At 43.0% G+C, this 114,918-nt stretch overlaps 2 protein-coding genes across 3 annotated transcripts; one reads left to right on the top strand and one right to left on the bottom strand.

Annotated features, from left to right (window-relative positions):
• The first annotated feature begins 796 nt into the window (after window positions 1-796).
• On the top strand, window positions 797-2,116 carry ghsra (growth hormone secretagogue receptor a). The gene is made up of 2 exons (XM_073484102.1): window positions 797-1,637; window positions 1,803-2,116. Exons 1-2 carry the CDS (start codon window positions 797-799, stop codon window positions 2,114-2,116), a joined length of 1,155 nt encoding a protein of 384 aa, XP_073340203.1.
• Window positions 2,117-8,357: 6,241 nt separating this feature from the next.
• On the bottom strand, window positions 8,358-106,925 carry fndc3ba (fibronectin type III domain containing 3Ba). Of its 2 annotated transcripts, none has more exons than XM_073483071.1 (27): window positions 106,858-106,925; window positions 79,893-80,038; window positions 76,577-76,652; window positions 59,640-59,716; window positions 55,877-56,108; window positions 55,540-55,711; window positions 54,682-54,812; window positions 40,515-40,573; window positions 37,557-37,708; window positions 37,402-37,461; window positions 37,136-37,274; window positions 36,086-36,139; window positions 35,675-35,799; window positions 34,452-34,626; window positions 33,814-33,900; window positions 31,995-32,130; window positions 30,640-30,711; window positions 29,994-30,112; window positions 29,683-29,788; window positions 28,926-29,098; window positions 28,041-28,154; window positions 27,656-27,805; window positions 25,604-25,884; window positions 21,855-22,079; window positions 15,394-15,560; window positions 13,936-14,063; window positions 8,358-13,101 (listed from the first exon to the last, which is right to left on the bottom strand). In XM_073483071.1, the coding sequence occupies exons 2-27, from the start codon at window positions 80,007-80,009 to the stop codon at window positions 12,790-12,792; spliced, it is 3,639 nt and encodes a 1,212-aa protein (XP_073339172.1). In that variant the 5' UTR covers window positions 80,010-80,038; window positions 106,858-106,925; the 3' UTR covers window positions 8,358-12,789. The 2 variants fall into 2 exon arrangements, with proteins under 2 accessions (XP_073339172.1, XP_073339171.1); XM_073483070.1 differs by lacking the exon at window positions 106,858-106,925 and adding an exon at window positions 106,041-106,115.
• Between the last annotated feature and the right edge of the window lie 7,993 nt (window positions 106,926-114,918).

The raw sequence follows: 114,918 nt of genomic DNA, 5'->3' as shown, positions 1-114,918 counted from the left end.
GTTTGAGTTGCGGTGCCCTTCCCATGACAGATGTTTACCGCTGCTGCCGCATCATTACGACCCTGCCTCTGACTCACCATCACATGCTGCCCAATGCATCTACCGATCCACTGTTTTGATTCATATGACGCGCAAACACAGGGACGCGCTGCCGGGGATGGGAACTCTTTGGGACTCTTTTGCGCATGAAGGATTCTCATGTTTTATTTTCCCCAAACAGTGAGGACGTGGACGATAACTGTCCCTAAGTTAGATTTTTCTTTTATCATTTAGATAAGAGATGTCTGTACTGTCTTTTTTCCTCCTGCATCTGTTTTGATTGGAATACACCTCCGCATGGATTTAGGCTGATGATGTGTAGCTTACACATATCCAGCATGCAATTAGTTTTGTAATTAACACGCCTACTCTTCTTTTGAACAAGTACTCAACACCAAACAGTGTTGGAGCACTCTAGAGCGCAGATGAAGTGGATAATTTGGATTGCCCTAAAATAGCCTCATGTTTGTGTTGGACTTTGGAGAGGACTATCTATTCCCTGGAGGATCTTGGTTGTTTTTTGTCCGATCAGAATTGTGAGTTGTTCCAGCTTCAGTGTGGACGCAACATTGTGTGCAACGCGCTGAAGTATCTTGGTTTTTACGCACGGCTGCCAACCTTTGCCATTACGTGTGTAACTCTAACACAGACGATGGGAGGAAAGGGCAGCGCCAAGGGGCTTGAGGAGTCCCAGACCCTGGGTCCCTTCAGCAGTCAGGGCCAGGCACGGCCCCGTGAATAACCGCGCGGCGACAGCATGCCCTCTTGGCCAAATCTCTCGGAGTGCCTCTCCCATAACTGCAGCTGGGAGGAGACCCACAACGCCACAAGGAAAGTTGACCTCGGCCTGCCTCCTCTCAATTACTACTCAATTCCTCTCCTCACAGCCATCACCATCGCCTGCACGCTGCTGTTTCTGGTCGGGGTGGCCGGTAATGTCATGACCATTTTGGTGGTCAGTAAATACCGGGACATGCGCACAACCACCAACCTGTACCTGTGCAGCATGGCCGTATCCGACCTGCTCATCTTCCTCTGTATGCCGCTGGACCTCTACCGTATGTGGAGGTACAGGCCCTGGCGGTTTGGGGACGCGCTCTGCAAGCTCTTTCAGTTCGTGTCAGAGTCATGCACTTACTCCACCATCCTCAGCATCACTGCGTTATCAGTGGAGAGATACCTGGCGATCTGTTTCCCGCTGCGTGCCAAAGCCTTAGTTACCAAAAGACGGGTGCGCGGCCTCATTCTTCTACTCTGGACAGTGTCTCTAATGAGCGCCGGACCTGTGTTTGTCATGGTTGGAGTGGAGCGTGACAGCATGTGGCCAGGAAATCTCAGTTGGGCAGTGAATGAGACTGGGTTCTTCCCGGAGGAAGGGGACACCCGGGAGTGTAAAATGACCCATTACGCAGTGGAGTCAGGCCTGATGGGGGCCATGGTGTGGCTGAGCTCTGTGTTCTTCTTCATGCCGGTGTTCTGTCTCACAGTGCTCTACAGCCTCATAGGTCGGCGGCTGTGGCAAAGACACAGAGAAACGAACATAAACTCCCGTGTGGCGCATCGGGAAAAAAGCAACAGACAGACCATCAAGATGTTGGGTAAGTTTGGAGAGCGCGCAAATTACGCACACGCATAACTTTGTCCATATAGAGTATATGTGTCGTCTCACCCGTCACTTACTTCTCTACCTCTCTCTTCTCCTTCCCTCACCCATTCATCCATTACTTCATCTGTTCATCATCCTCATTCTCCTCCTCCTCCAGTGGTTGTGGTGTTGGCCTTTGTCCTGTGCTGGCTGCCGTTCCACGTAGGACGCTACCTACAGTTCCGTTCTCTGGACGCTCCATCCCCGCTGCTGTCTCTTTTGTCCGAGTACTGCAGCTTAGTGTCTGTAGTTCTCTTCTACCTGAGCGCCGCCATCAACCCCATCCTCTACAACATCATGTCCTGGAAATACCGGGGCGCAGCGGCGCGGCTCTTCGGCCTGACCGACAGCCAGCCGCCTCGAGGCCGCACAGCCAGCACCGTGAAGGGAGACGGCTCGAACGGCTGGACGGAATCCACAATCAGCTTCTAAACATATGATTGTCAAAAAAATGTCACAAGTCATAAGTTGATAACCTAAAAGCCATTATTTTGTCTGGCCGGGGAAAATCTTCTGTAGGCCTACACGAGCGTTTATTTGCCTTTATTTGACTGGGACTAAAAGAAGCTGAGGATGGGAAAAGCGCGAGCCAAAAAAAAAAAGCTGCACGCCTCTGTTCACTTTGTCCACATGCATCAATAGACCTTCGATTTTTCTCCAACAGTTTCATTTTCTTGTTGGATTATTTCAGCAAGTGCTCTCCGCCATTCATACAACACACTCAGCAGCAATCTGAAAAAGTACGACCGGTGGAGTGTAAAATACACACTGGCCTGAAGTGCTTGTATTGATCCAAATGTGAACACCATATACAGCAGGGGGCGCGTGCCCGCATACACGCGCACACACATATAGTAAATATCTTAGACATCTACAATTGCCTTATATTGTATTCATATTCTGGATGACAAAGGAAGCACTGTAGAACTTGAGGCACTTCTCTGTACTCCTTCAGAGAGGGGCAGAGGTGCAGTGTGTGGTCACACTTTTACGATAATGCACACAAAAACGTGAGTAGTTACTGAGGAGCGAGTGAGGAATGAATCAGGAACGACTTAAAGAATCATTAAGGAGTAATCCTTGAATAACTGTGATTCCAGGACTATATATAGTAGATAATTATTAGTTACTATAGAACAGACTAAAGATACTTAATTAATGAATCATTAGTCAAAGATTAGTTCATAAATATCTATGAATTGATGTACTGACCACTCTCTTCATCAGTTGTCCTGATTAACTTTAAACCAGCCACTGTGGTGAGTCATTAATTACTAATTAATTGAGCATTAGCTTCTCTTTTTGTGCACATTCAATTAAAGTGAAGCATAATACTGAGTAGTTACCAATTAGAGTCATTATTTACTGATTACCTAATCATTAGTTACTCTTTTTTTGCACATTTTAAGTTTAGTGAAACATAATACTGAGTAGTTACCAATTAGAGTCATTATTTACTGATTACCTAATCATTAGTTACCCTTTTTGTGTCCCACAAGTAAAGTAAATCTTAATACTGAGTATTTAACACATAGAATTAGGTAGGCTTGTTAATTACTGAATACTTAATAATTTATTACTCTTTATGTGCCTTTAGGTAAAGCATGTCAATTCATAGATATTTACAAACTAATCATTATCTAATGGCCCAGTGAGTCCTCACACGCCCCTTAGTAAATACTCTCATTTTTGTGTACCTTATAGTAAAGTGATACCGTGTGTGTGTGTGTGTGTTTGTGTGTGTGTGTGTGTGTCTGTGTGTGTGTCTGTGTGTATGTTTGTTTGTCTGTGTGTGCCAGAGAAAGAGAGAGAGAGAATGTGCATGTGTGTATTGTGTGTCAAGCTTTTGGATGTAAAAGTACTATGTTACTGTAATTCTTGACATGCTGAATGCCCTGTATCTTGGAAATTCAAGTCCATGCTGTGTCGATGCTGCCAACAAAAGGCCAATGTGGTTGGTGTACAGTCCTTGGGATGAAGAGAAAAAAAATATTCCAGTGCAGCCATGTACTGTACGCAGTGAGTTTCAACTTAAAGGTTGGAGTTTGGTACATGTGAGCCACAAAGCCAGCACATTTTTAGGGATTGTGAGACAATTTACTGAATGCAAACATTTCCAAGATATGTAACGCTTTGTCTCTGTTTTTTTTTTGTAAGTATATTTTCTCGTTAAGTGATCGTCATTATTCAAGCTGCAGGCTCTTATTACTTAGGAGAAATCATCTGAAATAAACAATGTACATAAGGAGGGTCAGAGAAGTGCTTGACATTTATCAGTTTGGTGCATCAAACAAAGAAAGCTGATTGGTGTTTGTAAAAATCTAAATGTCAGTGGCCATAAACACCTCAAAGTTTCTGCACCGTTGACACATTGTTGATTTCAGCCATCTCAGGTGTAGAGATGTATGTTACCTTCATGTAACCTGCAGCACGGGGCCTTTTTTGTTTTTATACAAAATGAAATTTGTTTTATTTATGGTTCCAGACAGTCATACAAAACATGTAGCAGAATTTTCATTCTGTCATTTGTAATGTTCAACTTTGATAAGTTATGAAAACAGTTGTGTAGGTTGAGTAACTATTTTCTTTTCTTTTTTTTATCATACACACCCACGTGTCAAATTAAATGTTAATAGTGTATGTTTCTGCAAACCACGGATATGTTGAAACTTTACATTTATTAACTTTCTTTAGGTTCAGTTTTAAATTATATCTTTTGACGACACCATGCTTCTGCTCTGGTTAGGTTCAGGCACAAAAAACCCTTTGTTAGGTTTTGGTAAAGGTTATGTTTTGGTTGCTACTAACACAGCTGGAGATGTCTCAAGGTCTCCTTAAAAATATCCAGCGCGTCACGCTTACCCAGTCTTGAACTGCAGTCACTGGCTCGGCTGCCATCAGGTCATAAACATGTAACATGAGGTGAAATGAGGTGTCAATATGGAACGTTGCCTACATTATTACACTTACAAATATGAACATATCAGTGGTTTGCAGAAACAGTATCTGTCACCATTTTATCCTCGCAACTGGGCTGGGATTGTGAGTCATCTGCTATCAACTGTTTGGTGTCAACAGGCAAATTGACTTCTTCTGTGGTCAAATGAAACATGTACAATGTGAGTTATATTACTTCTCTTCATAATTGATCTGCTAGAAGTTTTTATTTTTTAAATAGTTTCAAATGAAGATCATGGTGAGACATGCATGTGGGCCCAGAAACAATTTTCGTGGGTGATTCTGCAGTGCATGATGCTGTGTGAACACTTTATAATAACCATCATTAATAAATGGTATATTTAGAGTTAATCAAACTTTACTTAATAGTTATTTTACTTTCTAACAAACAATAAAATGCTTTATAAATCCTTTAAAAGCAATTGTAGAGGTTTATAAACATAAATAACATTTATAGAAGAACCACACAGTATTTACTAACCATTTACAGTATCGTATTATAAACGTCATTTGCAACTTTACAATAAACAATTGCTTACTAAATGTTTTATAAAGCATTTTATTGCTTACAGTGAAATAACCATTGTGTGCCAAAGGTTTCAACCTTAAAATAGCCTTTGTAAAAGATAATGCAACATATGGAAAAGTTAGAGTGTAACATGCGTCCTGGACAAAGAGGATCAGTGAGCTGTCTATAAGTGATGATGTAATGCTTGCTTTGACTTGTAAATAGATGCTTTGTAATGCTACCCACTCGAAGCTGTACACTCAGATGGTTTCAGCCGTCCAAATCACCGCAGCAGCCTCCACTGACATGCACTGGATTTCAAAAACATGGCCCTCCAGGCTCTGAAGAATGTATCTCTGTCAATTAATGTTTCTGACTGTACATACTGATGTCATAGCATACTATTTATTAATCTACAGGATGTATACTTATTAAAAGAGTAAAAATTTGATTCATGTTTTTTGTTTTTTGAAGATGTCTGTAAATGAATCCTGCTGGTGTTGATGATAAAGTCTTGTAAAAGTGAAAAAAAAAAAAAAAAGGGAGCGAGGAAAAACTGAATTTCTCTTTGCTTTTCTGTTGTAAACAATAATTATATTTTTCATGTGAGCTGGCACACACTTGACAATCAGGTAGCTTTTTGTCGCCAAGAGGTATGAGATGCAAATTGCAAACAGAGAAGTTTGTGAAACTAGCACACCACGTGTTACACCTTTAGTAAACATCATTGAAGTGAAGTCTGAGAGACACATACCGTACCTTGAAAAGCCCTGTAATCTTTTCCCCATGTGACCCTGCAATTCTCCGTTATATAATGTCAGTCTCAGTGGGATGTAACACCAGTCGGTTGGTCGCAATCTTAACACAGCAGTGTTTTCTCTGTCATCTCTGCTGCCGTTGTATTTATGTGACAACAAGCCACAAAACAGCCGGCTCTGCCCTTATGTACCTCACAGGGTTCAAAGCACCTGGCAGTCATCTCTGAGGTAACCTCACATACCTGATGAAAACACTTAAGAGTGCCTGTGAAACATTCTGAGTACGAACAGTTTAGCGGAAAATGGAAAAGTATGCGTGAGTGTGCCCTCACTTAACCAAGACCCTCGAAACGATTATAAAATCCGAAGCGAATAAATGTAATAAAAGCTGGGTTGGTATCTCACAGAAGATGGTCAGTGGGCGGATGATAGGTGAGGACAAGAAGAGGTGTAAAATAACAAGGATGGGGACAAGAGGTCCCTATTCAGAAAAACTGTGCAATGAAAACAGACAATGAAACAAAAGGTGAGAGAAGAGAGGTTTGATCAATGAGTCAGACATCATGATAGTTTATCTAGGTGTGGGCTGTGCAGTGGAGAGTGAATAAATTACTGTTTGATGAAGAGGAGGAGAACGGGACTAAAGGAGTCTATCAGCGTGGGTGTGTACTGTCAGATGGGTAATCCTGGGACAAAATCAGGGTCCGTAGTCCCCCTAATTTGTGGAAGTTAAGGCCACAATAGGGGGTCACAAGATGGTTGTGGAGAAAATAATGAAATAACATATTTTGGACTGGGGGAATAGCTTCTCTGAAGTTTCTCCTCCTCTGAATCAAGGGTCTGAGAACAGAGGGTATTGCATGCTGTCCATACTGTAAAGCCCCTTGAGGCAAATTGAGATTTGTGATATTGGGCTAGATAAATAAAACTGATTTGACCTAAACCCCTTTGAGTGCTTCATCCTTCAGCTTTATTCGTCCTGCAGTTCACTGTCTGGAAGAGTGAGTTAATCTGGGGACACTGCTTACGGCGCACAGCCTTAACACAGGGGTTATCTTATTATTATTGAAAAAAGATCAAGGTAAGCTGCTCCCGCCTGTCTAATCTTTCAAATTAGACACATCTTTAATCAAACCTGTGTAGGTGCACCACAAAAAAGTAACATAAAAGGTCAGAAGACTAATATTCTCTGCTGTCCTGGGTCGCTGCAGGGCTGAGGGAGAATAAAGCGTGCAGAGTTGCCCTTGGGGACAGCAAAGGATAATAGTGTGTGTGATATACTCCTCCAAGCTACCTGGCAAAACACAACGGAGGCCACTGGAAAGTAAATCTAGCACTGACACACCTCCACACAGACACAATTCACTATTAAATTCTCTCTGACACACTTTGCTATTTGGCAACTTGAAGAATTACACCTGTTTTGAGAGATAATTAATCATAATTTAAACGCTCATATTGTAAATATTGATTGATGCTCCGCTGTGTTTACAACAGTACATAAAGGTGTACTTGATGGGAGCAGAATAATCATTTTTTATTAAATCTTGAGGATAAAAATCCATGTGTTACACAACCTGCAAATTCATTTATTCATCACAGATACTGGCTGTACTGTGAGTTTGCTTATCAAAAATCTACCTATTTAGCTATTGTGTCACACAGATTCTAGTATGTTAATGTCTAGAAAAGTGACCCATACAAAAGTACGGTAACTTTTTATGATAACCATCTTTAATAAATGGTACATTTTTTGTTAATTAAATTTTAATTATTAGTAGTTTCACTGTTAATAAACAATGATACTTTATAAACCATTTATTATATATTAAGTGATTGTAAAGGTTTATAAACAGCACTTGCAACTTTATGATGGCCAGCCAAATAATGTTTATAGATTAACTACACAGTATTTATTAACTATTTATAAAGTATTATGAGATCAATAGCAACTTTACAATAAACAATTGTTTAATAAATGTTTTATAATGCATTTAAAGCAACATTATGTAGAAATTGGCATTTTTAGGCAATTTGGCGCCCTCCACAGTTTCTGAGTGTAACACCACTGTAGCAAATACAAATCTCTGGTCTGGTGGTAACAATTTGTCAGATGTAATGTAGCTGTTAACTACAAACAAAACTCATAATAACAATATTATGTGTTGAAAACTGAAGTAAACATGTATGTAACACTGTGATCCCACCCTCTCACTGACGTTACATAGTGCAGAAACAAGTGATACTGGGGCAGAGTGGCTGAGAGAGACACCATTCACCCTATTGCAAGACACTAAACCATCAACATGACTTTGAAGCTGTTATTTTAAGGAAGAAAAGTCACATAATGATGCTTTAATTACCTACAATATGTATGAAGTGTGTATATGTATGTAAAAGTGTTGATGAGTAATAAGACACACAATAAAACACACATGTGGAATCAAAGTCAGAAAAAAAATCAAAACATTTATTGGGCATAAATATATTATATATACGCTACCGATACAGTTACGTCTTACATACATAGGGTAGTATTTGCAAAAATCTATACATTAAAATTGATATGGCAGTTTCTTTTATATAATGCATATGAAATTGTCTAACATTTACAATACAAGAAGAAATGCATGAATTTCTTTTCTTTTTTTTTCTCAATTCGTAGACCATGACAACATTGGAATGTTTGCTTTTAAATCGTGAGGTAAAAATACGTTTCTTTTTTTGTCTCGCTTAAAAAATAGTTAAATACCTGTGAGTCTCTGTATGTTTGTCAAATCGCCAAATTCTCAGTCAAAATCTCTACTTACTGTAAAACGTACAAAACATAACCAAAAAAAAAAAAAAAAAGAAATTAAAAGAAGAAAATAAACTGATCAGAAGGCACAGACGTGGGGTTGCTGGGCAAACAAACTGTCTCTCGTTTCTTGATATACCCGCCAAATGTGCAGGACCTGCAGGTTGTGTGGGTGGGGGTCGGGGGCGGGGTGTCTATAAAAATCACCAGCATTTTTAAAAATAACAAAACAAAAAACAACAAAGCACATAAAGGGAGTACCCTGCCCACTAAAGCACAGCCTTTCAGTCAACACTTGAGTCAACCTCAGACTATACGACACTAACATGACTGGCCCAAGCTCGGCCAAACACACGAGGCGAACCTCGGCTCTCCCTCTGGGGCGTTAAGGCTTAAAAAAGGGGAATAAAGGGGGGCCGTGGGTGGGCAACATCACAAATGGGGGTTTAAGGACAGGACACCTCACACATCACCTGTCGACTACGTAGCAACAGGCTAGGTAGACACCGTGAGCACATCTGAGAGAGGCACCGTGCTCCCGTATGAACTGTACTTCCTTTGTTGCCGTAGTTTGCATTCTACAGGGAGCAGGGCGCCATTTGAGGAGCACAGAACCGTGCTCCAGTAATGCCAATGTCACAGTGACGCCAACGACAGAATAATGCCAAATGAATGTAACAGACGGCGTTGGCAGTAGTGTTTGGAACGGAGCGAAGGACCTCGTGTCTCCTCTCGCTCCCATTAACCTCATCAAGACTAATTCTCGGCATAAAAAAAGTGCTTCAACTCTGTTAGTCATAATGTATTACCATCTCATTCTATAGCTCTATAGATATCTCTGTATATCATCTCTTAGCAAAATACTGGATACAAAATACTCACTACTGCTATACCAGCACTAGCAAGGAATCGTCAATATTATTATTGTCATCATCTGCCTGAAATCATCGTATGATTGTTTTTGCCTTTTTTTCTTTTTTTTTAGACCTTTCCGTGTGAAATCAGGTTGTGTTACTCTCCTCCACAAGGGGCTACACATCTCAAAATGGCACATTTTGCTTTACAAAACAAAATAATAAAAAGATAATATGAAAAGAAGCATAATCACAGATCAAGTTAATGTTTTTTTTTTTCCTTTTGAGAGAATAATAATAACAATAATAATAATCGTAATGCTGTGTCGTTACAGAAGAACATCACAGAACCCTTTAGACGACTGCGAAACGCGACATCTAGTGGACACGAGAAGCCTGCACTTTGGCAATAAAAACAGTAAAAAGATATCAGAAGCTTCATTATAACACTAATCAGAAACAAAAAAAAAAAAGCCAAAGGCAGCGACGTTTATCCCAATACAGATGATTCGACCCTAAGGCCCGGCTTTGCTACATGTCTCTCTAAGCATTACAAGAACTGCTCGGCTGTGCACGGCCGTAACAGGAGATGAAACAAAAAAACAGAAAAAAAAAACACATAGGCATTTGGTTACATGTTTGAAACGGCAATGATAACTGCAATGCATGGACTGATGAGCTACAGGTTCCCAACAGCTGTAAGAGAAATACTTAAAGGGTTACTGAGATAAGGAATGCTGGCCTTAATCATACAATCTAACATACATCCATAAAAAAAACAGAAAAAAAATTTAAAAGAAAAAAAAACATGCTACAAGGAAAAAATTAGTATATAACTACACTTGTCTCTTAATCTTTAAACAATAAATAAATGAAGATTGCACTGTAATTGGCATGTAAAGTACTGTATGCAAATATATAGTATAAATAAAACCTAGAAAAGAACTCTACCTTAACTTTCCCATCAACTTTGGCAAAGGTATTTTGAGCTAGTAAACCACTTTGCTTACTGACATACAGGAGCAAGGCACAGCAAAGACAGAGGACAAGATACAGCATCAAAAATAAAATGAAGGAGAAAGATAAAAAAGAGGAAGGGAGGAGGGGGACAGAGAGAAACAGATGACTACGTTACGATGACGATAGTGACAGCGATGGGGATGACAGGATTAGATCTCCCCTCTGTAAGGCCTTGTCCCTGAGGTACGTTACAGGCTGCCAATCAGAGCTGAGCGGCGGGGCTTAACTACCGCCTCGCCCCTCTTCCAAAACCCGCCTTTCCCACCTGATCCTTCTTCCCCCTGCACCCCACCTGACAGAAGTAGACAGTGTCACACATTAATCATGCAGGTCAGGGTGACTTCTTTGGATCGTCAGGGTTGTGTATTGGGCTGTACCTTGGCTTTGTTTTTCGGGGGGTTGGGGTAACTGGGGGTTTCGGGAGTCAGGCGGGAGGTCGGAGGGGGGTGTTACATGTGTCAGAATGCCCTGTTCTGTTGAGTTGTGTTCTGTCAAAGGCTTGTTTGGTTAGTGAACATTAGTTCAAGTCCCCCGGAGAACATGTCCGTCTGAGGAGAGACCACAGACTTGCTACTGCTCTGATTACATGTCAATAAAGCACCTTTTAATAGAGAGAGAGAGAGAGAGAGAGAGAGAAGAAAGAGGGAAGAAGGAGAGGATGGATCGAAAGCGAGAGAAGGAGCAGCCAGAGCAAAAGGTAATTACAGATAATTATGGGCAGGAGAGGAGAAAAGAGAAGTCTTCAAATGTATCGATTCACAGACGAGGAGAAACTACAGCTTCAGCATTGCTCTGGCCGGCGGCTGGCTAAATGTCACAGGGGTGGGGGGGGGTAAAGCTCAAGCTAACTCCTAATGGCTTTCCTTGTTAACACACACACACACAGCTCTGAGAAAGGGCGTCTAGCTGGCAGGCTGTTAGCACCTCTGGGTCTGTGACGCTACGGGCATACGGCTACTAAAGCTACAGATAAATAGGCTGGAGCAATGGTACTTGAGATGGTAGAACACGGAAGGACCGACCGAGGGACCAATGAAAATGCTCAGCACAGCCCTTTCCCAGCCAATCACGATCCCAGCCAGTTTATGCCCAACATTCGTATACCTATAAAGGTTCATATTCTGATCCGAGACCAGTGTTTTAAGGGCTCCTTCTGACCTCAGAGCTGCTGTTTGTGAGCACCTAGAGTCGACTCCTCCCCTTACACACTGTAGTTCACACCTTACATTGCCATCACTTATATTACATCACTTCTATAGCATCATATATATTTGTTATAATATATATATATATTTATATTGTGTGTATATATATTAGATTACTGGTTTTCCATTCTTTCTTAGATATAATAAAATCACAGGATAGCAGCATCTTACACCACACATGAATTGCATCACTTTGGTAGCTGAGTGAGTGAGTGAGTGAGTGAGTGAGTCAGTGAGTGATTGAATGTTAAAAGCTGAGCAGATATGTGATTGGAGGAAATGTGTGTTTCTCACTGTCATTGCATGAGTGTAATGTATGTGTGTGAGTGTGAATTTGAATGTGTGCATTGTGTCTTTGTCAGTCTGCATTGTGAGAGCAGGTGCAGATTGCATGAATCGACCGACAGCCTGTCGAGTAGTAACAAAACTGAATAATAAGGTATGAACGGCTAAAGCTTCGAAGGCCTACATTGGAATATGGCTGAAATGAATAAAGACTGCAGCAGAAAAAAAAAAAAAATTACACATTAAAAAACCAACAAAACAAAAAAAAAGTAAGGCAATGACCGTCAAGAAATATACACGTTCTCTAATCGTTTAGATATGTGTTTTTAAAAAATACAAAATAAAAACATGCAAGTCAGTCTGAGGAGCAACTGCTTCGCTCACAGCTATTTTAAGGCTTGATTATCAGTTTTCTTTCCCAACCGAGGTACAGCTAAGACAAGGCTTCCCCCGACAGAAATCCTTAACAAATGAGACAGACAATGATACAAAGACAACAGAGACGTAGAGAGAAATGAGACCGAACTGAGTGAAGGCAGAAGACAACAGGAACAAGGTGAGGAAAGCCAGAATCGATACTTTGACTATAAAAAAAAACAAAAAAATAAAACATACATAGTCTTAGAAGTATATCTCAAGTGTTTGTTTTTGATTTCATTCGGTTCTTTCATAGACTCTGTGATTTTTGCTTTCTCTTTCTATCCTATAGTTAAAATTCCCTCACTTCATGAAGAAGTACTGTAGCAAGCAGGCGATGAGGATGGAGAAGCCCGCGAACACGCACACGATGAGCGCGGCGAAGCGCTCGTCGCTGGAGATCAGGCCCGACCCTTTGCCCGCTTCCACGGCGCACTGCTCTCCCGACGACGCCGCCTCCTGGCGCCGCAGCGTGAACAAGGAGGAGGGGCTCAGTGGTCCGCACAGTTCCTGGCACGAATCCTGGCAGCGGCGGCAGGCGCCCACGCGGAAACGATAGTCTGTGTTGCCCTGGAGACCAGTGATTTGGAACGCGCCCTCCTCTCCCTTAAAAACCTGTGAGGGGAGAGAAAGATGAAGTTTAGCACCTGGACGTTACTTGATGATCCATCAATAATTTTGTCAGTCTGATTGTCCGTACAGTGTCATGTCATGATGCTCTTCAGGGGTTTTCTGCCATTTTTTTCTCCACTAAAGTTACATTTTTTGGCTAGTTTTATTTATTGAATCAACTCTCGAAGGATAAAAGTATTGTGTGCTGTAAAGATTGTAAAGCTCCATCTGACAAGCAGCATCAGGGACTTCACAGTGTACACAGACAATAGGTATCTCACATCCCTGCATGCACACATGCGGTTTTGTCCGCTGGTGGGTATCAGCAGTTCTCCTCTCGATCCATTCAGTAATTCAATAACAGGGAGTAAAACAGCCCTGAAGACAAATGTCTTTTTGTCTGCAGTCTGCTCACCAGCATTCATCGCTCCAGCTGCCAGCCTCCGAGTGCGGCCAAAATCTTTTTTTTCCGCTTGTTTCCGTGTTGTGATTCTCATTAAAATCATTCAATACCATTCAATAGATTCTGCTGCGCTGCGGATTACCTGGAATTTCAGCATGCTGGATCTCTCAGTGTGGGTAAGATGTAGTGAGTGTCTGTGTGTGTGTGTGTGTGTGTGTGTGTTTCAGTCTTTTGTGTGGGCATCACTGCAAACTGAATTATTCTCCTCCTCTGGGAGATTAAACGAATATCCTCCCCAGTGCCACTTCCAAGAAAATATGAATGAAGCAAATAATTGAAGAGGGGCTCTCGACTACAAACACACCGGAGTTCTCCACACTATCCTCGTATGACCTGTGTGTGTGTGTGTGTGGGCGCCTGAGTGTGACACGAACCTGTTTGTATTCTGACTCGCGTCCCACCAGCACCTGGAGCACGTAGCTCACAGGATCTCCCCTCATTGGTGGGATGGTCTCCCATGTGATCTCACACATGTTCCCCTCCAGCTGGTGCACTCTGGGAGCTGATGGAATGAATGGCATCAAAAACATGATTTCAGAAATAGAACAGAAAAAGGAATGCAATGTGGAACAAATATTTGGGTTTTCTACATCTGGGCCCGCTAAAAATATATTCAACCTCAACAGGAAGTTCTCTTGAAATGAATTAACCCTTTGGTACCACAAGAATGCATCCAGAAGGATATTTCTAACCACCTTTTTATTAGTAAATACTAACATCCGTCTTCCTCACAGAATCTAATACCTCAGATCAGCAGTAATGGTTGCAGTCATGATAATGATTCTCTCTGATTAATAATTGTTTTGCAAAGCTATAATATCCTTGGGAGATAATTCAATTTAACAGCGGATATAACACAACAACAACAAATTCTGATCACATTTATTGCTGTGCTAAATATTGCACACATTTTCTAATCTGTAACCAGGGACCTGTTCATTGATTGGTCTCAAATCCACCTGCTCTTTATTGTTTTTAAATGAGAGCTGATTTTTAGAGAAACCTTTGGACAGAGCACAGACGCAGCTAACAGTTTCTCAGAAGCTTTTTTGGGCCCTTAAGGCTGTTATTTTCCCACTTACAGATACTGTGCTGCACATTCACAGCCTCACAGTCATACCCATATTTCCGGTTATATCACCTGCGAATATACTCTGTGATTATTGAAGCTATAATAAGCCACCGCAGCCTCTCAGTTTACAGCAAACACCACATACTGGAGACAATAATCAAGCAAGGCTACAGTAAACATGCCAACTCTTAACAGCCAAACAGAAACAAATGTAATTACTTTTATTGTTCAGACTCTTTTGGGTCATCCAGTTTAACTCCTAAATTGCTGGAGCTAGTTAAGCTCTTCATATGTTAAAATGTACCCTAACTATAAATGCATTTCTGCAGGGATGATGCTTTTCTGTAGGCTAATATCAATCAGATTTTGGATTAGAGCAGAATATAATCTCGCTGAGTCTCCATGTTCGGCGTAATGATGTATAATGTGGCCGACAACCTCTGTAGTCTCATTTAACCACTTGTTAGCAACCATCCTCTTGAAGACACATTAGTACTTTTTGATGTATTGTAGATTGTAGAGGAATACACAACAATGTATTAACCCTCTGTTAGCCAGTGAGCTTTTTTCAGGTATTTAACTGAAAACCCATTCAAAACACCTATCGACTTAGAGACAAAGGAACCCGAAGTGCAAAAATACGAACTAATTCCAGGTTTTAGGAATCTTCCTACATCACTAAATTAAACCTGGTTGCATAACACAAACTTTTCCTTGTCTAGAGACTGGTTATGTACAAATGTTTCCTTGGTCATTTTACCTTTGAGGGCAGGGGGGACAGACTTGGTGGTGCAGAAGGCGTGTGTGTCAGAGAAAGGACCCTCCCCAGCATCACTGATGGCCTGTATTCTGAAGCTGTAGCTGCTGGACTCGGTCAATCGCTGGACCTTGTAGGTGTGACTGGGACCACGGTAGATTGTCACAAACCTGAAGAGAGAACATAACAGAGAGTAAGGCACGGGAAATGAATCACAAATTGAGAGGGAAATCTGTGAATGAGAACGACGGGTGAAGGCGAGGACGGGAAGAGAAAGTGAGTCAAAGACAAGGGAGAAGGTGAGGAGTGGGGTGAAGGTGAGAGAAAGGAGTGATGGTGCTATGTATAGAATAGATGAAGGGAGAGATGTGATTGAGAAACCACATCTCAAGCAGTGAGGGATGATTACACTGATCAGTGAAACCAGTTTCAGGGACTGATTCACACTCTGTTCAGGATCGGATTGATTCATTTTTCCTGGACTTCCCATGACTCACCACAGCAGGCATTACCAGCTAACAAACTCTTGTTACTTCTAATATTGGCCCTAATTTGATCAGTACAGGGGTTATTCACCTCTTGCTAACTCTTAAAACACACTGCATCGACCTTGGTTTGGCATTAGATGCCTTGTCCTCAGAAAAAAGCAGCTGAAACCTTGAAAAGAAACAGGAATGCTGGCGAGAACTCTTCTGGAGTACATCTTAACAAAGATAGCGGTGATTTATGAACACATAGGATGAATACTGACAGGCCAGAGTCACAAATCTGATATAAACGAGCACCAAAAACAGTTTCTGGCTGGCAAGATCGACAGATTGATGGACTGAAGGAGACATGATAAGTGAGCGAATGAGTGGATCGGAGAGAAATGGGGATTTGAGGTGAAAAGGGGTTATTTATTCTGCAATCAGTTTTTCTGCACAATCAGGTGAAAGTCTGGGTGAGAGCGGAAAGAAAGTTATAGGAGGGAATAGAGAAAGACAAAGGTGACGGGGGCAAGTGGGAAGATAGGAGGCAGTGATGGAGGAAGTAAGTCAGAGGAGGGTATGAAGGAGAGGTGGCTGGTAATTATAAGAGTGGAGGAGACAATGATAGAGGATTTGCTGCAAGGGGAAAGAAGAGGGAGCGAGAGAGAAAGAAGAGATGAGAGAGGTCATGGTTTAGTGGAAGGCTATAACTCCAGATGAGCTCTTTATGCAGCTGCACTAGAAAAGTGATGCATTTCTCTGGCTGATATACGATGTTGTTAATCCTTTGCCTCACCGCCAGGCCTTACAGTTAACCACCAGCGCTGGTTGAATTAGTTCAGCGGCTGCGGTGTAAACGCTACGTGCATCCGAGTCTCCCCTTGTTTATTCTCTCAGCTAACAACCACGTGGCCGAGAAATTAGTCATTTTTATGTTTGTGCAGTAAATACATCAGCTTTTCCACTATCATAATTTTCCATCATAAAAGTAATTAACACTCGGCAGGGCCCAGATAATAAACACACGCACACACACACACAAAACCACCAGGCCACAGTTAATGAGATGAACTGCACCCTTGGTCCGGAGCCAAACAGCCGACAAATTAACCACAACAAGGAGCAGGGGAGGGCAGAAAGGGAGATGTTAGGAGCAGACAAGCAAGGACATGCTATTGTTTTTCTAGCCACTTTCCTGTACTCAAACTGGAATTTCTTCTTCTGACATCATAAAATATTATTTAATTTATTAAATTCATCATTAAATCATTAATCTTTGTTCGTGCATTTTTTTCTCCAAAGGCAGGTAGAACCTTGAAGGCTTTTCAGTCAGACGCTCCTTTTCAAGTATCAATTTTAGCTGATATGAAAAGGAGCTTTTTCAAGCATCACAATTTGTCAGCAATGCACAGAAAGTAGAAACTGTATCCATTTATGGGACAATATGTACAAATATTAATTGAAAACACTCAAATTATCAATGTGAAGAAACTACTGGATTGCTACTTGCTTGATAGGGTTAGCATAAGAGACAGAGAAGCTTGTCTTTCAAAGTGGCTAGCTCCTGGCTGAAAAACAAATGGATGTAGGCAAAGAAAGAAATGTCTGAGTATAAGGATGAAGGATTGTGAAATGACAGATGAAAACATAATATGGATGGATGAATAAAGAAGCAACATTTGTTAGATGAATTAAAGAAAGGAGGACAGAAAAGGGGATGTTAGATGGATTAAAGGGTGGACGGGCATAGGCAAGGATGTATGAATGGATAATTGTTATGAACGACAGCTACTGCACCCCAGTTTTGCCCCTTGTGCCTGTTTCTCCACCTGCATTCACAAGGTTGGAACCTTATTTGCACTGCGCCCCTGCCAGAGGGCATTTGTGTAATGAAGAGACAGGGAAATGAGAAAAATCAAACAAAGTCAACCAGCTTAAAGGGCAACAGCAGCACGAGGAAAACAAGCGAAAATGAAAAAAAAGCCACGAGCTAATGGGGACAGAGCAGGAGCAACAGGTCTGCATGCGTTGAGATAAGGACGGAAAAAATAAGCTGTGGGAGAAAGACAGAGAAGGCAAAGGGGGGAAAGGAAAGTAATGGGATTTAATATCGTGAACCTAAGAAAACAGCTTTTTTTATTATCATCTGACACCCCACAAAGACATGTGAATGGGAGAAAAGCAATAAGAGGATGGATGTGGAGGGAGGGAGGGACAACAGAATGAGATGAATAAATACAAATTAGACCATCCAGAGACAAAGAGAGAGATACAGAGACAGAGGGACAAAGTCAAAAAGATAAAGAGACAGTAATGCTATTTGGTTAAAAAAATGACACTGACGGAATTTATTGGCCGGATCTGAAATTATGTTTCCAGAAACCGTAGCTGGCCATTCAATATGTTTTTGTTGTTGTTTGTATTTTTCCAGATTCAATAAAGTTGCCCTTCCAGTCTCCCCCTCGATACATCGTGATTAGCAATGAAGCATCTGGTTGCCATGGCGATTCCTTCATTGCCTTTTTTTCCTGCTAAATCGTTCTAATGGAGCGTGATGAGAAAGCAAAGGGGGGAAGAGGAAGAGCGAAGGAGGAGGAGGAGCATCGTAAACAGGCTCCGTCTCATCTGGTGATAAAACACACACACGCACGCACACACACTAACACACACTATGTTCAACAGATGGTGATGCCCCGCTAATGCAGCCCCTAATACACCTCGACGCACTGTCATAACCACCAGTAGCTGCAAGTAATGAGCAAAGGCAATTAGGTTGAACCAGTCAGGAATCACACATCGCCATTACGGAGCGATTTCGGCCAATTATAGAGTTTACGGACAGTTTCCTGGTAGAGGAAATGATGGAGATGAAGAAGAGAGAGTTTAATAATGATTGTGTGTTCAGGCTGTGTTGAGATGCTGCTATTGTTTATCTGTGTTACATACACAAATCCAATTATCTGGATTTCTATCAGAGTGTACCTGGAAATGCGCATAAGTGGAGGTCCAACCACATGCAAAACCTAAAGGTCCAAAAGGTCTTTTTCCATCATTCCATTCTATTGCTATCCTTGAATACATATAATTCATGCGTTTTCAATGATCAAATAATTGCAATAAATATAATAACAGTTTCCTGTAAAAAATAACTGTATTTTCATAAATACAGCCCTAAATAGCCACTACTGCAATACACAACCTTGGATGCTTTTACTCTGATCTAAATGTATAAATATAACATATATTTGTGTGAAAAATCTGCAAAAAGTAGAAATAACTGAAAAAATGTCAGTACAACCCCATGAAAATAAAAAATACTAACTGGGAATGCAAAATTGAATAATATGAAATATGAGGGAAAAAAAAACAACATTCCAGCTTGAAGGACAAATAAGCTAAATTTACTTGCACTTGAATCAACTAAATGTCTGCTATCAGAGGGCAGGAAGGGACAAACATGGACACAAATAGACCAATTTAAGGCTCTTCTCAGATCAAACCAAAATCTACAGTGGGATCAAAACAAACCCTGACCTTCCTTTTCTCTAAATTCAATGACAAAAGCCACTTAAATTTTTTTTTCAGTGCCAATCATTAGATCCAAAACATTTTAAAATACAGAAAAATAGAGATAAGTAGATTATTTATGTGAGCATGTAATGGTTTTATGATCAGGATGGGCTATTATGTTGCCGTTTCCATGAGGATAAAGAAAAAAACCGGGCCAATTGAGTATAATCAGAGGAAAAAATGAGAGAATCAACTAAACTAACATTTCTCTTCAATTTGCAGCAAATGAAGTGCTTACAAATCACTTGCTCACATATGCAGGTGAACACAAATGGGTGATTCTCAAAAATACCATCTGATCCAAATACCTTGCATGCAGACATGTGAATATATATATACACAAGTGCATCCAAGCAACGTTCACACAGACTAGCACACTGCCACGCTAATCACGGTGCCAACGGGAAAAGGGTAAATAAAACTCTAAACTGTGAAAGCTGTTTTAATTTGGCGAGCGGGGCGTGTGTGTTTGTGCCTACGTGCATGGCTCTGTGTGTCTGTGTGCGTATGTATCGGAGAGGTTAACAGATCGCAGCCTGCCAGAGGGGGCCCCATCTGCTGCCTGCTGCACTCTGGACCATTCCAGGGGTGCCAACGTGATGCCAGCCAAGCCTTAATTCAAACGCTGATAGACAGCCAACCATGAATGGCAGAGGGCTGAACGGAGGCAGGGAGCGAGACAATCCGACAGGTGGGCAGATAAAAGTGGCTCCTAGCGGCTTTATGGTTTAGTCTGTTTCCTATTTATTTATTTGTCCCTCTCTTCGCTACTTCTGCTACAGTGTACAAATGGTCTTGAAGTGCGAACATTAAATTGTTCTGCCTTTTCCTCTCCTCAGTCTGCTAATTCTTCCCGTGTCTCTTTTTGTCACTCCTGGCTGAGCAGCCAGTGAAACGAAGGGTTAATTGTTGGAGGCTGTATCCCCGGCTGGCTCCGGATGCCCTCAACGTGACCACTCACTGGTACATCTGGTTACTGCATCACATTGTGTGTGACTGTCTGCGGTTTGTGTGTGGTATTGACCTTCTGGCTCTTGATTAGCTGTATTGACTAGCTGTGGGTTAAGGAGTCTGGGGATTGTTGTGTGCAAGGTGGAGGTTTAGGAGGTTTAGAGAGCACATCCTCTCAGGGGAACATAACAGGTGTAATCCCTGCTCTTAACTGAAGCTCCACATAAGAAATATCTACTAATCTTGTCTCTATAGATGTGTGTATAGTGTTGATGAGTGCCTCTTTTGACTAAAAACATCTACAAACCAAAGAAAAAACATTAATATTCTCATTAAAAAAAAAGCTTTCACTTACATGCATAGCTCATTAAAGTAAATCCCTAGTTGGTTGTTGCTACTGCTGTTAAGAGTAAAACAATGTAGGCCGGGGCTGGGCTTTCATTCAATAAGGAATTAAGTGGAATTAATTAATAGGAATATAAAAGTATTACAGTAAGCCAAATTATTAATTCTAAAGAAGGTTTCACTTAAAAATTAACTGAGTGAGTCATTTAAATAATTTATGGTTTTCTCTTGTAACAATTTACACTGAGTAAGAGTGTGCTGCATTATTTTAGTTGATTTATGTCAAAGCAGGTGCTGCTTGATTTAATGGTGCTATATAACATTTTGTTGTTGTTGTTGTTGTTGTTGTTGTTGTTGTTATTATTATTATTATTAAAGTAGAAGTAACAGTAATATAAGTGGTAGCAGTATAGTTGTAGTGCTGGCAGTATAGTACTATTAGTAGTAGTAGCAGTAGAAGTAGTAGGAGTAGTGGTAATAGTATAGTGGTAGTAGTAGTGGTGGTAGTAGTAGTAGTAGTATTGGTATATTTAGTGATAGTAGTAGTAGTAGTAGTAGCAGTAGTAGTGGTAGCAGTAGTAGTAGTATTGATATATGTAATAATAGTAGTAGTAGTGGTAGTAGTTGTAGTATTAGTAGTTATATTTTCTTATTGGTTTGATTATTGTCTATGTTTTTGCATGCACTTGCTATATGTAGATATATTTATGGACAATCCATATTAATATGAAGATATTGATTTGAGACGTATTGTTCGTCACTAATCTACATCCAGCCTGCTCTCATGGGGCTCTCCCCGTGTTGTGAATTGAATCACACACAGTTGAGCAGGCAGCGTAAAGAAGGCACTCCATCATCCACTATGCAGCCGTTTCGTGTCCAGTGTTAGTATAAGCTTAGTGTAAACTATGAAGTACTGCAGAGGGTGTAGGGGCCGCTGTAAATGACTGAAGCACATATGATGAGGTGCAGAGTGTGAACAAAACTTGAGGTTCTTGTTTTTCTTAAATGTATAAATCTAATGTTTATGGATTGTTTGACATTGATCCCTGTACACTGGTACACAGTAAGCTGACAACTTCTCAGGTGAGGTAAACTATGGTGTAACTGTGTGTCTGTTTACTCCACCTGTGGTTCTTGTCCTCCATCTGTAGTGTGTAGACCATGTCGTCAGCAAGCAGGGCGCGAGTGTGCGTGTTGCTGGCATTTTCGCCCCATTTCAGCTTCAGGCTCTGAGGGCCGGCCGCCGAGCATTCGAGAGGGGGCGGGGCCGGAGGGAGAGGGCGTGTCCTCGCCAGCAGGGCTGGACTCAAGGGACTGGAGCCGATGGTATTCACTGCCTGGATCTGTACACTGCAAGCCATGAGAGAGAGAGAGAGATTAGGATTTGTTTGTTACAGACTGTTAGACATGTTACATGTGTGTCAAAATTATATGTTTTGGAGCCAAGAGAACATGTACATTAATTGTACAAAAAGCGTTTGCTGACCTAGTTGGCGGATAGCGGAGTAATTGTCAGTGAAGAGGTTGATCTGGTGTATTAGCTTTGACCTTTGATGCTGTGATCCCTTCGCCTCATTACCAAAACCCATTATAACTCAATGTTCTCTCCAGGATGAGACTTTAATATGTTGGACTTGTCGGCCCACTTTTTCCAAGGCCATGTCTTGCTATATGCACACTATGCAGTTGCATGACCTCAGATTTGAATATGAGATTTAATAAAAAAAAAAGCTGTTAAGAGTTTTACATGGATCAAGCCTCTTTTCCTCCTAAAGTGCACTGGAATGATGCATTTAAATGTTGCATGCTTTATAGGGTGTAGAATCCCCAAGATCCATCCCAAAATATGGGCCTCTTAACAACATTTGGCATAGGGCCCCCAAAAGGGCTCGAAATGACCCTCCCAAAGTACAAGAGAATTAAAGCAAATTGGTATCAGTGCTGCACAGTGTTCGACAAGATTCACCTTTTGGAAAGAACATCCGAAAGCAATATCTTCCTTTTCGTCCAACTTGATTATGGTTTATTTTTCAAAAAAAGCCAGTATGAGTGCATATGACTCTTTAAATGTATAACTTTATCATAAAAACGCACTCAAAGAAAGCCACACAGATACTTGCAGAAATTGATTTTTGTCATCCAACCTCCCCTGCTCCCTTTCTTCTAGGAATCTCTCCCTTCGACGCCCTTTTCTGTCAATGTCTGATCAGGCGATTAGCACCCAAATCAGAGGCCCTCGGCTAGAGAGCATCAACCGTCTGACATTTAATTGCCGTTCTCTGTAACTGTAACCTTTCATGATAATTCATGCAGCTGAGTGAAGACAGAGGAGAAAGGGCAACGTTCATCCATCTACTGGGTAATTAAGCATATAGATAAAAGATGATGAGGGACAGAGAAAAAGGGAGAGAATGGAAGATAAGGAAACTTAGCTTTTCATGATGAGTGATTGCATTACGTTATGAAGGAATTTACACTTCGGAATAGATGAAAATGTTTATATTACAACACTGAAATGAAGACAATCAAGGGAAAAGTTAATGTAGCCATGTAATGTTAATGTAATTATGCGACACACTGTCTCTTTTAATTACTTGTTGGAAGTAAACGATGTTCTTGTCAGTTCAGTAGTGCACTTTCTGAGCACTGCTGCTATTAGTCGATCTGTATTCAGTGATATGTGAGTATGGCCATTATCCTCTTAATGTGTCTCCAGAGACTTTAATACCTTCTAATATTATTAATGGACTGTGACAGTATAAAAGGAAGATACATAAGGATGTCTGTGAAACCCGTGTGGGGAAAAAAAGCCACTGATGATAAAAAAAACTGCAGCCAACATGTTATTTTGGGGTTTTTTTTTTAACATGATGTGGTGTAGTGTAATATTAAAGGAGACCTATTATGCTTTTTCATTTGGTCCTTTCCATCAGTGTGTTATATAGGTTCTGTATGTAAGAGGTCCACCAGCAGAAGCTCCTCTCTCCCACAGAAAACATTATTTATCAAAAAATAACCTTTTCATAACATTTCAAACCCGCACTAAAGCACACACAGACTGACTCCTAACAGAGCAAACAACAAGGCCCCTCACGAAGCCAAACACATGAGTAAAATCTGAATCACATTGTTTTGAAGTACCCCATTGCTGTAAATAACAACCAAAATTACCATCACTGGCACACACAAAAACACCCACAAGCAGATGCACACATGTGCACGAGCACAAGCATGCACGGTGTGTTTTGCCTCAGTGGAGGCCATTATGCAAGAGAGCAGAGTGACCAGGGGACAAAAACAACCTGAGAATGAAAACAATGGCGTGTGATCACTCTGCCTCCTCACACGTCCCCCCCCGCCACTCCCTCTCCCTCAATTCAGAGAAACGCACAATCACTTGCATGCGCACACACAAACACAAACACACATTCGGGTAATAACAGAATTGCTTACAGAGGCACAATAACAGTAGCTGGTGATTCAGATTACTGAGTAGTTGTTTACCGCTGCTGGAGTAGAACAAGGTCTGTTATCAATGCTGATGCAAACATCTACTACAAGGCTCCCACAGCTACAATAAACTACTACTACTACTACCTTAAAAGTACCTTAAAATTAATAAAAACATTTACATTTTGGATGAAAATGATCCATATATTATGGTACAGTTTTATTAATTAATATAAACAGAAATACTTAAAACAAGTAGAGAGAATGTGCATTAACAAATAATGCTATTGTGAATCATTTATTTATTTATTTATTTATTTTTGTTAGCATGTATTAACTATTGGCTAGATACAGTAGTAGTAGTTGTTCTTTTGGTAGCTTCTATGCTGTGGGGATGCAGGCATAAGCATAATTCCTTAAATAAAACGGATGACTTTGAAATAAAAATGAAATCTTACCATGAGCGCCATGTTCTCCTCTATGCCTGCAGTTTTTCTTTTTTTTAAAGGCTGAGCTTAAAATTTAAGACTCCAGCCTTCGAGTTTGAAAGACTTGATCATTTACCAGTGCAAGAAGGGTGTAATTAAAATATACTACGGGTTGCATTATAAAAAGGTGTTGACCTCTAAGATACCAAAAGTCGGGTTATCTCAGTCGTTCTCGTTTCAATATTGGCCATTAAGTTGCAACCTCGATAGTTGAAATTACCGTTTAAAGCTGATTTAATCAAGTCATATGCCATAATGTCACCATGTTTTTAAATGTTTTGTTAATAGCTTTTTTTAGTATCAAAAATGAAAAGAAATGGTATTAGGGGAAATATCAGAAAATGCTCCAGCTGAGCAGCTAATTAGCCTGCAAACTGATGTTAGCAATGCACTTTTCCCCACTGAGTGTTTGTTGTGTGGTTGTTTGTTCAACAGGCTACGTTGAAGAACGAGACAAATTTGTAAGTTGAATAAGAAGGAGACTTTGGCAGGAAAGCTGATTGTTCAAAACCTTCCAGGCTCTGAACGCTGAAGGTCCTCATCTACTGAGATGTGGATGTCAAACCAAAGCAAAACTAGGAAGCAATAAGATAAAACCAAAAGAAGAAAGAAAGAAGTTTGCCATTTTCACCTTTTTAGCAATGGGTTATGGAGCATTTTGGCATCTTTCAAATTTTTGTTTAGGCACAAAATTTTGTTTTTGTTCACTTTTATAGCGTCATTTTCAGTTGCAGCAGGCAGATGTTTTCAACAAAAAACTCATTACACGACATGACAACATCACAGATATTCTGAAATCTGGTGTCAATGAACATCTACTTACCAGTTAATGTCTGTGGTTAGTATATCTGGGTTTTACTTGTGGCTCATGCACAGGAAGTTAGTCAAAATGCCAGCCCAATATTTAATGTTCATTATCCACATAAATCCCAGTACCTGTATTCGCTGTCCGGCTGCAGGTCTGTGACCAGGTGACTCGTCCCTGATTCCACAGTGATGGTTTGGTCGTCCAGGGTGATGACGTAGGAGCTGATCTCCGCCCCGTTACTGTTTGGCTCGTCCCACTTCAGCAGGAGGCAGGTAGACGGGGAGTGACCCGACTCCGAGGAGGTCGGGAGGTCCAGGAGAGCGAGGGAGGAGACCGGGTCAGGATTTGTCGCCGGGGTCCGGAAACTCACCTGCTCGCTGTGAGGACCAGCGCCTGCCTGATTCACCGCCTGTGTTGGGCACAAAAACATGGAGGGTGAGAGAGGCAGAGGCGTGGAGCGATTTGAGAGGCGATGATAAGCGGAGGGACAAAGGCCACAACAGATGGAGGTGAAATGAACTGGCAGCAGAGAGACGAACACAGTCAAAGCAAGAGAAAGTAAAATAGAGCAAAAGGCAAGAAAACCAGCGGACAGAGATGAATATAAATGAGCTGTCAAAGAACGTTAGTCTGTTTCTTGTGATGAGAAACACACATTTATATTCACCTCAACTATCCTCTATTAAAATCGCCAATTTCACTGCCTCTTACAAACTCATCAAGGAGGAAACAGGGAGAAAATATGGGAGTTTTTTAAGAACACATTTGCTTGATTATTAAAGCTTGAAGTAAAAAAAAAAAAAAAAAATTAACTGAAATGCTCTCTCAATTTATTTTAATTTACAAGTGAAGCATGCACTTTGCAGCTGTTAACTGCAAGACACAACAAGCTTTCGGCGAGGAGTGATGGATTTATTGTAATCCTCAAAAATATACAGCACTTTGAAGAACGAGAGGAGCGCTTATTTTTTCAGTAAAAAGATTAACTGCATCCACTTTCCAACCTTGACACCGGTACAATTCAAGGAGTAGAGGGCATGATTTGCTTTCTACAGAAAAGTCTTGACATACTACTTTATCTTGGCAGCAAACTGTCTATAGTACGTACTTTGAGGGTCCCACAACGGAAACTGTATTTGAGTCGTATTTCTGATTTATCTTTGAGAATCATAAAGAAAAAGGAGGACCTCTTGATTTACGTTATCCTTGCTTGAAAGTCTGTTCTTGCATAAAACAAGTGTGTGTCAAGCTCTGCAGATTTGAAACACTCCTACAGCAGGGGAACCTGCACTGGTTCATACAGGCCCAGGACGTAAGGAGTCACAGAGAGTTCAAACTAAGCCGATGCCTCTCAGAGCCACATCTGCCCCGTTATTACACATATGAACACACGTGCGCACAAAAGCAAACCATGTATACACACACACAAAAGCATTGATTGGGACATGAGGATGACCTTGTGTTTTCCTCTAAGCTATGAATGAGGCCATAAAGAAGTGAGCCATAAAATATGCTGTTATTGGATTCATAGCTTCAGAGGGGACATGAGAAAGCACTTGTGTGAGTGTGTGTGTGTGTGTCTGTGAGACAATGAAACAGCGCACTTGTTTATGCTCCAGATTAATAGTCCGAACATAAACGGAATCAATTATCATCAACCATTCTCTGCTCTCTGTCTGTGTTCCTTGCTTTTGATGCTCCTTTTACTGACATTTGTATGGGAGTGTTTTGCATCTGTCCTTGTTAGTGTCCTGAGTCTCGGCCATGCTTGCAACTGTGCTCATGAGTACGCACTTGTCTGTGCTCGATGCTGAATAGTTTATGCGCTCTCTCACAGGGTTCGTAAAGCTTTATGAGAGTTAAATTCAAGCAGTTCTCAAGTACTGAAACCTCTCAGAGCATTTATGATCCTATCTGAATTGTTACTACCTATTTTTGATATTTTCGTTAATTTCTCAAGGAATGAAGCGTAGAAAGAAGATTGGCTATTTCCACATGATTGTATGTTATTCTATGTTATTCTTAATGCCTGTCAACATTTAAAACATGACAGTTAAAACACATTTTCCAAACCCTGTTTTTGTTTCTTGTAAGCAAACATACATATGTAACTGTATGGGGGTGTGAAAAGCGAACATGTATTTCATGCTCAGAGGCAGGTGTGTCTCGGTTCGTAATACCTGTAGCCTGCAGCAGTAATCCGTGGCAGGTGTCAGGTCTGACAGTTCACACTGGGTGGCAGATCCACAGTAGATGAGCTCCATGGGTTCGTCTTCCCTCGCCCACTCCAAACGATACTCAGAGATGTCTGTACCCGAACCCTCGGGACTCTGCAACGGACAGAAACACACACTCAACTGAGGGAAATCAAAAAAAGAAAATACTGTCACGAATTGGGATGGAGGGCTAGACTGCCCAGAAAGAAAAATTTAAAACTAAAAAATAACCTCCTTAGACAGCTTCAAGACACCTCTGGCCTCTTTCTTTCTTACTTTGCTTATAAAACTGTTGCCTTACTTTGAATAAAAAAAATAAAAATAAGGACTGTATCTTTGTTTCTCTCACCTCCCAGTTGAGCGTTACGCAGGTGTTACTGGTGAGAGTGATGAGTGGCGCCCCGCACTGGCCAGGAGGACCCGCTGCAGTCGTCACCTCTGTCGGCTCGGAGTATGCCCCGAACTGAAAAGAGAAGAAGAGACACGGCACTCATGATGAAACTTGTTTGACCCGAGACAAGCCAAACAGGCAGCACAAATCAAACTGGGTTGTCTGTGAATATATTATATTGATATCATGATATGAGACTACATATTAGCTTAGATTTTAGTTATCGTTGTATCGTGTATATTATTTAAACGCCATATATCGCCCAGCCCTAGCTTGTGCATGTGTTCTGTTGGTGCCTCCCTGCATGTGTGTGCTGTTCTTCCCAATTTCAAATGTGTGTGCTGTGTTTGAGCCTGCATCTGATCAGCCAGTCTGAGTGCCAGTTCACTCTCCAGTCTGCGGACGGTCAAACCAATCAGACATTAGCATCAGACTGTGGAGCTGCTCTCCATCCAAACACAGATGCTGTTAGTCCGTCTGGGACACTCTGACCTCATAGACACTGGCCCCTTTGTCTAAGCGTGTCTGTTCGGGTGGCTACAATAAAAAACATTTTGTGTTGAATTGTGAGGTTCTTCTAATGTTCCGATCATATGAAGAGGATCAACAGCTCATTTCATGGACATGAGGGCCATTAAACACAGAGTTTCACAGTGGTCAAACGGAGAATTATCATTTTTTCATACAGACTGAACAGCTGATTTCACAATGTTTGTTCAGGAAGGGGATATTTTTTGGTCTGGTTTGGCGAATTACTAGTTGATGGGTTTTCTATTTCTATTTCTTTTTTATTAACATTATTATTCATCATATTCCTGCTGTGCGTATAAATTAATTTCTCACCCCAGCCTCGTTGGCAGCACGCAGCCGGAAGCTGTACGTGGCACCAGGTAACAGGCTACCGACGGTGCATTGCAACTCCGACCCATTGTAGACCTCCGCCGGCTTGGTGTCCCCCTCACTCATCTCCAGACTGAACACACACTCCTCACACACTCCCTCGGATGTCGGGGTGTCTACAGGACCACATAGTGAGAGAGAGAGAAGCAATCATAATCAAACAGAATATATGATTACATTTTATCTTTAGTTTTGTCACTTTTTCAATCACGTCCTCGGGATTCTTTCCTCCTCCAGCTGCTTCACATTGGTTGCAGTATGGTCAAAGTAATATATGACAGAGACAGTGGGCAAAAACCTCCATACATGTCTGACCTTCAACTCGTGCTACTAATTGCAGCAGCGCTGCCTGAATGTGACGTGATTAGGGCTGCGGCCAGCTGTATTAGCCTAGTTAAAACAAGTAGTTCCTCAGCATTTCAAGCTGGGAGACTCTTGCCTGCCAACAGATAACAGAACTAATCTGCAATAATGGTCTGACATTAGGAGAGTCAAGTCAGATATGAGGCCGGGTTAGGCATTTAATGAGCTAAATTAGGGCTCAATTAGGCTAAAACATGGTTGATAGAGGTTACATTAGTGTTGGCCGGGGACACATATCAAGCAGCCAGAGGGTGATTAAGCTGCCTTTCATTAAACAAATATAAAGACATTTTGCTAGATAAAACCAAACACAGTGTACGTGTGTGTCTGCACTCACCCCATTCTAACTGCACTTCCTTGTGTTTGGCTTTCCCCACAATCCTCGGCGGCTGGCAGGGCCCGGGTGGGACGCTTAATGTACGGACCGGAACACTAACAGTGCACTTCAGGAGCAGCGATAAACACAGGAAATCAAAACAGAGGAGAAGGAAGTAGAGTTATAGATCAGTTTGATTAATAACTGGAAGAAATGTTAATTATTCTCGTCGATTATGTTTCTGCAGATTGTAGATTTTCCCACAAATGTTCTACACTGATGCATCACTGTACTAAAATGTTGCCACTCGAAAGTTTTTGTGTGCGTCTTACAGGGCTGTGTCCTCCGGTGGTGATGCTACACACACGTAGGCGGTAGAAGGTCCCTGGTGTCAGGCGCTCACACATACATTCTGTCGCTGGACCACTGTACGCTACCTCCCACTGGCTCGCTGCTCACACAAACAGAAAAAACACAATTACACAACTGATCACAGCATAAGTTCAGTCACATGTTGAAGTCGATCTACTTCTTATTTTCTAAAAGTCAGAAATGTATCTACTTAATGCCTGCACACTACTTTATATAAGTGTGTTTGTTCTGTTGGACTGTGTGGGCACGTGAAATATATTATTCCGCCCTGTGTTATGCAAAAACTGTATAGGTTCATTTCCCAGCACAGCATGGAAAGCGATTTTGCAGCAGATGTTTGCGTAATGCACGTGCATGTACTGTGGCTACAACATAAAGGTGAATGGGGGCTGTGTGCTAAATCAGTGGTAACAAAGAGTGGAATATGGCTGCTATTCTTCTTAAGAGTGTAGGTGAGGGAAATGGATGCATTGAGAGAGGGCGCACGGATGGTACATTTTGATCTTTGAATTATTATAAGATGATTGACTTGAGAACGTGGTCTCAATTTAGCACTAAGTGTGCCATGTACGGACAGAAGAACGCACAGATGGATGGAAGACTTACCTTCAGAGCATCCCTCGGATATCTCTAGCAGGTACGTGAGAGCCTCTGAGCCCCCGTTGTCCTGGGGAGGATCTGTTGGAGGAAAAGTTTTAGTTTAGGTTACTATCACACATAAACATCAGGAATATGCGTAAAAATTTTCAACATGGCCTTCAAGTGTTTTGGAAGAGGTGTCAAATTACAAAAAATGGCCCAGTGACATTCATAAGTCATCTGTTTTCATGACATTTAGCATCCTCATCAATTCTGAAGACATTATACAGTTTCTCATAAATTGTCAGGGGCTGTGGCAGCTTGTTTGTCTTTCAGCCAGGCAAAAATGATCCCACAAGTCCCACAGAGCGCAGTTATCAAACCGCAGCCAAATGTTTCAGTAGCAAGACAGCTGGTGGGAAATTTCTCTAGTTTCTATTATTTCTGTATTCATCTGCATGCAGACTGCAGAAACATTGACGGTCACTATAGAATAAAACACTACTGGGGAGGATTTATTATAGATTATTGGTGGCACAGCCCTGGGTAATACTGTCTAGATGAAAACAAACCTAAAGCAAAAATACAGCAGTTATATCACTGTGAAATGGTGAAGCTGTAGCTCGTGCAGAAATCACACTACTTACTAGACAATAAAGGGAATTTGACAATAACATAAATAGACAATAAACACTTTCAAATGTGTCGTAGATCAGTGATCTGAGGGGTGATCGAGAGACATGATTGCAACATTAGAGGAAGGCCAGGCTGCTCTGACTCCTGAAGTACTAACGCAGGACAGATGGATGATAGCAGACATGATGACTTTTATTGCTGCTACCTCAATTTCATGAACACCTCAGGGGCAGCAGTTCGTCAATGGTTTCTCACCTTTCAGCAATAACAATAATGAAGGATTTTTTCTATCATCGCTCAAGAAAACCCAACTAATTATAGGATAAGTTCACCCAAAAAGTGAAAATGCAGTCATTATACACTCATGCTGATAGAAAATGTCCCAGGGAGTCATGAGATCCCAAATTGAGTCGAGGAGATGTTATTCACACCCATTTTAAAGTCAAAATCTTCACTGTAGCTGCTGAGCTAAAATGCACACCCCATCTGAAAATGGGTGGACGATCTGAACCGTGGATTGAGGGTGTAAATAACGTCTGTTCAAATCAATTTCAGATCTCTTGGCTTCTGGAGACTGGGACTACATCGGATCGGTATGGAGCAATTTATGGGGGTTTTTTCAGTATGTTTTTTATAGGTTTTAAAACAAGTCCCCTTCGTGGGAGAATGCCGCAACATTGTTTTGCTGCTGTGTGTTAGGACTACTGTTCATCTGTATGTATGAATGCGTGGGTGCCCATTCTTACCCCATGTAACGGTGAATCCGTAGGGCGTTGCTGTGGTGACACAGGGTGCAGATGGAGGGCCTGGTTTGTCTGGATTGGTGGTGCACACCAACACTTCACTGGGACTGCTCTTTCCCTCCATGTTTGATGCTATGAGCTGCGGGGATGGAAATGTACAACAGAGGGTTAAAGTATTTTAAGAGAGAAAAGGCACAAGAAAAGGTGGCATAAGGGCGTGAAGTAGAGGGGGGATGGTGTGAGGGTAGAAGAAGAAATAAAATGAGTAATAATGGAGTGTAAGGCAAAAAGAAGAGGCACAGTCGACCTGGTTGGATGAGCGAAGGGAACATAAAGAGAAATCTATCAAGAAGTAAAGGAACGATCCTGATTAATAGAAACCATTACTCTCTGCTCTTTCATCTGTGGTTCTCCTGGCTCCTCTGCCTTCATTTCTCTTCAGTTTACTCCCTCCATTACCCCATCCTATGGACAATCAATTTTGCTTTGTTCCCAGATGTTCGCACCGCAAAGAACATCACAAAGAACACCGAGGTGCCTCTTTGTGTGTGAGCATGAGTGTGTTTGTGTCATTAAACATCCACCGTCCCATCTGACAGTGTGATCGAGGACACAGAAGGCTCATGTAAGGTGTTGTTTGAGATGATTGCACAATAACACACTCCTGATGACACACACGAGTACCTGCATTAACACTCAGGCAGACACACTTACAGAGTACAGCGATCTCCTGTCGGTACACTTTGTTTCACAATGTTCTCACATCATGAATAGCTATCAAAGCTCTTAGTGAAGCAGGACTGCTTCTCTGCTTGGCTGGATTGCTTTGTATCGCTAGTGGTTAAATTGCAGCCAATTCTGTTGTGGGTAAAATGCTGTCTTCCTTGATTTGATGGATTTTGTATTACCACAGAAATACATCTGGATAGGTTGGTATCCTTGGCAACATCATTTCCATTAATGGAAGGAGAACATCTGACTTAAAATTGAGCAAGTAAGTAAGTTAAAAGCCGTTCTCTGTACTTTTTATTATCAGTAAATCTGTCAATTATTTTCATGGTTTCTCGATTTTGTATTTTAGTCTAAAAAAACAAAAAGACAAAACAAATGCTCATTTCTCAGGGACATTCTTCAGTGAAACGTCCAAAAACGACTCAACCTCTGTTATATATTCTGCTGAGAATGTTTCCGACAATGTTCAAAACTAGAGAAATCCACAAGTTTACTCAAGGTAAAGGTGTGTTTCATTTTGTGCTACAGAGAAGTCGTCAAACAAGAAGAAAGGTAAGCTAACATAAGCTTCTGTTTAATTTCAGGTCAACTCTGACAGTGTTCAGCACTCACCAGAGACTTTAGTTCCCTCTCTTCTCTATAATGTTTTTAGCTGTTTACTGCATTTACAAACATTTGCTTTCTTTAGAATTAGATGAGAAGATCGATAGCCTACTATGCGGTAAATTGTAGCTACAACGAGCAGACAGTTAGCTCAGCTTAGCACTGGGAACAGCTAGCCTAGCTCTCTCCAAAGATATAAAACCTGCCTACTACTAGAATTATTTCTTTCCAAGGTTCTTTAACTACTTGGACTACCACTAACCAGTGACAACAAGACTACAGTGGCGCACTGCCTGTTTCCAGTTCACTAATCTAAGCTAACTAAGCTAAGAAAGTGAATTTCCCAAACTGTCTATCGATTTCTAATCATTCCTTTAAAGTACTTCTGTAACACAAAGGTAAGAGGCAGGGAAAGTAGGAAAATCGTCACTCACACTCATGCAGAAACACACACACCCACCAGCATCCACATCACGTCGTCACTTACCCTGAATTTATACTGTGTACTCCTCTTCAGGCCTTGTACAGTACAGGTCAAGTTTTCTCCAGTGTACTTTGGATGAAAGTCTGTTCCCTGTGGGTGAAACACTGTCAGTAATCTGCGTGTGCGAGTGTTTCTTTCAGCATCGATTAGCATCAGTGTACATTTTCGGGGCATACGGATGCAATAAATGCTGACTTTTGCATCATATATATATATATATATATATATATATATATATATATATATATATATATATATATATATATATATATATATATATAAATGTGTGTGTGTGAGGGAGAGAAGCAGCGTGTGGGAGCCATTCATAAGCATACGGTGTGCTTTTCTGTCTGTATGTTTGCGTATTATACGATTTGCTGCGCTGTGCATCTGCTTTACATTTCCCCAAACAATTTTGCAATGCATTATGCATGTAATTTTAAATATTTTCTCGTATTGTGTTTTTTAAAGTAGATAGTTTTCAGGTGTAGATTTTTTTTCTCCTTATTTTCTGCCTGTGGGATTCAAATGGCTGATAGCACAGGTTTCCTGTTTCATGAGGGTGGCTATTAATGTAATTAAAGGGCATGTGCCAGCGCTGTAAACTTTATATGTTTTTATAAATTGTGGGTGGTACTCACGCTGTTGTCCTCCTGGATCTCAAGTGTGTATTTGAGCTGCTCCTCGCTTGGACTGCCCTCAGGACGTCCCCACTCCAAGGTCACCCAGGACACCCCCGCCCTGACCAGCCGCGGTGCTAGAGGCAGAGCAGGCAGGGTGCCCATGGTGTAAAACACCACCTCTGTGCTGAAGCCACTGCACGTAACACAAACACATTTCCATTTCATTCACATTTTAGTTTTCATTTACCTCGCTGAAGCAGACTATTGACTTGTTGGAAAAGGGACAGCTGTGCAAGAGCAAAGGGAGGCTGTGCATCATGAATCACAAATTCAGCAGAGCGGAGCGGTTTGAAAACGTGAAAGTAGAAAATGTGAATAAGAAAAAGGGCACATGAGTGCTCATTAGAAGGGAGTGCAGGGGCTGCAGGTGAGGATGGGGTCGTGTGGAGCTCTCGGCGGAGTCGTGACAGGGGAAAAATACTATACATGTCAGAAGCCAGACGGAAAAGATAGAGGAGCCGGGGAGGCTAATTTGCGAGTTACAGGAGGGAAAGAATTTGAATGTATGGCCAGCAGCAGAGGTCTGAGAGGTTGTAAAACTTTTTCCAAGTAAGAAAAATAGCGAGTCATCTGAAGCTTGCGTGTGCCGGCTATGTTTGCGCCTGAGTGTGTGTGTCCGTGGCTTCAAAGGGGGAATCAAGCTGAAGGATGCATTAGGGCCGCTTTGAGTTCAGCGGGGGAGTTAATATCTCCTCCCTTGCTCTCGCTGCCCTCTATCACCTCCTCCCTTCTCCCTGTCACCCTAACGACTGCAGGCGAAATGCTCCCCGCCGTAATGACAAAGAGGAGATGAGAGGAGAGGGGAAATGGAGAGAAAATGAGAAAGAGGGAGATGAGTCATGTCACATGCAGAATAATGGCCACAGATGGACTGGTGCATGTTTGTGTGTCTGGGTCTGTCCATCATTATGAGGGCGTATCATGAAAAACCCATATGTTGCAGCTGACATACAATTTGCTCCCATAAGTCTCCATGGTAACTAAAAACATGGTTCGAGACCTCGCCTCATATGCAGAGCTAACTGTCAGGACATGAGAAAAAGCTGTCATGTGTTTCAATGAATCCATGCTCCTTTAGTGCTTGGACAAGGAACAAGAAGGAGTTATGGCATCTGCCTTCTGTGTACGAATACATTTTTGCTCGAGTGTACATGTGTATACAGTAATGGGTATGTGTATACCTTGTGCCAATGTCGTTGTGCGCAGCCACTCTGAACGTGTAGCCGCAGGCGGGGTACAGTCGTGTCAGCTTACAGTGTCTCTGGCTCCCAAAGTAACATTCTCTGAAAACACTGTTCTTCTTTCCCTGCAGAGGAAAGGGGAGAGATGTATGCACAGAGAAAAAACAAGTTAGATAAGATGAGAACAGAGGAGTAAGATAAATTGCAATAGAAGATTAAATTAAAGAATAAAACAGATAAGGAACAAAAAGCCTGATGAAAAGTAGGGCCCGAGGTGGATTGGAAAGGCGTAATTTACATGCTTTCTACATCTTGACTGAGGAGGTGAATGTCACCATCCGTTGAGTGACGTTTATGATTGGTCTAAGTGCTTTTAAAAAAATAAAGGGGAAAGCATGACAAGCTGCTTACCTCATCCCACTCGAGCAGGTAGTTTGTGATTTTGGATCCGTTGTCGCCTGGGGGCTGAGGACGGCAGGGAGACGGGCCGAGCGAGGCAGAAAAGAGACGAGAGAGAGACGGAGAGATTAGTGGGACAGACAAAATACCTGCCGCGCTTTCATGATTGGCCACATATTCTGTCTGGCTCACCGATGTCACTCTTTATCAGTGTCAGCGAGAGTGGGGAAATATTAATTGTGTGGAAAAGGTCAGAGAGATGATGACACTGTGTAAGAATGTCTCTCTCTTAGGTGCTTTAGGGTTGATAAAGTCAAGCTGGAAGATAAACCAGGTGAAGCAAAACATACTTTCATCAGAGAATTAAGATTTATTGCCAAGTGTACCACTGTGTGGCAGACACGGACACATGAAATTAGACAGAAAGAACATTAGATTGCTTTTTAATAAGCAAATGTGCTAACAGAAACAATATCATGTTGAGTCACTGTGATGTTTACTGGGTTTTAATGTGTTTTAATTTATGACAGGGCTCCCACACATCCTTAAGTATCAAATTCAATGAATTTTAAAGGACTTTCCAGGCCCAGTTCACTCGAATTCACAAACAGAAGTTTGAGACATGGATCAAGATTAATTACTGTTACAACACAGATTTTTTTTTATAGTGAGAGCTAGAAACGTTTTACAGGAGTTCAAAAGAAAAATACTTTGCACATTAGTTCATGAGCCAGGTGCGTAGGAGAGGGACGAGTACACCAAAAGTTGCAATTAAACTCCCCCACACTGTCTAACTTGCAAAAATACAATTATTTGCGATTGTTTCAGTGCTAGACCTTCGTCAAACATTTGCATTTGAGTGTGCTTGCAACAGGAGCGACAGTTGAATGTGTGTGTTTCTGCAGGAGACGTGCAGACAGGAGACTTTAATTTCTATTCACCGACAAATATATAAATTCACATGCACAATGCACATTTATGTCTATTTTCAAAAGCTTTCAAGGCTTTTTTATTACCCTCCAGTTCACACACTTTCAAGGATGACCATGTCCGTGCCTTTACCTTCCACTGTAGGGTGAGCGTGCTCTTGGTGCGGTGGGAGAGTTTTGGGGATAACGGGACGTCGGGGACGCTGCAGTGTGTGGTGAACGAGCCGGCCTCTGAACTCGAGCCTCGAACCGAGTTGTACATCGCAGACACCCTGAAGCAGACACGCAAAGACGTCAAGTAATCAAACACATGGCAAGATGGGGCTACAACATAAACATACATACCTAACATACAGAATTAAACTTTTTTTGAGGAGGAGGAAGAAGAAGAATCCTTACCGTACGTGGTAGTCTGTCGCTGGCCTTAGGTCTTTCAGATGGTACTCCAATTCTTCGCCACTGAAACACACACACAAAAACAAAGCAGAAGAGTCACACCAGCGTCCTTGTGCATTTGCAGCGTCGTTCATTTTAGCTTTTGTTGTATTCCCCACCTGTATATAAGGCGATACTTTCCGTCTCGTCCCTTATCTGAGAGAGAGACCTCGAAGGAGCAGGACACAGGCATCCCGTTACCTAGCCTGTTCACCAGCCCTGCCGGGGGGGCCCAGGACAGCCGTGCAGCCCGCGCCTGCACATTGGACACCTGCAAGACACGCATAACACAAATAGTGTTTGTTAAATGCACAATAGCTACGTTTCCGCCTTAAGTATACCAAACTTTTAGTTCCAGGAGCTACTTTTCAAGTAGTCTGCAGACTGAAGATGCTTGAGGATGAGGTATGAAAAAGTGACGGCTGTTTTTGTGCGTCATCCAACGAAGTACAAATACTCCGTTACTGTACTGAAGTAAATTTTTCATGTATCTGTACTTAACTTCTGTATTTATTTTTGTGACAACTTTTTACTTTTTACTTGCTACATTTTAACACAAATAACAATGATAATAATACACGGAACTGGACTTCTGGTCTGTCTATCCGTCATATGCTTTCTTCTGTCGACATACAATGAACTTGGCTAAAATAAAATACTGTGAGTTTTCGGCCAATTAGAAATGTTCAGCACTGCAAACCCAGCCCACAAAGTTCCTGTATATCCGGAAAGTACAACCACTAAGCAGGAACTTTTCGGGGGGTATAAAATAATGTTCCGGGAACATTCCTGTAATGTACCCTGGTCCATGCCACACAAAAAACACAGAGTTCCTCCAAAGGTTCCTAGTCTCTGGAGAAAGTTCCTGTGTTGGAAACATGGCTAATGTAGCCGAGCACAGTCGCCCATGCACAGAATGTTTCCATTTATGTAGTATTTGTATGTGATCCTTTCTATTCTAATCAATTCTAGGAAGCAGAAACTCTACCTTCATGCATATATAGGTAAAAAGGATCCATAATGGTGTGTATTTTGCTGTAATTTCTAATGTGGATCTATGTCTTTTGATGTGTGTCACTACAACCATCGCTCCGCACGCCTCAGTCACATCCATGTCGGGAACACGGCAGAACATTAAAGAAGAAACACGAGAAAGAGGCCTGCAGTGCATGTTAGTGCGTTTAACCGTGTGCCCGTCTGTGCGCCTGCAAGTGTGTGCATGTTTATGGGAGCTTTAGTCGCGGCACATGGTGGGTGAGCCAATTTAGCACAGTCTGCTGCTATTCCAGACTCCACATCCACTGAATAGGCGATGAATGTGGCTTGAGGGCACTGCAAACCACAACCATGCCCAGACAGTCTGTGAGGAAGGCAGACAGACGGACTGACAGACAGACAAACAGGGGGGAAAAAACAACAGGAAAGACAGACGTGAATGTGGTTTTATTGAGAGTTTTGATCATGATGATTAGATTTTATGAGATCACATGACTGCATCCACATGAGAAGGCATGCATGGCACTACTACGACCACTTTTTCTACCTTTATTCGTTCACTTTGCTTATACGTGCACTGTGGATACACACATGTGATGCCAATGCTGAATGACCTGATGATGAACGCTGATGTATAAAGCGGTTACAGAGAGAAAGACAGTGAGACAAACAGAGACGGACTGACAAACAAGGAAATAAAGGAGTGCAAAGAAATGAAAAGAAGAAACAGGATGGCGAACAGATGAAGAATAAAAGGCATCAATTAGAGGTTTGTGGTCCTCTTTGACCCTGTCTTTTCTCGAAACTGATCCTACACACAAAAACTGTATAGGATCAGTTTTAACTTCATTTTAGGACCTTGATTAGTCAGTCAATGCACCATTGCGAGGAAATTTGAATATTAATATCCAATAAGCAACCTGCAGAAACATTTTAATTGGTGTAATGCCTTACTGAGAACGCCTGCCATAATCGAATCGTTATGTGAATGAAAATGTAGCCCGTGCTGTTACGAGCTCCCAGGCCTCTCGAGGTGACTAGTGGTGCCGCTGCGTCTTTCTCCGAGCACAAAGAGTAGAGCGGTACAGGGAGAACTCAAAAGAGAATTACTCCTTTCCCCCTCCACTGCTTCAACGCTTCAGTTCATTCTGTTTATAAGAAAGCAAGCAGTACAAGCAGAGGAACACAAGGTAATAATGCGAACATTTTTAGATGAAGGAGAGCGTGTCTGTACAGAACACCGCTGAATCAATCAGGAGGCACTTCTGCTGCTGCAGGGAGGACAGTTAAACCTATTGTCTGTCTGCAGAAATGAACGAAGATAAAGGTCAAAAGTGACAGAACTTCAAATCTGCGGTTAATGACATAAAATAGCAATCGATGACACAAGGAGGTCTCGAAAAAATGTTATCCTTCTCTTCCTTCCCTTCTCTGAATCGACTATAATAAACTTGCCGTCTCAGAGAAGAGGTGATTTGAGGTTACGGGGAGCAAATAAATCGCTGCAGCGCATCAACTTCAATTCCCCTGAAGGGCTCAAAAACTCTTCTTTTCGCGTCTTATCTTCACACTCCATTTTCCCTCTCTTTCATCACTCCATCCTCTCTTGTCTATTTCAACCCTGTCAAAAGCTCGCAGATATCAAATTGTCCAATCGCAAAGCCTTCTGCCTTCCCTGCTAGTAAGCAATTCCTCTCTACCAAACCATGTCTGCACAGCTCCAGCTCATTCATTCACAATCTCCTTTGGGGGAAGGAAAAAGAGCTGTTAGTGTTTACAGTGTTTTTCAGCTGATAAAGGCATGGAGGGAAGTGAACAGTGTGGACGAGCAGATACTGCCCTCATGTGGCCAAGGTGGGCAGAGCTCCAGTGATCAGTTACCTTCCCTGTGACTGCACGAGTACATAGCTACAGTTATAATTATCAGTGTAAGCATCTGATGAGCGGATGAAAACGTGGAGAAGACATCAATGCTCGTGCCAGCTATGACCGCATCAGACAGGAGATGATTGATGAGAGCGGTTATAAGAGAGTCGGGTTAGTGTGTCTGTGCAGCTGCTGGAAGAGGTATGCATACCAACCTGTGGTTTGTCGATTGTAGACAGCATGTCCTGAACACGCTTCCCCTCTGAGTCATGATCTGAGGAGACAGACAGAAAAAAGAGTAATTATTTTTTAAAAATCAAATACAAGAGGATTATTCAGCAAAACAGAGAGACTGGCGCGGCAGGTGTGACATGAGAGAGATCACATGATTGCAATCTGTGTGCACAAATCCTGCACTTCTGAATTTGAGTTCGACTTTTTCAATTAAATGAAAGACAGAAAAGTAACATTCAACAATCCCAAGTTTCAAAACATGCACTTTTGCCAGTTTTGGCAGCGCCGCTGAAAAACGATGCTGCTGACGAGAAGAGGGGTTTTCAATTCCCACAAGCCATGTTATTCTGATATCTAGAAATCTATGGCTCATTATTGTCCAAAGTCAGCCAAGGTTCGCATCCACATTGGCAACTGTAGCGTCGAAAAGTCAGCTAAAAATGCCTTGTGACGCTCTAATCACCCCTGTGGAAGCATTCCAAAGAGTAATTCAGTCGTCTGTGAAAAAAAAGAACAATACACAAATAGCTCAAATAGAGTAAAAACAGACCTAGTTTCGTAAAAAAAAAGTGTGCTGTCTAATGGTGTGTGACGCAACACTTGTTTTCTTCAGCGACCGCCTAGTTCATCTCATCAAGTCATGATGAGCTTGGCCCTTGGAAAAAAACCCCCCACTAAATTATCCGGCGTTGCTCAGAAAGGCATTAGTCACGAATTCCTGACCTCGAGCGAATAAAACGGGGATCACCAGAAAAAATATATGACTCATATTCCACTGTGACTATTCTGTTCTGAGCATTGGATCTGGTGATTATCTCGCAGAACTAATTATCCTAATCACGTTTATGTATCATTTTCATTCAATTGTCCCTACACCTGCGAATGTTTATCCACGGACTGATCTGAAGTCGGCTGTGTTGTTGTTGTTGTTGTTGTTGTTGTTGTTGTTGTAGCCCCGCAGAACAGCCTGTATGCGTGACATTATACTGAAAACAGAGCCATACGTATGTCATGACTGTGTTGCTATATAGTGCTGCTGCTGGCTCTTGTGATTAAAATATCTGTTATTTTTTCACTTGTATTTATCTGACACAGATACAATACAGCACACTAGACCAGATACAGCTGTTTATCTGCATATTTCATCCCCATGAGGAGACGTCAGGAAAAACACAGATCCTTCTGGAAAACACCAATCAGAAGGTCAGGTGTTTCGTGGAGTAACAGTTATCTCTTTAAACTAAAAACAAATGTAATCACTGCACTGACAAATCAGAAAAAGGCCATGTATTTGATTTATTGTGGAAACCATTGGTTAGTTGACAATCAGACAATCAGTGAATAATGCTCAGCAGCTAACAGTGAAGATTCTGACTATAAAATGTGTGTTAATAATGTAAATAATGTAAATAACATAAATAATGCGAGGCTGTTTTGCTGTGAAGCGCCAGGAAAATGATTTTGTAGGCGACAAAACTTTCCATCAGCATGGGGGTTAAGAAGATCATGACTAAAATATTCATTTCTTGGGTGAACAAATCCTTAAAGTCAGTCATCGAGCAAGAATGTCAGACATTTAGGTATTTAGTTGTTTTTCTCGTCATTGTAAATTGAATTTTTCTTTGGATTCTGGACTGTCTTCAGACAAAACAAGCCGTGTGAACACATCACACGGTGCTCAGAGATTATGAAAGGCATTTCCCTCTGACCTTTTGGATGATAATTCATTGATCGATTGATTGAAATAACAATCGAAACATCAATTGATAATGAAAATAATCACAAGACGCAGCCCTTAAGTCATTTATAAGGCATAAAAAACATACTGATAATCCTTCTACACTTTGTCATGTTATAGGGTGAGGGGTAGCATCCTCTTTGAAAGGAAGAAGCAAGTATCACACACACGTGTACAGGTCTTTTCCAGTGATACACTGTGTCTAAAGGTGATTTATTGATCACTCGGGGTTGTTAGGAGGGCGAGTGCAACTCAGTGAAGTGTGTGTGTGTGTGCACATGTGTGGGTAATGGAAGTCTTTCCCCCTGTGTGATCCCCACAGTTGAGGTTTTTCCGACCAGAGGAGGCCTGCTTTCTCCATCTGAGTCTGACCACTGTAAATCACACAGGATGTGTGTGTGTGTGTGTGTGTGTGTGTGTGTGTGTGTGTGTGTGTGTGTGTGTGAGAGAGAGTCAGCAATCCCAAAAACGTGTGTGAAACCAAGTCTGTCTGATGAGTGTGTTACAGGACTGACGCCTATGCACAAACATAGACGGTATACCTGTGTGCAAGGTAGTTTGTGTTTGGAATATTTTTCTGTGTACTTGGAGCAAGTGATGAATGAGAGATTATGTGCGTGTGTGCGTGCAAATGTGTGTGTGTTAGTGTATGTGTGTGTGTGTGGTTAAGTCCCTTTGACAGGTTCTGTGGAGGAGAGGGCCTTACTGTGCCTGGGGGTACACTTATGAGTCATGGCAACAGTGATGTCATGGAAGCACAACCTCAACTTGACCTCCGTGTGTATGTGTGTGTTAGACAGAATAAAAAAAGGAGTGTGTGTGTGTGTGTATGTGTGTGTGTGTCTCCAAAGTCCCAGTATCAGGTTACAGGACATTGGTGATGGGTGCTCGGAGGAGGGGGGGGGAGTTAAGCTACTGTGTGTGCATGTGTGCGTTGGTGCCGGCGGTGCGGTTGGAGTTCAACAGGTGAAGTACACATTCTGAATCACCGCTCGACACACTGGCTCATTAGCGCACTATTTTTTCATACACACACTTGTACCCTTTCATCCACTTGGACAAAACTGAGCTTTTTTCTCTTTTATGGAATGAAAAAAAGGGCACACAGCTCCAGACACGAACGGCTCCGTCAGCTCACCGGGCCGACCCGGCTTATTCCACCCATTCATTCACAGCTGAGTGAAAAAGGAGAATATGGCCTGTTTAATGCTGCAGTCCTGTAGCTACTTGTCCGCCGCAGCTTTACAACGGTTAAGACGAAGAAGAGGTGGAATTCCATTACGGCATCGTTTCAGCTGTCGGTTTGGCAAACAACAGATGTTGATAATCAAACGACGTGCATGCCAGGCCAATAGCTTCTCTGGGAGAAGTTCAGCTTTCCTGGGAACGGGAGAAATTAATTTTGTTTTTGCTGCCCTAGCTGTAAAATAGTTTTTTATATATATATCAGTATGGAATGATCCCTTTCTAATGTTTGCCTAGTTTTTATGGTTGATTTGATCAATGCCAGTACTGGCAGATTAGATTAACATCTTTTTTAAGATATCACTGTTTTTTTATTACCTCCACTGAGGAGTTGGATGGCTGGTTTGTCAGCAGAATTACACAAGAACTTCTGAACAGATTTCCACGAAACTTGGATGGAGGATGGGGCTCGGCTCAGAATAGACCACATCAACTTTTGGTGCGGATCCGAACGAAGGGATGGATCCAGGACTTTTTTTTTCTCACCGTCTTTAACAATGTGAGATAGTGGTTAATCTCTCGGGGAACAGTGCATGGATCTTGATGAAAGAAATCTGGCATATTTAGGTAGCTGGTATCTATGAGTGAGTACAAAAGAGGAAAGTTGGGCCTTGGTGGAGGTATGCGCTGCACCATTGTTTATTTATGTTATGAAAACTGTAGTGAGAGTATTATCCAGCCACATTAGAACAAAATCCTTCCTGAGCAGTAGGCGTTTTGTTCATTTTTTAGGGGGTTGGACTCTTTCATTCACCCACAACTAGCGATGGTGATTTCATGACTGTGTCAAAGCCATGGTCGGGCTGATAGCTTGTGTCAGATAAAGGACCGATGATTCAGACAACCTAGACTAACATATTCAACTAAACAACCCCTCTGTGGCTGCACTCTCTCTGCTACTGCTGTTTTGCATTGTAACCTGCAGCTTCCTCCTTCATTCTCAAAAGGTTGAATGAGGAGACGGAGCTTAGATCCAAATGTTTACTTGAATGACTCCAAACTTAATGGCTGCATTATGCAACTCTTTGCAGCCCAACTGCTTCTACACTGAAAGAGACAGACTTATATTTCAGCGCTGTGAAAATAGAAAAAAAAAAAGTTGGCCATCCTTCAAACTCAGCTTGGGACAGAACTAAGAGATTTATTTAATATTTCAGGAGAGCGGTAATAAAATTTGAAAGACACTACTGCTTTACCTCACCGCTGAGTGTTATGACTCCTTGTGGTTGTTGAGTCCAGCTGCTTAAGTGTTTAATATAGAGAAGAACCACAAAGAGCTGATGCTGACGGCTGAAACTGAATCTCTTCCCAGTGTAACTCCACACACACACACACACACACACATGCACACACACCTCTCTGTCCTCACTGTCCCTCACCTCCTCTCTCTCCTCTGTTTATGTGCTGCCCACGCACCCTCACTTCCTCTCCCCGTCTGACCTCACATCCTGTCTGTGTCTGACCGCCTGTGTTTGATTACTGAGGACAACCAGACGGAGCGAGGGAGCGCAGCGGACGGCAGGAAAAGAAGAGGAATGAGGAATTGAAGGGGGGAGGTGAGGCGAGGAGGGAGGGGGCGGCAGACCGAGCCAAAACCAGGCGAGAGGGGGGGATTTAGAGGAAGAAAGAGAGACGCTAAAGGACAGACTGCTGAGAGAGGGAGAGCGAGGACAGGCAAGAGGAGTCTGGGTAAGAGATTAGGTACAAAAACACAAGGAAATTGAGAGACAAAGAGCGAGCCAGGGATCAACAGAGAGGAGGAGAAAGGGAGGGATGAAAGGAGAAAGGGAGGAGAGGGCTTAGGAGGATGTGAGCGAGGATTACACAAACGTTTGTGACATCATCAGTAGGCGCAGAGCAGATGCACACCGCAGATTTCAAATGTGGCTGAGGTACTACTCACTGCCTTTTGGTTGTTGCTGTGATAAAGCTGGGAAGTGGGAGGAGGCACTGACTCTTGAAGTTTTCCTCCCAACTGTAAATTTCCATTTCACAGTTTTCTTTGAGTCACCTAGGTAATTTACCAATGCTACAAGTTTGTTTCAGAGCCATGCACTGAAGAGAAAGCTACGACAGCCGTTAGCTTCTGCTGCTGATGCTAACGGTCAGGGCGCAAATCAAGGCTGTGGCAAATTCAGAACGTTTTCGTCGTCTTAGAAAAAGAAAAAGTTACATTTTCGAAGGAAATATGTTTACTTGAGTTCTTACCGCGAGTTAGATATAAAGACTGACATCACTCTCATGTCTGTACAAATATGAAACTACAGCAAGAAGCCGATTAGCTTAGCTTAGCATACAGAATGGAAACCGGAGGAAACGGCTAGCTGCCTCGGTCGGGCACTTGCGACAACGATTTCTTACTACTTCCATGAGAATGGTATCAATGTTTTTTGGACTTCTACTTATGCCAGGTGTCCAGGGTTTTGGCCTTGGACACTTGGAATAACTCTGCAACACACTGCAACACTATTCAATAGAGCGAAGTAAATCAACAGACAATGAATTTGTTATTTTTCACATAAATACCGAACCTGGGCTTCATTCTATCTCAATTCATCCCTAAAGCTACCTCAGTCCTCCTCAAATACTCGGGCAAGTTGACAACGATCTTTTTTCAATGTCGCACACATACACACTTGAAAATGAGTGGTGTCATGAGCAAACGGAGACACAGTAAAACTGAGTCACTTTGACACCGAGGAGGTTGCGTGCATTCCTCCAGCATGACGGCCTGTGGTTCCGTCTGTCTGCACTGGGACAGAAAAAGACCTTTAAGGCCTGGAGAAAAAAATGTGAAAAATGTGACGACGGCCGTTCACTCAGCCCCCACTCTGCACACATACCAGGCCACAGGGTGTGTGTGTGTGTGTCGCCCTCAAGGAACAAAGTGAGATATGATACCCATCTTTTAGAAGCCTCTAATCAGGGAGAACAAAGCAAAGTAACGGACACTCAGCTGGAAGGAAAGGGAGATTGGTGGAGATGTGAGGGGAGGACGGAGAGGGGAAAGAGCGGGGACAGAGTTGAGGAGGAGGAGGGAGGAGAGGAAAGAGTAAAATGGAGGTAGAGAGGGGCACAGACCTTGGATTCCACACTATTATCATCTGCTGCATAGTGAGCATTCCATCTGTTCAACAGCTGGGCTACACACACACACACAGACACACACACACACACACAGAGCAGAGAAGTCGTTGGGACGTGCCTGAAATTGTGGTTGCCTTGGTGAAGGTTTGGTTCTCATGGCCAGAGCCCTGATCGTTTATAGAGGGGATTAGAGACGAGGGAGACAGACCGGGAGACTGGCAAAAGAAAAATGTGCAAGTACACAAGAAAGAGAAAGCAAATAAGGACAGAAATGGAAACAAATCTAAATTAAAATGAAAAAGTTAAGACAGAGAAGGAGGCAGACATGCCCAATGAGAACACTGCTCATTATTGTCTTTCCGCAGTAACCTGATTTATCGGACTTCATGTAAATGAGACACCCAGTTTCTCAAATCAGGGCAAGGGATTTAGAGAACTTGGTCGGCGCAGCTTCATTTCTGCAATATAAAACCTGATTTTCTTTGCGAGGTGCATGTGCATGACAAAGGCTCTTTCTGTGGCAGCAATGCATAAAATACACCATGCATCTTGGTGTCCAACATAATGAAACCCAAAGTTCAAATCAACCTGAAACTAAAATAAATAAATCCCATGTAATTGCATTCTCCAATTCTCTGCCTTCACCTGATTTCTCTCACTGGCCGTGTGCATGTAAACGCAGACCTTGTCCACTGCAGCCTGTGGTGGAAATTATTATATTTCCTTGTAGAGAAATAAATAAATACAAGTAGTCTCTTCTATCATTTAATAGAAAGATAAAACAGAATAACAGAAGGTTCAGCTGAAAGGACAGAGCTCAGTACACAGGAGTGTTCTTGGTGAGTCTGACAAAGACGTACAGATACAGTCACACTTTATTGAATGAAGTGATAAAACATAGAAAAGGGAGAGCTAGGGAGGAATGTTAGATGGCATTGAGCACCATCACAACACCTGCTTTGAGGTGATGAGTTTCATGAGAAAGAGAATGAAACGTACCAAGGACACGACTGTACTTCAGGCCTGATGAAAATTTCCTTCAGGTCAGATGAGAGCCCTCAGCCTTCTCACCGAGGAGAGACATGAGCGTCTCAACTGCAAAGTGACGCCAGAAAAAAATGAATGTGTGCGCATGTACACACGTGTGTTTATGTAAGTGTGTACGTGCTGCGAGCGGCGCAGCGACCTGGCCAGGCGGTGAGGGATTATGGTGGGGGGGGGGGGGATGAGTTTCTCAGAACCCTGACCCCATCTGACCCTGCTCAGCCCAAAAAGTCTTGAGAGAGTGACTGCAGACTGCAGACTGGCAGACGGAGTGGAAGACAACCTCACATTTAGACAGACGGCAGAGGCAGAAAAGAGAAGAGTGACAGAGGAATAGAAATGGAGGAAGGCTCACAAAGAGGCAAACAGAGATTAAAAAAACAAAACAAGAGCAGGCAGATGGAGTGGAGGGAATGAAGAATATTAATTGGCAGAGTCAGAGTCCACATAACTGCAGATAATATGTAAACTTATCTGTTTTGGTTTGTTTTACCTCTCATCCACACCAAGCTGTCTATTTTTCACCACAAGAACTGAGCATTATTCATGCACACAACTGCTCAAACTTAAAAATCTTGAGTTATAGTGTGGACAGCTGAAACAAAATTGCCATGCGAAATGTTTGCACATGCAAAATACCAACAATTTACACGTTTTTCATATTTTGATGCCTCTTTGTTGCCAATGAGTGGACAAAATACAGCATTAGCATTGCAAACATGACAAAGGAAGACTGGACCGACTAACATTAAAACACACCAACAGCGAGGCACCGATCACACTGATCTGCGACCTCTGCATTCATTTTTATCCCGGCGACACGCCTGTAAAGTTTAGTAACTTTAGCAACATCACTGTTGTGGCAAAACTCTGTCTGCAGACACACAGACAGACATATAAACAGCCAGCAAAGTCCTCAGAACTGCTTCTGTGGTGGTTCCAGCTACCAAAGGTGTCACCATGAGCACATTTTGCCATAATGACACACACAGACTCACACTGTCGCGGTTGGTAATTACCATCAAGGTGCATGTTTTAAAGGTGTTTATGTCACGCTGTTGATTTTTGTTTTACAAAATTTCCCATGAACCCTGAGGACTGCACTTTTAAAGTCAAAGTTTTTCAGTCTGGCTTGGACATGCATGTAGAAAGTGAATCTCCCATGACTCTCTTAGTGTTTCAAGCATCTGCCTTCACAACAAAAGCCACAAAACTTTTAAAGAAGTGTCAATGTGAAAAAGTAAGGGATTGAAGCTACTCCTCTCCTGTTTAAGGCAGCCACATCTCAAAAGTAGCCCGCTAATGGACTTAAAATAACACACACCGAACCGTTAAATCTTCAAAATCTTTTAAGTGTACACACATCACTTGAGCAGTAAGCCCGACATGTCTGGGGTTTGCGCGTTTCGTCTATTCAATTACTTCATTAGTTGAAGTCAAACTCAGCCGTTGAAGGGACTTAAATATTATGTAACTCAGTTGTGGTTAATGCAGCGCGGCCTGGTGCTGTAGTTTGATAGTGTGGCGAGTTTATCGCTTGTATCACAAGGTTCATTCAGCTGGATGGGGAAATGTCTGGTGTTCTCATTGTGATTGGCGAGAACAACCTCCCCTTCTAATCCCGCTAGTCCTGTTACATGATATCAGCGGGAAAGACATTCCTCTGCTGCTGAAGCCATCCCTTGTTCTCTCTCTCTGTTTTCTGTACATCCCGCCTTTTTGACTCTTCACTCTCCACTCTCTGTCCATCATGCCACTTCTGTCCTGTGCCCTCGTCTTATCTCCTTCTTTCCTCTCTCAGCATTCCCTCCCTCTAGCCTCTCTCTTCCACCCCACTGCCCTCCATCTTGCCCTACAAACATGGCCGTATTTGGGTTTGTGGGAAGGGGGTTGGTGTGTGTGGTCGGACGGGGTGGGGGCTGAGATTATCGCCATGGCGATCCACATCAAAACAATCCAGCAAGGGAGGGGTGGGAGTGTGTTCACACGTTTTCCAGTCATATTACTACAGTAAGAGCAGGAGGAGAGTTTGATGGTAACACAAGGGCTGAGTCATGACTCGGTCAAAGGCCACCACAGCTAATAAGGATGACATCACCAAAGCATGACACGACATTGTACTTTTATAAGCCTCGTTTAACACAGTCATTGTTCTAAAATTAGTAGGAAACTCAGTCAGTGAGTAAAAAATAGCAATAACGGCACAGAACTACAGCAAAACCTCATCACTGAAACAAGGAACTGGTGTCAGCTGCATGAAACAGTTATGCATCTGCTTTCTTAATATACTTTATAGTCAGTGACTAATGATTTTTATCGCTTTATATTTTAACTTATATCAGTTATAAGCTATAACTAAGAACAAGTGTTGGGTTGGACAACAGGACATTTTGTCTGCAGCTCTTGAGTCATCTGTAGGATCCTCCAGTGGAACATCAAACATCAACATCAAAATAAAAGCTGAACTGTAACCCATTAATTAGCCACTTATTCACATTTACAAACTGATTTAAGGATTTGTAATCTGTAGGGCAAATCCTGCACATTTTTACCTGCAGACTTAATGGTTTATTTGAAAGTGAGACACTCATAATTAATGACTTTAGAGATAACTTGACTATTAGTGACTCACCAGCCAACCTTGGAAACCAAAATATTGGTCTTATTTATGGCTTATAACCGATTTTTAAAGCTTTGGTAAATTATTTATTAATGCAGCTGGATCTTATTTAGCATTTAGTTTTCTGTGACAATAAGAGAACGGCAAGAAATATCTTGAAGTAAGCTGAAATAAAAATATGAGTAACGTCTCACAGTCATGCCAGTCGTCCATGTTTCCAGGCCAATTCCATTCTTGTTCAGGTTAAATCAAATTTTGATGACTAGTATTGTTGTTGGCACTTTCATGACACGGTTATCAAAAGAGTCTGACAAAAATTGACTTGGGAGGAGAAACTTGTATTCATCGATGGAAATGTTTCTTCCATCTTTTTTTCCCCCTTGTTAAAAGGGTTTTTTTCTCAATATGGCAAGTTTAAGGACAGAGGATGTCCCACTGAGGCAATGTGATTGTGATTTTGGGCTATATAAATAAAACTGATTTGATTTGAATTGATTTGATGATAGGAAAAGTTTCATAAAGTCTGAAACAAGGAATGTGCCAAGAACTGACAGAAAATGAACTTCCAGTATGGTTTTCCTTGTTTCAAAACATCCATCTTGGCACATTGTCATTATGTTTGGCAGAAGAAACATCTTTAGAAATTTCTTAGGTTTCGATTCTCTATGTCAACACAGAAGATACATGAACTGCTTTCCCTTATTTTGGTCGTGAAGATGATTGTGCAATTCTGAATTCCTTAAAAGACTCAAAGTGCACTTCAGGAAAAAGAAAGGAAAGCTGGTTTTACATAACTTTAATTTAAGTAACATTTTCCCACTACATAATGGATAGATGTGTTTCCACAGCAGACCACTGTAATGTCTATGACCCATCTTTTCATATTCCTCATATCCCATCCAACAGAGCCAACATGGTGGACACGGCAACAACTCCACACATCTGGTTTCTCCCGAATTCGCAGCGCTTTGCAATGACGTAGAACCAAAGATGGAGGAGCTGAGGGTGCTGGCCCATCTGTTTCTGCTGAAATCCCAGTTTCTCTGAGTGAGAGACAGGATCTGCGGTGGTGATGATGCAGAGCCAATATGGAGGAACATAGGGGACGGGGCTCACATCTGTTTCTGCTCAGCGAGCAGCACAGTTCTGAGGAAAAGGGCCTGTAGAGCTGGCTTTACTGGGGAATGGACACTGCGCTCGCCAAGTCAGCCTGCTGCCTTACTGGCACCGGGGCAATAGCCACACAGACACACACACAGCGAGCAAGGGCATCAAGGGCAAAGCGTAGGCGGCTGTGAGTGTGTGTGTGTGTGTGTGTGTGTGTGTGTGTGTGTGTGTGGTATTCTGGGTTGGACCATACTTGGATGCGTCGGGCCAAGCGGCAACTTCGTCGGAATGTTTATACTCTGTCTTTAACTCTCTGTCTCCCCGTCTTTCCATCTCTACAGAGTCCCTGTGATGTCGGAGTTCGGCTTCATCTTTTTTTCTCTTTACAAACCGTCCATCTATCTCCCTCCTCTCTCATCTGTCCTTCAAATCCTGCATTCCTCTCCTCTCTCTGTTTGCCCCCCCCGCTACCTCCCGCCAATCCTCTGGACCCTCATGCTCTGATTGTTTTACAGGAAGCCCAGTCACGGGGTGTTTGTGCATGTGTGTGTCTGTGCGTCGGTGTGCGTGTTTGTGTGTGTTGTGTGGTACATCTAGCTGACTCAGCCTGATCTCCAGCCCAGTACTGAGACCCTGGCAGACCAGAACAGACACCGGACGACATGCTGACATGCTCCCGTCTGTCATGTGTGTTACTGTTGTTGGAGTACTACAGTCTGCGCCACACGAAACTATGACACTTTCAAACGCTTTCGATTTCTAGCTTTGGCACTCATCTTCTCTGTTACGTGTCTGGTGTGTGTGTGCACACTAAGAAGCTGTGCAGTCTCCCTCACTGCACTGCAGTCAAACACCGCCTCCTCTGTGTGGGTTTTGCATTTGCAGATGTCCAGATTTGCACTCACACTGCACGGTCTATGAGTGTATGTGCGCAGGTTGAAATATTTTTGGAGGAACAAATTGCCTACTGGTCTACTGATTAATATTTTATGCATGTAATTGGACATTTGTCACACAAACTGTGCAAATAAGTCCAACTTCATCCCAATGCAATGCATCCTACAATAATGTGAATTGAATTTTGCAGCAACAGCACGAGCTTGCCTTTTAAAAAGCAATATCCCCATTAAATAAGAAGTTATATATAGACCTAGTGACTTTTTTCATTATCAATTCATTTGTCAATTAATTATTAACTGATGAATTGCTTAGTCGATAAAATGTCCCAAACATATTCAGACTGCTTGTTTGGTTCAAAAAAGAACCCTAAGATATTCAATTTATAATGATATAAAAAAAATGGGCAAGAATTATGTACAGCCTGAGAAGCTGGCAACAGAGAATGTTTGGTATTATTACTTAAAGGTGCAAAATGTAAGAGGTTGCGACCTCTTGAAATCATACCCAAAACAAATAGAGGGCAGTATATCACAGAGTAACTGCTAACTGCAGCTAACTGTAGCTGCCTTTAGCTAGTTAGCTCAGTTAGCCGTGCAGCTACATTGTAGTGGTCTGATCATAGATACTGCATATGCTGAGAGTGAGAGCTCAGAGCACTGGGGTAGTGTTGGTGTTGTTTACACTACTAGCAGAGGAGCTTTGGACTGCTGGGTGGAGAGGCTTTTTAGGCCCACACGTGTTGTCAGGTTTTTAACTAAAATTCTTACATATTGCACCTGTAAATAAGCTCTTAATTATCACATTTGTTATCAGTTATTTTTTTTAAGCAACTAAATGATTATCAACTAACCGTCTCAGCTCCAGTGAACAACTTTCAGCGGCTGACAGCAAAATTAACAGCGTGTTCTACGGATTATCCGGAGTTGTTGCTGCTGAATCTTTTAAATGTCATATTTCAATGCTGTGAACAGAATAAACACTAAAGTCACATCTCTTTCGTTGAGCTGGAGGCAGAAATATGAGAGACAAATATCTCAAAATGCAATTTCCATAATCCAATATGATTCTATATAAAAAACAATTCTTTCACCACAAAAACAACATTACATAACTAGTAGACTTTCTTTATACGTCGGGCAAAAGTTCATTTGATTTATTCTCACATTCTACACCAATCTAATGGATCGTGGGAAACACATCTACCCACACCTGATCCAGATGTAATATTCCTCTGATCTGACACCCTGCTGTGAGGGACTAGACTAAAATTTTATGGGGCGGGTAAATTTTAGAAAGAGTTTGACAGTTGCAGTGACGGAGTGGGTGAATATATGTGTCTCTTTATGTTTTCCTGTCATCACCTCTGCACATAACCCTGTGCGTTATGTGCGCGCATGTGGGCATAAATGAGATACTCTCGTCTTTTTAATAACTCAGACGGACATCTGACGTGTCAAAAGACATGTCATTAAAGAGGAACAGTACCACATGTGCACTTCTATGTGTGTGTGTGTGTGTATATGTGTGTGTGCGATGAGGCTTTGCTGCAGTGTCTTAAACCCGGAGCTCAAAGGTTTCCTTCATCTCGAGCAGGACTCTACAGGTATGCGACTCCCCCCTCCCCCTCCTGTCTCCCCTCTCGCTCACCCACCCCCGCCCCCCCCCCCCCCCTGTGGCTCAGCCTTCACCAACAAGGCCGGTATTGTAGTGAGGGTAAAACGATAGCGCTCAGGGACGGGTTCAGCTATGTGGTTACTCAGACAACCTCTCTTACCCCCCCCGCCCCCCCCCCGCCACCTTCCCACCTCAAATCCCCCTCCACTCCGGATCCCTTCACCTCAGTGAAGGCTGCATGCACCCATTCATTTTTTTTTTTTGGGTGACTTTCTGTGAGGGGAAAAAAAAAAAGAAAGAAAAGATAGAGAAAGGGAGGAACGAAAGGTGTGTTTTATCTGGCCCGCTTGAATGCGGAGGGGCACGGAGGTTGAAGAGGACAAAGCCGGTCACACAGAGTCGGAGAGGGAGAGGTCAGCGAGGAGAGGAGTTATTCTTCCACAAAGAGATATGAGCTGGTTTTGTTACATGTTGAGATATGCAACAAAGGCCCCTTCAGTGATGCTTTCTGACAACATCGGCACGAAGGATTAAAGAAATACGCAGATGTTTGCTGTGAAATCTTAAAATCAAACATGGAAACACAAGTTGCACCTTGTGTGTGTTGCTGCCGTGCAGGTCTGTGTGCGACTGTGAGTCTGCGTTCAGTTTGCATTAGGCGTTATTCAACGCTTACAAAGTCAAAACCAACCAAATCAATGTACGCTTTCCTGAAAGAAAAGCTTTCAAACCTCCTGTGAACACTGTGTATGCCAGTCTCTCTCTCGCTGCTTTGTGTGTGCGAGTCCCCTACCTTGTGTGTGTGTCTCTGGTTCACTGTTTCGTGGACTGCTGCGAAGGCGTCTCTCTGGCTTCTTCCCTCCTGGACTGCCGACTCCGCCCCCCGACCCCACTGACCCAAGCGATGGGGCGTGTGATTTGTTGCTGCATCGGAGATGAAAATTGCAACAGCGTTTAATGCGAGTTACAAGGAAAATATGCAATCATACGAGCCAAAATGTTGAAATTTAAGTCCATATTTGTGCACAAGAATACTTGTGAATGCAAGGAATGACTGGTTGAGCTGTTAATGAGGATTGAGTACAAATAACAAGTGGCGATGCACCGAACGATCCAATTTTTTCTGTCTGCAGATACTTTTTTTTTATTCTCAGTAGAAATGTTCCTTTGTCCAAGCAATGACTTTTGTTTTCTTTTGCAAAGCACCAACTCAAATTATTGCGATTTTAACTGCATAAAGCAATCATTGAATAAAAAACAACCACAAATAATAGACGTGTTTTGAAGCGACAGACCATTAAGTGTCTAGACAGCATGAAACAGAGTAAGAAGACTGGTGTTTATCGTGTTTTTGCCATCCAGATTTATATAATTTTGGATAGCTGACTATTAGCTCAATCATAGCTGATTTTCAAAGAATATATTATATCTTAAGGATGATATTTCCTGAGAGACTCACAATTTTGCCCCTTCTAGCTGCAACAACTACCCAGTCGGCACTAACTACTATTATTTTCTTACTTTTGACTTTCAACACTTAATGGTCTGATCATAGCCAGTATTCTCCAACAAGTTCATTATTTGAGCTAAGATAAAAGACAATCATCGAGACAAAGCCTGTCTCGGAGGGCCACAGAGGCAGTATGGTCACCTGTATCCGTTGTGTGCTGGCCCCAGGCTGCCCTTATAGAGAGTGGAGGGAGGGGAGTTGAGTCGGTTCTGCCGCTCGAGTTGTCTTTCCTTTATCTTTTTGGGCTGTGGCTTACTGTACGTCTCCTCTCCTCTGCCTATGTAGTTAGACATCCCATAAACTGGGATAATTTCTGAAGGAGAGGAGCAGGGATGAAAGAGGAGAAGAGAAAAGTTATGTCAGACTAAAAATCTGTGCAAAGCATATTTTTAATTGGATTAATAATTGGATTTTTAATTGAACATAAAAACTCCTAATTTTCCTGCTGTAGCGTTAAGTCCAGTCAGCATGTCCATACCTGGATCGCCGTACATGGGGGGAAGGTGGTGCTGGTAGTACTGGTGGGGGGGCAGCTCCCCGGGACTGACAGGGGGGTAGAAAGAGTGAGAGTTGGGGATGAAGTGAGGGTGAGTCAGGTAGGGGGGCAGGTGGTGTGTGGGGGAGAGGGCCGGAGAATAGGAGGGAGGGTAGCATTCTGGAGACTGGGGGGTCACCACCACCCGGCGGACCCCTGTGGTATCCTCCAGCACCTGAGAAAAGGAAGGGAGACGAGTGTGAGGCAACATCCACAATAATACATTTTTGTTTTAAAACGCTTAACTGTACGTTTGCACCCAGTCATATCCATATCATACCCATATAACTCATATCATGTTACCCATGTCCGGAAGAAAGCAAACATATCTGCCTTGACCGCCAGAGGAGGAGTAAAAACCTGTTTCTGGGATTTTCACAGATAACAGTACACCTGGAGATGTTGCACCCTGACAACTCCAAATGGCAGCGAGATGTGTGTGTTTGAGAAATGTAAACATGAGTATCCACAAATCATGTGTGGTCTGCACGTATTCTGAGAGCTTTGTACATTGTTGAGTGGAGGATTCCCTGAATTTTGCTTTCCAAGTGGATTCAATTTTTTAGGATTCAAGGGGATAGTATACAGATCATCAACTAGTAGAAGTAGTTCTCTCACTCCTGCATACATTTTAGACTGTATCACAAGTTTCTATGTATAAAAAGTGTCTACTAGGGCAATATTATTAAAGGAATAGTTCATCATTTTGGGAAATATGCCTCTTGACTTGACTTTCTGCAAATATAATGCATAAAGTATGAAGAAAGGAGAAAAAGCTGTGCAAAATTACCAAAATCAGCTAACCAGCACCTGTAAAGCCACTAATCGACATGTTATGTCTTGTTTTTGTTTAATATGTGCGAAATATAGGCTGAAAAATGACAATTTATGGTTTAACAGGGGATTATGTGCCACAATATTTTTTGGCTGGGAACAGAAACTTACTTGTTGCCACCATTAGGGTTGCAACTGACAACTATTTGTATTACTGACTGATCTGCCCATTACTTTCATGATTAATCAACTAATCTTTTAGCGTATAAAAAAGAAAGTGAAAAAAAAGCTCATCACAATGTCTCAGAGCCCCCAGTGACCTCTTTAAATTTCTTCTTCTGTCCAACTAGTTTCATTTCTATCTTCATTTACTATCATAAATGACAAAAGAAAAGCTGCAAATTCAGACATTTAAGATGCTGGAAGCAACAAATGTTTGACATTATTGCTTAAAAATGTTGCATTTCACTTTCTTTCAATCGACTAACCAATAAATCGACTTATTGTTGCAGCTCTAGTCCCTGTGAGGTATCTGAGGCAACTCCAGGCTAGCTGTTTCCCCCTATTTCCAGTCTTTGTGCTAACCTAAGCTAATTCGCTGCTGGCTTCAGCTTCATATTTACCAAGGAGTTAGAGTGGTGTCAATCTTCTCCTCTAACTGCCTGCAGGAAAGTGAATGAGCATATTTCCCAATATCTTTTTTTTTCTTTATATCTATATTTAAAGCTATTTTAAGATTTGAAGGTCCTGGAGCACCTGCTCTTACAAAATTATGCTGTCGATCATTCTCTAAGAGCAGGTGCCCTGTCTGCCGAATGGTGGATATCTAATATAGGAATGAGCCGCATGATTTATTTAACAACTGAGACATTGTGTTAACGGGATGCTTCGGCCCTTTAAGCGATGAAAACAAGAGGCGCAATGTTGTCATCAGATGGTCTGCAGATTTCAATAACAACACGTTTCAAACAACTGCCTCACATTAACATAGAGTCCATACATGTATTCACTTTCACATTCATGGACACACACACAAGCACGCACACACACACACATTCCAACTATTCAGACGCTTTCACAGGCCTGCATTCCAAGCAGAGAGCAAACACACACTCCCTGCAGAGAGGGGAAGTCATCTGCTGGTTCCTAACAACAACAACAACACACACACACAGTCACACACACACACACACCAAATAACATCCCCCAACCCCAAAACCCCCACACTTACTGAGAGGCAACCGACTCGGTGCCAGAATACGACAGAAAGAAAGAGGAGAGGGTATTAAAGAGGGTCAGGAGGGGAGGACGAGGGGTTACAGAACTAATCTGAGTGAGAAAAACACAGAGGGGGGAGAAGAAGGGAGGAGGAGGAGGAAGAGGAGGCCCCCTATCTGCCCCTCATCCCCTCCTCTGCGGAGGAGGAGAAAAACAGAGTGTTGACAGGAAAACAGGAGCAAAGTCCCTGCATGAGTACATGTGGACATGAGCTACAAGCCCACGCAACATTTACCGGCACACACAGAGTCCAAATAATACAAACTGGAAGGGGACCCACAAATATGCATGCACATGTGCACACACCCGCCCACCGTCACGATGCAGCCATTAGCACAAAACCACCGAGGACACACACACGTGCAAAATCCATCTGTCAATACACTAAATTTCCACCACCGCAGTGCTTCTCTTTCTCCATCCATCCCTTCTTCCACCCCTCGCCCCACAAAAACCTTCTCACCCAGTGCCTGTCTCCGCTATCAGGCTTGTTTATGTAAGAGTGACAGTGTTTCCCGCTCACTCTTGGCCCGGTCCCTACTAACACACACACACCCACACACATGCAAACACAAACACACACCCACGGTGAGCCAATGACCTGACTTCCATTGGCATCGGAGCAGAATCCCACCGCCCGCAGACAACGGATGAAATTGTAACACTACACTTGCGAGGACAGAACAATTGGCTAACGCTGATTCACTAACCTTTGACCCGTCCACATGACTCCCATTGCAAACCCCAAACTTTACCCAACTCTTAATGTCAAAGTTAAAGTATTTTTAAAAGCCTGAGGGAGATTTTTCTAATCGTTCTGTTCTAACGAGGCCATCTCACACACTTTCTCTGACACACACACATGAGAGCGTCAGAAAAACAAACAACTAAATTTCAGCACATTCCTTCCTTGTGCTCTATAGGTGGAGGAGGCTGCCTTGGTGACTACTCTTTCCACGACTCCAACAGCCCCGACGGCTGCATGCTGTGCACGAGCTCTCCACAAATAGTCTGACTTCCATCATTACTAATGCTTGCCATTCTTGAATGATGACCACTTGACCCATGTCTGAGAGCTGCGTATCAAAGACAAACACTGTGCACGTCGAAAAAGTTTGAAATCTATATCAGCCAGTGCTCCACAGACACGTGTGACTTGCAAATGCTGCACTCTATGTTCATGTTGCTCAACCGTACTTGTAATGAAACCATGTCTTGGCTGTAAATGCTTAATTTTAATTTGATTTTCCTTGCTGCATTTCAGGAATTTCCGAGAAACAAGCATCAGTATGTCGAAACAAAACAGAAGACATGCTGCTCAAATGCCACCAGTAATGTGACACCTCATTAAAGAATACTGAAGGCTATATTGCGTTATATTTACCTTGGAAACAAGGAACATTTTTATGCTTAAAACCTTCTTGTTAGTAAGAGAAATATGACTCTAAGAGTCAATATCAGAGCCTGACAGCATAAGAATCCTTTTTTTAGTCCAGAAAAGAAACCACCAGCTAATTAAATGCAGTTGCACACTCTGTGTTGGTCTCCCACTGTGTCCCAGTGTTATTTTGACTGAAACTCTCCCACACAAACAGATGATGGACAAAAAAAAACATGGGGAAAAACTGGGGAAAAACTAAAAACGTAAACCAACCTGTGAGATGTATCCTGGGGGCACGTGGATGGGGGGGATCGACCCATTTGGGGACATCATGGGAACCTCAGCAGGACCTGCAGGGGAGGAGAAGAAATATTTATTTAGAGTTAATTCTCATTTACATTCGTCAATCAGCACTTCACATGCAGGGGAAACAAACACTGCCACACACAATGAGGGGCAGGCCGTTGAAAGTTTAACAGAGTTGTGTAACACTTTTGTAAAATGCCACTTCGCATTCCTGTAGATCAACCTGTATGTTGGGTTATCAGTGTTAATCACCTAGAGCGTGGCTGGCCTCTAACTTTGGTCAGATAATATATAAGCAACGTGGTACTCCTCACAATTGATATTTTCTATTTATGTTTTTTTGTTAGTTATTCATGATATAACCTCTTAATGTTTCTCTTAAAGTGCACCAGATTAATGCATTTAACTTTAAAATGATCTAAACTTTCTTCCAGTCTTTGCATGTATGTAACAAGTGTGCAATGTACGTAGTATGTAGTGCGAGTATGTAACTTTGTGTCGGGAATGATGCCCCGGAAAGATCCCTGATATGTAAGATTTAACTTTTTCCTGCTTCCCTCCCTTGCTTACTTCAGTGCATGCCCTTTTTTTAAGTATTTTCTTCTTTTTTTCTACTTCTGATTACTTAACATTATTTGAATATTTCTTTTCTTTGCATCATTTAAGTTGTTTAGCCCATAAATTTTAAACATGGGTGGGGGTGGTATCTACCAGTCAAAATGTGTCTATACAGTGAGTTGTAGCATTTTCCCGGACACCCCTAGAGGGTCTGCAGTCCACCCACCATCATCTTACAAAAACACTGGTTATGCTACATAGGTTGTATAAATGTTAGCCAGCCTTTCCCTCTTCTTTCTTGCAAACAGATTCTAGGAAATGACGATACCGGCATCATGACGGATGGATGTATAACACACGAGGGCACACGACCGCTCACATAAAAAAAAAAAAGAAAAAAAAACTGCTCCGAAGAAGAAAATCTAATAGAATCCGCAGATTGAAAATGATGTTGACTTTTCCACTGTCCTTACACCCCCTCCCCCGTCTCTCTCTTCCTCTGTCTCCCTGTGATGGAGGTCTGCGGCTGGTAAAGTCATTGGGACGCCGTTGGGACAGCTGGAGGCAAACCTGGCCTCGGAATAAATCACACTGCGCACACACACACAGACACACACACACAGAGGCCCTTACTTCCTACAAACACAAGTATTAGACTGATCGTTTCTGTCCATGTTAACACCTGTTGAATGTCGGTTAAATATTTCTGAAAGCTGGTCTCATTTAAAGGGGCATTTCCCAAATTCCGAATGAAAACCCAACATATTGTCTCACTTACCTCCAGTGGTATAATTATGAGACAAAAATGTTTTTTCTTCCTGTCATAACTGAGGTCGACTGATCCTTTAACTGCTCTTTGATTTTCCTCTCAGCTTCCTTTGAAAACTTCCCTCTTATTTCATTCCCAAGTCTCCCTTTTTCGTCTTTTCTTCATCCTTCTGTATACCTTCTGCTCTTACTCCCTACCTGTCGTCCTCCATCCTTCCATCCCCATTTTCAGAAATTTTATCCTGCATGATCCTCTCTCTCTTTTTCCCTCTCTTCACCTATTACTCACCTCACATCCTTCACTCCCTCCTTTCATTTTCAAATATTACTCACTCCAATCCTCTTCTCCCTTCTTTACTTCACCCTTTCTCACTCTCCCCCTATCTCTGTCGCCCTCCCTGAATCATCCACCTCTTTCCCTCCATCTACAACCCGCCTTCCTGACCTCTCATCAGGCAAACAAACAGGTAACGTTAGATTAAACACACACTCACACATATACACACACACACCTACGCGCACACAAATACAACCTGAGCAAAGTCTGCAGTGTGGGCTAGTGTGTGTAGGTCACAGGTATGAAGAGACAGACCTCTTTCAGTACTGTCTGCCCCCTACCATGGAGACTCGGAGGGGATATGAAAGTCCTCATTGATTGTAGAAGGTCATAGCATGGGGAGAACACACACTTACACAGACACACACACACTGAGCTCCTCTAAACCGCTTTCCATCACTGCTCATAACACACTTTCCCTCTTGCTCACGCACTGTCCCAAACACACACTCGGTCTTAGTCGTCCTCTCTCTCTCTCTCACTCTCTCACACACACACACAGACACACACACACTTGACAAACAGACGTGTGTTTGGACAGTCTCTGCTGCCTCTGTGCTCTTCACTCAGCAAACAGCAGCATTCCTCTGCTCACACACACACACACACACACACACACACACACAGTGAGCATTCCCATCCCTGGCCCCCAGGACTGGACCCAACAGGTCCAACTACCCCCCAACCCCTCCCCAAAATACAAGACAGTCTTTGTCCTGCTACCCTTCACACACACACACACACACACACTCACTGCAGTAAGTCATATAGTATTAGACTGGTTGCCATTTAGAAGAGCTCAGGATAATCAAGCAGCAGAACGTGTGTATTTGCGTGGTTGTTATTGTGTGTGTGTGTGTGTGTGTGCACATGCACACAACAGCGACTGTGGTCTGTGATCCACACTGTGGTAACGTCACTCTCCGGTCTTGCTGCCAGCGTTGCCCTTTAAGCACCACACATGGAGTCACGACTTCCTCTGCCTAATCCTGCTGGAATCCCAGACAACAAGGCTAATAAACCCCACTCACTCCCCTTTTGCTCTCCCGCCGTCTCATCTTCCATCTGTTGCTTCTTCCGCTTCCGACTGCCACATAGTTCAGGTCAGAGATCAGTTATGAGGTCATATCCTGCTTGTGGGATGACATCACCGCATTACCTGAGCAACTGAAGGACATTAGCATGTGTAATCTGGCCCCCTCTGAGAGGCCTTTTTTCTTCCTTTTAACACAAGTCCCCATCTACTTCAGTTGTTTAGGAGAATTTTGCAACACTGTTTTGCTGTGAAGGTCCAAAAATATTTTGTGGAGTACCAAACTTCACCTGACTTTCCATCAGTATAAGTAGATACTGACAGAATTTATGTTTTTGGGTGAACCTGTCCTTTAATATTTCTTTCTATAGCTAGACAAAAGTACCAGTCTAAATGCTGCAATAAATTACCAGTGTTCAAATGCTAAATATATCACCTGAATTCATTATGTGGTGCAGTGTCTCAGATGACTGCAATCATAAGTTTAACTCTCACACGTCTGCTGTCTCTTTAAGTACAGGGCGCTAAAGTTGTTCAATACCACATCTACGGTATGACTTAACATTCTCAGTGCCAGGGTCACAGAAATAAATGTGAGGTTTGCGGTCAGATGTGCATCCATCTGGGGGTCAGTGACGTGTCCACATATTTGTCTCAGAGCAACCAAGAGGACCGCAGGAATGATGACAAACTACTGTAGCAAATATAGACAAGGCACAACAATGACACACACGGGGGAGTGCAGAGAGGAAGACAGGCAGACAGGTGTTGGGTGGGAAAACACTGTTATCATGAGGAGGAAGGGCAACGAGATTTAACGCACACACACACACACACACACACACAAGATTTAAGTCTCACCTCAGAAAGTTTAAGTTTCGTTGCCAAAGATTCACACAAGAAATAAACACACGTGTTCATGGTAAACATCCTGTTTAAGTCTATACTTTACCACACACACGTATTCTCAGACAAGCCGACAGTCGCATACACTCCACTCTTCCTTAGTGACGCAAAAAGAGATACACAAACTTGTGATTTTGTCCAGCTGCCCACATATACATTCACATACATTCACAGAGGGAGGAGATGATGCAACGTTTCATCAGATGTTTCCCATGATACAGCTGTCAAAGACAGCTGCGACTGGACCTCCAAAGCACCACACACACACACTCAAACACAGAAGGAGTCCTGGTCTCAAGCACACCCAATTACTTACATCAATAACAATGCACTAACTCCTGCACTCTGCATAAACACACTCATACGCATCTATTGATCGACAGTGCGGTCGGCGAGCGTGATTATTGATGACCAGCTGTGTGTACACGTACGTGTTCTGTCCATCAAACTGAGGCAGCATTCAGCTTTTAGAAAGAAAACACTTTCTCTCTTTCCCTTCATTTCAGCCCAGCACATGTGGTCACCACATTGAAAGGAAACGCAGACCCTCTTGGGGAAAGCGCACGTGTGTCTATGTGTGTGTGTGTGTGCGTGCATGCGTGTGGTGTTGGTATCAGACCAAAGGAGCCTGTTTGTGAGCTGACCTACATACAAAACAACTAGACTCAGATGGATTTCCCGAAAACACACAGACAAAAAAACACAAAGTGTTGCTTAGTAGATAGACTTAAAAAAAATGTGTTTGCTTTCTCTTTAAATTAACACACACACACACACACACACGCACACATACACACACACACACACACAATCTTTGTAAACCCCATCCGAGCCTCATGGAGGCAGCTGTCCGATCTAGATGGGTGTTTGTATTCCTGTGTGTGTGTGTGAGTGTGTATGTATGTGCGTGTGTCTGGGTCAGTTGTGACGTGGCGTTGCCTGGAAGTTATGTAAGCATCAGCGGGGTAATGTTATCTGTCCTCGGAGCTCCAAGAGCAAGACACTCCCACGACAGCTTCCTCTGCTGCCTGGCCAATACACACATACACACACACACACACACAACACACTGTAGAGCATGGCCTATTGTCATATCTAAGATATAAATGTGAAACAAATCCCCATAGATCTCTGAGTCGACTAATATAGCTACTGGGAGAGAGAAGGAGACAGAGGAAGATAGAAAAAAAGAATGTGGAGCATGCTGGGAAGTGTAGTGAAGAGGAGAGAGGATAAAAAAAGATATAAAGGAAGAGGAGAAAGAGCCTGCTGTTGCGGGAAATGTGGGAGACAACTTTAAAATAGCACAGTGAACTGTGTATACACATCCCGGACTGGTGTGAAGCATGTGATGGTACATGCACACGCGCACACACACACATACACCCACACATGCGAGAGCCCTTGGTTCCATCTCCGGTCAGTCAAGTCCGGCGGACATCTTTGCCATGGGCAGGGTGAGGCTCAGTGATGGAGGAGGAAGTCAGGACTTCCTGCGCTGCCCTGCCCCTCAGTAACTACACCAACGCTCTGCAGAGTGATGCAGAAACTACACACACATGGACGTGCACAAATGCACACACAGCTGATGAGCGTGTAACAAACATCCATACACATGTGCATAAAAAACACACACACACTTTTCATGCTACAACAGTCTGTAACATGAGCAGGCTGCAGATTTGCAGTGGAATGTAAATCATAAGCTGGAGAGTTGCTTGGTTTGAACACTCGGTCTTACCGTATTTACATAATGTGTGTGTGTGCATGCGTGTGTGCACGCAGGTATGTGTAAGCACATTCCTCAGGACGAGTGAGCCCCCCTCGACTTTTAGCCTCCGAGCCTCGAAGTTGCATAACAGCGTCATAAGAGAACAAAGAGAGAGCGCTCTCAGTTATGCCAGCTGATGAAACTATCAGTGCCATGATGACTTCATCAACATCTGACATCAGCATATTAAAGAGCCGAAGAAGGAACAATGGCTGCGAGGCTTGTAAAAACCAGTGTTGTTTTTTACTAGCCCACTGGCTCTGGCTCATATTTTAAATTAAGCTCTCCTTTTCTTATTATGTAAAAAAAAAAAGAATTAAGCCTTTTGTAACAACAAGTAGGAAACTTTCTGCCCTTGCTCGCGCAGAATCGCCACTCCAAGCCCGGTGTTATATGGGTGCCTGATGGCAGAGAGGTTAGCTGCCAAACACAACTGCCAGACTTGTGCACTAAAGTCTTCAGTTCCATCCCTGGTTGTTTGCCCAGAGGTAGCAGCAGTAGTTGTGATCCTCTTCCCTGGTTGGCAAGGGGGATTAAATTCCGTTGTAACCTTCTAATGCTTCTTCTTAAACCATCCCCATTGATAAAATGACCACGGAAGTCATCTGCCCGGCTTAAATTAATTGATTTTTTAGGATGTCTTCCTTATCTGATTCAGGGACAGTTATATATATATTTTTCAAGAAAAAATATCAAAATAAATAAAGTAATTACTCATTACAAGGGACAGGTTGCCAGATCAAAAGTTATGTTTCCAATAATATTATTGAATGCATGTGCTTTGAATCATTTATAACAAAAGGTATAATTTTCATATTGGTGAAAACATCATTTTGGAATAAACGCCTCATAAATCTAAATTGGTTTTCAAATATTTTAAGTACTTGTGTGACGCTTGATTTATTCTCCAAATCATAAGTGTTTCCTCTGACACTGAGCTGCCAAAATCTCCAGGTCAGCTGAGAAACTGTGGCATCTTTTAAACTTTATTTATAAAGTTGAAGGTTATTCTATGTAACCTTTACGCTCAAGTGTGTTGGGGGGGGGGGGGTTTTGGGGGGGGGTTCTTTTTTTTTTTTTACAAGGTAAAACTGGCCAAGACAGCAGCAGTGCTTTAAGTGTTTCAGACTCAAAAGCCCCAAAGCAGTGAAAAACATGTGCAACTTATTATGAATCAAACACTTTTTCTTTCTTTTTTGGAATTTTTGAAAATGATTTAATCCCAAATGAGGGGGTTTGTTCCCACACCCATTTAATGGAAGAAGAAAAAAACTTCACACATTAGGATCCTCATTAGGAAGACACTCAACAGCCGAAAATATTAAAAAATGATTCAACTAAGAGCCTAAGTGGCCGACTTTTTCTTCTAAAGAGCTCTTTTTGATCCTCTACGTCCCGTCAATTCTGATGTCTGGGGAATAACAGACCTTCGTTTCAAAGGGTAACATTTCTAAGAATATGATGTTAACGTCTACATCTTATCCTGTCCTGATCACTGTGTCAACAGACTTCCAGCATTCAAGCCTCGATCTGTCTAGTGTTCAGCATGTAGCCTGGGTGCCAGCCCATACCTCCACCCAGCCCAGATCTTTCTCCGACTCTCCCCCACCCAAAGGAGGGGTGCTGTCGGCCGACCTACTTCTGCTGCTGGGTCTGCTCCAGAGGAGAGCAACGTAACGTCTGGAGGGACACTGAGCCCAGCCATGCTTTGTTCTCGAGATCTTAACACGCCTGCACATGCGCACACCTTCGCAGCCACACACACACTACCACATGGACAGATGTACATAGTTTACGCACACACCAAGACAAACAAATATCAAAACCGCAGACATATGCCCAGATTAACACCCGGGCATATGTGCATAAAGTCTTTAGGATGTCACGCTGACACGGACACACACACACAAACATATGTGGAACAAGCTGACATTTAAATAGTTTACACTGACAGAAATCACGGTCACCTTGGCACAAACAACATACGAGAAAAGTGGACACACACACACACAAGATCTTTTCCAGTTTTATCCCATGAGGCTATTATTGGACTTGCAGATATAATTGTTTTGGGATCGGTTACCATGCAACACACGGCGTGGAGCGACATACTCCACTTATCACTCTTGCCGTTCAAGCACCCACGCGCACGCATTGTGGGCGCGCGAGGACCCCTGACACGCATGTGCAAGCATGCACGTGCACACGCAAATATACAAAATCCAGACGCTGATGACTCATTGTATCCATTCGCTAATCAACTCTACATGTCTAGGGGGAGAGAGAGTGAGAGCAAAGAAGTGCAACAGCTGTTGGTGTGTAAACAGACCCAGAGTGTTATAATCATCCCTTCTTTCTTTCTCACAAATTCTCAAACCTTGACCCGCTATAGGAGCAGCCATGTCTTCAGTCATTTTACTCATTTTTTCCCCTCTGTGCACAACCTGCTCCGTTTGTACCCAGCTGTACTCCTCTCCCGTCCTCCCCTCACTTTCCTCCTTCTATCTCTACACATGTTAATGTGGGGCATTCCTCGCGTATGAGTCACAGTCTGAACAGCACAGAGTTTGTGTCCACCACAAAGAGTAGAGAAAGTGTGTGTAGGGGAGAAAGAGAGGAAGGGAGGAGAGAAGAGGAGAGAAGTCGTGTGAATGTCAGTGGAAAGAAAGGCAAAGGCAAGACTGGAAGTCCTAGATTAGCAGGGACTTTCCCCCCACTCCCCAACTCTGAATTCCACTGTTTGTGTGCACGTGTTTAAGAAGAGTGTGTGCACGAGTGTGTATGGCTGTTGGGTGATCAAGAGACTTGTATAGAGATTGTATGAGAGAAACACGGAGATGTATCTCGGTCAAACTAACCAATATCAAAACTTTTTCTCTACCAGTCCCTCTAATCAGTTCTCGGGCCCTCCCACTGACCGACACACACTTCCCTCCATCCAATCAGATCAGAGCAAAAGAAAAAAAAAGAGGGGCTTCCCTGTGAAATCTAAACACGCAGGATGTAAACAAGAACATGTGTATTCAATTGCAGCTGTGCAGGACGCCTCAGGAACCCAGGGTTTATCTCTTTCTCAAAACCATAAGTGTCACTTATGTATCCCATGACCATTTGCAGCTACATCGGCCCCGAAATGATCGATAAAGATTCAATCTAACTGAATCTAATCCAAAAAGCAGCATTAGCAACATGTGTAGAGGATTCAACATTTGTTGCATGTGTTATTCCTAAGTTTAATTCAGAAAAAACAGCATGCAAATCAACAAAACTTAATATAAGATAGTATCATGAGTGTAAAAAAATACTTCCAGATAGAAACGCAGAGAGAAGGAGAGACAGGGAAGCAAGGGAGGAAGTGAAGGAGGTCGGAAAGGAGGAGGGAATGAGGGCGAAGGGAGGGAGAAGTGCTCCAGCTGTACCCTGAGCTTCGAGGAAGCCAAGAATTTCATCCCTGGAAAAGCTCTCTTTTCTTTCTCTCTCTGGAAAATTCTGCAAGCCCTCTCCTCTGCACAGCTGCTGTTCACACACATACACAACACATCCACTTTCACACAGTCTTACATGCGAAGACGGACGCAGTATTCTGCAGAGTTTTGCCCACTCTTTTCTAACCCCCCAAAAAACCCCTCCCACCCCTGTGTTGCCCCTAAGTGGGCCAGTCCCGACAGCAAATACAGCCTTCTCTGGAGCTGGCAGACCAGACCAAGTCAGCAGCACAGGGGTGGCTGGGGTCATCGCATAGAGGAAGTGGCCTCGCCCGGAATGCATGGCAGCAGACACGACCAGACATGTAGCGTCTGATTCTCTCACTCTCACTCTATCCCCTCTTTCTTCTCCCAGTCTCTCCCCTTTTTTATTTACCTTTCTTCATTCTATCGTCTTATTTCCACTCCATTTCTTCCTCCCTCCCTTCCTCCTTCTGCCTCCTCATGCCCTACTGTGTGAGGGCATTGAGTTTATAAGTGAGCGCTGGGCAGGGCATACAACAACAAGCAAGTCTCTCTCTGCCTCACACACACACACACACACACTAAAGTCAAGCTCTTAACTACCCTGTGCCAAATGACCCAAACCAATCCTCTCTGTCCTTTTGTTTCTTACAAAGCACATTTGAGTGGAAAACACTGGAAAAAGAGAAAGACAGGTATGCCACACACACACATGCACACACAAACTGTGCCCAGGGGGACCACATTCCTTTACACACCACCTGGAGTGAGAGTCCGTTCCCATGGTGACCAGCAGTTTCCCAAATCCAATGGGACAAAACACAAAATTAAGACACACACAGACGCGAACACACCTCAAGAATTGGTTTTACAGTTGGCCCAAGGGCATAAAAACTTGTCGGAAAATCCTCTGCAGAAACTTCTGGCTGGCTGTCAAGGTAAAGCTCCACACATACAAGTACATTCAAATAAATGCATGCACGCAAACACACACACATACAGAGGATTTCTATATCGAGCAGGCATGGACTCCACAAGTTTGTGCAAACCCTGATGGCTCTATCCCAGCATAATTTGACAAAATGGAAAGTTGAATCTTTGGAAAACGCCCACGTATTTCAGGATGTCTTAGGATTGTGTATGCCCCCCCTTTGCTTTACTGGCGGCATGCGCTCAACGTGGCATGGACTACGCAAGTTTGTGCAGTCAAAATCACTTATGTTATCCCAGCATTATTTCACAGTGGTCCACAAAGCTTCTTGCGATGTCCCCGAACACAAGCTCAAACTTTGCAAGAACTATCTGAAGTGCAAAGAAAATCAGCTCCTTCCCTGCACTCTTGCTCCCTCTACTCATTCCCTCCACCTGCACCTCCTGTCCTCGTTAATGTAGTTTGTATTTAAGTCCAGTCTTAGTTCAGTCTCTGTCGAGTCATCTGTTGTGTTTCCCGGATCCTGATGTTCCGTTGTGTCTGCCCGCCCCTGCCATTGTCGTTATCCTGAATAAATCTTCATCCATCGCACTTTCTGTCTGATGTCTGCTGCATTTAGGTCCACCTTCTCTGCTCCAGCGTGATAGGGACAACATGAGTCATCAGGTTTGGCACAAACTTGTGGAGTCCATGCCAGCTTGAGTGCATGCTGTCATCTAAGCAAAAGGGGGACATACCACTAGTGTTCTCAGAGTTTTTTACCCTAATGTATACGTTGTCTTATATGAAAACATCAAGATCTCTGAAAAAAAAACAAGTTTTCATATATTTACTGCGCACTGGTGTCATTTTAGCTGAAAATGGGTCTGTTTTTCTCAGCTAATGAGAAGTTGTTGCTTTGGACATACAGTACATTGCATTTCATACTCCAGCGTTGAGATAAACCAATCAGAATATAACATTAGCGATGTAAAAGGTGAACTTGATCACTGCCAAATGGACCCAATGGCCATTTAAAGCACTGCATAAATATGCGAGACACATTAAAATCACTTATGGGATTCATTATGCCTGGGGCTAAAAGCAAGTGCCATAACAGTAACAATGCACTCATTCATTTGTCTAGTCACACCCACACAAAGATACACAAACAGAGAGACACACATCCATACACAAGTACACACATTTTGCACGCGCTTTGTGTTGTACAGAATATAATACTTCCTTTGAAATGCACAAAATAAGGGGTTATAACACATAAAACTTAAAATATGTTCATTTAAGTACACATACTGTAAATCATTTCAGATGAAAACCATCCTCCGCTTGCACAGTAATTTTCGATCCTGCTCCGTTTGATTGTCCCACTGTCCCACACAGGTCGGGACTTGGATTTTAAGGCAGGTTTTGAAAGGTTCCCAAAACAACCAAGAAGCAAACGCACCGTCCAAAACAGTACTCTAAATTAAGCCCTTCTGAGAAAAGTGTATTTGTGTCTTCTCCCCCAGCTTGTTTAGAGCCATCTGGCTCGGTGTAAACACAGGCCGCGAGACTTTCCACCATATTTCTCTCAACCAGCTATTTCCAATTACATCAAAGGGCGCCGAGTGTAGAAGTGCACACTCTGGCGAAAGGCAAGACAAAGAGAACCTCAGCATGCCTGTGTATTGATGCAGAGGAACAGGCAAAGGGAATATCAGCAATCGTCCATCCAACTGAGACAAATGAAGTGAGATGAAAGTAGAGAAAGGTGCAGACAGGCTGAATGATAGAGAGATAGAAATGGGCAGAAATGTTTGGCAGGAAGAAAAACACATGGTACATCCCAACTCCCTTCATCATCTTCACATTAAGTTCTCCCACGAAAGAAATTAGGGAGATGCAATGAGCTGGAAATCATCTGAATTGACGTCAGTTGCTGATCAGACACTAAATGTGCATGATTTGGACCTGCATGTATCAATTAGTTTTTACTTTTTTCCTCTTCTTTAAGTTTAAATAAAAGGCTACATGACCGACACTGAGCTGGACTTGTTGCTGTTCAATAGTAAGTAATATTAGATGGCTTGCTAAGTTATATGTTTTGTTTGTAGTTAGCACGTAACGTTACGTTGTACAAAATATGAATTTCTACATAATGTTGCTTTATTCATCACGCATTATGATGATTCATCATAATGTGTAGAAAGGATTTAGTGGCTTTGACATTATGTAGAAAATGAAATAGCCCACATTACGACTCTAGTCACTTCTGGCTGATGCCCAGTGACTAAGCACTGCACGATCACAGTGTGGCAATGGTGCCAAGTTTGGTAAAAATATTAAAAGGAACTGACATCATTGACCTCTCTCTCTCTATATATATATATACATAGCCCACAGATGTCCACTACTACTTGATTGAATAAGGACACAGCGCAATCTTTTAAAAAAAAGTAGAATATTGAACCTGAGTTGCCGACAATTGTCTATCCCCATCAGTCATTTGACAAAACTACAGTGTTCTGATGATGTGGTTTCAATGCAGCATCCAATTACATATCATCAATGGGGAGTATCTGTCTGATAAAAGACTTCCGCCCGTGGTGCTCTTGTGTATTCTCCGTCTAAGCTACTCCGAGCAGAAATAAGGTAAGTGGGATGCCCTTGATGACAGCGGGACTCATCGATTTCAGGAGCGGGGAGATATGAAATAACAGAATTAGGATGCACCCACAAAGGGAGAGAGAGAGTAACAAAGCGCGGGCGACACAAAGAGGGAGAGCAAACAAACAACACACATCAGCAGCGAAAAAAAAAAACCCAAAACAGACCGCGGCATGATTCACTGTCCGCTCCGTCCAGATTACAATCATTGCAAGGAAACATGTGCACACAGCTGGTGCAATGACCATGTCGCTGAGGTCACAGTGGCCCTGTCCACCGTGACCATTGTTTGTCAGATAACAGCTTGGGCTAAGGACTACATTTCCCGTTATGCCACTGCAGCAGTGCATTCAAACAGAAAAGTTCAACCATTGTTTGAGCAATCAGTTCAATCTGATACTGAACATTTTTTGGTCTTATAAGGTCATTTTGCATTTAAAAAAAAAAGCAAGGAACTATTGTTTGTTTTTATAAGACAGTTATTCATTTAGTCTGATTATTACTCTTGAAATGCAACAAGAGTTCTGTTAATTCTTGCAGTGTGTTCCCACTGGACTGGCATTGAGTACCTGGTTATCATCAGGCAAAATGAATGTTTCAGTGGCATTAGTCTCAAGGCAACTGAGCACAGATTAACCATCTCTGACACAATCTCATTGAGATGTTGATGGGGACACCCAGTAAGGCCATCAGAGGCTGCATTATATCGCAAAAATCAAACCAATCGACTGTTAACTATCCCGACAGGAGACTCACGACCACTGCCACCCACTCCTCATGATGTCACATCCTCCCTGGCAGGGCACAGTTTCCTGTTCATCGCCCCCTGGCCTCACCATCCCTCATAAAAAGTCCAACAAAGAGCAAACAACACAGTAAACCAACACAGCCTTGTAAAACACACATAGACACACACACACACTCACACGCACACGTATTAACACACTCGCATTCCATAGCAGGGTGCTCTAACACACCCCTCTAGAGTCTTGTCCTTTGATGTGAGTGTGGGAAAGCTCAGGGGAATGGTCTTAGTGGGGGAGGGGGAGAGAAAGGGGAGAGGAGGGGGAGGGGAAAGGAGGGAGAAGAGTGTATACATGAGAGCAACACGGAGGGAGATAGACTGGGAGCGGGTCAGTCTGCGCTGACCCCCGGAGCACCGAGAGGTCAGTCTGTTTAAACAGGGGATGTACACACTCACACTCTTTCTCTCTCTCGCACACACAAACACACACTGGATGCTAATTAAGAGCCCGATACAGGAAAGGATTTCAGACCCACTGCAACAAAAGTGGCACGAAGGAACACCCATAAAGAAGCAAAAATAACACAGCAAGAGTCACGAGCAGAAAGCAGCACACAAGAGCGAGCAGGTAAAAACTTCCACGACTACTGAAAGCAGCTCTTTTACATATTTCAGAGCGAACGCAAATTAATTCAAAAGTGCAATAGAAATTTAAAGTGCCCCGAGGTTGTAGAATGTGTTGAGCGTAATAAAATTCCATGTAAACTTTCGGTCCAAATAAAGGAGCATAACTCAGGCAGGAGCATGTGGCTAATGAGCAGTACTTAACATCAATCCAACAAACACAATCATGTCTCTGCAGCTTTAAAGCAGACAAATGAGCAGGAGTGTAAAAGAAGGAAAGAGGTGGGAGGAAAAGAAGTCGAGAGGAGTTAAAGAGGGAGAAGTGAGGCCTGAAGGTTCCTATGAAAGAATCCCTTTTGGCTGCCATGTCGGCGTCTCCAGGCTGGTTCTGCCTTGGCAGAGCGTCTGTGTGTGTCTGTGTGTGTGTCTGTGTGCGTGTGTGTGTGTATGCATGTTTGCATGCATGCACCGCAGTGCAGCAGCTAAACAGAGGTTACTTTATATAAAAGCTGGTTCCTGCTTGTGCCCCTGAGGTCTCTGTAATCTCGCTCCCTGTCACACACACTTGCACACAAGTACGCCAAAGTGCAAACACACACGCGGGCACACACGTGCGTGCGTGCGCAAAAAACCCCGAGCTCTGAGGTCTCGATAATCACACCGAGTCTCTTGTCTGAGGAGCGACTCAGTTTTTGCCTTCGAAACACACTGCCACACTCCACCTCTCATTAAACCCAGTGACCTGCTCCAGAGAGAGACAGAGAGAGAGGGAGAGAGAGAGAGAGAGAGAGAGAGAGAGAGAGAGCAGGAGTTTGTGTGCGTGCGAGTGTGTGCGTGTGTGTGTGTGTGTGTGTGTGTGTGTGGCCCTTCGCATTAATAATATGTGCATTCAAACATGACCCCGAGCCCTCAGCCACCCACCCAATTAACTGTCGTCGACTGTAGTAAAAGGCACCAAAATAAGCACACAGATGCACACTGTGCCTACGATGCTAAATTTTGCAAGCGCACAAATGCAGCCACACAAATAAACAGACAACCGCCAGAGCCCCAACTACGTCAATACTACTAGTGTCTGGTATCCCCTTTGACTGGACGCAGTAAACCATTCTTTCATCCGCCTCTCATCCATCCATCCACGTCTCACTGATCCATATCTGTACATTTCTTTGTCAACTGTATCTGCCCATCTTTTGGAACAGTGCATGATAGGCAGGGCGGATGCGATCTGGCATTATCTGTGCCTCCGAGGTCCGTCCGGGTTGATCCTTCAGATTTCAGGGCAAAATTGAATTACACGGCGGGCAGAGAAAAGGAGGCGGGCTGTAATTAGTTACAACATTGACTATGAGGTGGTGTAGGGGCTTTTTTCCAGGGGGGGAGTCGATGTCTGAGCCAAAACTGCTCTCACTCAAAAGAAAATCTTCACAAAGAAAGAGAGAAGAAGCAAGAGACACACAAAGAGCGAGAGATATTGAGAAGAACACAAAGGCACCCTTTCAAAGTTTCAGAGTAACAGCTTACTCTGCTGACATCATCAAAGTGAGACGCGAGTTAGGGGATTCCCGTGTTACTGCCACCTCCTTCCGTCTTTAAGAGCCGCTAAGTGGCTTACATTTCCAGTCTTTTCATGTCGGGATATCAGATGCAGCCAAAGGGTGAGACCATGGCTGCCCACTCTGTCACTGACTACGCTTTCAACATGTGTTTTTTAATTTGGATATAACACACTCGGATGCAAGCATTTCCCCCCCGACACTTCCTTTTCCTCACGCTTACTGCTGCATTATTGACTGCACTCTGAGAAGACTACAGTTAAGACTATATAGACAGTCAAACTCTTAACATTACTGCTGGTAATTTTCAAAACCAATATTTTGATTTTTGTTTTTCTCGCTATTAGCCTGTAAACTAAGCTAACACAAGATGGCTCACCTTCTTGTTTCTGCCAACTGACGATGACCAGCAGCAATGCTAGCTGAGAGGTTACTTTCTACTTATTTGCACTGTGCAACGATCCTGTGCACTTTCCTGTTAGCTTCCTGTGCAGTCTAATGTCTCTTTGCAGTTATATTTATTCTTGTATACGTTTTTATTATATAACATTTATGGGTGCAGTTACCCTGTGCAATTGTCCTTCTTGGTCATTTGTATGCAGAAAGTGAACAGAGTGTATAAAGTCTTTATTTTTTTATTAGCAGTAGTATTTCATTTTGTATTTCCATCCATGTTTTACTGTAACACAAAGTGAAGACTACGACTCTGCATCGCAATTCAAGGAATGATTTAATTAAAAACTAATAGCAGCAGTAAAACTGTATTTCACAACACTATGATGGTTGCATTCGGTTATTAATCCAGTTAGCATGTGTGCTGAACTATGGGTGGGGATATAATCGTAAAATTCATCGTGGCCCACTGACCTCCCTCCCTCCTTGTTGTCCAGTGGACTATGAGGGCACCCGGGGGTGTGTGGACATGGGAGGACAGTTGAGACCAGGCACTCAGCCGTGGGAACCGGCCCCATCAGTCTCCCTCCCTCTTGTACTCACGTACCAGGGCCATCAAAATTTATGTCCGACTCTTTTCTTCAACGGGACCTGTCAGTTATACACTCTTAGCACGGAGCACCAGGACCACGAAGCCTTTGAGGCTTTCGTCATATAAAAACGATGAACGCAAGCCAATCAGAGGCAGACTAAGGCGGGTCTTGCAAGAAAACAAGTGGGATCCTTACAACACTTGAAAGCCAGATCCTTCGTATTGCTGAGTAATGATTATGGATGTAATTACGGATAATATGGTAGTTTCTTGCATTGAAAATGTTTTAAATCTCTACAATCGCAGATGAATGTGTCATTGTGCAAGAATCTACTATTTTGCTTGCCTCACCACGCAATAAAGCAAAACTAGCATGATATTACTTGTGTTTGTTGCCTATGTTTCGCTAGCATTTTGATTGACGATGCTCAAATCAACTGTAAATTAATTTCCTGTGAAATCATCAAATTGCGTTTCCAACATCAAGTAAGCATGTGCAGCCGGCATATAATTAATGTGATGGGAAACACTCAGCCTCAGTGTGGCACCAGGCACACGTTAATATGATGATATAATAACTGACGATGGGACTGACCCTGGATGCATTGCAGTGAGCCATCCTCTGCCCGGATGGTAAACGTCTCCCCCGGGTTCACCTGCACCAGGATCACCTGTACACACACAGAGAGAGAGAGAAAGAGAGAGAGAGAGAGAGAGAGAAATCACCTAGTTAGAAAGCAAAGATCAGATTGAAGAAAAAATCTGATGGCATTAAGAGAAAAAAAACGCTGTCACACGTGATGCCACGGACACACATCCATCTTCAACAATCACAAAACAGAAGAGACTTTCAGCTGGGCAGCCAATAGGCTTGCAGGTGGTGACATAACACACAATAACCATCGGATCCCGGAGGAGGGCGGACACAGAGAGTTCACACACATACGAATGAGGTGTTAGATAAGCTAATGGTGAGACAATGCTGCTGTCTCACACACCTTCATTCGAGAAAAGTCTCTCTCTTGAAACCACGCTGACTGGCAGAAAACCACTAAAACCAGTACACACAAATATTACACACACAGAGTGATGGATATATCACATATTGAACATACGGACAGGTAACGCACACAAATGAAGCCAAAATATGTGACACTGCTTTGATTCTGGTTTCTGCTGAATATGCCGGAAGGGAGTGTGCATGCACCTTACCGTCATATTCTCCGCATACAGATTGTTGAGGGTGTACACATGGCTGTAGACATGAAACAGGTGACCCTCCATTACACACACATGTGTTCACACGTACATGCATGCACACACAAGCACAGCCCTGTCTACGCTCTACAGGTGTGCCGTCGTAAAATCCTCATATCCTGCGTTCCTCCTGTAGTGTCTGCATGCTCTCCCATCTCAGCGCTAACCTGCTCCTCTCCCTCTGACACACACGCTCAGACACACACACACACACTTCCTGCTCTGTCTGCTGCAGCGGCTGCTGTTGCTATGGGAACCCCAGCATAGTACAGGGCGACCCATGTTTCCCGAGACTGAGAAAACCCCCATCTCATACAATGTGGGTGGGTACGAGTGGTGTGACTGCGTATGTGTGCCATATGTGATATGTATAAACCTATGGGTGGTCATAGTGTGTAAAATTGTGATGTAGGATTTGTTATGTTTTGTTAGATTGATCAGACTGGGACAAAAGGACGTCTCTTACCCAAAACCTCGCAAAAAAAATTGAAATTGTGAAATTAAGTTGAACCACCCATAGATTTCTGTGCAAAATGTACCTACAGCAGAAACCAGATCCTTATTGTACGTCAAACAATAAAGCAGATGATGAGATTACAATGTCTTCATCCATACATAAAGAAGGATGCTCTGTTAATGACGTAAAAGCCCGACTTTAACGAGGCTAACTTTCTCCACACACCTTCTTTGGCAAGGCTGCGAACGTTTATTTAAGCATCTTCTGAGAAGCGCTTTTTGCGAGCTGAGGATCAGTTTTATTTAGTCAACAATTTACAGCGGCAGCTGAGAGCTGTTACAGTTTATGGAGAGAAAAACAGAAACCAGAGCATCCGAGTTCTGTTCCAGTTGTAAAAATGTCTAATTTAGTGTACTGATCTATTATCAAATGTTAATCTTCAACTCAGGATATCCAGCCACGTGGTCATCTGATGTAATTTGGTCCTTATCTAGCCACTCGATTGGCCTCATTTTTGTCCTGTTGGTGATGTTTAAATGTGCACGATGTGACTTTTTAACGTGCCTCTGAACAAACAAAGAGCTCTCGATACTTTAGAGTAATATGTTTATTTGTATTTTTAAACATTAGAGGAAAACCCTGCTTGTATTTTGAGTTACGGTACAATGAGCACAAAACCGAATTTGCATGTGGGGCTTTTTGGTATGTAATGTCCTTAATGCCACTAAAGGTTAATATTTAAATACATAAATCATGATTACATAATATTTTAGTGGGGGAAAAAATAGAGTGAACTACGTACAACACTGACTCAGAGATACGGGAACCAAAGTGCAAAAACACAAATTTGTTTCTGGGTTTTATGATTTATAGTTATGAAGCCAAAACAGGACTCCATTTCCCAGAATACAACACCACCAATCTGCAGTATTTTTTTAACATTATATTATATTATATTTGTTGAAATAAGTCCTTTTTTAGGAGTTATATTCTAATAACAAGTAGCAACTTATGCAAAAGATAGTAAAGCCGTGTGACAGGTTTCATTTCTTAGATGTCGTGATAGCACTTTGGCTCTTTCTAAGTCTTTCTCCATTCTGCGTATCACATTTCTTTAAAGAGCACATATTGCAAAATGACATACTGCTGCACCCTGACAACGTGTTTCATGTTTCTGCTTTGCTTTGCACAGAAGGAACACGCAGACACAGATAAACACACACGTAAACAGGTGTAGGCAGGTAAACACAGATAGACGGGACGGGAAAGCTGATAGTCGAAGCGAGCAGACAAACACAAACACAGAAGTATGTACTCAGACTCAACACAGACTCTTTCGCGCCCACGCAGACACCGAAAGGGTCAAAGAAACACACACACGGCGTAAGACAGACCAGGAAAGAAACAAATACACACAAACACGGACACACACATGCAGAGTCGAACCTGTATAATCATCGGTCTATTCCACACTGAGTTTAAACTGCAGGGTGTTACAATAAAAAGAGCTCCCTAACTGCTGCGTGTTACAGCCAAAACCCTCCCTAACTGTTATGTGTCGCAGCCAAAGCCCTCCCACCCTACTTCCTCTGGGCTATGAAGGGAACATCATCGTCTTTATCTCTCAGCTACCGAAAGCACACACGCGTGACAGTGTGTCTGTGACAACAGGATTTGACCCAGGTTGATTAACTGTGATGCTTTTAATTATAGTTCGTAGCTTCTTTTCCTCGGTACTGAGCTCGGGCGGGGCTTTTTGCATTTTGAAGGTGATCCAGTTGGCTCTGCGGCTTCCGATAAGATCAATCAGCCTCAGAGAAGCAGTTGAATCATTGTTCAAATGAATTTAAGCCAAAGCCTGGGATCCATCAACGGAGCCAGTCAGCCTGTTACATCCTGCGTAAAGGAGGGAAAAAGTTTCTCGGACTAAATGATGCAAGTGTCTGTGCCTGTTCCTGTTATTTGACGAATGCCTGACTGTAACAGCTGCTCATTACCTGCGGCAACAACCCATGAGCCATGTGACGAAATGACAACAAAGAGACGCACCCGCATGACTGTTTGATGTGTATTCTCGGCTCGCGTGCATCTGGCCGGGGTGTGTGTACGGCAACACAGGAATGTTGAAAGAAGCATTTGCAGGGATATCTGAATACAAACGACAGATGTGTGTGTGTGTGTCTGTGTGCGTGTTTACCTGCTGCGCTGCGTCACCGTTAACCATGTGAGGCATGAGAGGGACCTCCCCGTTCAGGAGGGGGGGCGGAGCCAAGTCCAGTGGAATCTGGTCTGTCATCATCATTGTGACGTACATTCATGGAGAAATTCACTGAACTGCCCTACCTGGGAAAGTACAGAGAGACAAGAGGTGGGAAAGAGAAACAGGGGAAGTCAGTAGTGTTCGGTTGTACACACACACACACAGTGACTCAAAGAGGTATTTCCTTAACGTCATCACATGAAGCACACAGAAATGTTTGACATTAAAACACCTGATAACGTGTTCGTGCCCGTGCTGCTTTAAAACAATCAAACAGGACGCGTGACCGAGAGTGACTTATTGGTGATTATGATGGCCATTACATAAAAGTGAAAGTATAAACTTTATATGAAGAAGTGACTAAGGCCACAGCATCTGTTGATGATTAAACCTACTTTGCCTGAAGGTGCCATCATGTGAGAACCTGCCAAAGACATCTTCGAAATAATGTCTAAACCTTTCTTCACATTCTGTTGATAATATTCATATTCATTGATACTATTCTTATGTGTATACTGTAAATATAAAGCTGGCGCCAGCAGCCAGTTAGCTTAACTTAGCATAAAGACTAGAAGCAGATGGCAAGAGCTAGCATGGCTCTGTTGGGAGGTAACAAAACCTGTCCTGTGTCCTTATCAACACATTTAAAGCTAACTAAATAGCTAATTGCATCTCATTTGTTTAAAAACTGAGACATAAAGAGGCTAGCTTTTTCCTCTTGGTTTCAGTTTTCATGCTAGGCTAAGCTAACCAAGTGTATCTTCATATTTTACAGACAGATGTGAGACCGGTATCAATTCTCTGTCTATTTCTCACCAAGCAAATCAGCATATTTTCCCAAACGTGAAACTTTTCCTTTGTACAAACTGCTGTACAACAACAATATGAGGTCAAATTGTGCCAAACCTGCATTAAGCAAGCCTAGCAGCGTGTTTTCCACCAGTATTAATTGTGCAATTTCCTCGTCGACAAAACAATTTTCCACTTCGTGCGAGCGTGGAGACCCATTATGCATTGTTGAGGAGCTTTTATTAAATTAGTCTGTTTCCTTTGGGTTTACTGTTGTCATGCAGTTTCCATCCCAGTTCAGTTTTGATAAGCACATGGATCAAAAAAGCCAAATATACTTCCAATAACAGAGGTGAACATGAAACACAACAGACAGCTATATGTACACTGGAATAGCACAGAATGAGCCTGAGAGAGAGAGACGGCTTCAAAGGGTTTATTCTAACAAAAGGTGCACACAAGAGGAACAATGAGGGAGAGATTAAAAGATAAAGGTAATTGGTCCAGTCATAAAAGGTAGGAAAGGATAGACTTGTGCACAAAAAAAAAGAAAAAGCACACAGTTACTTTCCTAATATGTCGCCTTTTCCTCTTATACCCGCTTTGCTCAGGCGTATCGGCTTTGGTAAACAAGTCGTATCATGTCAATATAAAAGAAGCGAAGATGAAAGAGGAAAAGCAAAGACGAGAGTAAGAGACTAATTCAAAGCACTTTATCGTCAACAATAGTCTTGTAAAGTACAGGAGGGATTACAGTGAATATCCTGTTTGGAAGATGAATTTAAAAAAGAAACACTGGATGAATAAAGTCTTAGTCTGGTGGGTGAATAAAGATACCCGCACCTGCTGCTGGCTTTGTAAAAAAGAGCATTATCGTTCCGTATGAACGTGCAAACACGTATCAAGAAAAGGATCTGCCGAGGGCTTCTGGGGTCATTTTCTTGCGAGTAACCTGAACAGCTAAATCTGGAGACGGTTTCTCTGCTGGCATAATAATAGCAATAAAACCGAAAGGCAAAACGAAGAAAAAATAAAAACAACAACCGAGGCCATTCATCTTAAGTGGAAAATAACATGGCTTCACCTAATTGGCTATGGGGTAGGAACCAAAATAAAACCCCTAGGCGGTGTGTGTCGGCCGTGCACGTGGTCCTCGTCAGAGGTTTTTAACCGAGCTGCTAAACCAAACTTCAAATCAGTCGAAATGTATGCACTTATGCATACAAACAGCAAAAAGACGACATCAAGTCAACCGCCGGAGCTCCCATACACTTTCCTCAGCAGGAATACACACTCAGCAAAGCGTTCTGCTCAAGCTAACCTAGCCCACACACATAAACACATACATATGCACACATATACAAACCCACGCTGATCCATTGCCAGCGGTAGATTACTGAATGACGTGGGTGTTTCGATTCAATGCCGCCGAGTGAAATCACCGCTAAAGAGCTTCTGACGATTGGCTATAAGCCGCTATTAGCGCGCACACACATGCACAGTATGCATCAGGGATCTGGGAGGTTAAAGAAATCTATCACTGACATACATACACGGATAATATGCACACACACACGCACAGCGGTGCTCTGAAAACAGCTGTGTGTCACTGTGCGTCTTCTCTTTCAGCTGGTCGTCTCCTAGCACTGACGAGGTCTTTGGAAAGGGTTAGTAGATCACACAGCTGTGGCTCATACTGTTGCAACATACAACACGTGCTCACACATCACCCTCCGCGTTTGTCTTTTTGCCTCTCTGACTCCATCTCATCATTTCATCTCTTGATTTCTGTCCTTCCTCTAGTGTAAAAACTCTCCCTCTTTCTCCATCTTAGCCCCGTTCCCAGCTCAGCCTGGCCATCCTGCCTTGAAAACACACACACACACGCACAGAGTTGCGTCCAGGACACATCACAGACAGATGGTAACACCACTCTCAGCACTGCCAGGAAAAAGAGAAGAGCGAGACAGAGAAGAAAGGAGGGAGGAAGAGAGAGGGAATGAGTAAATGAAGGGTCGGCTTATATGATAAATGGAGAGCGAGCGAAGAGGAGGACAGTCCAAGACGTCGTCCAATTACTTGGTGTTCTTAAAATAACCCTGCGTTTTCTGAGGAAGTTCATGTGATGCGATCTTTTTTACTCACGATTACACATCAGCCTGAATCACAAGTAGAAATGAGATGTTCGAGGATTTTGAATGTCGGGTAACGTCACAGGCAGGCACACAGGAAGTGAGTAATTCACCCATCATCACAAATCTGACAAGTCTTCTTGTCAGAAAAGTTGTTTTGTTTTGGCGAGTTATTTCCTCTCACGCCGATGCAGAACTACAAGCTAGTTGGCCGTCAGTTGTAGTCTCTGCGATGTGTTCAAGTGCAGCTTTTTTGGCCGTGAAGCATGCAACAGTTGGCTTTTGATCGCTGCCAGGCCAGGCCAGGCCAGGCCAGGCCAGGCCAGGCTAGCTGTTTCCCTCTGCTTTCGGTCTAAATGCTAAGCTAACGCTCTACTGGCTGGAGCTTCATAAGTGGTATTCACGAGTGTATTTCTCAAAATGTCAAACAATCCTTTTAAAGTGACTATAGACCACTTAAGCAGATAAACACAAATGTGTTTTGGTCAGCTTACTGATGTCTTATATAATTCCTTGGCATTGGTATCCTGGAAATGTAAGCACTTAACCTTTCACTGCAATTTGAGGCCACCGATGCGTGAAATTGTACAGTGCGGCAGCAACTTTTTTAAAAAAAAACCTGATGATCCATTTGTCTCCAGAAAACTGATTTTGTGAAGATATTTCCTGTAATGCTGAGTCATGGTGGGAGGTAAATGTGGGGGAAAATGTAGATGCACTTCTTGTGTTGCAGCTGTGGTTGTGTTGCACAAGTTTCCTACAAGATCTGATGCAAATATCTCGGAAATGTAATGTGTGAATGAATGGATGAATAATGACCTTTGTTTTCCCGTGGAATCATTACCAGATGGATGCTGCTGTTGATAGCTTCAGACATCACCACACACACACACACACACACACACACACACAGACACACACACAGTGGTTTCCGTTCCCCTGTGGAATGTGGGAGGAATAAGGTGTCGATTCCCAGCAGGGATAAAATGTTAAATTGAAAAAATTCCATGTTGAATCCCGAAAACAATCACCCACTTGTCCAGCTGTATGAATTTTTGCGTGTGTATGTGGAAGCGCATGAGTGCGCATGTGTGTGTGTGTGTGTGTGTGTGTCACCAGACAGAAAGCCCTGTGTAAGCATGGAAACTGCCTCTTAACATAAAAGATGCATAGAGTAAAAAACACACACCGAGATGTAACACACACACACACACACACACAGACGCACACACACACACACACACACAGGAGCCCGAGATATTCAGGGGCAGCTCTGACCTCACAACACGATATTACTCATACAGCCATTCATCATTCACACAGGCACACACACACGCCCAATGACTCCAGTTTGCCCATCCTGATGAAGCAAACTGGGTATTCACAACCACCTAACAGACTGTCTGAGCTGCTTCCAGTCTGCTGCTTCACACCTCTGTCGCCCTGCCATCACTCACACACACACACACTCACACACACACACACTTTTGTGCAAAACCTCCAAACAGCTAATAACTTCTGAGATTCCTCGCTCTAATTACATTTAGTCTTGGAAACTAGTCTTGAATTTTTTCATATTTCGCCAATTACAAGCGCATCCACGACTGACCTGGTGTCTCTGACCGATTTTTTCTTCTGTTTTTCTCAAGATGAATCAATGAATTACTCATGAAAGAGAAAACTCAGTGTGAAACTAATCACTTCCTCTTCTACCTCAAACCACGGAGATTTTGTCGATGACGTAAAGACAGTGAGACAAAGTGACGGCATGGAGCCACAGCTGATATCAGGGTTAACGCACACGTATGTGTTCTGCTTTGCTGTACGCGTCGACGGCGGCTTTTTCCTGCAGCCGGGGAGATCAAAGTGAGCGGTGTTGTGGTATTCGTCATGCGGTGCAATGCTGAATCAGAACATCGGCGTGTCTGACTCTGACTCTTTGTACTTCTCCTCTGCTGCTAATGACGCCGGTGAGATTTGTCAGCTCTACGTAATAAGAAGTAGTTTTTGTTTTGGGGCTTTTAAACGTCTTTAAAAAGCTTCAAATAAACTTAATTTGAGCTCAGATAATAACATTTCATTTTAGAAGGATTTGTCTGATGCTCATTTGAAGTCTTTGTTCTTTACTCTGTCTTACAAAAATACATTTTAATTGATGAATCACAGACTGAGTAATTTTGTCCAGTAAAGTTCCATCTCAGGAAGCAAAGCAGCCATGAAGCTGCAGTTTAAATCTCCTCTCGACCTTCTGCACACTAAGATATGAGCAAGAACCACCACAGGCTTTCATTTCTTGTCTTCCAACACAAATCAGCTCCAATCACCGAGCTGATAAACTAGTTGATAACTCTGGCATTTGCTCCTCCTGCCTTATACTTAAATTCTCTTGATTTATTGCAAAAATGTGCTAATGATTCAGCTTTTGGTCAGCCGTTTTGGAGGAGGATGATACATGGTTCACACATGACTGATGTGACAAGTCCTTCTTAGAAGCGAATGTGTCGCAGAGAGAGATAAGCATTGATTTCAGATGTAATCCTGCTGTCCACCCGAAGCCCTATTATCCAGGGACAGGCGGTGGAGATGATGGAAATCTATAAAAGTCCAGAAACTTGGACAGAGAGCAGGTTGAACTTTGAGAGCCACACAGACCTAATCTGCAAGAAGAGCTGGTAGCAGCTAGTTTTTGTGAGGAATGTGTCCGTCTGAGTTCCCAACGGGCAAGATAGCTGCTTTTCTATCAATGCTACAGTACATATACTGCTACAGTACATATACTGTAGCATGTCTGGGCCCTTTCTTCTGTTAGAACATAGCGTGTTTGTCAAACGTTTAGCCTTTCTCCCGTGTCATTTTCATATTTGGATTAACGGAAGATTAATATGCCGTCGCAGAACTATGCACGTGTTGATATTAAACCGACATACACAAACACTGATATGCAGAACAGCGACAGAAACATATTATGTCAGAACATTACATCTCAGTTAAAACAAACACGGTTTCATGAGAAGCTTGACCACAGTCAAGCGGTGGTGAGTAAGTACTCCAAAAGGAACCACCGTTTCCTGCCCTGGACAACAGCTTAGTCCAGAAACCATAACCAGCTACTGTACTAATATCCAGCAGAGACAGTCCTTTTATCCAGAACACCAACTTTTCCAGGAAAACTGCCCCGCAAACCAAGGTACTAGTTTTCATTGGGCTACGAAGTACTGGGGTGGAGTTTGGACGACTGAACTTTGCTGAATAGTCAGACACGAGCTTTGCAAGAATCTAACAGAACGTGGTAAATAAAAGAGAAGCAAGACTGTATAAAAGTTTAACCTAACCATCCCACGTTACCCATCAATTTCTCCTATTTTGCCCAATATTCACTGAGGCGCGGTGGGAAAGCAAACACAAATATGCAGTTAGATGCAACTAATGACTACTTTCGATTAATGGGATTGTTTTCTTCATGTATCAATTAACGGCTTGGTCTACATAATGTCAATAAATTGTCCCAGAGCCCAATGTGACGTCTTTAAAAATGCTTCTTTTGTCCAACCAACAGTCCAAAACCCAAGGCCTCTTCATTTACTATCATAAATGACAAAGAAAAGAAGCAAATCCTCACATTTAAGACGCTGAAACCAGCAAATGTTTGACATTTTTGCTTGAAAAATTACTTAAACGGTTAATAGATTATCAAAATAATAGGCAATTCATTTTCTTTAGATCAATTAATCCATTAACAGACCAATTGTTGGCGCTCTACGTGACAAAAATTTCTGCAAATCCCCCAAAAAGGTTTCTGGAGTTTCTCTGAGCTTTAATAGTGAGAATTAAAGCAGTTAGAGGAAAGAGAAAGTCAGCAGATCTGAGAGGTACTGACAGGAAGACAAAAGGGGGAAGAAGAGAAACTCAATTACACATTTATATTCACATTAACAGCTGAATCAGAAAAGGTACAGGGGTTTAACCAATATAGTGACTTGGGCTGAATGCAGCTCAGCAACTTCCTATTTTTAATGTTTCAATCAGGGGTGGGAATTTCTTTTGGTGAATTCGAGCCTACAGAGAAGAGCAACAAGTGAGAGTTAGAACTGAAACTGAACTTTATATTATTAATTCTCTGTAATTCTGTGGTTTAACAGTCATGAGTGACAAACACAGGCTGAACGCACGGCAGCAAACACTCATCGGGCATGTGTTTCCCAAATGAACACCGGTGGATCCGATTTGTAATGTGCATGTAGATGTAGCGACACAGAAGGAGGGAGATAACAGAGACACGTAAGTGTAGGTATCCTTTTCCTCATCCTGGGTGTGTTAAGCAGTGAGGAATGCTCTCAGGTGTCAGCGCTCCGGACTGAATGACTATCTATTCACTGGAGTACACACACACACACACACACACACACACACACACACACACAAATGCACACAAACACAGTACATGCCAAAAACGACTCCAAGTCCTTTTAAAACCCATCTTATCAACTGACAACTTTAATCTGTGCTGGCATTTAATACACACAGACGCGTTGATGTGTGTTCGTGTGTTCATGCATGTGTGTGTGTGTGTGTGTGTGTGTGTGTGTGTTTGGAGAAAGGGGGGTGGCTTCTAAATATGGTGGGAAACTGCCACCAACACCACTCCCATTCAACCCCAGCTCCTTTTACAAAAGGTATTCAGTCTAGGAGAGACCTGCTCTCTCTTTCTCACTCACCCTCTTTCTAATGCACACACACACACACACACACACTCACACACACACACACACACACACACACATAGATTGAGTGGGTACCTTTTTACCAGAGGGGGGAGAGAGAGAGAGAGAGAGGTGGAGTGGAGAAGGGGGGGGAGATGCAGAAAAAGGAGGGAGGGGGGAGGAGGGAAAGAAGGGTGGAGAGGGAGGCAACGAGGAATGCTGTGCTTGTGCTTACTCTGAGGGGAGCGTGAACACACACACACACACACACACACACACACATATGAGAGAGACAGAGGGGGGATTTATAAAAGATGGAACCTCTTCGGGTTCCCACGTCGGCTGGCAGCTTTCTGCACATATGCAGTCAGTGTGTGTGTGTGTGTGTGAGAGAGAGAGAAGGGGGAGAGAAAGAGGGTGTGCATTGAAAGGCTGAAAGAGAGGGACACAGGCAAAGTGTCTGAAACAAAATTCAGAGAGTTTCGGCTCGCTCTTCAATTTGCCTTCATGCATTTGGCTCGCATATGTGTGCGCATACATTTGCACAGCGCCTTTATGTGTGCACGCCTCTGTGTGTGTGTGTGTGTGTGTGTGTGTGTGTGTGTGTGTGTGTGTGTGTGTGTGCGTCTATGGTCGAAGTCCTCTTGCCCTGTAATTGCGGTAATGATATGTCATCCACGAAGAAGAGCTCGGAACGGGTGGAGTGGAATGCGACGGACACATACGGGCGCACACACACGTTCGACTTCCAGACCGTGTACGAACAAGCTCCTCTCTAAACGCACTTTTTTTTTTGACCCCCAAACAGATGAGATCCAGCACCTCAAGAAACCACACCTGATGGGGAACGAAAGCCTCAGTCGACCAGCAGCTGCTTATGGCCTTCAATTCACTTTAACAGGTCTTTATTTAGGACTAATTCAAGTCTAGAGAGGTCAAAACTCCACCAACACTGGTAGAGTATAGAACAACTTTATTGATGGCCTTCATCAGGGTCATGGCCCTGATGAAGGCCATGCGTTGATCCTTGAAAGAGCCAATATGTTGGAGTAAGGCCACAAGCCAAAACGCGTTACAATAAAGTTGTTCTGATACAACAAGCATTTGTGGAGTTTTGACCTCTTCAGATGTTCCTTTTTCCATGTTCCTTGGAAGTAGGCAAACTGTGCCGGAAAACCCCTACTCTGCCTCTACTACACTGCTAAACAATGTTGTCTTTTCCCTTTCATATCATCATGGAGAAAACCCCTGGCTTATTGTTCATTTGGATAGCCAATAGCTGTTAAATGCTGTTACTCTGGTCTCCCTAACAACTCAATTCCTCAAGGTAGGGCAAAAGACATTACTGAGAAAACGTCTTCTCTTCAAGATAACATTGCTTTAAATGCCAAAAACACCCTTTATTATCAAAGTTTACTGTGCGTTTTGTTGGAACTCTTGTTAAGGGGAACCCAGAAGGGAAACCGAGAAGAAAGGGAAAGCCCCGTGAGCCTGTCGCTGTAGTATCTGTGATTTCACAACCAAAAGTGACAACACTTGAGCCATTTCAACTTTGACCAGATATATTCTCAGTTAAAAGTGAGAGCGGTGTAAAAACGGTTTGTTTAAGGTGGTATGAAGAGTTATTCCCCCATACGCAGTCGTAGAACGTAGAAGCCAGTTGGTCTTTATCTGTAGTCTTATTGGTGTGTTCAATCTCAGCTAAACCGTCAAAACAAAGCCATAGTCAGGCATATTTGATGTCTGCTTGGTGTGTCTAGGCCTTCATAAGAAGAGGAACTTGTGACTGTGTGGTTGCAAGGCAATCTATCAAGCCAGGCGAATCTGCATCCGTTCGATAAATCAATGGATGAATAGTTTTCTTCCGTTGTCGCACTCCAGTAGGCCAATCTGTTGTTGTTCTGCCTTGCTTAGTTCCTCTTACATGAAGCTCAGAGACTAGTTAACCTTTTCCATTTAGTCTGATAACTTTCTAGTTGCCATTTCTTTGGTTGATGATGAAAGTATCTGAAAGAAGTTCTTGCGGAGATTCCAGGCGCATGTCACCAAAAGTGCCCAGAACTTCAAAAATAGCAGAAAATAATCCTGCAAATTGAAACTTAACGCTCTTGAAAAGCTGAAAAACTCCCTGGCTGTCATGTTATTTTCATGATTTTTGATGGATGGGTAGAGCTGAACAATGCAATGCATCCAACCAGAAGCCATTTTTAAATATATAGTCAAACCAAGTGAATCTCCCCCAGAAATGTTAGGATTCAAACTAACAGCACTTGCACAAAAAGGGCCCTTTTTCTCCACAACTCTGCTTTCTGTTATCACAACAATGTTGCAGCTTTCTGTCATTGCCACGTCCCCCGTTCCCTGCATGAGCGAGCGTTTCTCAACTTTTACAGAATGCAAATGAGTCTCCAAGGTTATGCTGCGGTCGGTCGCCTGCATCTCACACATAAATCAAAGCAAGATGAGGAGGTATTAAAAAATCTGCAGTCGGTGCCTCGGAAATGCATGAACACTTCTCATCTCGATGTCGGCGTCTGATGAAATCCCGAACTGTCACACTTAATTTAATTGATCCCAGATTAGACGGGATAAAAAACATCATTGGGTATTCTTTTTTTTTCCTGGATTACTTCTTTCCAAGAAACTACTCCTTCCTCTTATTTTCTCTGTCTTTTCTCGTCTCTGCTCTTTTTTCTGTTTCCTCTAAATGCCAGGCATTCTGCAGATCATTGCGTGCAGCCGGAGCGCCGACAAGTCAGGACTCAGCCCTGTAAACGACAGGCTCAGCACTTCTCTCCCCCGTCCATCCCTCACCCTCCAAACACACACAGAAAATGAGCACCCTGGGCAAAGCCTTTCTCCCCTGTCATCCTCCCATCTCTCCATCTACCCACCCATCCAGTCCTCTCATCAGGCCCTAGTTTCCAGGAACACGGGCCAGAAACAGATGACCCAGTGACTTCAAGTCGAGCCTCTCCCTCCCTCTCCCCTTCTCTCCTGCTCAGCCTAAGTTAATGCTCACTTTGTTAACATACACAATAAAAACTTTAAATGAATCCAGACACTTTCTTCTTCTTCTTCTTCTTCTCTTCTTCTTTGACTCATGATCTTGTACACACTGCAAAACAAAACTCCAACAGCTTTGATCAGCTTGAGTTTGTAATTGCCACTGACTTTCAATCCTTTTCCCGGGCGCCAAAGAAAGTAGCTCAGCCAAAGAGTTCAGGATTTGACTCTATTGCCATCCACTTCCTGGAAAGACCCCGCCCTCCTCGCATTCCACCACCCTGTCAAAACACAGCTCCCCTCTCCCACTGGGTGACGGGAAGCCACCGGCCTCCTTTATAGGCTGCTGCCGGGGCAGTGGGCGGGAGGAAGTCGAAGAGGAACTCAAAGAAGCAAGCGGTCCATTCCCAGGGAGAGACTAGAGTTACATAACTGTGACACACACTCACACAGGATCAAGACAACACCCTCAACACACAGCAGAACACAAAATAGGGTCAAAAAAGAAAAGGTGAGGAGACAGTAGAGGGAGGGCGGCGTAAGAAAAGGAGGAGAGAAGTTGAAAGAAAGGGGGGGAGGAAGAGATGGAGGGAGGAAAGGAGGGGTCGGTGAGGCATCAGTTTTCCTTGTGAACAAAATGAAGAGGAAATGGCTGTTTTATAGTCAAGTCAGGAGCTGTGGGAGAGTCGTTCCAGTGTGTGTGAGACAGAGAGAGAAAGGTTAATTGGTGTACGGCGGAAGATCACCTGCATCAAACCCTAAGCGGAAGAGCAGTGGACCGAATAGAAGAACAGTGCCAGGAATAAAGTACATCCACACACACACACACACACGTGACCAACACAGCCCTGTAGTTTTATCAAAAACAAAACAAATTCGGTGTTATCGAATCAATATTATCTGTTGTCTGTCTGCGCAAGGCAGAATTGACAGCAATCTGTTAACTGAGAGAAGGGCAGGGAAGAAAGATGGGAGGAGGAGAGGAAAGAGGAGAAGGGAGTGAATAGGGGGGGAGGGGGATGAGGGGGCTGAGTGTGTGTGGAGAGAGAAATGTGTGGAATCCTAATTGTGTTATTGCTCCAGAACAAACATTAGTCCTGCCTGTCATACCACAGACAGCAGGCAGTGAGTGTGTGAGTGTGTGTGCGAGTGCAGAGATAATTCAATGAGTCCGGCAAATAAAGAGTCAAGCTAAGAGAGTTTGAAACATGCCCTACACTTTTTTTTTTTTTTTTTTCCCCGGCCCGAGCGTCTACAATCAGCTCTGTGTGTTGCACTGGGAGTTCTGCGTTAGCCGTTAGCTTCACATGAGGACAGCGCAGCTAGCTCAAGCAGATGTGTGCATCTGCCAGCGAGCCCTCCCTCCTGCAGCTGTACGGCTGTGGGCTGGCCGTGTGTCTATGTGTGTGCGTGTTATTTAGTGTGCGTGTGTGTGTGCGTGTGTGTGTGGTTGGGCTGGGGGCCAGCAGGCAGTAAACCCACAGTAGAGGCCCTGACAGTCCAATGCTTGCCACGTAGCCATGTAGCAGCGACGTAACTCCAGAGAAGAGGAGAGAAAAAGGAGATGTATATCCTCTCGATGTCTCCTGTGTGTGAGAAGAAGATGCGAGCAGAAGGGAGGAAATAATCGAGTGAAATAATGTGGGTCATTGTGTGGGAGTGAGAGTATAAACAGAGGCAACGCAAACAGTCAAACGCGCAGAGACAAAGTGACTTTGTGATAGCGTTTATCCCAGTCACAGACACTGACGTTTCCACCAATTACATCAGCCGGGGACCGCCAGACTCTCGCTCTTTTCCTCCGACTGAGAGCTCCTTTGACTTACAGATGTTCGAGGCCTGGTCCCACAAAACCGGTGACCACACACACGCCTAAATTGTTTACAGACCGGCAAAAACATGAAGCCACCCCGCCCTAATCATCATCATTAAAACGGGTGTCTTCACGGCTTCCATCGGCCCCGTTGATGGCTCCAACATCTCTGACATCCTCACGACTGGCACTGTTGCCATCCGCATTTCTTCCTGTCAATACGCCAGACTGCCTTAAGAAAGCGCTGTGCTTTGTTGGTGTTTGTGTGTGTTTAATACAGAGGAAGTGGCTATTCTCCCACAAGCACATGAACATGACTCACTCTTCTTCATGGCAGAGCTTCCCAGATTTTTCTTCTCCTTTTGTCCTTTTTTCTCCCCCTCCTCCCTGTCTCTCTCTCTCTCTCTCTCTCCCCTTCTCCCTCTAATCCCGCCCTCCCTGCCTCCCCCCCCTCCTGCTTCACCACAGTTCAGACTTTTCTCCATCAGATCCAAAAAGGCTGAGGGCTGAGCACTGTGCAGCCCAGAGAGGAGCGCTGAGCCTGAGGAGAGCTCACAGCAAACCCCTCCCTAACACCTTGGATCTCCAAGGCTCAGTCTGGCCACACACATGGAGGCTGGTTCCCCAAGCCAGGAGACTAAAAGGCTGAGTTGGGCTGACTGTCGGGTGGGTAATATGACAGGCTGCGGAGATGCACACACAAGCCATCTGGGTGCTGGCTTGGCAAGGCTAACTTGCTAATAATGTTACATAAGAGCCGGGGTCGTCCAGTTTGAAGCCTATCACAGCTAACAACTAGGCCTGCATGAAATGAGGAAAATCAGCAATGTGCATTAACATTGTTCCATATTTGCATTAAGGATATGATATGCAACTACAGTGGAACTCAGTAGAGCGTATACCTCCACCAATTCTCGGAATCTGTAGCCCCGAGCACCATTTTTTGCAGCACCACTGAACTTCTGATCTTTAACCCGCTGACCGAATGCCAAAGATGCGCATTTCTCCAGGTGTGCTCGTGTCTGAACTGCTAGTGCAGTTTAAATTGGAAGAAAAAAAAATGAAGGTCGCGTATTGAACTTCCAGTGATAGTCAAACACAAAGGCAGACGGATACAAACAAGTCGCTGAAAGTAAAGTTCGAAAAACTCATCAAAAGCACAAAAACAGGAAAACAGTAGAAGAAAAAGTTAGACTGCCATGGAGTTAATTTTTTTTATACTAAGTTATCTCAAAGTCATTTCTCCTCTTGTCACCATGGAGATATGAAGACAGAATGAACTCGGCTCAGGTTCAAACAATCTGTCTTTGTCTGGCTTTCTCTCTTTCTCACATACACACACTTATAATCACAAAGGGATGCACACTGTGGGCTCACAGGAGGACATACGCATACATCAACACTATCGGTGTTTTCTTATTATATGATCAGTGTTGGGAAGTAACTAGTTACATGTAACGTGTTAAATAAATGTAATTGTAATCCATAACAGTTAATTAAATGATGGTTACTTATAAAAAAGTTGGTGTTTACATCTGTTATTGTCGGTAATAAGCTTATATATAGAATAAAACTTTCAGTCTGTTGCTTGGTGTCTTTTCATCATACGGACTTTTTTGGCATATTTCTGAACAATATGGGTGAACGAAGCTGTCAGGACAAATTTAAGTTAAACACCATCAAGGGAAGAATGGCTTACAAGGAGCTGTACCTGTATTAACTTGTAATCTGTAATCTATTACATTCTCAAAGTAACCTTCCAAAGACGTGATGTGGCCCGGAAATAATATTGTGATGTTGGTACTTTTACGAAATATTAACAAAGTGAGCTTTTTGAGAATGGTCATCTGTAATGTGGATATAAAGGCTTAGTGGGTAAAGGCAGGTCACACAGCACCAGCTCTGCATTAGCTCCTCCCACCGACTCTTCTAAGTCCTTCCTTTATTGCTATGAAATGCAGTTGGTTCCATGTAATACAGCCCTTTAGCGTAAATACGATGCTCTGCCTGCAGAGCCGGATCCTTTTCAAGTGGTGGCTCAGATAAGGCAGCATGCGTGTTGTGTCTGACTTTGGTGGTTGCATGGTTTTCACAAGAAAGGCCCATTGGCCAATGAACATTAGTTACACTTTTTTCCCATTTTTATGCACCAGCGCTCCTCACCTCCCCCCCCCCTCAGCCTTCCTCCTCTCCCTCTACTCCCTCATCTCCTCCTCTACTCCTCTCCTGTCCCACTTTAACCTGTCTGAGCACTCCCCTGCCCTCCCTCTTCCTCACATGCTTCCCACCTCCCTGCCCTCAACCCCCCCACACTATTGGACCTACTTCCCAAACAACCCCTCAGCCTTCAAAAGAAAGCCGCCCATTCAGACGGTTTTGGGGTAGGGTGGGGTGAGGTGGGGGGGGAGCGTTGCAGGCTTGGGGAAGGGTGAGGGGAGGGTTGAGTTGGGTGGGGGGGCAGGGTTCTCATTCCCGCTAAATTGTCCCACATGGCTGAGCGTGCTTAGTTTAAACAAACACAGCCACTTCCTCCTCACTGCGCACATCGGCACACAGACACAGGCGGGCACACACCCACATAAACACACACCGATCGGGTGCACAGGCATGGTTGAACTCCGTTGCACAAAAACAAGCATGCGCACACACATACGTAAACACACGTACACACCGCACATTGTGGATTGTACACCCTGGCAAGCATCAGACAATACTTTCAGTCTTGCGCTTGTGCCAGTAAACTTACAGCTGAGCCCTCCACACCGCAACACCACAGGGCGGAAGATTACTTAATGTATAGTTCCTCATGGAGGAGGACTTCACATGCACACTCAGCATATGTGCTGTATGATTTGGCTTCTGGTAAAACTGAGGAGGAAAAAGTGAAACTTTTACTGTACAATGCACAATAAACATCTCAGCGAGTGGGTGCCTGGAGTCAAACCCCAAAACCCAAACTCATACCACAGAGAGGGATCAGACACTGAGCATGATGCATACGGACGTGTGTGTTTGTGTGTGTGTGTGTGTGTGTGTATGCACAGTTTGACAGACAAAAGTCATTTGCTTGGGGAAGTGTTAGCTTTAGCACTTATCTTACATTAGATCTCATTTCTTGCACATTGAGAAAAAGGTGTTTGTGCACTTTGCAGCAGACATAAAGTATCTGTGTGATGTTTTGAATTAGAGCTGAACAATTAATGAAGTTTTATCAAAATTGCAGACTTCTCTCTGGCTCACGGACCTCCGCGTTACCATGTATTTCAATGCAATGACCTACAATCATCCTAATCAGCTCTACATTACAGGCGGCCAGTAAAGAGGAGCGAAGGAGGACAACTGCAGAGTCCAGACAATAAGCCCACATTCACTGCCAGCAGACCTGCTGCCGTCCAGGCCTGCACACACAGCATGCCTCTGCCACTAATGCCGAGCTCCATCGGGGCTGCATGCCATGAGTCTTAATTAAGACAGCTATGCCAAGTCAAGAAGTGAATTCACACACACACACACACACACACACACAGATACAGACAAATGAACAGACTCACATTCTCGGATGGACGAGCGTGGAGACGCAGACAAACCACCGAGAGACATTCAGATCATCAGTTTTATGGGCCATGAAAAAGCTCGCTCGGTGGGTGGTGTGTGTGTGTGTGTGTGAGTGTGTGGGTGCTGAGAGAGAAAGACTATTTAGTCACACCTACATGAGAAACCTGTCTCCTCTCTCACAGACAAGACAACAACTGAGTCTGAGGGATGCACACACACACACACACGATTTCGTTCCCTTTCTCTCTCACACACACAGAAGCAAGCAAATCATGAATGAATGGCTCTTTACATGCCTAATTCCATGACTAACTCATAGTTGTGTTTATGAATGTGCCTGTGTGAGTGTGTGTGTGTGTGTGTGTGTGTGTGTGTGTGTGTGTGTGTGTGTCTACAGAGCAGGCAGCACTGTTTAATCCATTAGAAGAAAACTGAAAAATGAGAGAGGACACTTCTGGGAATAGCAGGCCAATGGAAAGTGTACATACAATCACTTGCTCCCTAACATCAAACACACACACACACACACACACACACACGCACACACACACACATGCACACTTATAACACCCCTCCCCACAGCCTGGGGTCACAAGGTCACATTCCTCCTCCTCAATCAGCCTCAGGATTTCACACACTGGTTCAGGGATGTGTGGCAGTGTGTGTGTTTGTGCTTGCTTGCCTGTGTGTGTGTGTGTGTGTGTGTGTGTGTGTGTGTGTGTGTGTGTGTGTGTGTGTGTGTGTGTGTGGGTGTGTGGGTGTGTGGGTGTGTGGGCGGATGTGTGTTTGGGATGTTTCGGTGATTTGTGGGGGGTCCGGCTTAAGGGCAAGGAGGGCTGAAATGAAGGAAAATAAGGGAGCCCACATCAACAGCAATGCAATCTTTAAACCTACAAATTAGCTTTCTTAACTCTCTCCGATGTGAGTAAAGCTTTTTTCCGACATAATAACGCCTGCGTAAACACAATTAGGTGCCCTTATTTTGAAAGTCGGTACAGCCGATAACACAACACAGGTGTTGTCGCCATTAAACTGTATTTATGTTTTTCTGTTTATGTGATTTTGCGAGCATAAAGTCACGATTCGATCGATATCTCAGTCAAGCGGCGCACACACTGCTGTTTGTTTTTGTAGACTGTTTATGGGCTGTGATCAAATCACCTTTTCATATTGTTTTATTAGACATATGACTTTGACAACATAACAGAGTTGGGTGAGTGTGGAATAGGTAATTTGGCTATTTTCCCACTGTCCCCCGGGATATGAATTTCAATGTGGAAGAAACTTTTTGAAAACTACCTAGTGGCAAAAGAGCAAAAAAGGAGGAATAGCAGGTATGCGGAGCTGGGACGGGTGGGGGAAGACGGGGTGAGAGGAAGGGAAGGGAGGGGTCGGAGTGTGTCTGCATTGCCTTGAGGAGGGGGGGAGGCAGAGGAGGAGGAGGAAGAGGCGAAGGAGGGTGGTTTAACAAGGGAAAGCAATAAAACATGTGGCTTTGCATTAAAAAACACCTACTTCCTCCTTCAGCAGAACCATCAACTGTGGCCCTGCAAACCCACCAACACGCGACGGCATGTGACAGCACACACACACACACACAGAAGGAAGCATACTTTAAGGCGTGTGCATGTACCACTTCCAATTCCAGCTCCAGCCACATAATAATCAGAAATATAAGCAGTTACAGATTCAGTTCCTCACTCCAACACACACACACACACACGGACCCCCTTTCCAGCGCAGACCCTCGAGATACACACTCATAACGCTCACAGTCAGGCATAAAAACAGCCATTAACGACCGGCGGAACTTTCCATGGGCCTGCCAACTAGCAACACCAACACGCCTGGCATGCTAATGCAGGCACGTAAAGTTAACTCTGCGTGTGTGTGTATGTTTCATGCATATGTGTTAAGTCGGTGGTGTGTGTGTGTACAGGTGCACACTTGATCCCTTTAGCCAGCTGACCACGCACACCAGAGGCAGCTCTTCAACAAGCTATTTCTATGAACTGAATCACTCCAGCTTTTCTGCGTGCGCGATACATCCACAAATCTTAACCAACCCACGAGAACTTGATGAGAAACTGGGCAGTCTAATTTATGGAATCCAAACATTTTATCTCTTTGTCATAGTCCTTTTATTCCATCGTCTGCTCCCTTCCTCCTGCGTCACTCAGCCTTTCCCTCTCGCTGTTGTCTCTACTGCAGCCACACAGCTGTGACGACCTTTCAAACGACACCGAGTGATGAGCAACGACTCAAATCACCAGCTGGAGAAGTGAAAGTCACGCGTTGCATCATGTGCAAACAACAGCGTGTATTCTAATGTATCAAACCTTACATCTAAAACACTGTTTTAATATATAAATAATATTCAATGATAGATCCTTTAACTTTTTGTTGTTGTTCCACAGAATCAATGCTCCAACTAATGATTGTTTTCATCATCATTAAATCCACAGAATTGTGTCTGCATTACTAAATGTTTGGTCTATTAAGCACAAAACAGTGTAATCATAATACACCTAAAGCAGTGTTTGTTAGCTCAAGGGGATGTCTTTCATTTTTTGTCTTTGTCCAACCAACAGTCATTTGATCTGCTCTCATATGACACAGAAAATAAGAAAATTCTCACCTTTGAGCAGTGTTATTAGACATGTATTTTTAAGGCACTCGTAAGAATAGTACTTGAGTAAAAATCTTAAAGTATCTGATATTAAATGAACTTACTTGTACTTAAAAGTACAAGTAAGGGTAAATTATAACAGTATTTACATGTCTGTAAATGTACAGTATGTATATACTGTATACTACGGGTCAATCGATTATCGGATCCAATATTCACCGTTTCTTTATTTTAATCTGATTGCTGATATAATTAGTTAAGTGTAAAAATGCACTACTTTGGCTCTGATACAGAATGAACTAGTAGAAGAAGAATTAACTAGCGACTAAATGTGTCAAAATGTAAATACTCAAATCAAGTACAAGTACCTGGAAATTGTGTGTGAGCACAGTACTTGACTAATTATACTTATACTATTTACATTCCATCAGCTAATTTTTAGTATCTTTTTTGGGAAAAATGACATGAATCGTTGCCAATCAATCTACTTTTTACATTTCCTTTTTTGTGTTACTTTGTATAGAAGCACCTTGAGTTGCCACCATGCATGAAACATGCAATGTCTTTGGACTGTTAGTCAGACATCACAAGACTTTTGAAGACAGCTTTAGCTTTGGGAAGTTGTGATGAAGACTTAACCGCAAAAAAATGATCAACAGATTAATCAACGGTGAAAATAATCATTAGCTGCGGCCCTACACCAAAGTATTATTATCATATAAGCCATTAAATGAAGTAATGACTTGTTGTGAAGCTGTTCGGTTGAAATCTAATCATGCCTTCTAGACTGTTGCTTTTTTGTCGGCACAAAGTTTAGGATAGCCGAGAACTTCAGTGACCTTCAACAACAGTCCTCGGGGAGTGTCAGATTTAATGCCAGCAATAATCGTCAGTCAGAGGAGGTATCACGTTTCTCCACTGAAACTTGTAAAAAACCACGGATAAACATGGCTGAGATTGTTTGCCATTACACATTATGTTATAAGAGAGGAGAGGAGAGGAGAGGAGAGGAGAGGGCAATGAGAAAGGAGAGGGGAGGGAGCAGAGAAGTTGAAAGGCTTCTTTTATCTTCTTCTAAATCAACTGTCAACAATGCAGGAAATTATCAAGGGAGACAAAAAAAAAGGGGCTCCGGAGAACGGGAGAGGAAGAGAAGGAGGTAGAAGGGAGGGAGGCGGAAAGAAAGAGAGGAGGAGGGTAAACATTACAGCTCCGTGCCAAGCAAACATGAGATGCTGGGATACTTCAACAAAAAGGCCGCCGTTCATATGGGAGAGAAAGAAACTAGGAGAAACAGAGAGCGAGCGAGACAGAGAGAGAGAGAGAGACAGAGAGAGAGACAGAGAGAGTCAGACAAGCAGCAGAGGAAAAAGCTGGGAAATAGAAAGTGAAAGCATCGAGCAGCAGATAACCAGCTGCTGTCACGAGCTGAAGCTGTTTTCTGTTTTTGGACTTAGCACCTACATACAGCTCTTATTAGGTTTCTGTTTGATATAACAAAGAGCTGTGGGTGACCAGAATTTAACCTTAGAGGTATCGATTACAAATCAAAATCAAACAGTGACCGCAAATGCATCACACATTGTTCACTCATGCACATAAAAATGACCAGGATCAGACAAAACAAACCAAGGACTTCCAACCTGCTCATTGTACAATAACATCCAACAGTGTTTTTACTGCTCTGTCTGGATGATACCGTCCACTATGTGTATGTTTGGTTGAACAGTCAGCCCTATTGATTGTAAGAGGAGCAGCATCATTTTAACATTACATCATTCACTGATAAATACAAACAGTAAGAAACTTCTGAATAACGCTCAGTGTATTTCTTTGACTGTTTTGTTGTTTTACTTTCTTAAAAAGTTGCTTGTAATGTCATTTTACCTATATAATAAAGGATTAGTCATTAAAACTGATCCATCTGCAACTTTGTTTTTCAAGCAAAAATTCAAGGTTTGGTTTCTTTAATGTGAGGATTGGCTGGTTTTCTTTGTCACTTATGACTGTAAATTGAATATCTCCAAGTTTTGGTCTGTTGATTGGATCAACATTTGCATTTTCAATGTCTTTGGGACATTTAAATGGACCTTTTTTACACTATTTTCTGAAGCTTTAATAGATAAAACAATGACTCGAGAAAATACAGCAGATTTATCAGCAATGAAAGTCACTGTTATTTGCAGCCCTAATAATGAATAATTCATCTATTGCGTGAATTTATTGCAGCACTTGTTTTTAATGTAAATGAAACACTGGGTCACGTAAGTTGAGGGAGAGAGCTACTCTGCACTCCATCATACGTCCCAGCGGGCCGCAACATTGACGGGCTGCTCCACCACAGAGAGATCCTGTGCGCTTTACTGTGCACCGTCAGGACAGAGTGGTTAACAGGGACGAGAGGAAGAGAAACTGCAGAAACTCTCCAGGTGTCGAACCCTTGACCTCAGCAAACGGGAACGCCTCCACGATTCCGAAAAGAAGGAAGAGGGAAGCAGGAAGCGGGTTGACTGAACCGCACCTCCGCTACAGTAACAGTGAAGCGAAGGCAGCAATCTTTCTGGGAAACACACCTGTTGCATTTGGAGAAACAGATGGTCCAGCTGATAGCAGACCTTCTACAGACTGCAGACATAGTTTAGTAATGTACACAGGAGCGGCGTCCAACTAATACGAGAAGCTGCTCAGAGCCACGTGGATCATTTTGGACGATCATTATCAGTATATTGAAAATGGTAATTAAAGATGTATTAGCAGACATAGCCAAAATTGCAGATGATAAATGGATGGTTATTTTCTAAAGCTCCAGGGGCTTATGCACCTGTACAATTAGCTGTATCACCACTGGGGCTGCAACCAACAATTTTCATTATCGATTAATCTGACAATTATTTTCTGGATTAATTGATGACTTTTAGTGTAGAAAACGTCTGAAAGCAGCGACAAAAGAAATGCAGCTCGCCGTGGCGCCAAAATGATCCAAAACCTGAAGATATTCAGTTCATTATTGCAAAAACAACAAAACAAACAAGGACAAGCAGCAAATCTTCACATTTGGATGCTGCAACTATTTCTCCACGTATCTTTTTTAGAGCTATTTTCATGGTTCATTTCATTTTTCTCAATCAATGGCACAAAGCTTTTTTTTTTCCTCTCACAAATATCAATCAGTGCATTCAGAAATGTACAGTACATGTTAACAGACAAAGGTTTAGCAGCTATAGCCTCCACAATAACGTTATAAGAGCTTTAACTCCTGGAAAAAGCCACCTAAAAAGAAACAAACAGTGAGGAGGTTCATGTGAAGCTCTCCTCTTGTTCTTCACCTCTCTTTCACATGCCCTCACACACTTTCCACAGCTGCATTGTCTTGTCTGGGTAACTCTATAGCCGCTCCAGCTACTGTCCCTGATACACAAGCACTGCTCGGTAACACTAACCCTCGGATAACATGTTCTAGGTTACCAGTCAGTCACACATGCACACTCGCACAATGGCAAGCATCAACCCCGGCCCTTCCCTGACCCCATTTCGACCAGGCACACCTGAAGCTTTTATTGGGCCAACAGCGAGCCGCAAGCCCTCACGGGTAGAAAGCGGAGAAGCCAGATTGGGCCGGAGGTTAGATGGAGACGGATGCTGTTGGCATCACGAGTCCACATGAAACTTCCTCATTGCTCTTAGAATAACCTGTCTGAGGATATTAGAGGCTGAACATCTTCCACTTTTCACTAAAACAAAACCAGTCCATCAAATCTGCGTCACTGGAAGGAGGAAAACCTGTCGAGTAAACATATCTATAAAAGAAAGCACAACAAATGGACTTTGTGATGTTGTTGTACCTGTTGCACCTGTGTGACTGAGCCGCAATGGCTACACAGCACAGGTCATTAACTTATATAAAGCGTCATTCAACCCTGTGCCTATTCATGTGAGAGACAGAGAAAGGCCACAGCAACAATGGCTACCCTCCTTCAACCTGGCTCCAGTCTAAACACTGTTCTTTCTGTTCTGTTATATAATTGCAGTGCGTTTGATTTAAGAAAGCACACAGGAGAAAAAAAAAAAGGGGGGGTTATTTTACAAGTGGCAGACTTAAACCGGGGGAGGAAATTCACTTGCTTGCTGTTGCATCAGTTTGAGTGAAAATCCCTGCTTACATTATCCTGTTGAACATCCTCTAGCACCGCATTCCTGGCTCTCCGAACAGCCGACTAAACACAAATATGAAGAATTAAAAAAAAAAGAAGGGAAAAGCTTAAAAAACTCAAAGCGCTGAAATCAGTTTTCATCCAAAGCTCTTATTGAATTTGTTACAAAAACACGAACAACCTAAGAGGGCTTTCATAACTTTTCAAATGCCGACCAATGAGCTTTGTTTACATTCTTATTGTGTATAAATGTTGAAGCCAAAGAGGCTTAACTCTGAGAGAACAGTGTTCAGCGATATAAACCTCATTCTGCTTGTGTTAAGAGGGATATGGGTGTAGCGCTTAACCCATGAAAACACACAGTTTCTGCTTTGAAAATATGGATTGCACTTATCCCCAATGAGCTTCATTAATCTTTTCAGTCATTGTTGAAGCAAAGATGCCAAACAAACTTAAATACAAGGGTCTGCTGCTTGTCTTTGTCTTTGAGAAGACGCAATCTGAAGACGTCAGTTTGAGCATTTTTCACAAGTTCTTGACATTTTATAACCTCAGAGTTTCATCGATTAAAGCTACACCACGTAACTTTCTGGAGAGCGACAGTTGATTGGTGTGTCTCATCCCCCGTTCGTCAAATCCCGATGCTTTGGGCTGGCAACAAACCCGGGCCACCAAGACTGTGAGACTCAACAATCAACTATCTTTCTCCAGAGAGCTGCACAGTGTAGCTTTAAAGGAAAAGTTCACCCAAAAATGTCATAATCAACAAAACATTTTTCTGGAGCTCCATGGCAAAACGGCACTTCAGCATTCTCCTGAACTACTGAAATAGCTGGAGAGTTGTTTTGAAACTTAAAATTGCTCCATACAACCTGTCCGATGTACTCCAGGTGTCTAGAAAGTAGTTATTTACACCCCCGATGCACACTCGAGCTTGTGCACCTTTACCAAGCGGGGTGCATGCTAATGCTTTTAGCTGTCTATAGTGAAGGTTTTGGCTTTAAAAAGGTGTAGATAACATCTTTTCAAATCAATTTGGGATCTCTGGGCTTCCAGAGACTTGCAATTTGCATTTTATGTCCCTGTCTACTTCAATTGTTTGAGAAGGCTGCAACACTATCTGCGGATGTTTTGAGAAACTTAAACAGACTTTCTATGGAGATGAGGAGATAATGACTGAATTATCATTTCTGAGTGAACTCTTCCTTTAATTTAAAGTTAGCTGCAGGCCCACTTCGCCATCAGCTCAGCATTTTGCACTTCAGACCTACACGACTTCTTCACCAGAAGTCCTTCATTCCCACGACCGGTGGGAAAATCCTGCAGCCCCTTCAGCGCTGGTTTCACTTGCAACACAACAGGAGCTGCAGGCCTTGACAAACAACCTTGACTGAAGCGTAAGAAACAAAAAGAAAAACACATCCTGGGGCTGTAGAGTGTGAAGAGGGCTAAGTAAATGTTGAGGCCAGATTGTGAAGTTCTGAAAGACTCTAAGAGACAAACCAGAGGGAAATTACGTCTCCATCTCGACTTCCTGCTGTCCATCCTTACCTTGGCTGACTGTCTGCAGCCCAAAACTTTTTGATGCTAAGACTCTTTGATGCCTCTGACTTGTGGAAGCAAAATAAATTGCCCATTCATGCACCACGGAGAGAATTCCTTTGCTCTCTCACCTAAAGCCTAAACACACCTTTTCAGCCCCCCCACCCACCCCCCAAAAAAGTCGGCTATCACTTTTTCTTAGAAAAAAAAATTACATGGCCACATCAGCCTTTCACCAAAGGAATGTCATCTGACGTCATGTATTTGGGATCGGATTTCTCCTTCTTTCTCTCTCTCCCCTGAAAAAAAAAAAAAGTGAGCGTGCGTGTTGGCGCGTGCGTATGCGTGCGCGTGCTTTATGTGTTAGGTTATTTTTCCCCCCTCGCAGACCTATATTCTCCAACGTGCCCACTGGATCCAGAGCGCACAGCAGGAGAGGACAGGCGAGCCCCAATTATAACCCCCCCACCCCCCTCATCCACCGCTAATTATGACAGCATGACAATTAACCGCTCCGTCCTGTTATTACATTAAAGAAAAGGAGGGGGGGACCTTTTTTTTTGTCTTTTTTGGTTTGCATCTTAAATTTTGCGAACCTATGGATGCCACATAGCTCGCCTCCTCTCACCAGATGAGTCCAAGCGCTTTTTTTTGGCACCATCGCCCCGCCGTCTTTTTTTTTTTTTTTTTTCTCCTCATGTGGGTACGTGGAGGGCAGATAATCGATCGTTTTACGCAGGAGACCAATGTTTGATTTCCACGTCTGCATCAGAGAGGCTGAGAGAGAGAGGGAGAGGGAGAGAGAGAGGGGGAGATTTGTCTTCCCTGCACAAACAGACAGACACGTAGTCGTTTCTGAGAGGGAGAGAGGGAGAGGGGGAGAGAGAGAGAGAGAGAGAGAGAGAGAGGGAGAGACTGGCTGGAAGGAATGCTAGGATATGCTGGAGTTGAGTTTTTTTTTTTTTTTCCTCTCCAAAGCCCTTTTTCCTGCATTCTGCAACCGCACACAAACTCCACGGAAAGTCGCTCCTCTTAACACTCCTCCACAAGTTATCCACTGCAAAAAATAACCACCTATAGAGCCAATTGAATGATTTCGCAACCCCCCTCACCAACCCCCCTCTCTGTCAAATCTGACTGCCTCAGCATCTTCCACTCCAACTTTATTTTCCAGCCATAAAAAAAAGAAAAGAAAAAGTGCCCATTTCCTGATTTTGAGCCGCTACAAACACGACCGAGCGTCTCCACAATGCCACTCGAGGCGCGACAAACTGCGATTTGTTGCAGAAAGGAGCCGGAGAGAGAAGGTTTTTTTTCTCCTGTTGCGCACTCACTCCATCTGAAGTCCTCGGAGACAAAAACACATTCTTTCGCGAAAGCGGAGAAATCGGGAGGACCACAAAGAGCAGGCTCCAGCGACGCGTCCGCTCGATAAACTAACGCGATAATCCCCCCCGCTGCTTTGCTTTTTTTCCCCTTGTTGTTACAAAATAAACGGGTGATTTTTGCCCAAAAGTTTTCTAATCAAGCCCCCCTCTCCTCCTCCTTCTCCTCCTCCACAGCAGCAGTCAGTGAAGCAGTTTTCCTTTTTCCTTTGCGCTGGCCAAGTGGCCCAGACTGCCGGCGTCAGCGCTCGGCTCTCCAAACTCACACACACACTCGCACAAGACACGCACTTCTAAAACTTTTTCAACATCGACTCCATCGGCCTCCATTCGCCTTCTCAGCGGGCCGGCTGGTGCCGTGGAAGAAGTGTAAAACAACTCACCTCGCTGCAATAAAATAATCTTCAAACAGACGGGGCTGCGCGTTTTTTTATTCCCAGGGTCGGCTCTGTCCTGACTGTCTGCTGGCGCGGCGCGACGCGTACTGCGAGACTCCGCCATGTCAATCAAACGCTACGCACATGTGGGTCAGAGCCCGCCCCCTTTTTACCGTAATGCACGGCCGCCGCGCGCGCAAAAAGCCAAAACAGAAAAGGCAGAGCAGCTCCCCTCACCTTTGTGCCAGGAGGCCGGCAGGTTGTTTACGGTCATTTCACAGGAACTTTGCGAGCAAAGCAACAAAAACAAGGATTGAAAATGTGTTTGTTTTGGTTATTTCACAGTCCAGTTTATGATTCCTTAGTACCACAGTTTTCAAACAGATGTTGTATTGGGTGGCAAAATATAAGAACGGTGACACTTCATAAAGAAATACTTGTAATAACCAGGATAAAGTGCTTAATAAGTCTTCACAAGATGCTTATTATAATTAAAAAGACTATATAACATTGTTAAATAGTTACATATAGTAGATATTTATAAGATACTATGATATGAAACTTGTTATAAGTTTACTTTTTTAATATGATTAATAAAAGCCTGTATAAATAAAGTCTGTATACCTGTCAGTATAAACCAAAGATGCTTAAGCATAACTGTGTTAAGTATATCTCTGATGTATGTATATCTCCCTGTACATCAATAGAAACAACTTCTTTTTTGAAAGGGTTGATACATATAATCAAACGTCTCCTGTGCCCTTAGACTAAAAGCTTGGAGCTGTTTTAACGAATATTTATCACAAAACAAATTGTGTGTTACCGTTATATTGTCTCGTGATCAGGTAGAGGTGGAAAACAATAACGAGGCTGCAACAAAAATCCGTGTTGACATCCCGAACACCACTCGTGGGCTACTTGAAATACCTTAAAACATCTGCATGTGCTACATAGGGCTATCAGTGAATGTGTCTGAAAAGAATTCCTGTCCTGAGGGGTCATGTCAGCCCAGGAAGGTGGGTGAACTCTTCTGCAAATAAAAGCAAGCTGGATCCAGTCTGGGCTGGTTTCTACATTTATCTTTCATTATGACACAGAAAAGCTTCATAGCAAAGCAATCAGGCTGCACTGACCTGTGTCACCATGCCCCCAGTGGTCACCCACAATTCATGCACTCTCACAACGTCAAAACAAAATTGACAATTGCAATAATTTCCTACAGACATGATATATTTGTCAGAGTTGTGGGTGCTTCACATAGAAACATCACAAGCGGAACAATACAAAAGAGTAAATATCTGCAAAATCTGCATGGAGTTTGGTGCACAGATGTGTTGACAAGGACTACAAGGCCTCGCGTGGCCACAGTATAGTCATCCAGCTTCCTTTGACTGGATGCATTACAGCACAGTCGCATGTATACACAGAGTAGTTGGACTTGTTGAGGTTATTTGGGCATGTTGGTGCTTGAAATCAAAACATTAATGCCACCGAGTGCATGTCAGGATCAGAGCACTAAACCTGCCAAGCACCTTGGTGCCAAATCAGAATAGTTTCATTCCAAGCCCACATATCCACCATATGATGAAATAACCATCTGCTTTTTAGGAATTGATTTACGGTGCATTTTTTAGTACTAAAACAGAACAGATGCCGTATGATTTAAAAATGCTGTCGATCGAGTATATTTTTCCCCTCGTTAGACTCACTGACAGCAAGAAATTCTCAGATTTGGACCCCAGACTGGCCAGTTTAGTTGTTTTGTTCTAACAATAACACAACAACAAGCTAAACAAAAGGGGGGCGAACAACAGAAACACAAGCTGTTAAACTAACAACGGGGTTTCCGTCGGTTATGTACATGTTTGTCTCCGACAGTAATCGACCTCTTTCTTTCTTTCTTTCTGTATTTTCAAGCAAGCAGACTCCGAGCCAAATACACCCAATGCCCCTGAGTTCTAGATTGCTCTCCGCTGGCATACACACACACACACACACACACACATTCCAGCAACTGCACTAAGAAAACAGCCACTGGTGTAATTCTAAGCCAGCAGAAGAAGAAAAAAAAAGGCCCTGGATCAGGACAGTGTGCCTGTAAGGAATTAAATTCAATTCAGTTCAATTCGATAAACGCTAGTCATCCTCGAGGGGCAATTGATGTGGCAGGCAGAAGAATCATCCTCGCCATCCAAAAACACATCTCAGGTTGTATACAGTGGGCACAGGCAGACTGTGGAGCCCCCTAACTGCAGAGATAGTGTATGATACCACCTGAGATAACTGGGTTACTTCCAACTTTTGCCTTCAATATAGGCTCATTGATGTTTAAGGTTATTCTCTTGGTCGTGATTTAAATTCTTCTTTACAGGTGGATGCATCTGAGAGCAGCCGCGAGGTGCTTTATGTTCCAGACAGGGCAGTATGGATGTACTGTATATGCTGATAACATTTTCTGGAAATTCCTTTGAGCAGAACAAAAAGAGTTTACCCGTTCAAATCTAACACATATTCTTTTCATTTGCTTTCTTATCATACAGCACAGAGGGGAGTAAAATGCACTCATGTGTCTGTCAAATTGACTTCAGCGCGTAAGAGCGTTTAGCTTTTTAGCCTGGCACCATCATCAGCATCCGGTCCATCTTTGATAGGAAATGGAGTTCTGTTGAGAAACTTTTTAACTCGATGTGAGTCCATTTTTTATATTCCAGTGAATTAGCCAAAGAAAAACGGACACTATCAAAAAAGAGTACTTATACCGTATAATCTAAATTAAATTATCCAAATCAAGGTACTTTGTCCCATTTGTGAAAAAAAAATCAGAAATGAAAAGTCAGTCTTGCTCATTGAATTGCAATATCGCCCTCAGTGGTTCAACTGGAGACATGGTCAGGCTGATGGAGGATGCTCTTAAATGCACAGATCTAACTGCTGTTTGTATGTAGACAATGTGGCAGCATGAGCGAGGCTGACAGAAAATATTCAGACATACCTCAAATCGTTGATATTGTTGTAGTTTATTCCAAGATTCTGGCCACATTCCTTCAAAGATTAGAGGAAGTAGCAATGAAATTCCCTTGTTTACTGACTATAGCTGCTATATGAGCTTTCTGTTCAAAATCCAAGCCATTACGTAGAAAAATCACAGAAAAACAGATGTTCAGCTCTCCTTTTTTCTGAGATTTTTAAGGACTTCTTGTTCCTGTTGGTATAAAAGCTGACTTAAAAACATTTCTATCTGTTTAATGCACTACATTATATGTTAAAGACTGTATCCCTTCTCTATAAAATAAGTATTAAAGGATAAGTTTACCCAAAAATAAAACATAAAAAGGATCCACATAGCTGGTCCGGCGTAATCCAAGTCTCCAGAAGCCTTCAGATCCCAGTTTGATTTGAAAAGACATAATTTACACCCTTGCCACGCAGCTGAGCTCATGCACCCACTTCAGACGGGGTGCGCACTAACACTTTTAACGTAGCAGCTATGGTGAAGATTGCGGCTTCAAAAAGGGTAAAAATAATGACTTTTCAAATCTATTTGGAATCTTAGGGCTTCCGGAGACTTCAATTACACCGGATGACCTGTATGGAGCCATATTATTTTTTATTTTTAAGTTTTAAAACAAGTCCCCATCTACTTCAGTTGTTCAGAAGAATGCTGCGATGCTGTTTTACTGTGAAGCTCCAGAATTTGTTTTGTGGACTACGTAATTGCACCCGACTTTCCACTGGCATGAGGGTGAGTAGATCATGACAAAATGCTTGTTTTTGGGTGAATTTATCCTTTAATCACAAAGGAGAAGCTGTAGATCACAGAAAAAGAAGCAGATGCGTCGGGGAAGGGCTTGAAAAATCTTTTAAACAAGTTAGAAGTGAACACTTGTGCAACAGGGGTTGTAACTCAACATCAGGAAGATTCTCTCATGAGTTTTGTTCGGTGGAGACATTGTACATTTGGGAGTCGTGTACCGTCAGTGTGAATTAAAAAAAATTACACTGATTCAAATAAATCTGTTAACAAAAGCCAAAGTGGGGCAACCTCGGTGACACATTTGGAACTTTATAGACGACCAGTCACATTCGATTAGCTCTGTCGAGTTGAGTGGATGAGGAAAGACTGAAGGGAGCAGATCTTGGAACAGAGATGCAGCTATTTCCCTTGTATGTCAGGGCCAGGCCTCCACAACCACCAGATGTTTACCACCAACCCAGCTGCTTTCTCTCGCTCCCCTTCTCTTCCTCGTCTCTGCCTCTCAGATTTTTTTCTCTCTCTGAGGCTCTTTAAAGCAAGCCCTCCCTGTAATCATGCACACTCAGTTCACCAGAGGTCTTTGAAGTAAGTGGAATGTGTCCAGCCATATGATAGTATGTACTGTATATTCTTATAGCACAGGGAAAGCAAAGCAGAGAAAGCGGGAAAAGAGATTGTTGGTCCGCCGCCAGCTCTTCGGTGCGGTTTTCTAGATGTTAATTATGCCCTCGCTCTCGCTCTCATATGCGTGTGTGTGTGTTTATGTATGTATTTATGTGTGTATGTTGTGTCTACATGAGCGTGTGTCTGCATATGTTGGCTGAAACGTTAGTTTTGAGACTACAGGTGATGATAACGGGCGTCTGGCAGCAGAGAGGGACTGTGGGATGGGGTATGATGGAGCGTGCATGTGTGTGTGTGTGTGTGTGTGTGTGTGTGCGTGTGAGATGCTTCCTCCCATAGATGTGAGGATGGAATTTGGCTCATCATGAGTTCAAAGGAGTCAACCCAAAGCCCTCTGCACACCAACAAGAGCAGACATGCCTGTCTCTCTCTCTCTCTCTCTCTCTCTCTCTCTCTCTCTCTCTCTCTCTCTCTCTCCCTCTCTCTGTCTTCGTCGACCTCTCTCTACCTCTCCAACCCCCTCATATTCTTTTTTTCTGAGAGTTCTGCAAGGCAGCTGGTTGGACCATCAAACACCGACTTCACCTATTTCTGTGGTGTGGGTGTGTATCTCATTGAAGTAGATAGGGGCTTACTGTATATGTGTGTGTGTGTATATGTGCCTGGAAAAAAAACAGAAAAGGAAGCAGGATGTGATTAATGGTGTGATCACTTGCATCACCTCGTATTGCATAAAACACATGTCGCATTACATCACATCGCACTCCTCGTTAAATGACAAAAAGGTGGAAATTAAGAGGGACAAATACATGTCCTTCGTGCGCTCTTGTGCTAACGTGTGCAAAGACAAACTGTATCGATACAGAGTAAAAATATATTTTCTCGAAGGGGAAATCTTTTCTTTGCCTTTTGGCTTTTCAGCTTTGCTTTTGTTAATCAGTGGCATGTGGCAGATTTGGGATGTAAAAATGTGCAATGTACCACTTCTTGTGCAACAGCAGATTTTTTATAGCTTTAATGATCTGGGAATACACATAATGGATCACTGTGTGCGTCAGTGAGCTAGAGTGAGTTGCAAATGACAAAAAGGCCACATATATCATTAATGCTGAATATACAAAAAAAAGAATTGAGGTAAATTATGATATATGTTTAATGTTATTCTTAGTTAAAGCCACATGTGCTTAATTTAACATTTTCTGCATCTGGTGCCATCTAGTGGTAGTCAAAACCAAACACTGCAGCAGAACACATAGAAGTGGCGGCATGCACCTTTAACATCGTAGGTATACCTGCTAATACCGAGGCTGAATCCATATGTCCACCCTCTGGACTTGCAGACTGAGCCCTCTCAGACTTAGTCGTGCGCACTGTGACGTGTTCACCGTCATCACGTCAAGTCAGCAAGGGTGCGAGACTGCAAGGGCAGTGTAAGCTGCTGGTAGGGGCTTACGTACTTCTGTAAAATGGACTCTCTGGAAGTCTGCAGAAAGTCCGCTTGAGGGCCATTATGTGAACAGCCCTCAGCACTCTCAGACTCTGCACGAAAGTCCGCAAGTCTGCAAGGGTGGTGAAGTCCAGACATTACAATGCAGCCTGAGATAAATGTGTAACAGAGAGAATGCACAGTCATGTTTGCGGCTCTGCAAGGCTGCATAAGCACAGCAATGCTTTGAATGTTAACATCATAGTGCATTGTCAAGTTGGAAGGTAACGTTTACCACGTTCAACATCTTAGCTTGGCATGTTAGTGTGCTCACATTTACTAAAGACAAAGTACAGCTGATGTGATTAGTTTTGCAGGTATTTAGTCATAAGGCAAAAAATGGATACATTAAAAGCTTTACCTGATGATGGGGCAATAGAAAGTTTCATCCTGAGGAGGACACATGTCTGTACTTAAATGGAGGCATTTCATTCTGAATCAGGAGGTGAATAAGACATCTGGATGTTTCCTCTGGGCACCATGAAGGTTGGTACAAACATTTTGGCCAGAGATATTTCAGGCTGGTCCGAACTGGTTGACAGACCAACAGACTGACCGCCTAAGCCATCTCTACCATGCTGCCAGTATGGCTTAAATATCCACATAAGGTAGCTTTAAATGTTTAGCACTTTAAATATGGTATGTCTGGAACAAGCAGGACATCTAATTCACGCTCCGTCAGTGCCCGAGTTCATCTCTCTGTCTTTCTTTGATAAGATGAATTACTTCCAGTTGCCTCCTCGCTTCTTTTCAGGACTTTTCCATGCAGCTTTATGGGAAGCTCATGTTTCTGGCATCACTGGTATGTCTATAACAAGCACGACTCTCCGCCTGATTCAAGACCCTGAGTATCTGGACACATCTCTCTGTCTCCATCTTTCTGCCTTTAATAAGATGAATTGGTTCCAGTTGCCTCTAAAGAACCATGTTCAGAGGAGATCGGTGTTTGTTCCAGCTCTGCCAATCATGTCATGTGTTCCTACTTACAGAACACCTTCCAGTCATGACATCACACACCGACCGGGTCACACCACCATAGGGTGGTGGGTGGTGGCAATTATGGCAGTGGAATGCCTACATGACTCAAAGAGGTGGGACTGCCATCTGGTTGGGTAATTGCTTTGTCCCTGACATTTGTGGAAAACAAGCAGAGTGCCATTTCAAACAATGACCAGTCAACTCTGACCTTCGATGGGAGGCAAATTGTTCATGTACAAATCACAACATGGTGGCATGCCAACTATTACACCAGTCCCAGGACAATCCTTGTATTCAGAACAATAAACCCCCAGTAGGATCTGCTGCCTACAATCACGATTGGTTTGCCACGAATTACATCCCTGAGAAAAGATGTAGTCAAAGTCCTTTTCAGTCCTTTGTAAACAAATTAATTTGTTGTGGGACGATGAATGACTCCACATTTTTTGGACTGAAGTATGGGAACCAGAGCATGTGATGGCTTTGTCCTCAAATTAGTTAAAGTAACCTATGCTACATGAAATTCGTCCATCCAAATTCAACATACAAAGTACAACTATTTTAGATGTTAACAGCTACTTTGTAGCCATGCTAGTTGCATGGTTCGAGTGTCAGTAACTAGCTGAACAACTATTGGATAAATTGCCATGAAATTTTGTACAAAAACTCATAATCACCAGAGGATGAAACCTACCGACTTGTCTTCTAGTGCCACTAGTCGACATTCTTTGGCTGGACTGGATAGACTGCCATTAAAGAGTTGTCCTCGTTTTTGCTAACTTCCTGTCCATTTTGCAGTTAGCAATCCCCTCCCTCCTCGCTATGTCACCACATGAACGCAGAGCGGTAACCGCGAGACATAGTTAGCACCTACAACACCAACATTAGGTCTGACAAATTCTTACGGACCTGGGATTTGTAGTTACAACAGGGGTGTCAAAAAGTGTAGGGGGGTGCCAAATCATACAAAATGTCAATTTCTACATAAGGTTGCTTTAAATGTTGTGCCTAACGCGTCTCATGAGCAGGAGCTGGTCTAACAACAAAGTTGTGTGAATATATGTACTACAAGTGCGGCTGGAGTTTTGACTTCTTCAGAAGTCTGAAGTCCGAAATGTCCTCACAAGTGATCATAAGTAAGAGGCTTGATAACAGGTCAAACACAGAAGCCATGCTCCATTTTTTCAGTCGGTATTGATTATGTCAGATGCCCTTTTTGATCAAAAGACTCTAGTATTTGCCCACCATGTCGTATCCTTGCCATCAGGACAAAAATGACAAAGAGTGAACAATGGTCCTACAGAGGAGATCAGTCAGGCCAGATGGTACCACTTGGCGAGCTTGCTCCTGGTGGGTTTGGGCACACAACACTGCCCAGTAAGCTTACTGGTAGCAAGTAGCGGGTGAGAGGTATCCAATGGCAACTGCTCCTAAGTAGGACTAACAGTGCTGATACCCTGGCGATACTGCTGTCAAAGTGAGGGCAAACACCAGCAGGGATGTCACTACAAGCTGGATGGAGAGGGTCATTAGGCCATTAGAGATGAGAGAGAGGTAACCACTTGAGCCTGGTTTGACCCAGTTTAAGTGTGCATGCGCACAGATGCGGAAAGTTACACACTTGAACTTGCAGCTGCACTATGATATCTGATGATGGGACTGATTAAAATTCAGTGACTGAGATTCACAGTCAACTTGAGATCATCAGCTGTGGTTAGCCTGGGAATCTCCTGAATGTTTTCTGCCAAAAGAACAATCCACAATGTGCCACACTCACCAAACGCTTCCTGTTTTGGTCCCTGTTTGTCATGACAACAGTGACGCCAGCAGCCAGTGACAGTGATTCAGTACAGAGCTGCTTACGTCACATATGCCAGCAGTTCAAGCCAAGTGGGTCTGACCACCCTTAATGAAGTGAACTGGCATCAAAACATTTCCTGCACTTGAGGAAAAAACAAACAAGTTGTACAAAGAATGGCAGATAAGAAAAAGTTCTTATTCGAGTTTGAAGTTCAGCTTAATGCTGATTAGAGACATGTTAT

This window comes from Pagrus major, chromosome 16 (assembly GCF_040436345.1).
Source record: "Pagrus major chromosome 16, Pma_NU_1.0".
NCBI lineage: Eukaryota > Metazoa > Chordata > Actinopteri > Spariformes > Sparidae > Pagrus > Pagrus major.
Note: the sequence above shows the minus strand (reverse complement) of the source record. Positions and strands in the feature narration are given on the sequence as shown.

Excerpts from the sequence above, each read along its gene's own strand:
- fndc3ba (XM_073483071.1), bottom strand. The coding sequence starts at position 80,009 with ATGTACGTCACAATGATGATGACAGACCAGATTCCACTGGACTTGGCT. Across the intron at positions 37,275-37,401 it reads GCGACAGACTACCACGTACG|GGTGTCTGCGATGTACAACT; the intron begins GTAAGGATTCTT and ends TGTCTGCTTCAG. Across the intron at positions 13,102-13,935 it reads GCGAGTCAGAATACAAACAG|GTTTTTAAGGGAGAGGAGGG; the intron begins GTTCGTGTCACA and ends CTCCCCTCACAG.
- ghsra (XM_073484102.1), top strand. The coding sequence starts at position 797 with ATGCCCTCTTGGCCAAATCTCTCGGAGTGCCTCTCCCATAACTGCAGC. Across the intron at positions 1,638-1,802 it reads ACAGACCATCAAGATGTTGG|TGGTTGTGGTGTTGGCCTTT; the intron begins GTAAGTTTGGAG and ends CTCCTCCTCCAG.